The following is a 122,871-nucleotide window of genomic DNA, read 5'->3' as shown; positions in this document are numbered from 1 at the left end:
CTACTAACAGCTTACTAAATAACATACTCTTATTATTACGTTCTTAGCTGGCATTTTTTATAATTTATGCAGCAGCATACAATACATTTTTGGACTCACCTTGTTGTGCTGTGATCACTTGAAAAAGAAGGTGGCGCAGCGGTCCTTGTGGGCAAATTGTCTCATCAACATATGGCATGGATTTATTGTGCTTTCAAGACAACTGGGAACTGGAAAAAAACAAGGTAGAATCACAACGTCAGTGTGATTTCTAGAGCTCTAGAAAGACGCCTGAGTTCCCGAATTGGATGACCATTTTCCCAGTCGGAGCTCTTTTTTTCAGAGTTCCCAGTTGTCTTGAACTCACTGAAGTCTGAGATTTCCCAGTTCCGAGTTTCCAGTTGTTTTAAACATGGCAGAAGTAATGCTGGATTGACAGCATGAATGTTTATCCTTTTAAGCTTGGTAAAGAGACTCTTAAACCCAGACTTGGACCACACACCCACTCCACTGAATAGCAGGCTAGTGATTGCTTGCAACGCTTGCAGCTAGCCACTGATTCCTTCCAAACCACTCATTGTTGAATTTGTGATTTCAAACTTGTTGTGTAATGTTTATGTCCAATGGCAGATGAGCATCAATACATTTATCTATAATTTATCTTCATAAAACAAGGATTGAAAAGGATTTTCCAGTAGATTGTAGATGTGATTCAAGATGATGACTGCTTGTCTAGCTTACTAGCTAAGATTTAGAAAGTATGATGTTGACATGATCAGTCCAATCAAAGCCACGGTAGATATAATGTGATTTGATGTCATTTTATCTGTGGCCAATGACCTTGAGCCTTCTTGGATGGGCACTTCTAATGTAACTCTAGGCAGCACCCAAGGGCTTGAATTTTCGAGCTGTCCCCTTAGATTTTGCGGTGACGTAGTGTCCCCATGAGTGACAGTACACTGAGCCAATCACGGCGCGACTAGAGGACATTACCAACCCCTAAGCTCCATATTTTCCACTTCTGCCCCACCACCACAGAAAGCACTGAGCTAGGCAGAAACACCTGCATTTTGGAGCAGCCTTAGTCCAAAAAAGAGATCACGTTTGCATGCAGCTTTATTAACTCAATTATTATTTTTATTTTTTACATTGTTTGAAAACTGATATGTGACACATTAATTAATGCCAAAATAGCATGCAAATTAGGCAAAAAAATAGGGATGACATTTTCCACTTGTAATTTTGCTTTAAATAAACCATTTTATTGTGTTCTTGAATCTAAACAGTCTTATATAAGCGCAATTGAATAATGATATATACTGTTTTACTGTACATTATTATTGAATTTGTGCGCCTATGGAACCTTTCTTCAAATGCGTGATTTTACGTAGGGCTCATTTAGTTAAACACTTCCCTATAAATGCGCTGGCCCGGAAATGTGTCGTCCTCTTCAAGTGATCAAACATGGCGGTGAGTGCAGGTTTTACGTATAAGGAGGCAAGATTTCGCGGGTTACCTTTTAAATCCACAATCATCAGCGTTATACGGCCAAAAACCCATTGTTTTTATAACCAGACATCAGTAGGTTAATGTGCACTATTGAAACAAAGTTGTATTACGCACAAAATATGCGTCCTTGCTTTTAGTTGAAGCGTATGTTGGGGAAAGTGACATGGCTGTTGAAGTCGAGGTTTCTCTCCGAATATGTTTCTCAGTACTTTGTTACAGTTGACGCGACATCGGTAGAACGTTAACATGCTAACAGTGAAAATATGAACATTCACGAAATTGTACAATTGACTGCAACATTGTAAACATGATACCTTAGCGAGGTGGCTAGTAGCAGCCGACGATAAGCCATAGGATATGCACCGGCATGTCCTGTTGGCAGGAATCTGGTTATTTAGCCAGGAAGTGAAACGCATTGAATCACGTTTTATATTTGTCAGTGTAAACATGTGTGGCTGCTTGGAAACGGCCTAAAGATCGCCAGTTGGGTATCTATTGACATTGACCAGGGTTTAATAGCTAGTTAATATCGACATGTTGCTATGTTGGCAACTAGCTAGCTGTCCAGCTTGGCTGCATAGCGGACAGCTGATGTACCTAGCGAAACATACGAAACGTAACTGTTAACCTCCCAGCCACCTAATGCCAACGTTTGATTTCAACAGGAACAGAGCGAGAAAAAGGAGAACCCCATGCGTGAGCTTCGCATCCGCAAGCTTTGTATGAACATCTGTGTTGGGGAGAGTGGTGACAGACTGACCCGTGCTGCTAAGGTGCTTGAGCAGCTCACAGGCCAGACCCCTGTCTTCTCCAAGGGTAGGTATCCTATGCCTGTTTTGTTTATGAACATCTGTGGCTGTGTGTTTGATGGTTACCCTGTTGATTGACCTGTTAGTGGAAAATGTTTGTGCTGAAGTCTTCCTCCCCCTGTACCCCTCAGCCCGCTACACTGTGCGATCGTTCGGCATCCGCAGAAATGAAAAGATTGCTGTCCACTGTACCGTCCGTGGAGCTAAGGCTGAGGAGATCCTGGAAAAGGGACTCAAGGTGAGTTTTCAATATTTTATACACTGTCCATTTACTACACCTATTTATTACAACCACAGCATGAGTGTTTTGGGATGTGGGTTTGTTGACTATGCAAAACTCTTAATCACCATTAATTTGCCAAGGGAATGTTTCTTTCTGACACCCTTTAGGGTAGGGCTTAGTATAGTTGTAACATTTACCCCTATTTGTATTTTCCTAGAGTTCTGTATACTTATGGTTAAGTTGAATCACTTGTGTTCATCCTCAGCCAATGGTGATTTTGATTTGGCAAGGTGTCAACTTAGACCATTGTCCACATTAGCAATGTATTTAGGCACATTGCCTAATGTTGCAACATGTTGCCCCTGCTACATGGAATACCTTGTTTCTTTCAAAGGTGCGTGAGTACGAGTTGAGGAAGAACAACTTCTCCGACACCGGCAACTTTGGCTTTGGCATCCAGGAACACATTGATCTGGGAATAAAGTACGACCCCAGCATCGGTATCTACGGACTGGACTTCTACGTCGTGAGTGGCTTCACATATTTTAGAATTATTTTTTAAAAGTTGATTTTACCTGCCAGTTGGGATACGATAGGTTTTTACATGTTTTCTAATCTGAACCACACTCTCTCTTTCACTCTTTGTTTTCAGGTTTTGGGCAGACCCGGTTTCAGCATTGCTGACAAGAAGCAGAAAACGGGCCGCATTGGTTTCAGGCACCGCATCCGCAAAGAGGAAGCCATGCGCTGGTTCCAGCAGAAGGTGTGTGGGTCCTCTTATACAGGGTGGGCAGTCATGCCTGCAGATTATTTGCTGTGTGTTGCCAATTAAGCAGTAACGCACTCCTGAGTCTACTAATCAACAATTTGGTCTTCAATGTTGACATTGATCATTTTGAATTGGCGGTTACCGTTTGGCTGAAATAAAAGCCTGCACTCAGTGCCCCCATGCAGGTATGATTGCCTTCTGTTGCTTGAATGCTGTTGGTAAGAACTCTGACTATTGTATAGTAAGGCTGAATGACCTGTGTAATATAAAATTGATGGCTTTTTTGTGTGCAGCTTGAGTAGACTTCCTTGCTAAGCATCTAATGGTTTCCTTTTTTTCCTTTCTTTAGTATGACGGTATCATCCTCCCCGGGAAGTAAAGAACCATCGTTGACCATGTTTATAACTGTAATAAAATGGAAAAATACCAGTGTTTGGTTCTGTGGTCATTGAAGTGATATGAATAATATGCTTTATGTTGAGTAATCCACATTTATAATTCTGCATAATAGGAAACTGTTGGCAATAACATGACTCAAAGGACAGACTGCGCTAATGGGTCTATATTCTGGGAAGAATGGAGCTTGCTCCTTACAAGCACATGTTAGTATGTTCTCTTAGTCTGCTCTCAAAATCAGAATACTAGGGGTCTGTTGAGAAGCTTTTGCCTCTGAAGCTCAAATTGTAATTATGCCATAAGAAGCTATTTAAAGGGGAAATGAATATAAAATCAGAAAGCATGATGGAGACAATGTATTTGATTTTGAGTGATTTGCCGTGTACTTCCCTAAGTGCAGCCAGTTGTATTGAACGGTTTGTGTATGTAATACTTGATGTTTCATTATTCTGGCACATGATGGCAGTATTGGCTCTTAAATAGAGTAGTCTGGGTGATTTGAGTTTGATACTATTTTTGGAGGTCACATGGCTCTTGAAATCATGAATTTAAGCAGCTGTCTCCTAGCTCTTCAGAATGCCTTTGGGAGAGTGTCGGAGACTAGTTGGTGCAGGCATGGAGGATTTTATGCTTCCAAATGCAGCTCTTTCATGCCATTTTAGAGAAAGTGGCAATATACAATGCAGAAATAGTTTCCTGGAGAATGTGACCACAAGTTACCTCCGAGGTTTGAAATAAACCGATCCACCAAAGCCCCATACACTACCCACCATTGTGACCTGTACGTTCTCGTTGGTTAGCTCTTGCTTCATACTTGTCGCCAAACCCACTGGCTACAGGTTATCTACAAGTCTCTGCTAGGTAAAGCCCCGCCTTATCACTGGTCACCATAGTAGCACGTGCTCCAGCAGGTATATCTCACTGGTCACCCCCAAAGCCAATTCCTCCTTTGGTCGTCTTTCCATCCAGTTCTCTGCTGCCCATGACTGGAACGAATTGCAAAAATCTCTGAAGCTGGAGACTCACATCTCCCTCACTAGCTTTAAGCACCAGCTGTCAGATCAGTTTACAGATCACTGCACCTGTTCATAGCAAATCTGTATACAGCCCATCTATCTACCTCATTCCCATACTGTATTTATTTATTTTGCTCCTTTGCACCCCAGTATCTCTACCTGCACATTCATCTTCTGCCGATCTACCATTCCAGTGTTTAATTGCTATATTGTAATTTCTTTGCCTCCATGGCCTATTTATTTTCTAAACTTACCTCATTTGCATTCACTGTATATAGACTTGTTTTCTTTTGTTCTACTGTATTGTTGGTTGCAGTTGCAAATGAGAACTTGTTCTCAACTAACCTACCTGGTTAAATAAAGGTGAAATAAAAAAGATCCTCTTAGGTCAGTTTGGCTTTATTCAGTGAAACACCAGGGTTACGTTGCCTCTGGAATTGCTTGTCTGGACAGACGATGGCTGTTTACACAAGCAGCCCTTTTCAGATATTTTTCTACTAATTGGTCAAAGATATGAATTGGTCTGCTTATGTAAATGCCAAAAGCACCAACACACACTTACCCTGTGCCAGCAACTCTCAGTAAGATGAATACAGAGTGATTCCTCCAATCAAATAAGCATAATTAGCATCCAAAAACATAGTTGAGTCCTCATTTACTTGACCCCTTTTTTTGCTAGGCAGGTTCCCATCTATGGGAGTTTTAGTGATTCCTGGTAGCTTTATTTACCTAGGCAAGTCAGTTAAGAACAAATTCTTATTTTCAATGACGGCCCAGGAACAGTGGGTTAAGTGCCTGTTCAGGGGCAGAACAACAGATTTGTACCTTGTCAGCTCAGGGATATGAATTTGCAACCTTTTGGTTACTAGTCCAACGCTCTAACCACTAGGCTACCCTAGTGGATGGAGATGGAGGTCGACAAACTCTATAACAAACACAGGTGAGCTGGAACCCATGGCCTAAATACAAAACATGACCTGAGCCAAATCTCTAAATGGTCACCCATTTCATTTCCGAATCAAAGGTCTGCTGTTTTGTTTCTGGTAGGTGGAAATTCTGAGGCCTGTGAATAGGTCAGGGTCACAGTTTGCTGGGCTATCGCCCTGACAGACATTCTCTACCTGTGTTTGTCAGTGGGTGACATTGTAATCATGTTATTTTGACCTCTAACATTGTCCACCTATACTACAGCAGTTACTGCAACTCTCACTTCATTGCACTTTAAAAAAAATATATTATGTATAATAAAACTTTTCTGAGCTAAACTACTTCAGACAAGCATACTTCACAGTACAGTTATACATATAGTATTATAAATACATATATTTGCTGTTTCTTTTAAATGAGAAATGTTTAACGTTTTGCTGAAAATCATATTGCAATATTTGTCATAAGATTGTATGACTTAATGTAGAACACCCAGACACTATCATTCACTCCAGGATGTTCACACACACACACAAAAACACACAAACGTAATCACCACAGTCGTTACATGTTCCACCTTACTAACTGCAATACATATTGTACACATACTGCAAATTGATTTAATTTACAGTCATATTCACATTCAACAACCACATAGGCCCCATTCCATTGAACTCCCTAATGTGCTGTTGTCATACCAGTATAGGAGTTAATTCACTCTGCCTTCCATCTTTAATTTTCCTTTCTTTACTGCTCTGTTCCTCTATCTACAGCTCTCTTCTCTCCTCCACCTCTATCACTCCTCCCTTCCATCTTCCTCTCTCTTTTATTTTATTTTTTAAAATCTCGCTCTTAGGCAGTGATGGACTGTGGGGCCACACTGCTCTCTCTCTGTGGCAGTTGCTGCTCCTCTTTGGTTGTTGGGGTGTTGCGGTGCTGTTGCCTGCGGGGGGTGTGGCGGGGTGGGAGGGTCAGGGTGCAGCAGGACACGCCCACAGTGGCCTCGGGCAGATTCTCCTCCATGGACCAGCTGTCAGTTGCCGGGGTGTACTTCTGCACGGCCGCCTTGTAGCGCTTCTCGGCCTCGTTCCAGCCACCCAGCAGGTACAGCTGTTCCCCGAGGAGCGACAGGCCTGCCGTGCTCACGCCGAGGGGCAGGGGGGAAGCCCGGCTCCACTCACCGTTCTCTGGGGAGAACACCTCCATGGACAGGACGTCCAAGCGGTCTCCGCTGGGGCCCAGCTGGCTACCACCCACCACGTACACCTTCCCTCCCAGGGTGGAGGAGCAGTGCCAGCCTCGGGGGGTCTCCAGGCTGGCCTTCTCACTCCAGGTGTCCGTCTCAATGTTGTAGCAGGCCACGGAGCGCGAGTAGGCGCAGTTGATGTAGCCGCCGGTCACCAGGATGTCTCCGGAGGGCAGCACGGCACTGGCGTGGCAGCAGCGTGGCATCTCCATGGGCGTCTTGAGCTGCCAGATGTTGGAGGAAGGCAGGTAGCTCTCGATGGTGGCCAGCAGGCCCTCCACGTTGCGGCCGCCAACAGCGTACAGGCGCCCGCCGGTGGCTACCAGGCTGAAGTGGGTGCGGCGCTGGCGCATGCTAGCCAGATGCAGCCAGGTGTTGAAGCGAGGGTCGTACCTGAGGAGGAAGAGATAAACAGTGATGAGTCAGAATATGAAGTTGTCTAAATTGAAATGAAATCTACACATAATCAATGAACACTCAAGTATGCTTTGCTGCCTTATAATATTTACTGTATGTTAAGGTCTGGACCTAGTCAGTGACTTTTCTCATGTGTGGGTGTTTGCTAATACATAAACTCAGCAAAAAAAGAAACGTTCCTTTTTCAGGACCCTGTCTTTCAAAGATAATCGAAATAGCTTCACAGATCTTCTTTGTAAAGGGTTTGAACACTGTTTCCCATGCTTGTTCAATGAACAATAAACAATTAATGAAAGGGCACCTGTGGAACGGTCGTTAAGACACTAACAGCTTACAGACGGTAGGCAATAAAGGTCACAGTTACGAAAACTAGGACACTAAAGAGTCCTTTCTACTGACTCTGAAAAACACCAAAAGAAAGATGTCTGGGTCCCTGCTCATCTGCGTGAATGTGCCTTGGGCATGCTGCACGGAGGCATGAGGACTGCAGATGTGGCCAGGGCAATAAATTGCAATGTCCGTACTATGAGACCCCTAAGACAGCGCTACAGGGAGACAGGACGGACAGTTGATCATCCTCGCAGTGGCAGACCACGTGTAACAACACCTGCACAGGATCGGTACATCTGAACATCACACCTGCGGGACAGATCCTGGATGGCAACAACAACACCAGGAACGCACAATCCCTCCATCAGTGCTCAGACTGTCCACAATAGCCTGAGAGAGGCTGGACTGAGGGCTTGTAGGCCTGTTATAAGGCAGGTCTTCACCAGATATCACCGGCAACAACGTTGCCTATGGGCACAAACCCATCGTCGCTGGACCAGACAGGACTGGCAAAAATGCTCTTCACTGACGAGTCGCGGTTTTGTCTCACCAGGGGTGATGGTCAGATTTTAGTTTATCGTCGAAGGAATGAGCGTTACACCGAGGCCTGTAATCTGGAGCGGAATCGATTTGGAGGTGGAGGGTCCGTCATGGTCTGGGGCTGTGTGTCACAGCATCATCGAACTGAGCTTGTCATTGCAGGCAATCTCAACGCTGTGCGTTACAGGGAAGAAATCCTCATCCCTCATCTGGTACCCTTCCTGCAGGCTCATCCTGAGATGACCCTCCAGCATGACAATGCCACCAGCCATACTGCTCGTTCTGTGTGTGATTTCCTGCAATACAGAAATGTCAGTGTTCTGCCATGGCCGGCGAAGAGCCTGGATCTCAGTCCCATTGAGCACGTCTGGGACCTGTTGGATCGGAGGGTGATTGCTAGGGCCATTCCCCCCAGAAATGTCAGGGAACTTGCAGGTGCCTTGGTGGAAGAGTGGGGTAACATCTCACAGCAAGAACTGGCAAATCTGGTGCAGTCCATGAGGAGGAGATGCACTGCAGTACCTAATGCAGCTGGTGGCCACACCAGATACTGACTGTTACTTTTGACCCCCCCCCCTTTGTTCAGGGACACATTATTCCATTTCTGTTAGTCACATGTCTGTGGAACTTGTTCAGTTTATGTCTCAGTTGTTGAATCTTCTGTTCATACAAATATTTACACATGTTAAGTTTGCTGAAAATAAACACAGTTGACAGCGAGAGGACGTTTCTTTTTTTGCTGTTGTTATACAGGATATCCATATACCTGCTGAGGGTGCTGACAGCGTGCTTGGCCTGGTTGCGTGCATCGTTCTGGTCCTCTCCTCCTGCCACGTACAGAAAGCCGTCCATCACAGCCACACACTGGTTGAAGCTCTTAGCGGGCAGCTGGGACAGGTGGCGCCAGGTGGCCGCACCCTCTCGTGGATCTCTCCACAGCACCTGGAAGGGAACCAACGTCAACAACGTAGCACTTCTCATTTCGGATAATAAGGTTGAATCATGGTGATTGGTGAAACAGTAGTATTCTAAAATGTTGGTTAACTTCTTCATCATGTCTTTGACCTCTGCCTAATGTTTAGCCCACCACAAGATCCGCCACACTCACCACTCTGCTCAGTGCCCGCTCGGTGATGGAGGGACGCCCCCCAACAGTCAGCAGGGTGGCCTGTCCTCCACGCACCTGCGTGCGACGAGACTGCAGCGTGTTCTGTTGGTGGGGCAGCAGGTGGTAGTTCATGGCATCCACTAGCAGGCGGTGGCAGTGAGGGTCCATCATCATCCTCGCCACGGGCTGGATCTCGCTGACCAGCTCGCTGGCAGGAATGGTCTCGAAGCGCACGTGGGACAGCAGCTCGGCGGCGTGCACCTGGCGCTTGGGGTCGAAGTCCAGCCACTTCATGGCCAACTGTGGTTGAATGAAACCAGAAATATACTTAGAATCCTATTCGATTCAGCTTATAAATACCGCTCCCTCTCTGCTTCCTTGCTATGTCTCTCATTCCTACTGGTATTGTGTATTAATAACCATACATACAGAGAGTTATACTGACTGAGTATTTCTATTCACAGTAGCCTGGCAAAGTGTCTGTGTACTAGGGTCATGTGGCTATATCATGTCCTTAACAGCTGGTCTGAGGATTGATTTAGGTTTCGCTCAAAATGGCTGTAGTTGGGGGTAGGGAATGAGGAGACCTGATCCCAAGTCAGTTATTACATGCAGAAAAGTAGGGTAAAGCAAGGTGAGCGGAGCTGACCTGGAAGGCGGTGACTTCAGATGGCAGCAGCAGGCTGTCCTCCTGGAGGAAGGCTGTGATCTGTTCCAGGGTCAGCTGGTTGAACAGGGGCGTCTCGGTGAACGCGACAAAGTTCTCCAGCACAAAGCGGCGGGCCGCATCGCGCACGGGGATCAGGCCGTAGGCGGCGCCGATGTTCCACACGTACACGCACGTCTGCACGTTCATCTCGGCCAGCAGGAAGTCCATGCACATCTGGAGCAGCTGGGGGATCTGGAGGGTGGCAGCGGCGGACACAGTGCAGCCGATGGTGTACAGGGACATGTGGACGCGGCCCAGGTAGGCGAAGGTGATCACGTTGGCCAGGCCTGAGAATAGGTGGAAAACATCATCGCTTTATTCATGTGTTTTTGTCTATTCATGTGGACTTTGACAGATACGTTTCCAAACAAGACTGTTCCTGCCTTTAAAAAATGTCAGCTATAGATGCTAGGCGGTTAAGTTTGAAACCTACCGAGGGGGGAGAGCGACGACAGCTCTAGACGCTTCATTCCGGGGTCCTTGGCCAGGATCTCCCGGAAGTACTGGCTGACGGAAGAAATGACCAGCTTGTGCACGTCGAAGGCCTTGGTCTTACAGGCCAGCTCCAGGTCAGTGAGGAAGCGCTCCTGGCGCATGCGGCTCAGCTCCTCCAGCAGGGCGTTGCCGTGGAGGGGGCGTGTCACTTCACAGCCCAGGCCCAGGCCCTTTTCTCCGGGCTTGATGATGGGAGGGGGCAGGGGGAGATTGAGGTGGTTGTGCTGCACAATATCCAGTGCAGCCATCTCCTCGATCTTCTTCACGCCCTCCACCACCACCACTCCTCCTCTTGTCATCTGAGTAGTAACAGTGCTCACCTGGGTGACAACTGGCTCCATGGCAATCTCCTTTGTACGATTGACCTTCCTCTTGGGGGCCATGGCGACGGCTACTTTAACAGTTGGGTTAAAGATTTTGGCTCTCGAGTTCTGACTGAAGCACTGAGGGATGAGGACAGACCAACTAATCAACAAATTGACAAAGCAGATTTTTTACTGAGTGTGGTAAGGGGGGCTTTCTTCATTGATAAACAACCACTGAAACACTGAGTGACTGTTGGACTAGCTATGTGTTCTCTGCTGCTAACAGAAGGGGAACAGATTGACAGACACCGGTGTGTAAGGATGGTGGGTAGGTGGGGTTGGTCAGTTTCAGTGCGACAGCACACAGGACCTGAAAAAGAGAAGTACTAAGTACCACAACATCAGAGAAAAAGGCCATGGCAAGAAAGTAACGACAAAAACTCTTTATCTCGCTCTCTATCACAGACAGAGTCTAAAAAAAGAGGGGTGTGTGATTGACAGCTGCAGGTTTCTGAGGGTGCTTCGGGTCAGGTTTATGGTTTATAGCAGCCACACACACAGGTGCTTGTATTCATACTCAAATACAGACTCCCACTATATTTCAGCAACAGAGAAACTGTGAATCTTAATCATGTTTTAAATGGTCCTATATAAAAATGTGAGAAACTTGAGGGGAGTTTTAGAAGGACACTTGAAAAATATACAGTATGGTCCTGTATTAGTCTCTTAGTTTTAAATTAGAAATGAAGTATAAACGTTGCTTATACACATGCTGGTTATTCAAGTTTCAAAGTGTCTCAATCATTACGACAAACTAAGCACACACTTGTAACACATACTTGGAAAAATACACACATCTCACTAGCTCAACATCCATGGCAACTTCAATTACAGATACACAGGCGCGCTCATGTCACCTAAAAATACACTAAGGGTAAAGCGAGTATAGCTTTGGATTACTACCCAGTAAACCACCTCTCTGGTTCCACACCCCATACCTGCCCTTCATCATATCCTCCCAGTGATTTGACACACTATACCTAAATTACTTTCATTCAGTGCTTATCACTTTGTAAATAAACACAGAAGGACAAGCTGGGACTGTGGCCTTTATAGATATAAAATACAAATTAAAATGATCATAGTGGGACAACCTAATCATGACTAACCCTTTGATTACAAGGGTACAGTGTCATTATCATCAACAGAGGACCAAAACCTGGAAATACTGCTGCTACTCTGTTCTTTTTTTACTCTTATTATCTATCCTGATGCCTAGTCCCTTTACCCTGCCTTCATGTAAATATCTACCTCAAGTACCTCGTACCTCTGCACATTGATCTGGTACTGCTCCTCCCTGTATATAGCCTCATTCTTGTTTATTTTAATCCTCCTGTTATTATTTAAATTGTTATTATTTTTAACTGCATTGTTGGGAAAGGACTCGTAAGTATTTCACGGTAATTTGTTGTAATGGAATTGACCCCTGGGTGTTCTACTCTGGCAAAGAGTCTCATTTTGCTTCATGTCTGTTTTGACATGTACAAATAGAAACAGAAATTCAACATGCTTTTTTTTTTTTTTTTACCTTGTGATATTCCTCTGCAGATTCATTTAAAAAAATGAAGTGGCAAGAAAGGAGATAATATGTATATGTTTTGTGTGAAAGGACATTTGTTTCTCTCTCAAAAAACCATGGAGATTTTTCACTCCATGCTGCTGATGTTCTCGGTAAACGTTATACCTTTCCATGGCCAAAGTCAGAGTAAACAACATGTCAAAGTGCAGGTGCTTTCCACCACGTGTGTTATGAAAATACATACATGGAGATCCTGTCGGAGATTGACCCCCAGCCAAGGTTATTTATGTCCAGACTGTTGTTTACAGATCACCTACAGAAGCAGTGGATATGGGTCACCAATCATCCTTGACCTATCAAAGGGGTGTACATCTCCTCAATATATGAAGTACCCGTTTTAAGAGATAGTAATTTCATTGAATAAATAGATGTGCTGCTATTTCTGGTTCCTGTGACGAAGTCTGATGTTGTTCTATTGTTGTGTCTATCTGCCATGGGGCGTCCAGTATGGGAGATGACGCAGCAGCTGTGACTCCCACCAACCGTTGTTACAGCTATTTGTAGAGGGTTAATGTGCTATGTGAAGGTTATTTTCATTTGATGTAATCATGTCACATTGTTAGCTACATTTCTAGAACCTTGCTGAATATTCTAAGACCTTTGCAAATGTCTTCCTTTGGTGGTCAGGTTCTTGCCCACCAGCGGAGAAGTTTTAAGAAAGTGGTCTCAGAAATATCAGGTTCTTTCTTACATAAGCAGCCTCTACTTGTGTTGTTGACGTTTCAGTGGATGCTTATCTTCACTTGCACTTCTCAAGAAGGCCTGGCCAGGCAACAATTTAGGTCAAACTGTCAGGGATCACTTTCCCCATCATTCCGATAGTTATCATCCCACTGGGCACACACTGGAACCAACTTGGAATAGAATTGATGTCTGTGCCCAGTGGAATCTCTGGTGCAGACCAGCTATAGGTCAGTAATGGTAGGTTATAATTTTGGCACCCAGAATAAATCTTGAGCAAGCGGTGGCCTCTGGCCATCTACTCGATTTTGGCGAGTCTGTCACAAGATATTATTAGTGGTACAGTACATCACTGGTCACTGCTGTTTCATCTCTTTTGCGGTGTGTTGCGACATCCAACTAGGTGGCTAGTCACACCCGCCCTTTGGCATGTAACTAACTATCTCCCAGTGTCAGCTCTCTCTCATATGACACCGACAACAGCTGCTGTCCTGTCCCCCTCTCCATATGGGGGGGAACACAGCCCAGTCACATGCATCATCCACTGCACTGACCGGGGATATTTGAAAACATCAAGTTCAGAGAGAATGAGTAGGAGGGGAGTGAGAGTGGCAGAGAATCTAATACAGTATGCATGTGAATCTTTGTGAAAAAAAGTATGTAAGCTAGTTGAGGTCTGAGGCAGAGCTTAATGTTGGGAGGTTATGGTGTAAATGTTCATTGGTTGCTGTTTGGGGGTTTAGCCTGGGTTTCTGTATAGCACTTTGTGACATCTGCTGATGTAAAAAGGGCCTTATAAATAAATGTGATTGATTGAGTGTACTTCTCAAATGTGTATTGGAGTGACCGAGTGTGCCATAACCTCCGTACGGAAAAGATGTCTTTGTCGAGGATGATGAGGGTCAGAGTTGGTAGGAAACAGGACAATAATGTGAAGGAAGGATGAACTACCAGATCCTATGAAAAACATCATATGGGATAGGCTAGGAACAGACAGAACATCTTATGAAGCCAAAGAAAAAGGAGGACAGAAATGAAAAGGGGGCATGAACATAAGGAAAATAGCAGAGATGGATCAAAATTGACAGGAAAGATTTTGGAACGTGGTAGAGGTAGCTGAGTAGGTGACACCGTGACAAAACAAAAACAAAGCCTGAAAGAATTATCATTAGCACTAACACCACCTGTTGTTTAACAGTGTTGATGCAAAATTGGGCTCCTGGGTGGCGCAGCGGCCTAAGGCACTGCATCTCAGACCCTGGTTCGATCCTGGGCTATATCACAACCGGACGTGATTTGGAGTCCTATTGTGCGGCGCACATTTGGACACGTGTCCTCCGGGTTAGGGTTTGGCCGGGGTAGGCCGTCATTGTAAATATGAATTTGTTCTTAAGTGTCTTGCGTGGTTAAATAAAATCTCAAAGCCCAGAACTCTGTGCGGTACACAAAGTCATCATGCGTCCGACTCCCACCTCCCCCAGTGTCAGAATTCCTTTGCCTATCGTCAGAGATTATTTATAGATGCTGAGCAACACTGTGCCTTTGAGGCTATAGCTCGTATGCATCCTGCTATCAACTTGGCCTCACATGAACTGTTTGTGAGTGTGAGTGAAAGAAAATGCAACTTCAGATTCTACATAGTGTGTAATTGATGCTATAGTCAATGTGATTACATCCATTATTTTAGGTGATGAAATGTTTGATATGGTTCTTATTTGGGTATGTCTTTCATGCCAATGTCTGCACACTTGTAGTTTGTATTATTGGCAATGGTTAAGTTGTAAGGTTCTGGTGAAATACAAGAGCGCAGCAGTGCAACTTCTAATGTCAACATATTACTTAATATATATAAATGCTTTATGATTAGGATAGGCTATCTCATCAAGTCGGATAAATCATGAGTCGAAGAATCATGCAAATAGTTATAGAAAAATACAGTCAATATGTTTTACCTGTCTCTCCACCCACTTTCCTCTCACTCTTCTTCCTTTTCTTTCTTTGTTTCTTGGCTTTCTTTCACTTGGTTGATTTTCTCTCACAGGTTGTTCTCTCTTCCTCTGTCCCTCCGTCCTCTGTCTGTCTTTCAGTGAACTGTGGTTCAGTGTTTGAGCGAGTCGGGGTCCAACCAAGTCTATGAAATGAGACCCCCTCCCTCCCTAATTTCCAGCTCACACCACCTACAACTCCAAATGCAGGCACCCCCTCCCTCCCCACCAAAAATACTCCATATGTGGCCAGCCCTCTGCCATCCACCCCCTTCAGCCACTAGGCTGAGCAGACTATGCCAATATGCTGTGCTCAAGTTTCTGTTGTCTCACAGTCTATCTCTCTGTGTGTGTGTGTGTGTGTGTGTGTGTGTGTGTGTGTGTGTGTGTGTGTGTGTGTGTGTGTGTGTGTGTGTGTGTGTGTGTGTGTGTGTGTGTGTGTGTGTGTGTGTGTGTGTGTGTGTGTGTGTGTGTGTGTGTGTGTGTGTGTGTGTGTGCTATTTTAACAAAGTAGTGGATAAACTTGATGGGGTTGTTGATGCACCGGATGTTGTAGAGATTCTATCAACAAGAAAGGAGGCATGCACTATGATACTGACAACAACATAATTGTATTGCTTATTAATACATTAGCATCTGAATATCAGTATTGTAAAGGCAATAACTAATGATGGCAAAAATATATGATAAAAACTGTAAGATGTAACATTTATATAGGGCCATATCAGTATATTATCACCAATATCATTGAGGTCAAAAAGGATTTTTTTATTTTTTATTTTTTTATTTCACCTTTATTTAACCAGGTAGGCTAGTTGAGAACAAGTTCTCATTTGCAACTGCGACCTGGCCAACATAAAGCATAGCAGTGTGAACAGACAACACAGAGTTACACATGGAGTAAACAATTAACAAGTCAATAACACAGTAGAAAAAAAAGGGGGAGTCTATATACAATGTGTGCAAAAGGCATGAGGTAGGCGAATAATTACAATTTTGCAGATTAACACTGGAGTGATAAATGATCAGATGGTCATGTACAGGTAGAGATATTGGTGTGCAAAAGAGCAGAAAAGTAAATAAATAAAAACAGTATGGGGATGAGGTAGGTAAAAATGGGTGGGCTATTTACCGATAGACTATGTACAGCTGCAGCGATCGGTTAGCTGCTCAGATAGCAGATGTTTGAAGTTGGTGAGAGAGATAAAAGTCTCCAACTTCAGCGATTTTTGCAATTCGTTCCAGTCACAGGCAGCAGAGAACTGGAACGAAAAAGGCGACCAAATGAGGTGTTGGCTTTAGGGATGATCAGTGAGATACACCTGCTGGAGCGCGTGCTACGGATGGGTGTTGCCATCGTGACCAGTGAACTGAGATAAGGCGGAGCTTTACCTAGCATGGACTTGTAGATGACCTGGAGCCGGTGGGTCTGGCGACGAATATGTAGCGAGGGCCAGCCGACTAGAGCATACAAGTCGCAGTGGTGGGTGGTATAAGGTGCTTTAGTGACAAAACAGATGGCACTGTGATAAACTGCATCCAGTTTGCTGAGTAGAGTGTTGGAAGCAATTTTGTAGATGACATCGCCGAAGTCGAGGATCGGTAGGATAGTCAGTTTTACTAGGGTAAGTTTGGCGGCGTGAGTGAAGGAGGCTTTGTTGCGGAATAGAAAGCCAACTCTTGATTTGATTTTCGATTGGAGATGTTTGATATGAGTCTGGAAGGAGAGTTTACAGTCTAGCCAGACACCTAGGTACTTATAGATGTCCACATATTCAAGGTCGGAACCATCCAGGGTGGTGATGCTGGTCAGGCGTGCGGGTGCAGGCAGCGAACGGTTGAAAAGCATGCATTTGGTTTTACTAGCGTTTAAGAGCAGTTGGAGGCCACGGAAGGAGTGTTGTATGGCATTGAAGCTCGTTTGGAGGTTAGATAGCACAGTGTCCAAGGACGGGCCGGAAGTATATAGAATGGTGTCGTCTGCGTAGAGGTGGATCAGGGAATCGCCCGCAGCAAGAGCAACATCATTGATATATACAGAGAAAAGAGTCGACCCGAGAATTGAACCCTGTGGCACCACCATAGAGACTGCCAGAGGACCGGACAGCATGCCCTCCGATTTGACACACTGAACTCTGTCTGCAAAGTAATTGGTGAAACAGGCAAGGCAGTCAACCGAAAAACCGAGGCTACTGAGTCTGCCGATAAGAATATGGTGATTGACAGAGTCGAAAGCCTTGGCAAGGTCGATGAAGACGGCTGCACAGTACTGTCTTTTATCGATGGCGGTTATGATATCGTTTAGTACCTTGAGCGTGGCTGAGGTGCACCCGTGACCGGCTCGGAAACCAGTTGCACAGCGGAGAAGGTACGGTGGGATTCGAGATGGTCAGTGACCTGTTTGTTGACTTGGCTTTCGAAGACCTTAGATAGGCAGGGCAGGATGGATATAGGGCTGTAACAGTTTGGGTCCAGGGTGTCTCCCCCTTTGAAGAGGGGGATGACTGTGGCAGCTTTCCAATCCTTGGGGATCTCAGACGATATGAAAGAGAGGTTGAACAGGCTGTTAATAGGGGTTGCGACAATGGCGGCGGATAGTTTCACAAATAGAGGGTCCAGATTGTCAAGCCCAGCTGATTTGTACGGGTCCAGGTTTTGCAGCTCTTTCAGAACATCTGCTATCTGGATTTGGGTAAAGGAGAACCTGGAGAGGCTTGGGCGAGTAGGTGCGGGGGGGGGGCGGAGCTGTTGGCCGAGGTTGGAGTAGCCAGGCGGAAGGCATGGCCAGCCGTTGAGAAATGCTTGTTGAAGTTTTCGATAATCATGGGTTTATCGGTTTTGACCGTGTTACCTAGCCTCAGTGCAGTGGGCAGCTGGGAGGAGGTGCTCTTGTTCTCCATGGACTTCACAGTGTCCCAGAACTTTTTGGAGTTGGAGCTACAGGATGCAAACTTCTGCCTGAAGAAGCTGGCCTTAAAGGCCCAGTGCAGTAAATACGTAATTCTCCTGTGTTTTATATATATTTTAACATTATGAGGTTGGAATAACGCTGTGAAACTGTGAAAATGATGATAATCCCCTTTAGTGTAAAACAGTGGTTCCCAAACTAGGGTTTGCGAACCCATGTGGGGTTGCCTGATAGGAAAATGGGGTCGTGGGAGAATTTCCAAAATCCGGAAAAGAATGTAACATTATAGTCGACGATCTTATACAGATTGACTTACATGAACAATTAGTGTTAAGTGCCTTGTTCAAGGGCACATAGACAGAGTTTTAACCGAGTGGGCTCGGGGGTAACTGGGCAAACGCTCTTAACTGTTGGGCTACCTGCCACCCTGAAAATGCTGTCTTTGTCTCTCAAAATCATTATAATGTGGTTAACATAAAAAATCTAAATGAAAATGATTTCACTTTAAAAGTTCAAATTCAACCAGAGAGCCCCTGAGATCGTGGGAACGGCCGGACTTGACCGTTGTACTTGAATCATTCCCACCATGAATATGTAAGCCTGTTATGCTATGAAACCCCATACTATTCCAGATACTTTGATATCACCAGCCACAATTAATATGTGAAAAAAAAGTGTGGGGAGGAGAAACTCACATCAATACCTTTGTCAGATAACACTGTGAAACTAAGAATTGATGCTATCGCTAACTATTAAGAGGAAACTGACTGAAAGATTCAAAAACTCCCCACACTATGCTCTATTAGCTGTGAGGGCCGAGATGCCCATGCATTGACTTTTGTTTTCTAGGGGCATGCTATTCACAAGTAAACATTGTTCTGTCTCACGATTCCCAAGCATGAAATGAAGAAGGGGATATTCAGTGTGCTGCGTGGCTATATTGACGAAAAACAGGTTCCATGAGATCGAATGGTGGGCTATTGTACAGATGGGGCTACATCTATTAAGGGACGGCAGAAAGCCTCTGTACTCTAGTTATGAATGTGTCTCCCTCTGCTATGTGGACGCACTGTATGATACACCCCCTGAGCTGTGATGGATACACCGCAGCAACTGGCGGCAAAAGAGCTGAGCGCACAACTCGGGGGATATGCAGCAGGTAACTTCGACTGTAACCTAAATCGCGCACGCCTGTTGGCAAAACTATGTGGAGATATGGGATCAGAGCATGACAATGTTCTATTGCACACTGAGGCTTGGTGGTTATCGAGGGGGAGTGTTTGGGGGAATAATTGAGAGAGAAACTGCTGTCAATCACGTCTGTGAAACAAACAAAAAATACTTTGTTGACTTTCTGTATAACAAAATAAAATGTGGCTATGTAACAGACATATTTGGGAAACTGAACGAACTAGACGCAAACATGCAGGGGGAAATACACCAAAATTCTACGAAATACGTTAGACTATGATCCTGGCTGTGTTGACATGCTGGTAAATCAAATCAAATCGCCGATCGAGCTGTCATGTGACCAAATGCTGCAGACAACACATTAATGGGCCACTGTGTCGGAGTTCTGGTTCTGGACTCAAAGGGATTTTTTTTTCTTTTTGACCATTTTAATTTAACTCAATCACAGTAAGGTACTTAATTGTTACCCAGAAATGATTTTATATTGAGATAAAAAAAATAAAAAATAAAAAAACGTCTGCATTGGACCTTTCATCGTCAAACAGGTTTATCCTTTGTCAGCTGTTATTATTGCGTAGTTCCGTCAATCTCCATGTCAACTGCAGGCTGACTGAAGCAGCGGATAGGACAGTGCGGACCCATTTCTGCTGTAATGAAGCAGCTTCCGGGTCACAGGACACCAGCACTAAACATGGCGGAGGAGCTGTTGGAAGTGGTGGAGAGACTTCAGTCTCGGCTCTCCGAAAACCTAGAGCCTCGCAAGGTAAAAGTCGTAAGGCCCAGAATGAAATGGCAAGGCTGTAGCGGATGGCTTCGGCTCGCTAGAATGTTTTCAGATATTGTAGCGTGGCAGGTAGTTCCGCGAATGTCGTTAGCGACTGATTTTTCTAAGATCACGATGCGTAACTTAGCCAACTAACTGTGTTTCTTAACCATAGTTCATGTTAAGTTTAACCGAGTCCCCGAGCTACCTGCCAAGTCCGCAGAACTGTTCTTTATGCTTTGGAGCCAACGGACATTGCCACTTTCAAATGCTAATAATGTAGCCATCTAGCTAGTGTTCAAGAAACGACACCGATTGTATAAGCTCCACGATCGAGTGACAGCAACATCAGCACGGGCCTTGTTGGTAGATTGTTGCACTTCACTCATGGACCAGTCCAAATTTGAAGGGCAACAACAATACATTTGGGTTGTGCTGCGTTATTGTGATGTCGGCAGTTTCTTGATTGTGTCTCATTGAACAACGCAATCCCTGCACACACTGCCGTGTCGGGGTGGATTTTTATCAGCTGATCGACTTTAGTAAACACAACCCCCTCTCCGGATATGCGTAACTAGCCTACCTCACAACCCCCATAGGCCACGACAACGGACACATCTTGATGAGCCATGACAGTGCGCAATTCGGGCACATTTGTCAATTTCTGACTCAAATACATCCTCAAAGTACGACACAGTTTGTCATATATAGCCTACAAAGTCAACTACCAGTAGGCCTACACTTTTACACAGATAACGCTAGCGTACGCTTTCACGCAGTATACCCATGTCAATGCTGTGATTTTGTAAATATTGTTATGTCGCTATGTTTTCATTCATTCAATGCTCAGCAGCCTTGAATTCACCTGACCATTACCTTTAACCTGCTATGTCCTCCCTTTTGGCATACCTGAATTTTGTGCACTTTGCAGACTGTTCTGTTTTTCTCAGAATCAGGCTAGTTAGGTCAATCAGTACCAAGGATGTAGTGAGCACAGTGTAAATCTTCTGTATTTGCACTATTTAGCTCCTGAAGAACCTCAAAAGGCTGGGGGAGCTGCCTATGACTGTGGATATCCTTGTGGTAAGATTTTGAAATAATGCATGGTCCCGTGTGGCTGTTGGTAGAGCATGGTCCAATTTGTAAGTCGCTCTGGATAAGAGCGTCTGCTAAATGACTTAAATGTAAAATGTAAATGTAATGGTGCTTGCAACGCCAGATAGTGGGTTCTAATTTGTATTTTTTTACTTTTATAAATCAGTGCACGCTCACTACTGTAAGTTGCTCTGGATAAGAGCGTCTGCTAAATGACAAATGTAAAAATTCTCATGTCACGATTTTGATAGAATCTCTTTCTTTAGTCTCAAAGCCCCACATTGATTGCATTGCGCCCTAGTTCCTCAGTCACTGCAAAGTGTTCTTTAGAAGAGGAAGCCAAATACAGTCTTCGGTTATGCAACCGGATGATGTGGCCCTGTGTAGCCAGTTTCCCTATAGGAGTTGATGTGCTTTTTAATATTGTCAAGCAACCTTCAGAGCATGCTCACTTCCTTTTACCATGGGCAATAATGCTAATGTGGCCCATTTTATGTGCTCACTTAACCATTAGAGCTCCTGAATCTATACAAACCACCCATGTTTCTCTCAATGACACTAGTGTCAAAACATAATGTTCTGATGAGGAGGACACCCTACTACTATCTGTGTCCCGCTTATATTTTGTTCTCTCCGGTGCAGGAAACTGGAGTAGGAAAAACTGTGAATTCGTTCCGGAAACATGATCTTGCTGGAGATCTTGCGAAGAGCCTTGTGGCCAAGTGGAAGAAACTGGTTCCCACCCCGTCTGCTGAAAGGTACATTATTACTGAGGGGATTTCTTCTGATTCTTCGTCTTCATTTTCGTATTTTCATCTGGATTCTACTGAAGTGTAGCTTTAATGTTTTTCTTCTTCCTCACAGACCCGGCAACGCGAAGGATGTACGGACACACGCGCACCCTCGCAGCTCCGAGGGAAAGGACGGGAGGCGCGAACGTGTCCGGGAACTATCCCCGGAGGAGCCGCCTCCTCATGTAGAGGAGGAGGACGACGAAGAGGAGGAGGAAAGAGGCTACAGCACAAACTACTCCCCCTCCCCCCCTCAGCACCACTACAGCCCCCCACAGGTTGGCCACGGTGGCCAACGAGGGGGGTACCAGTCGGAGGGCTACGAGAGCCCCACGGAGGAAGAGCCAGAGCCCGCGCCCAGCCCCCCTCGCAAAGAGGTCCGACACGCCAAACCGCAAAAAGAGCCTGGGAGGGAGCATCACGGTTCCCACGGCGACCGGGGCGAGGAGAGACGGCAACGTCACGCCCAGGCGAGCAGCCGTGGTGGCGAAGGGAAGAAGAGCAGCGTGGGGAAGGAACCGCAGCACAGTGGCAAGACCTCCAAGCACAGTCGGCACTCCACGCAGCACGAGAGCAAGAAGGACAAGAGAGGGGGAAGTGAAGGTGAGTGTGCTGCAGAATGTGTTTGCTGAGAGAATTTCGCTGTGACTTCTGTGTCATTTTGACATTTACAGAGAGGCTGGTTCTCAAATTACATCCTATTCCATAGATGCCTCTTTGAATCTTTGAGTCAGTATTGGTCTGTTAATAGATGGTTTTTCAATTTTGTATTGTATTTATATGTGGGATAATAAGAACTTTACTGTATTGTGGATATGGTGACCCATGGTGTTTTTCATCAGAACTCTGTAACAGTACTGCTATGGGTGATTAAAATAGGCGATGATAGTAGTGATTGTTAGCATTTCCCCATTAATTTGACCCTTAAAGATGTGGGTTGTCTCACCCCCCCCCCAATAAAAATATACATCCCATAACATCCTTCCCTGTTCTCCTTACTCTTTAGGGAGGTCACGTGAACCTAGGGACTCTCCTATATTAACCCAGACACCTGAGGAGCAGGCAGAAGAGGCATTTGATACCCCCACCGTGTCGTTTGAATCCTTCCTCACATATGACGCCCCTACGCCCACTAAGAAGAAGAAGAAGCCCGGCAGCAGCAGTCGGCCCTCCTCCCACCACCACACACCTCGTCCTCCTGTCCAGCCTTCGCCTGCTGCCCCTTCCTCCTCCAAGGAGTCCAAGCCCAACAAGGCAAACGGGAACCGCAGCAAGAGGGCTGATCCAGCCCAGACCCCAACGGCAACGACCCCGGTGCCTGAGAAACGCAGGAGGGTAAGAACAGACTTTCACTGAACTTTTCCTCACTCGATCATGCGTATGTTCAATTGGAGAATGTTATATTTGCTACAAAAAAATGTTTTGGTGCTGGACAGTAAGTCCTTCCGATCGTGTATGTTTTTATTAACCAGTTGCCCTGACCCTGATTTTCCCATAAATGTTCTCAACTTCTTGACTGAACTCTTCCTCTTTTACCCTAGGTGGTCGAGGTTGTGTCCACAATGCCTGATATCCCTCTGCCGGCCATCCAGCCTTACTACAGACCTCTGCCTTCCATTGATCTCACACCATTGTCCCCTCAGCGGCGTAAAGGTACTTAAAAAAAGTTGGTTCCTCCTTCACACTGTGTGTGTACTTCCCAATATCCATAATACTGTACAACAGATTGCATTCCCAATACATTGATTCATTCTGTGTTATGATAGCATGGATATTGGTAGTAGAATTTGTGTAAATGTGTATTAAGATTAGAGTATGTATTACTCTCTAGGCCTAAACCAGTTAATTCTGATTGTCAGCAATATGTCATGCTTAACTTTCTGGCAGGTCCTGTGTCAAATGACGCCGAGGAGGACACTGGCTTCACTGGGAGACGCTTTAACTCTAAAATGACTGTCTACTCGGGTTCAAAGACATCTTATCTGCCCAAGATGATGAGTCTGTACGAGCAGTGCATCAGGGTGCTACAAAACAACATTGACTGTGAGTGTTGTCTCCTAGTGACACTGTGAATGCCATGTAATCATAATGCTTAAGTTTTATTTCAGTGTCTTATCACATTATGTACATGTTAATGTCCTACACCTAACATCTCCAAGAAGGCAAAGACAATTTACCTCCTTTATAATGGTCTATTGTTCAAACACCAACTTAATTGTGTGGTTTTATGGCTGCTGGCAAACTTTTATCCACACTCTCAAAATCATTAAAACCAGAACGTCACACTCCCACAAAACATTGACTGTTAGTGCCTTACTCCTGTAGGACTTGTTATTAGTCTAAATCCAGGAAATGTGTTCCTGACTATTTTTAAAATCACACTATCATTGTTTATCTTAGGTGCTTGACACCCTGCCGATTGTGTTATTGTATAATGAGATACTTGTATGTTTGTCCAGCAATTGATGAGGTGGGAGGCGTGCCTTTTGAGATACTGGAACCAGTACTAGAGCGATGCACCCCAGAACAGCTTTACCGCATTGAGCAGTGCAATCAGGTAATAGACACAATGAAAGTATGAATGCACAACCCCTCAGCCGGTATGAAATGGTCAGTTGAAGTCAAAAGTTCATCATTAAAACTCATTTCTTGTTAACTAGAGTTTTGGCATCTACTTTGTGCATGACAAGTAATGTCCCCATCAATTGATTAGACAGATTTTCACTCACAATTCCAGTGGGTCAGAAGTTTACAGACAAGTCCGTTAAGAAAAAAATCTTATTTTAATAACGGCCTTGTTCAGGGGCAGAATGACATTTCAGTTACTAGTCCAACGCTCTAGGGGTGGCAGGTAGCCTAGTGGGTTAAGTTGATTGCCTTCAAACAAGTTGGAAAAATCCTGCAATTGCTTCTTTAAAAGCTAATTGACATAATTTGAGTCAATTGGAGGGATACCTGTGGATGTATTTAAAGCACGGGTGGCAGCATGTTGTGGGGGTGCTTTGCTGCAGGAGGGACTGGTACACTTCATGAGGTAGGAAAATTGTGGATATGTTAAAGCTTGGTTGCAAATGGGTCTTCCAAATGGACAATGACCCCAAGCATACTTCCAAAGTTGTGGCAAAATGGCTTAAGGACAACAAAGTCAAGGTATTGGAGTGGCCATCAAAGCCATGACCTCAATCCTATAGAACATTTGTGGGCAGAACTGAAAAAGCATGACAAACCTGACTCCGTTACACCAGCTCTGTCATGAGGAATGGACCAAAATTCACCCAACTTATTGTGGGAAGGTTGTGGAAGGCTACACAATTTAAAAGGCAATGCTACCAAATACTAATTGAGTGTATGTAAACTTCTAACCCACTGGGAATGTGATGAAAGAACTTAAAGCTGAAATAAAGTCACTATTGTTCTGACATTTCATTCTTTAAAAAAAATAGTGAACCTAACTGACCTGAGACAGGGACTTTTACTAGGATTAAGTGTATTTGTCTAAGAAAAAGCAGGAAGCACCAGTGACTCAGTCAATAAAACAGTGTACATGCCATGGATTACAGGCATCATGAGCTAAAGGGTAGAGCTGACACTTTCAAGGAGTGGGAATATAACCCGGAAGCTTCTAAGAAGTCCCGCTATGCCCTATGATGAACCTTCAAACAGGCAAAGCGTCAATACAGGCCTAAGATTGAATCATACTACACCGGATGTGGCAGGGCTTGCAAACCATTAGACTACAAAGAGCTGCACAGCGACGCGAGCCTACCAGACGAGCTAAATTAATTCTATGCTTGCTTCGAGGCAAATAAAACATGCAGGAGACCATCTGTTCCGGATGACTGTGTGATCACTCTCCACAGCCGATGTGAGTGAGACCTTTAAACAGGTCAACATTCACAAGGCCCTCGGGCCAGACAGATTACCAAGACGTGTACATGCGCTGACCAACTGGCAAGTGTCTTCACTGATATTTTCAACCTGTCTGAGTCTAATACCAACAAGTTAAGCAGACCACCATAGTCCCTGTGCCCAAGAGCACTGCGGTAACCTACCTAAATGACTACCGACCTGTAGCGCAACGACATAAGTCCCCCGGATGTGCCGCACATTGAGATGGAATGCAACATCAAATGTGTCCGGGGCACGACCAAAAGATGAGCGACCCCTAGGTACATCTGGGTCACCTTCCCAGAGCAAACTCTCCCCTGAGTTTTCCTTCCCTAGCCAGCTCTAGCTGCTCCTGATGCAGCTTGATTTTTAGCACGCTCCAAAACCTTTTAAAATTCCAATTCATTTTCATATTTTACACAATCATGCTCTAGCTGTAACAGAAGCAGGTTTCTGCTGTTCAAAAAGAACACTACTAGGACTAACCGATGGCGTGGCCATTGACGTTACAGGGAGACAGAGAGTCCTCAGCAGAGGCTGCCCCAGTGGTAAATTCAAGAATAGCACTCCATCAGATTAACCTAATAGAATTTTAGACGTTTATCACCAATTTCAACCTTGTAGTGTTCAGCAACCTCAACTGTTCTTTAGTACATAATTCTAACAGTTCCTCTGATGAAAAGCGAATGAACTCATCTACATAAGACACCATAGTCACAAGAAAAAAAATACAAATAATCTCATTCTTCCCCTCTGCTGAACACACCAGACCACACAGAGAAATGACAATCATACTGGGCATCACGGAAGAGATGAGATATGGAGCTTCCCCAAAACCTACAGTAACTCAACCCTAATCTTCATGTGGAGTTGCAGTGGGTAGTTAGGCACTGTAGCCCACTGGCAAGGAAATAAGCCACACTGGCAGAGTCCCAAGCCACAGATGTGCCCCCCGAGACAACTGCTCAGTCCAGACACAACACAATAAGCATGCCCAACGTATTCCAAAGTGAAACATGTCGCTAAGCATAGCAGAGTTAAAAAGGCTATAGCTCTGGGTAGCTAGTGTCACTACACTCCCAAATCTCCCACTGGAGGTACACAGCCGATTGTACTCACCTCAGACCGATTAACCAACAGCGAGTAGAACACGTCTCCAGCCTTGGCAGGTGCCAGGAAACTAACCAATGTATTTTCTCCAACGCAGCACACAAAATATCCACCGCAGTGGCAAGTTTACCAAACAAACAAAGGCAACTAGTACTGGCCACCAAACATTACAACTCAAACAAGCTGTAACAAAAGATGCAAACAAAGCCCCTACAGAGTTTAACATTAACTCCACATTTTCTCCCAAACACACACATACTAGCAAGCCAAACCACACTAGTATTAGTCCTTCATAATACAATAAAGTGCTATACGCCAAAATGTCTAGGAACCAACCTTATGATCCCGGACGAGCCCCCACTTGTCACAAACGGCTCAAAGTGCGTAACAAAAAGGGAGACAACGTGGAGATAAGGAATAACAAAAGTAAACTAAATATAATTAACAATGGTGTGATAATGATGGGTGTTGAAAGTTGCCAACGCAAACAACCAAAATCTGTGTCTGCATGGAGAGAGTCTCCTCAATGAATGGGGAATGAGATGCATTTATGCTGGGACACACCCGGACCCAGGTGTGTCCCACTTCAATGACGACCCTCCCGGCTCCGCCCACTGACATCCTATTAAGGAAAACAAGAGCAAAGAGAGAGAATTCGTCAGACAGAGTGGGAGGGTCGTCACATTGAGTATGGGTAGATGGGTGAGGTGAAAAAAATATATTCAATCAATTTTGAATTCAGGCTCTAACACAACAAAATGTGGAATAATTCAAGGGATATGAATACTTTCTGAAGGCACTGTATTTCGTGTCAACACTCTTGTAAATTGTATTGTATTTTATAATTTTAACCCCAAATTTTCCTCTCAGTGTTTTATGGAGGACTCTGATGAGCTTTGGCAACGCCACTGCCAGCGTGACTTCAAGCGTGAGACGCCCCAGGAGTACGAATCATGGCGGGAGATGTACCTGCGGAAACACGACGAGCGGGAGGAGCGCCTGCTCAAGCTCACCCAAAACATCAGCTCTGCCCATGCCAACAAGCCCAAAGGTTTTCTATGTCCTATCTATGAACTGGATCCTACTATACAGTACTTATTACTAGGAGTTATTTCATCCATGAAAGTGTACTGAGGGTGTTTATTTTGAGTGAGCATATGTGTATATACAGTACCAGTCAAAGGTTTGGACACACCTACTCATTCCAGGGTTTTTATTTTATTTGTACTATTTTCTACATCAAAACGATTAAATAACACATATGGAGTCATGTAGTAACCAAAAAAGTGTTAAACAAATCAAAATATATTTGAGATTTTTCAAAGTAGCCACCCTTTTCCTTTGACAGCTTTGTACACTTGGCATTCCCTCAACCAGCTTCATGAGGTAGTCACATGGAATGCATTTCAATTAACAGGTGTGCCTTGTTAATTTGTGGAATGTCTTTCCTTCTTAATGGGTTTGAGCCTATCAGTAGGGGTGGAATACAGAAGATAGCCCTATTTGGTAAAATACCAAGTCCATATTATGGCAAGAACAGCTCAAATAAGCAAAGAAAAACAACAGTCCATCATTACTTTAAGACATGAAGGTCAGTCAATCCAGAAAGTTTCTTCAGGTGCAGTCGCAAAAACCATCAAGCGCTATGACTGCCACAGGAAAGGAAGACCCAGAGTTACCTCTGCTACAGAGGATAAGTTCATTAGAGTTATCTGCCTCAGAAATTGTAGCCCAAATAAATGCTTGACAGAATTTAAGTAACAGACACATCAACATCAACTGTTCAGAGGAGATTGCGTTAATCAGGCCCTCATGGTTAAATTACTGCAAAGAAACCACTACTAAAGGACACCAATAATAAGAAGAGACTTGATTGGGCCAAGAAATACGAGCAATGGACATGAGACCGATGGAAATCTGTCCTTTGGTCTGTGTCCTGATTTTGAGATTTTTTGTTCTAACCTCCGTGTCTTTGTGAGACGCAGAGTAGGTGAACGGATGTTATGTTTCACTGTATTGGATCACTACATTATATTGGTATCACTCTGCGGCGGAGGGATACATCCGAGGTGAGGATTTGCAGATTTACTCCTGTGTACACCTGTATCACGGCTGGGGTCCGCCCCTATATATAGACCCCATGGCCGCGACACACGTTCTCTTTCATTTTCTCGGTGGATGTCCGTGTGGTTTGAGGTACAAACTTTCTGCGGTTTGCTCTGGTAAGTCACTTGTAAGTGTAATATCTTTCATGGAGGTGCTCCACTCGCTGCACTCATTTGATCTGTATCTTCCGCCCGTGGTTTGTCGTACTTGTTTCATTAGCGTTACACTACGATTCCGTATGCATACGATTCCGTCCTGCGTCAGGAGGTTGGTAGGCTGTTCCTGGAGGACGATGCTGGCACTGTTCATCACCGTGAGCGGGGCTGACAGGCCATCAGAAGCCGGCAGCGGGGATTCATCACCCCCGGCGGCTCGAGAGGCTATGAGGAACCTACTCACTCGGGTAGCCACTGCCCTGGACATCAAACTAGTGGATAGTGATGACTCTCCATCTCTGCTGAGTTCTGCGAGGTGTTGCAGCAGAGACTGGACCATGGAGTTATGTTTGCAGGCACAGAGTCATTTGGCCTCTGGGAGTACCCGATCAAAGACACCATGATAGCTGCCATGGTCCTCCCGCACCGGGAGATTATAGGACGGAACCTGCCACTGAAGCCGGGACCCCCCAGAGTCATTGATGCAGACTTGAAAGCCACACATGGATCCCTCTGCTTTCTTGACCGCCTTACCCAGCTGCCTTACCATGCAGCTGCAGGCCTACCTGCATACTCTGTTGCTCCGGCTGTAGAAGGGCACAGAGGAGCTCCTCCGGGAAGTGATGGAGGTGTCTTGCCTGATTTCCCTGCTCCAGGAGGGATGTGGCCCGTGCCAACAGACGGGCCATGGCGCAAGTGGTTACCTCCTGTCGCCATCTCTGGCTGGCCCAATCCCGCCTGCCAGCTGCTCTCCAGAGCCACTCTCCCAATGCCACTCTCCCCATCACCCCAGCGCTGACTTTTGGCTTAGGGGTTTATGACATTCTGGAACAGACCAATAAGGTTCGTAGGGATTGGGAGACCCTGAGACGGTTCATGCTGCCGCCTCAGGCCATAGGTCATGGACCGTCGCCTTGGACCCGGGAGAAGCTGCCGTGGGGGAACTCTGGGGTATCCGAGACCCCACCGCCTCAGTCTGTGGGCTTGGCCACTGAACGGCACCAATGGTCCACATAAGGGCTACAGGAGGGTGTAATGAACACCATGCAGAGCGCAAGGGCACCGGCTACAACCGCGGCATGCCAGTTGCGCTGGTGGTTGTTCTGCTTTTGGCGCACTGTTATTGAGGTTGTGCCTCATGTGGGGTGCAGAGTGTCCTCCAATACCTGCAGTCTCGCTTGGATGAGGGCTTTGCAGCCTCTACACTGAGAAGGTATTTGGCTGCTATATCTGCCTGCCTTGTGGGGTGGATGGACAGGCCAGTGGGGGGCCATCCCTTGGTCTCCAGGCTTATGAAGTGGGTTCGTTGCCTGCGTCCAGCTAGGACCCGCTCAATGCCGAGCTGGGATCTGGATGTGGTCTTGGCAGCTTTGGCAAAGCCGCCTTTCGACCCGTTGCGAGTCTGCCTCCCTGTAACACCTCTCTATGAAGGTGTTTTTCTTGGTAGCGATTACTTCCATGATGAGGGTGGGTGAGCTCTATGCTCTTTCGGTAAGTTCTGAGTGCTACCAGATGGACCCTGGTGGGAGGAGTATATCTCTCAGCCCCAACCCTTCATTCCTCTCGAAGGTTCTATCAGACAGGCATGTGAACATCCCTTTTATATGCCTATGGTGTTACTCTGGAATGCTTTGCCCTGGCTGCCTATTTGCCCTGGCACTGGCTGCCTATGTGGAGAGGACACGGTCAGTGAGAACAACAGACCAGCTTTTTGTCTGCTATGGTGAGAGAGTCCTGGGGGCCGGGCTCTCAAAGCAGAGGCTCTCTCACTGGATCGTGTACACGATTACCACAGCATACCGCCTTGACTGGCAGGCCAGTGCTAGGATCTGTGGTGGCACATTCAACACGAGGTGTGGCTGCGTCCTGGGCTCTACTGAGAGGAGTGCCCCTCATGATTTCTGTGCTGCGGCCAGCTGGGCTTCCTCTTGCACCTTTGCTAGGTACTATCGGGTAAATGTGGCACCTCCCTCTGCGGTTGGTTCAGCAGTCATGGGCGTCGCCTCCCCTTCCAGGGACTGTGCCGAGACCCCCCTTCCACATTGGCGGCCCCTGCATCTCGGTCCTGCGCTGGGATTTCACTGCTGGCTGGCCAGTTCCCTCTACCGCCAGCTAAATCTGGTACGGGTATACTAATGTACTCCAATCCTCGACAGTGCTAGAGGTGCTTCAAAAATTATTTGGAGAACATGTATCACAGCCATGGGGTCTATATATAGGGGTGGACTCCAGCCGTGATACATGTGTACACGGGAGAAAATCTGTAAATCCTCATCTCGGATGTATCCCTCCGCCGCGGAGTAATACCAATAAATTGGAGTGATCCATATAGCTCACATAACCGTGGTTACATACATAACCTTTGATCTCCACATGTGTGGTTCCGTCCGTGAAGTATGGAGGAGGAGGTGTGATGGTGTGGAGATGTTTTGCTGGTAACACTGTCTGTGATTTATTTAGAATTCAAGGCACACTTAACCAGCATGGCTACGCCAGCATTCTGCAGTGATACGCCAGTCCCACTAAGTGCAAACCAGATTGGATACTATTTGTTTTTCAACAGGACAATGACCCAACACTCCTCCAGGTTGTGTAAGGGCTATTTGACCAAGAAGGAGAGTGATTGAGTGCTGCATCAGATGACCTGTCCTCCACAATCGCACGACCTCAACCCAATTGAGATGATTTGGGATGAGTTGGACCGCAGAGTGAAGGAAAAGCAGCCAACAAGTGCTTAGCAAATGTGGGGACTCCTTCCAGACTGTTGGAAAAGGATTCCAGGTGAAGCGGGTTGAGAAAATGCCAAAGTGTGCAAAGCTGTCAAAGGCAAAGGGTGGCTACTTTGAAGAATATAAAATATATTTTGATTTGTTGTTTGGTTACTACATGATTCCATATGTGTTATTTCATAGTTTTGATGTCTTAGATATTATTCTTTAACTGGTACTGTGTGTGTGTGTGTTTTCCTCGCAGGTCGACAGGTTAAAATGGCATTTGTGAACTCGGTCGCAAAACCTCCACGTGATGTCCGCCGGCGACAGGAGAAGTTTGGCACCACAAGTACCTCCACTGCCAGCTCCACCGCAGCTGCTGCTCCGATCAAGTATGTGGACACTAGTGTGCATACCACTATCAAACACTGCATAGTACTGCATGCACTTCCGTGTTTATTTTTTCCTACTTACATTTCCTTATCTGAAGATATGATTGGCTGAATGGTAACTTTGTATGCTAACATGTAATTCAGACTCTCAAACGTATTCTCAAAGGTTCACTAGATCATATTTTCATCAACAAGTTGACCGTTATGATTTCCACCCCAATTGTTATCTTGTCTCATCTCTGCAACTCCCCAACTGGGTCGGGAGGTGAAGGTCGAGTCATGCGTCCTCAGAAACATGACCCACCAAACCGTGCTTCTTAACACCCACCCGCTTAACCCGGAAGGCAGCTGCACCAATGTGTCGGAGGAAACACAGTTCAACTGACAACCGAGGTCAGCCTGTAGGCGCTCGGCCTGCCACAAGGAGTCGCTAGATCGCGATGAGCCAAGTAAAGCCCCCCCCCGGCCACACCCTCCCCTAACGACGTGGGCCAATTGTCTGCCGCCCTATGGGACTCCCGTTCAAAAAGATTCCGGGATTGAACCCGGGTCTGTATTGACACCTCTGCACTGCAGTGCCTTAGACCGCTGTGCCACTCGGGAGGCCGACCGTTATGATTCTATGTGAATTGTTGCAACGTCATCATGGGAAGTTATAAAGGTTATCAAGTTCACACAGGGATTACGATTCCTTACATTTAAATAAAATGCTGAAACTCCCCCTGACATTTTCTGGCTGTTCTGAACTTGCAGGAGGACACACAGCTTCAGGGATGCCAGAGTAGCCAGAGGACCATATGTTAAACAGGAAAAGCAAGAGACTAAAGCGAAAGATTTCCCAGTGTTCAATCTGGTGTCAGGGTGAGGATGGAGAGGCTGAAAGAGAAGAGCACATACAAACATTCCAGAATTCCTTTAATCTCTCCACCACCATCAAACATTCTGATATGCTGGCACTTACATTTTCATATACACAGAAATGCTTGGCTGAATGCTAACTTAAGATGATATGCACTTCAGCATATTTGTATCCAAAATTTGATGGAAAATATGTCCTGTTTCGAAGAATGAATGAGTAGTCATAAGATATCATAAAGTTTCAACACACTGGAGGATGAAATGGAATAGAGGCAGACATTCTGACGTTTTCTGGCCGTTCCCGAACATGCAGGGAGACGGCAAGCTTCAGAGACATTGTGAAAGCTTGACAGGAAAAGAAAGCGAGACAGTTGTTCAATCTGACGACGGGTTGAGGATATAGCAGCTAGACTACATGAGTAAAGAAGAGCAAATAGAAACTTTCTTGAAATGCTGATTTTGAGAACTATTAAGTGATGTAGATGGTGCTTATAATGCCCCCCAGGCTTGAAAACATACTATTATGAAACTATACTGTTTTGTATATTCCTGTACACTGATTGGATCGTCCTTCCTGTGTTTTTCTTCTTCTTCAGAATAAGGCCAGCCATGTCTTATAGCTCTCACTTGGCTGAGCCCAGCCTCTCCTCCTCTCACGACAGTCCCCCTGAGACCTCTCGCTCCTCAGGCCCCAGCGGTGGGGGTTGCCCCAGCGCAAGAGACAACAAGCCACAGGTCAAAAGTGAGTATCGTGTGTGTGAGAAAATGGGTGCAGAAATGTACGCTAACGTACAAACGTTTGGGGTCACTTAGAAATGTCCTTGTTTTTGAAAGAAAAGCACAGTTTTTGTCCATTTTAAAATAACAAAATTGATCAGAAATACAGTGTAGACATTTGTTAATGTTGTAGATGACTACTTCCTTCACAGAACAGCAAAAACTGTAGAAAGAGGAGTGGGAGGCCCTGGTGCACTACTGAGCAAGTGGACAAGTACATTAGAGTGTCTAGTTTGAGAAACAGACGCCTCGCCTCACAAGTCCTCAACTGGCAGCTTCAAAACACCCGTCTCAACAGTGAAGAGGTGACTCTGGGATGCTGGCCTTCTAGGCCAAGTTCTTCTGTCCAGTGTCTGTGTTATTTTGCTCATCTTAATCTTTTCTTTTTATTGGCCAGTCTGAGATAATGCTTTTTCTTTGCAACTCTGCCTAGAAGGCCAGCATCCCGGAGTCGCCTCTTCACTGTTACTGTTGAGACTGGTGTTTTGTGGGTGCTGTTTAATGAAGCTGCCAGTTGAGGACTTGTGAGCTGTCTGTTTCTCAAACTAGACAGACGAATGTACTTGTCCTCTTGCTCAGTGGGGCCTCCCACTCCTATTTCTATTCTGGTTAGAGGCAGTTTGCACTGTTCTGTGAAGGGAGTAGTACACAGCTTTGTACGAGATCTTCAGTTTCTTGGCAATTTCTCACATGGAATAGCCTTAATTTCCCAGAACAAGAATAGACTGACGAGTTTCAGAAGAAAGTTATTTGTTTCTGGACATTTTGAGCCTGTAATCCAACCCACAAATGATGCTTCAGATACTCAACGAGTCTAAAGAAGGCCAGTTTTATTGCTTCTTTAATCAGAACAACAGTTTTCAGCTATGCTAACATAATTGCAAAATGGTTTTCTAATGATCAATTAGCCTTTTAAAATGATAAATTTGGATTAGCTAACACAACGTGCCATTGGAACACAGGAGTGATGGTTGCTGATAATGGGCCTCTGTACGCTTATGTAGATATTCCATTAAAAACCTGCCGTTTCCAGCTACAGTAGTCATTTACAACATTAACAATGTCTACACTGTATTTCTGATCAATTTGAAGTTATTTTAATGGACAAAAAATGTGCGTTTCTTTCAAAAACAATTGGACCCAACATTCATGTAAAAAATAAATAATATATATTTGTTTTTTTTCTATTTTAACATTTTTTGACTTTAATCTCTGTTGAGGACATGTCTGCGTGGCTAACTTTTCTGCTGTTACAATGTCACGTCTATTTGTCTTGCAGAAATCGCCCCCATGATGGCTAAAACTATCAAAGCTTTCAAGAACAGATTCTCCCGCCGATAGAGTTGGAGAGAGGTGAATGTATGGAGTTATTGAGAGGAAGAGAGATTGTAGGAGCTAAGTGAGCTAAGCTCTTTTTTTTTTTTTTTTAATTCAATGAATTATGGAAGATCTACAAACCCTGACCAGACATGTGTACACACACAGACACACACATAGATTTATTCCATTATTTTAGCATTTCTTAAATACACACACAATTATGTCCTATTTCTTAACTGTTCCCAGTTTGACCCTGGCAAACACACACTTGTACACACACAGAAAATAACATTTCAAAGGTGAAACTAGTCATTTGTTACAAGTTCATACAAGCAGTATCACACTACAGAGGGACTCTGACAGACAGAACTATTCTTTATTATGGTACTCACAAGTTAAGACATCAAACTACATAGTGCTGTTACAGTCAGTCATGTTTTTTTAAAAATACAATTGAGTAGACATCCTTTTACTCCAGTGTATTCCCACTTTCTTTTCCTACTGTGTTCAGTGTTGAACCACATGTGCATCCCTACTTTTATCTGGTTCACTGTGATGAGTGAAGAATGAAGTGACTGCGGGAAGAGGAAAACACAAAAAGGGAGAGAGTAAAAGAGCAAGTGATAGGACCCTGCAGCTTCACTCGTATGTATTTATTTTAAACTCTGGGACCCCCGGGTCACCCTGAACCCAGACCCAAATGGAAGTGGATGAAATAGTAATTTTAATAGATTTTAATAAATGTTATATGGACATTTTTAATAAAATTGACTTTTTGCCCTCATATGTTAACGGTCTATTTCTTCAGTCTGTGTTGATGTTGAAAAACACAGCTCAAATCTAGCAATGGAACCAAGCAATAGTGCACTGAATAAATTGTTGTAATAGGGTATATTCTGTATGCCCCACACTGAGAACAGAGAATGTCATTGTTCAGCTTTATATTGTATCACTGTAATAATGACTACTGAAAAATATGCAATGAATGTTTGGTGCAAAACAAATGGGAGTAGCTTTCCACTAGACACTGATCTAAGCTCAGTTATTGATTTTACATGTGTGTGTGTGCTTGGGTTGGTACTACTTTGTATACTCACAAAGTCATAAACCCTGACCATTTTTACAATTTATCTTTCAATTTAGATTTTAAACTGAACTTTAACCACACTGCCAACCTTATGCCTAACCCTGACCCTAAATCAAGACCAACAAGCTAATTTCTGTAGCTAATTTTGACTTTGTGGCTGTGCAATCTGACTGCATAAAGCAATTATGTATACAAACCCTGGTTTGCAGATGCTATGTATTGGCTATTGAGAGGCTTTGAAGCCAAGCCAGTAGGAGCAGTTCTCCACAGGAATGAATGGAATTCTACGGTATTTCAATTACATGTTTTGTTGTAGTGGGGACGGTAACATCAGTGATCTCTAAAAGTTATACTTTAAAGAATTTTATATTTTTTTATGTTTACTCGCCTAGTATAATTTAAAAGTATTGCATTAAGGCACGTGTCAAACTCCATGGAGGGCCAAGTGTCTGCGGATTTTCGCTTCTTCCTTGTACTTGATTGAGGGGAGTAGGAACTCTCCTCACCTCGTTGTCTAGGTCTTAATTCGATACAAACTGACGGGAAATAACGAAAACCAGCATACACTTGGCCCTCCATGGAATGAGTTTGAAACCCCTGCATTAAGGTGTCTAATAGAATAAACGTCGCAAAAAGGAATGTAGATTGACATTAATAAATGCATTTCAATAGCTTCCAAACTATGTTTTACAATGTTGGGGTAGTGCCAAAATGGAGGCACAGTGGCTTCAACACGGCGTACCCAATCGATTAGTAATTATAGTGTATATATAAATGATTTATTGGTCAAAAATCTAGTGAAACCTTGTGCTTGTTCATTGGTGTTGGCCAGGTCAATCAGAGAGCACTTTGGCGTTGTGCGTCTGTACGTCCATCTTGATTGGCTATTAACGTAAAGTGTTATTTTAAAACGTTTCCTCTCCTGGATGTTGTGGAAAAGTGAAACCAGTCAAGTCAGTCTGAAACAAATAACTTAGCTAGTTAGACAGCCGGTATCATCACTAGCTAGGACTTATATTTCCCTAAAGTGCGATATATAGTTAGTACCCGCGATGTCTGGTCACGGCTGCTGTGCAGACGAGCCAGCGGAACGGGGCCTGGAGTATGCACTTTATCGGCGCATTGACATCGAGAAACTGCAGTGCCTCAACGAAGCAAGAGAAGGCGATGGGAAACTCGTACTTAAACCACGGGATCAACGGACAGACAGGGAGAAGGTAATGTTATCGACTCATTGAACGTATAGTAAGTACATCATCTTAAATGAACCATTTTGGTGTAGAATCAATGAATCCCCCACTAAAATTACGTGGCTCTGCGTTAAATCAAATATTGAAAAAATGAACTAATTTTGTACACTGAACGAAATATGTACACAGGTGTTGCAATATTTCAATGAGCCTTTCCTTAAAGCTGATCTGGACCTCTTCCATTGATGAAGTCAAATGTCCTCTTCTTCCATTGAAGGACAATTTTTTTTATAACCTTTCTAATGTGATGAAGGGTCACTCACTCAATGTTGGTTAACTTTATCATAACTGTTATGTGATACTAATGAATGAATTATTTATTTATTTATTATTTCACCTTTATTTAACCAGGTAAGCTAGTTGAGAACAAGTTCTCATTTGCAACTGCGACCTGGCCAAAATAAAGCATAGCAGTTCGACACATACGACAACAAAACAGAGTTACACATGGAATGAACAAAACATACAGTCAATAATACAGTAGGGAAAAAAGCCTATATACAGTGAGTGCAAATAAGGGAGTTAATTAAGGCATTAAATAGGCCATGGTGGCGAAGTAATTACAATATGGCAATTAAACACTGGAATGGTAGATGTGCAAAAGGTGGATGTGCAAGTAGAGATACTGTGGGGCAAAAGGAGCAAAATAAATAAATACAGTATGGGAATGAGGTAGATAGATGGGCTGTTTACAGATGGGCTATGAACAGGTGCAGTGATCTGTAAACTGATCTGACAGCTGGTTCTTAAAGCTAGTGAGGGAGATGGGAATCTCCAGCTTCAGTGCTTTTTGCAGTTCGTTCCAGTCAGTGGCAGCAGAGAACTGGAAGGAAAGATGACCAAAGGAGGAATTGGCTTTGGGGGTGACCAGTGAGATATTCCTGCTGGAGCTTGTGCTACGGGTGGGTGCTGCTATGGTGACCAGCGAGCTGAGATAGGGCGGGGCTTTACCTAGCAGAGACTTGTAGATAACCTGTAGCCAGTGGGTTTCGCGACGAGTATGAAGCGAGGGCCAGCCAACGAGAGCGTACAGGTCGCAGTGGTGGGTAGTATATGGGGCTTTGGTGACAAAATGGATGGCACTGTGATAAACTACATCCAGTTTGCTAAGTAGAGTGTTGGAGGCTATTTTATAGATGACATCGCCGAAGTCAAGGATCGGTAGGATGGTCAGTTTTACGAGGGTATGTTTGGCAGCATGAGTGAAGGAAGCTTTGTTGCAAAATAGGAAGCTGATTCTAGATTTCATTTTTGATTGGAGATGCTTAATGTGAGTCTGGAAGGAGAGTTTACAGTCTAGCCAGACACCTAGGTATTTGTAGTTATCCATGTATTCTAAGTCAGAGCCGTCCAGAGTAGTGATGCTGGATGGGCGGGCAGGTGCGGGCAATGATTGGTTGAATAGCAGGCATTTAGTTTTATTTGCATTTAAGAGCAGTAGGAATTATCTTGAATTAATTATCTTGAAACGGTCTCTATCTTTGGCAGTTTGTTGAGAGTGATGCTGATGAAGAGCTCCTGTTCAATATCCCGTAAGAACCCCCCCCTCAACCCCTTTTTCACCCTTTCTTATTCTGTCATTTTAACTTTAAACTTGTTTCATCATATTATGTTTATGCGTTATCTTTCACAAATCATATTTTTCTCAGGTTCACTGTAAGGGTCAAGCTGAAAGGGATCGTCATCGCCGGTGAATCGCATCCTGCTGAAATGAGACTGTGAGTGAGTACTGTTTCACCTTGAGCCAGTGTAGCATGTATCAACTCTTTGAGATTTGATGGTTATTACTCACAACAAGTCAACAGGTGTGTATTCATTTGTGCAAATGGGGTTACAACGGGAAATGTTTTACAAGTTTCTATTGGACATATTCCGGTAGGTCCCTCCCCTTTTTAATTCTGTTTGCTTTCATTTGGTTCATAGTGAATACACCCCCAGCTCTGAGACCGTTGTGCAAACTGAAAGAGCAAGTATTGTAGTTAGCTTATTGCTCCGTGAGTGACATCTGACTCATTCTTCACACCGTGAGATCAAGACGGCTAGGGACAAATTAGATAGCTTCTGCTACATCGGCATTGAACTGCATTTTATTTATTGTCAGCGTGTGTGGTTTTGATAACTATGTGTTGTTGTTGCATTGTCCCTGTAGATACAAGAACATACCCCACATGTCCTTTGACACATGCAGAGAACCTGAGTAAGTCTTCCGTCTCAATAGAGATCCACTGGCTCAGCTGGAATACCTAACTAAGTAAGAGCAACAGAAGTGCGCAAACACACTAAAAGTAGTATTGTTTTCCAAGAAAACCATGGGGTTTATGGTCATTGCTCACCCATAGACTATTTCTGAGACAAAATAACAAAACCATTATGCCTAAGTACCCACCAAACCTAAAACACACCAAACGAATCTATCCTAAATTGACATTCTTTCCAGAATTGCCCGTTTTTTCAACGTTAATCACTTGTCAGTTCACATATCACGGAACTTTGGGACAGAGTACACAACGGGTCTACTACATTGGGCTGAGAGGGCAGTACTCCCAGGTGAGAACAAACATGAGACCCACGTTCAGTAAATGATCTTATACAGCTCAGACGGTGTATGCCTCAGCTGAGTTTATTTTTCTTATTGATCTAAGGATTTCCAGAATTGTTTCACTTCTGTATCAGGCTTTACTCTGACTTATATATTGTCCATTTTTTTTAAATGGCAAAACACCTCACCTCTGTCTCATCTGTTTTCTTCCTCCCAGGCTCATAGGCATGAACTGACCATCTGCAACTACGAGGTGTCGGCTAGACCATAAAGTCGACAGCATCATCCCACAAACAAATGTCATCTCCTGAGAGAAAGGAGGGGCGGGATAGTTGCATTGACAGAGATGGGTCAAAAGGAAGTGTGATGGATACTTAGGCCTGGTGGGTGAACTTTTTCATTGGAGGTCAGGTATGCCTAATACTAAACATAAGTGTCTAATCTGGATTTTCTCAGTTACACTTATTGTATAAGTGAGTGGAGCCTGAAATAAGTACGTTTTCGTTTGGTAAATTTATACATTTAATGTCAGTTGCTGGTAACCCTGTGATGAAGCATCACGGTGCTTTTATCTAAAACTATATCTGGTCGCTGTCTGCCACCTAGTGGTTTGTTGTAATATGACAACTTGTCTCAGCAAAATTGGAATGACTCAAGTCCCCTGCAGTGGGAGCTCACTCACATTATTTCAGCCAAGCTCTGAATGGCATGGCAATAATGTGACTATGTAGACATTTTGACACAACCAAAGTAGATCAGCATAAGATTTTCATTTGAGTAGACTCGTATACACACACTTACTTTAGGGGTGAGTTGCTTACTATACCACACAGCTTTCTTTGACACCCACCAAACACAAAAGCTATTTAACTCATGATTTCATTGCATTATTAATGTGGTGTCACATTGCGGTCTATGACCGCCAGTGGCTGAATGTGATGGCTTGGTGCGACATATTGGAGTTGGGAATTTGCTGTATGTGTAGGCTGAGAAATAGAAAATGTCCTCGGCTGTTGTGTGTAATGTAATTATTTGAAGAATAAAGATGCATCACATAATATATTTTTGAATTAGTATAGAATTTATTTGAAATGTAGATTTGGATTAATAAAAGGCAGTATTGTTATTTGTGTAAAAATATGGTCTTTGCATTTGGTTTAATTTATTTGTTTAGTGTAAATTGGACTAGAATATATTGCCTATCAATTGATGGAGGGGTGTACGGTAAGCGCGAGCTCGAGAAAGTGTTTGGACGTCATCATGACATCACGTTGAAGAATCCCCGCCCCTCGACACCAGTAGCGGAAGTTCTGTTGATATTCTTGGACAGCAATTGGTGAGTGTATGAATTTGTATTAGCGGGCCGCGGTTTTACGATAATCATTTACCCCGTCCGTACCGAACCCACATGGGCCTTCGGTTACCACTGGGGTTCAAGGTCATGGGAAAACGATGTATTCAAATACCTGGTAGAATTTAGGCCACATGTCAATCGAACCAAGCTCGAATGGCAGCGGAAGGCAGTGTACTGAGACGATACAGATTGCTGCTGTGTGGTTAACTTTCTAAACTAGTCATTGTGAGGATTTATAGCCCGCTAAGCGGGCTGTAACTAACTAGCTTTTCCGTGTTTGAAACAATCTAGCTAGTGGCTTTGCACTAATCCTCTCCCGAATTCTCCCACCGGGTCGCTCAACGACTGGGTTAGTGAGCTAAGCTGCTTCTCAGCCCCATTGTTTCTTCATCCCCACCCCCTTCCTTTCCTTTAGCTAGCGAATCAACAAAATATCCGTAACCTGAATCGCAGGTTGTCTATGTATAGCCACACATGTCTACTTCAAATTATCGAAATAAAGTCATGTAAAAAGATAACTGACTTATGTTGCAAGTAGCCACACCAACTAGCTAGCCTGCATAACCAAGCTGGATTTTAACATTAGGGGGTGTAAATCATTAGTCCAAACAGTTCCGTTTTGCCACTACAGCTACATTTTCTATTGGAAAAATTCAGGAACCGTTTTGCAACATTATCGTCGGAATGAATACACCCAGGTGTTGCTGGTGAAAGCCTGCTATACTGACTGCCGCATATGACTTGATGCTTGCCAGGTGGATAGAATTTATGCACCGGGTTTACCTTACAGGGCCTTTATCCCAGTAATTATTGCTCTTTACTACTGAGGAAATCGAGCCATTAGCTGCTGTAAATGCAATTGAATAAAGAGCCACGGCGGGACATTTTCTTACGCCAACCACTGAACCAGTCAACGTTTAGTTTGTCCTAGACAGTTTAATGCAAGTCCGATGGGAACTCGTGATGGTGTAGCCGTGCATGGACGGCATTGTTTGTATCACAAGCAGAAGCCTTGCGCAGAGGGAGAGAGGGGTGACTGAAATCAGTGTGTTTCCACCCGATTAGCTATTTGTGGTCTTTCTGTTATCTCTGAAAAACACAATTATAGTCTGCCTAACATTAAGTGGTGGTATAAAGTCAAAGGTCAACATTGGCATGCTGGAACAAAACCTCTGTGTCATTGATGCTAGATGCTACTATCCAATTGCTTCAGAACAGGCCTATCAGAGAGCACATCTCTGGTTAATGCAATCTGGGGTCCTTGGTACCCTACCGTAACCATAACTTATACCTAACCTTAACCATTTTAAATGTCAACTTCAATTTGGTATGGATGTCCCGAGGATCCTGGATAGCAATGGACCAAGTGCTGTAGGCCTACCTGCCTGGGGGAATCGTATAGTTTGGTCTATTAAAGCGTGCAATAGCTGACACGGTCGCAAGGAAATGAGGCTAAGGCACAATGAGCATGCATGTCACTGCAGTTCAGAAAGTTATTGTGATGTGTGATGCACGGCCCTGTTCTTTCTCCCTATTGAGCCTGTCATTATCATTCCCCTGATTTGGCTCTTTTCTGTCTCTCCCTTTGCTTTCACTAACTGCCGGTCATTAGGTGGGTGGAATTGTAACTAACTCTGTGTATGATCTCCCTGAAGATTAATCCTCCATACTTTTCTGTGTATTTTCTCCTCCCATTGTTTCTTTCTCTCTTGCTCGCCTCATCTTTTTGTTGTCATATGTCACTCAACCTGACTTTGAGGGTATTAAAAGTTTACTTTGAAAACAATATGCTCTAGCTAGCCGATATCCCTTATCAGTGGATAGGCAGTGGCATCAGTCCTAGCCTATTGGCATCTTGGTTAATTACATAAATACAGTTAGGAGGAGTACATTTAGTTGAGTTTCAAAACTTGCTGACTGAAGAGATTCTTCTCAGTATTCAGCCTGCCTCTTTGGTTCAAAGCAGCCATAATCTGTGGGATGTTCAGTTCTTTTGTCATCATGTCTGTCCCTATGCTGAATAGCTGCGTTGCTAACCAGCCAACGTCATTGATATGCCCTTTCCCCCCCTGTCCTCTCTCTAGCACCCCTTACAGTGTATGTGTGGCAACAACATGTCTCTGCCGCTGCTTGCCGAGGCTGTGACGGTGTCTGGGACAGAGAAGGAGACCGCTGCGGTGAGAGACCACACCAACACCATACTGTAACTTATGGCACCCATCAGCAAATTTGCCCACTTGTTGCAAAGTATCAAAGGAAGTGGAAGAGTTGCCTTGCTAAACCTAATTTGTAGTTCAGAGGCACTGTAAACTAGGGTTGGGACGATACTAGTATTGCAGTATTTTTTTTCCATGGCAAAAATTTTAAACAAGTCTTTAGTTCTTTAAAAACCTGCTGTAGGTAAAATATTGGGTTCTTTGAATTGGAAATTAAATAAATGATGACAATGATGTTTCTCTAAAATGAGGACTTTTTCCTAAAGAAGTTACATCTGCTTCGTATTTTGTTTACTTGCCAAGATACTGACAAGTATTTATTTGTTTTCCAATTCAAATAACACTTTTTACCTACAGCAGGTATTTAAAGGACCAAATACTTTGGTTTAAAATGTTTGCCATGGAAAAAATACAGCAATACTAGTATCGTCCCAGCCCTAGTTTACAGCAACAAGTATCGTGATGCTGGTATCGTCCCGGCCCTAGTTTACAGCAACAAGTATCGTGATGCTGGTATCGTCCCGGCCCTAGTTTACAGCAACAAGTATCGTGATGCTGGTATCGTCCCGGCCCTACTGTGAACCTATTGGGCAAAAAGTACTTAAATCAACGTTTTATTCCATGTGATTTCAAAAAAAATAATCAATGTGGTGACGTTGAATTAATGTGGAAAATTGATTGGATTTGCAAAAAGTCCTCAACGTAAGGGAATTTAGTCCTTTTTTCACCCAACTTTTAACCCAAATCCAATGACATGGTTATTTTTTGTTGTTGATTTCACAGTGTACTTCTGGCGCCGGCAGATGGCCGCCTCGCTTCGCGTTTCTAGGAAACTATGCAGTATTTTGTTTAGTGTTATTTCTTACATTGTTACCCCAGGAAATATTAGGTTTTTATTACAAACACCCAGGAGGAACTATTGGATATAAGAGCAATGTCAACTCACCAACATTACGACCAGGAATAAGACTTTTCCGAAGCGGATCCTCTGTTTGGTCCACCACCCCAGGAAAATGGATCGGATCCCAGCCGGCGACCCAAAACAATGGTGCCGCAGAAGGGGCAGACAGAGCGGTCTTCTGGTCAGGCTCCGTAGACGGGCACATACTCTCCAATGTCCAGTCTCTTGACAACAAGATAGATGAAATCCGAGCAAGTGTTGCCTTCCAGAGAGACATCAGAGATGGTAACATTCTCTGTTTCATGGAAACATGGATCACTCGGGATACGTTATCAGAGTCGGTACAGCCACCTGGCTTCTTCACGCATCGCGCCGACAGAAACAATCATCTCTCTGGTAAGAAGAAGGACGGGGGTGTATGCCTTATGATTAACGAGACGTGGTGTGATCATAACAACATACAGGAACTCAAGTCCTTTTGTTCACCTGACCTAGAATTCCTTACAATTGTAGCTGGGGATTTTAACAAGGCTAATCTGAAAACAAGGCTCCCCAAATTTTATCAGCATATCGAATGCGCGACCCGGGCTGGCAAAACCCTGGATCATTGTTATTCTAACTTCCGCGGCGCATATAAAGCCCTCTCCCGCCCTCGTTTCGGAAAATCTGACCACAACTCCATTTTGTTGCTCCCAGCTTATAGACCGAAACTAAAACAGGAAGTGTCCGTGCTCAGGTCTGTTCAACGCTGGTCCAACCAATCGGATTCCACGCTTCAAGATTGCTTCGATCACGTGCACTGGGATATGTTCCGTATAGCGTCGGACAATAACATTGATGAATACGCTGATTCGGTGAGCGAGTTTATTAGCAAGTGCATCGGTGATGTTGTACCCACAGCATCTATTAAAACATTCCCCAACCAGAAACCGTGGATTGATGGCAGCATTCGCGCAAAACTGAAAGCGCAAGGTGACCGAATACAAACAGTGTAGCTATTTCCTCCGCAAGGCAATCAAACAAGCTAAGCGTCGGTATAGAGACGAAGTAGAGTCGCAATTCAACGGCTCAGACACGAGAGGTATGTAGCAGGGTCTACAGTCAATCACGGACTGCAAAAGGAAAACCAGCCCCGTTGCGGACCACGATGTGTTGCTCCCAGACAAACTAAACTTCTCTGCTCGCTGTGAGGACAACACAGTGCCACTGACACTGCCCAAAACCTGCGGGCTCTCCTTCACTGCAGCCAACGTGAGTAAAACATTTAAACGTGTTAACCCTCGCAAGGCTGCTGGCCCAGACGGCATCCCTAGCCGCATCCTCAGAGCATGCGCAGACCAGCTGGCTGGTGTGTTTACAGACATATTCAATCAATCCTTATTCCAGTCTGCTGTTCCCACATGCTTCAAGAGGGCCACCATTGTTCCTGTTCCCAAGAAAGCAAAGGTAACTAAGCTAAATGACTATCGCCCCGTAGCACTCACTTCCGTCATCATGAAGTGCTTTGAGAGACTAATCAAGGACCATATCACCTCCACCCTACCTGACACCCTAGACCCATTCCAAATTGCTTACCGCCCCAATAGGTCCACAGATGACGCAATCACACTGCACACTGCCCTAACCCATCTGGACAAGAGGAATACCTATGTAAGAATGCTGTTCATCGACTACAGCTCAGCATTTAACACCATAGTACCCTCCAAACTCGTCATTAAGCTCAAGACCCTAGGTCTTGACACTGTCCTGTGCAACTGGGTCCTGGACTTCCTGACGGGCCGCCCCCAGGTGGTGAGGGTAGATAACATCTCCACCCCGCTGATCCTCAACACTGGGGCCCCACAAGGGTGCGTTCTCAGCCCTCTCCTGTACTACCTGTTCACCCATGACTGTGTGGCCATGCACGCCTCCAACTCAATCATCAAGTTTGCAGACAACACCACAGTGGTAGGCTTGATTACCAACAACGACGATATGGCCTACAGGGTGGAGATGAGGGCCATCGGAGTGTGGTTTCAGGAAAATAACCTCACACTCAATGTCATTAAAACAAAGGAGATGATCGTGGATTTCAGGAAACAGCAGAGGGACCAGCCCCCTATCCACTTCGATGGGACAGTAGTGGAGAAGGTGTAAAGTTTTAAATTCCTCGGCATACACATCACGGACAAACTGAAATGGTCTACCCACACAGACAGCGTGGTGAAGGGCGGCCTCTTCAACCTCAGGAGGCTGAAGAAATTTGGCTTGTCACCAAAAGCACTCACAAACTTCTACAGATGCACAATCGAGAGCATCCTGTCAGGCTGTATCACCACCTTGTACGGCAACTGCTACACCCACAACAGTAAGGCTCTCCAGAGGGTAGTGAAGTTTGCACAATGCATCACCGGGGGCAAACAACCAACCCTCCAGGACACCTACACCTACACCTGATGTCACAGGAAGGCCTCGCTATCATCCAGAAGGCGAGGTCAGTACAGATTAGAGGTCGACCGATTATGATTTTTCAACGCCGATACCGATTTATTGGAGGACCAAAAAAGCCGATACCGATTAATCGGTCGTTTTTTAAAAGGTTTTTTTTATTTTTATGATTTAAAAAATATATTTTTATTATTTAAATTTTTATTTAAAAAAAATGTTTTTATATAATTACATTTTTTATTTGTAATAATGACAATTACAACAATACTGAATGAACACTTATTTTAACTTAATATAATACATCAATAAAATCAATTTAGTCTCCAGTAAATAATGAAACATGTTCAATTTGGTTTAAATAATGCAAAGTGCAATATGTGCTATGTAAGAAAGCTAATGTTTCAGCTCCTTGCACAGAACATGAGAACATATGAAAGCTCGTGGTCCTTTTTAACATGAGTCTTCAATATTCCCAGGTAAGAAGTTTTAGGTTGTAATTATTATAGGACTATTTCCCTCTATACCATTTTGTATTTCATTAACCTTTGACTATTAGATGTTCTTATAGGCACTTTAGTAATTGCCAGTGTAACAGTATAGCTTCTGTCCCTCTCCTCGCTCCTCCCTGGGCTCGAACCAGCAACACGACAACAGCCTCCATCGAAGCAGTGTTACCCATGCAGGGCAACTACTAGAAGGCTCAGAGCGAGTGATGTTTGAAACGCTATTAGCGTGCTCTAACTAGCTAGCCATTTCACTTCGGTTACACCAGCCTCACCTCGGGAGTTGATAGGCTTGAAGTCATAAACAGCGCAATGCTTGACGCACAATGAAGAGCTTCTGGCAAAACGCACGAAAGTGCTGTTTGAATGAATGTTTACGCGCCTGCTTCTGCCTACCACCTCTGTCAGATACTTGTATGCTTGTATGCTCAGTCAGATTATATGCAACGCAGGACACGCCAGATAATATCTAGTAATATCATCAACCATGTGTAGTTAACTAGTGATTATGATTGTTTTTTAATGCTAGCTAGCAACTTACCTTGGTTTACTGCGTTCGCGTAACAGGCAGTCTCCTTGTGGAGTGCAACGAGAGCGAGGCAGGTCGTTATTGCGTTGGACTAGTTAACTGTAAGGTTGCCAGATTGGATCCCCCGAGCTGACAAGGTGAAAATGTGTCGTTCTGCCCCTGAACGAGGCAGTTAACCCACCGTTCCTAGGCCGTCATTGAAAATAAGAATGTGTTCTTAACTGACTTGCCTAGTTAAATAAAGGTATATTTAAAAAATCTGCAAATAGTCTACCAAAAATACTGATTTCCGATTGTTATGAAAACTTGAAATCGGCCCTAATTATTCGGCCATTCCGATTAATCGGTCGACTTCTAGTACAGATGCATCAAAACGGGGACCGAGAGACTGAAAAACAGCTTCTATCTCAAAGCCATCAGACTGTTAAACAGCCATCACTAACATTAAGTGGCTGCTGCCAACATACTGACTCAAATCTCTAGCCACTTTAATAATGAAACATTTATTACATAAATGTATCACTAGCCACTTTAAACAATGCCACTTTATATAATGTTTACATACACTACTCATCTCATATGTATTTACTGTACTCTATACCATCTACTGCATCTTGCCTATGCCGTTCGGCCTTCGCTCATTCATATATTTTTATGTACATATTCTTATTCATTCCTTTACACTTGTGTGTATATAAGGTAGTTGTTGTGAAATTGTTAGGTTAGATGACTTGTTTGATAATACTGCATGGTCGCAACTAGAAGCACAAGCATTTCGCTACACTCGCATTAACATCTGCTAACCATGTGTATGTGACAAATAACATTTGATTTGACGTTAGTTAACAATTCAACCAAATGTAAATAACATAAAAAACGTTGAACTGCCGTCTGTGCCCTGTGGGAAATTATTTGGTATGGTTGCACAGCCCTATCAGAACTGTGCTATGTTAAAATATTGCAGCTTGAAGGCATAACAAACTGATTACACCAGTTATTTGGGTCTGTAAGCACTTGTAAGGTCAAAACCAACTCTATTGAATTCACTTGTGAATGCTCATATTTGATTTTTACAGAATTAAAATTAATTTAAATGTTTTTATATATATATTTTTTTTACGTTCTTACGTTCTATCTGGCTCGCCAAATTCATTTTCTTTCTCTTATGCTGCCTCTGATTAAATAATATAATTTAGCGTTGGCAAGCAGTAATATCAACTGAGTAGGAATTTGCTCTTTGTTGTTGTTGGGCCTGATTCACTTGTACATGGTGTTCATATGCAATACAGTGCAGTAGCCATTGGTGTTCTTTGTGGTTCGTAATGCACCATTGACCATTTTACAATCTCTCCAAATCTACCACAGGTGATCTTCCTTCATGGTTTGGGTGACTCGGGGTGAGTTTTCTGTCTGAAGCCTGTTGCATGCTTCCCAGTCAACATTTTGCATATATTATAACAACATTTTGAGACGTTTTGGTGTTCGGCAGGTTTTTTTCCGGCTGTTCATGCACACGTTTTTTTTTTTTTTTGAGGCAAGTCGAAGTTCGGTAGCCGAAGTCTGCGCCCCTTTGTCAGTGATTGATCAACCGTACTACTCCTAGTAGGATTAGGTACTATGGACGGGATTCTTCAATTAAAGTGTTGCTTGTCATTCAATGACAGACGACTAGTTTTCATGCAAATGTTTTCGCTTGAGAAATACTGCACCAAACATCTTAGTTGGATGTAAAATTGCGCGACTAAGACATCCTCTGCAAAAACGTGAAAATCAAGATCATTTGTTACAGTTAGATTAATTCAGACTATTTTGAGCAAGTGTGCACCTTCATATATACGGTCATGGTGTATACTGACTATGTTGTTGCTACGGCGTCTCAAAAGGGACAAACGGTAAAAATTGCTTATTTAAAAAAAAAAAGCGGAAGTCTTTTAAGGGAGTATGAAGAGGCACAGACATTCACTTTGCCTAGCCAAGTTCTGCTATGAGGAAACCGAACCTAGTATGCGGGCGCCTTTATACTCTGTATAAATCGTTCTGTCTTATAGTCTAATCTGTAAAGAGTACAACTTTCTCTCTCTGATTTGCTCTTTTTCTTCCTGTTGTCAGGCATGGCTGGGCAGATGCCATGACGGCTATCCAACTGCCACATGTAAAGTATATCTGCCCCCACGCGTAAGTCTGTATGATTATCTGTCAAGTTTATTTCTCTGCTTAAGTGCCTCTGTCTCAATTTCCAGAGTAGGATGTAATAAGAGAGTTGAGTCTTATATTTGGTAGTGTCTCATCTCTTATCTTTCCATACAACCACTTTCTATTCCTCCACCCATGTGTACTTAAATTGACTCACTTGTTTGTCCGCAGGCCCAGAATCCCCGTCACTCTCAATATGAAGATGACCATGCCCTCATGGTGAGTCATATGTTTGCCCTGATCTGAAAAATATGTCATTGGCCAATGGCTTGACTCTAACTTACACTTCAGTGGAAAAATATTTCCTTTTGGTAAGAGATTTGTTGAACAAGGATTTCCTTCAAAGACAGATTCACACACACACACTACCAGGGGCACATAACATATACAGTGAGCTCCAAAAGTATTGGGACAGTGACATGTTTTTTTGTTGTTTTGGCTCTGTACTCCAGCATTTTAGATTTGAAATAATGCAATGATTGAGGTTAAAGTGCAGACTGTCAGCTTTAATCTCAGGGAATTTGAGCTTTTGGTCCCCTAAAATATACAAAAATTGCTGTAATTTCTAAGCGGTTCATTCGATATGGATGAAAAAAAAAACACATTTTAAAGCTGACAGTCTGCACTTTCACCTCATCGACATTGAATCATTTCAAATCCAAAGTGCTTGAGTACAGAGCTAAAACAACAAAACATTTCACTGTGCCAATACTTTTGGAGGTCACTGTATGAGATGCGTATTAAATCGACTGACCATGGATCTGTAGGTTTGACCTGATGGGTCTCAGCCCAGATTCTCCAGAGGACGAGGCTGGCATCAAGAGGGCAGCAGAGAACAGTAAGTCATTCAGTGTGACACCAGTTATATATATATATGTATATATATATATGTATGTGTGTGTGTGTGTGTATGTGTATATATATTAATATCTATAGATATTTATTATATATATATATATATATATATATATATAATAGCATTGTAGATGCATATAGGTATCATACCAAGCCCTATTCACATAACCATGTTAGCTAAAGCACAATATGCATCATTATTAGACATTGTCATCCCCACTATGTACTGTAGATGTTAAATTTCCGTTTTCACTCTATTCCACAGTCAAGGCCATAATCGACCATGAGGCAAAGAATGGGATACCAGCCAATCGTGTGCTGCTTGGAGGGTTCTCTCAGGTAAGCTTCATTTGAATCGTTATGGAGGTGTTGTGCAAATGAAGTCCTCTTTTTCGAGTTCCTGATTCTCTGTGATTTATTTTTGTCAACATTGCTGTTTAAACTGTGTAAACCATGTGAACATCTCTATAGCTCTCAACCCATTCTACCTCTCTTTCCCTCTATTGTTCCATTTCTCCCAGGGTGGGGCTCTGTCCTTGTATACCGCTCTCACCTGTCAGCAGCAATTGGCGGGCGTGGTCGCTCTCAGTTGCTGGTTACCGCTTCACAAGAGTTTCCCACAGGTACAGCTACACAGCTTACTTGTTTGTACGGTTTGTTTGTCTCGGGGCCCCTGAACATTCCACAGAGCTGTTTCTTTTATTCCTGGGCTGGATTCCAAACTGGAAAATGTACTCTCCGTTTGTCTTAATGATTTTGCTGTGTAGGTATGAATGAACTGAATATGTGATTTGGTGTTAGAACCTGGTCTTGGTCTTCACTTTTTGCTTGTATTATTTGGATGTAATGGTCTGTTGTTCCCATTAGGCGGCGAGCGCCAGTGGGAACAGAGACATGCCCATACTGCAGTGTCATGGGGAGATGGACCCCATGATCCCAGTGCAGTTTGGGGCCTTGACAGCCGAGAAGCTCAAGGTCATAGTCAACCCTCAGAAATTCACCTTCCGGACCTACCCGGGACTCATGCACAGCTCCTGTCCTCAGGTAAAATGGGATTTTGGTTGTAACATGCATGAGTATCAATGTTCTATATGTGTTAATATTTTTCTATGAGTATCGGTGTGGAAGTATTCATGGTGTTTGGTTTCTTATAAGCCTCTTTATTTTGATTTTGCAGGAGATGGCAGCAGTGAAGGAATTCATTGAGAAGCAGTTGCCCCGAATCTGACCTCACCTCAACCCCACTGTGACCCTTAAACACTGACTTCTCACCTCTGACCTGCCATTCTCCCACTGGAAACAGCCATGAGCACTGCCCCCTCCCTCCCCATACATACACAGTAACACTTACTTTCACATATCATCATCATATACACACAATACATTCCATAAAAATCCAACCAACGCACATTATACTGGACACCATTTATAAACGCACATTTGTTAACACACTGAAGTGCACACACACAAGTCTTACCTTTTTGAGCGAGAATCACACACTCGCACAGTACATTCCCCTGGGATTCTTTTCTCTCTTATCCAACCCGCCATTGTCCCCTCTTTCTTTCTCTCAATCTCTCTCCTCCTTTCACAACCTCCACTCCTGTTTCCCTCCTATGCTGTGTGAGTCAGTGAAGCAGTTAGTGTGCAGGTGTCCCTGTTGCTAGATGCCACCCAGTGTCAGAGATCCTGGCTCAGGTTCAGCAGCCTGTGGTTCTGGTCCTCAGGCCCCGAGGTCTGGTGCCGTCCGGAGTGACTCTGGTGCCGTCCGGAGTGACTGGTGCCGTCTGGAGTGACTCTGGTGCCACGCTGCTCTGCATGCTGTTCCCAACGGGTTCACGGCCACTGGTGGGGTTGTGGTCACACCCCAGCTACCCATGGGATGCCCCTGTTACTCCTGGGTGCCCCTACTTGTGCTGATTCAAATATCTGACATTATTATTAAAATAAATAAATAAAGGAAACCTATGGATCATTACTTTTGCCACCATCTTCTGTTCTTTACCGCAATTTAGGGCTATTGATGATGTGGATAAAGTGTACATTTTATGATTTATTTTGTTTGACATGAATGGGAATGATAACAAAAATGAAGTGGCAGGATTTCATAAAAATGTATTGACTGACAAAGATGAAAATGTTGAATTACATGCACCTTAAATGGCTTAGGGCTTTAAAAAATCCTAGAAATGAAAGCTAAACCTAGATTGGTCATGTCTCACACCAGATGGAACCAGACCAGGACGTAAAGTGTAGTAGACACAACTGGACTCATTTGACTGCAGCTCTTCCTAGCTGTTCCCTCTCAGCATCTAGCATTTGACCAGTGAGCCAAGTTCCATTGCATGTGTCCAGAACAAATCAGTCTCGGCTCTCACGCTGACAGGTCATTTTTACTGTCGGAACAGAACCATTCACTCATTTGACAACTTACTGGCACCCACTAGTAAAGTGTGAAAAGGTCAGAGTTAACTCTGAAAATGGTTATACACTGGGAAGGCTTTGATATAAAGAAGCTTTTCCTTTTTAATTGAAGGGTGATTTTTAAAAAGCATTCATCTTGAACAACTTGTGGCTCTTGGGTGTATGACTTTTAACAGAGTTAGTGTGCTAAAATAAGATGTTCTGTCTTTTCCTTTTGTCAGTGTTTTCTCTTCTTTATGATGACCTATTCTGTGGTACTGAAACCTCATTTAAAAGGGTAGACATTGGAGAATAAAAAAATCTGTAATGATTGTTCTGCTATTTAATGAATGTCTCTTATTCCCTAATTTGTCTCTTATGACATCTTTCCCCATGTCACCTTCCTTGACCCAACACATCTTGTTGTTGCTTTTCACTTGTACAAGTGGGCTACATTTTGTATTTTCTCTGTTCCTTTCTCTTTTATTTGTCTTCCATCCCTTTTTTGCCTTCTAGTCCCATCCTATCACCTAAATCCATGTGGGAGAAGGTTGGATAAAGTGTCTCATATGTTCTCCTGAGTTGTACTTTGTCTTTGTTTGAATTGTTATGGTTGTGACTCATTTTGATCTGTCATTTTTTTTGTCTCAATGTGTTTGGTCACTTTGTCATCTCATCTTTGTGTCTGTTAATTTGACTGGCTAAAACATGTTGAGCGACTGTTTGTCCCTCAGGTTATTTTATTTTTCCCAAGACACCTGTATGTGTGGAATAAATGATGCAAATAACAACAGTGCATTTGAGTTGAGTGTTTTTGTGGAATGGTTATGGTAGTATTATTCTGGTCTGTGAACTGTGCATCACATTGTTCAAGAAATTGGGGACATCCAAAGCGTGCATGTGTATGTCTCAGACCATAGAGAATGATAGAGGCCTCTAGTGGCCCAAAGGGCCATTGAGGGCTTCCACCATGCTTCTGCCCTTTTTAAAGTAGCCAATTGGTTGGGACTTCCTATGGGTTGTAGCCTCAATGGCCGCTGGCCATGCTATCACATACGCTATAATGGCACCGATATAAAGTTGAGTCCTCTATTTCTATGTTGCAGACTAAGAAATGTATGTTTTTGGGTAGTTAAGTGGTAGTTACCACGCTAAATGAACAGGACAAGCCATATAACATCAATGTTTCAGGGATAGAAATGATCGAGTCTGTTTGAAAGGAGTCTGTCACTTAAGTGTAGCCTAATGACATGCATGAATTGATCTACTACTGTAACGGCATCAGAAAGGTAAACGTAATGTTTCTTGAGACGTCTAGCTATATAATCGTTTCTCCTTCGCCTTCTCGAATGTCCTTTTTCTTTTTGCCTTTGAGTTGTGTCAACAAAGGTCGACCTGTACCCCAGAGGAGTGAGGTGAGTTCAGAAACTCAGGAAATGGCATCTGTTTGCAGCACTGCATTGTAGTTAACCAGGCACATACAGTTAACCACTGCCTGCAAATCTCTCAAAATATAATATGTAGGCTAGGAGACAGCCTACCACAGATGCATTCTTGCCACCGATGCAATTGTTAGTCCTTTTACCAGACATGGGGGAGCTTAATACATTCGATAATGCGAAGCATAAATTCACTGATAAGCTATGATGATGTGAGGGACCAGTATGAGGGATTGACGAAAGAAACAGAACACATTTATTAATTGTGTCTTTATTGGGTTACAGGCAAACAGTACTTTGACAACAATGGTAAATAGTATCCAGGTACATGAGTGATTGGTCGATTTCCCAGGCATTGCAGCTGTGCTTTTCCACAGGAATATGAATGTTCCATCCAATGTCAGAAACGTACTTTTTGTATTGGCGTATTCTCGCACTTTTAATAGTGTCTGTCAAATTGTGACTGAGAATTGCTTTTTATTCCTGCATCTCCACCATCAGTCTTTGGGTCAAAATTATTCTTGAGAAAATCATTTAGTTAAACCCGTTCCTGAACTAAAAAAAACTAAAGTATGGATAGTCTCCATAGAGTATCCTTTTAGGTCCAGGAAACCGGCCCATAGTGCATTGATTCTTTTGACATGAAGCTTTCGCAAAAATTCAAACTCAGCTCTCATAGACCACTGTTGTGGGGCAAGTGTGAACTGCCAAGTTCCTGTGCCAACTTTGAGTAACTTTCCTTGCAATTCACGACAAGGAACAGGTTATAAGCAATTTCCTGGGTAATGACTACTTTATTAGTGTCCCCTTTCAGCTGCCTCCGACAACAATGGTTTAGGTCTGCTGAGGCCAACCTAACCCTCTGTGTCTGGGATACTGTCATTGCTAATTATTGACCCAACCTTGCAATGTAAATGCTTGACTGAGTGAATCCCAGACCCCACTGAAGTTCACGAACCAGGAACCATTGCTCATATCAAAATAATCAAGTGTATTTTGTACTTCTTCAGTCACTGCTAGTATCCATTACTGCACTGTGAATTCATCCCATCTGAGAACATAATTGCACATGTTTGTTGTAATTGTGGATGTATAGAGAAAGAGATGCAGAAATAACCAAATTTAATACATTAGAATGACACGCTTATAAATTCATTTACAAGGCTTTTACACTTACAAAATACTGGCTTAAAGAACAACAGCTGTCCCTGAGAAAATGATAGAATAGCGCTTTGTTTTACTGCAAATTCTGTGTGTATAAAAATAAGAAAACTAAAAGTAATAGAAATAATTTGTTTTGACAAATCTTGATAAGAGTCCATTCAGTATCCAGTGCACCTTTAACAAAAGCTGTAAAGAGATATAATAAATACATATTTCATGATAAATATAACAAATAAATAAAGGTACATGTTGCTCTCTCTAGATCTAATATTCAGTGCAAACTTAGTTCACCATCATTGTAAATACATAGCACTGCAATACTGCACAACCCTTTACAACACGGCATATAAATCAGGTTGTTGCATATCATCATCTCGACATGATTTCTTATCACTTGGGCATCGTAGAATAGAGATCATACGTGATGTAACTGAATGAATGATAACTGATGGTTTTTTTTCACAATTCATATTACTGAACCAGATTTTTTTCCCACACAGCCTTTACATAGCAAATGTATTTATTTTAAGCCCCACTGATATAGTTGGGACTATACTATGTTCTCCTCCTCTTCCTCTTCACACTCCCTTCCGCAGCAGTCACAACAGCGGCAGCAGCCACAGCAGTAGCGCCAAAGCCACCGTAGCAACCTGCTGAATGGAGAAGCCTCTGCTCTTACTACGCTCATCTGAGCATCCTCTATCACTGTGTGCTCCTCTGATTGACCCTGGAGCTCCAGTGATGAACTGGCGAATGTCATATCCACTGTGGTTTGCTCTGTTTCTTGACTTATTTCTGCCAGCATACTGTACTCCTCTGTCGTTGAGTCCTCCATCAACCACATTCTCTCTTCTTCTATGGTTAATACCACGTCTGAGGTTTGGACACCTTTGTCACTTGTCTCCAGTGTCTCCATCTCTTTTTCCATATGAACCTGCAGTCTTTCGATCTCTCTGAACATCTCCACTTTTAGCATCTCAAGCTCCTGGTCCTTCTCCTGAAGTTTCCTCCTGCCTCTGTCCCACTCTGTTTGCCGAGCTTGGCTGTCTCTCTCCAACTCTTCCTTCATCGTCTTTAGCTCTTCTTTCTCTCTTTGTATCCTTGTTCTCTGTACCAACTCGTGTCTCTGAATCACTGCTAGTCTTCCCTCTAGATGTTCTTTCATCTCATGAACTCTGTGCTTAATCTTCTCAATCTCCTCCTTTTCTGCCTGAGCCTCCTGACGGATTTTCTCCAAATGATCTCTCTTTGGGAGCCTTTCATCTGTTGCTCTCATTTGTTCGAGATCATCTCTGTCCTTCTTGACCGAGTCCATCGTTTCGCCCTGTGTCTGAAGTGTCTCCACCGCGCTTTGTTCGGGTGCATCCTTTATTTTTTCTGTCTGTGTTGTATCTGAGATGAAGAGAACTTCAACACTCTGTTTCTGAACGCTGCCTTCTCTTTCCTCCAGCGGAGGCGTCTCCATCATTGTTGCACCCTTTCTTTTGTCCATCTTCTCCTTCGGTCTTTCTGTTTCAGCTGCCATGTGTTCCAACTCATCCATCTCCGACCTCGTCTTTCCCAGTTCATCTCTCTCTCTTTCCACCAAGTCCATATTGTTCATCATCTCTTGTCGCTGTCTTTCCATATCAGTCTTAAATTGCTCAAGAGTGTCCCTCTCGTCCCTTAAGACGGCGGTAATTTGTTCAATTTCGCATCTCTGCCGTGTAATCATAGACTTCATTTGTTGCAGGTCATCCTTCTCCCTTTCAATCATGGCCTTGTTAGAGTCTAGTTCTTCTCTCTCACTTTGCATCTTAACGTTCATCAGCTCTAAATACGCCTTCTCTTGCCCCATCTCCTCAATGATTCTCACATTGTCCTCCATTTGCTTTTGTATTTGGATAGCCATTTCCTCTGCACCCTCGTTCTCCATGGTTTCCTCCACAACGTTCTCCAGATCTTGCAGCACTCTCTGGGACTCTATGTTAACCCGTTCGAACCCCTCCGTCTCCCTCCCTGTCTTCTCTTTAATGCCCTTAGTTTCCTCCTTTCTTTCTGTTTCTTTCAGGCGTTCAAGTTCCTCTCTGTCGTGTTTCAGAGTTTCCACCAGGTTGTCTTCCATTTGATCTTTCTGTTCCTCTGTTTCAGCCTTTATCCTCGCCACATCCTCCCTCTCCCTCTTTGTCATTTCAATGATGGCTTCCCCCTCCTCCGTTTGTTTTTGCACGCCAGCAAGCTTCTCTTCCAGTTCATTCTTTTCCACGATCATAGCATTTTGTGTTTTGCCCATCTGTTCTATTTGTCTGTCGATGTCCATTTGAATGTTTTCCAGCTCTTCTTTCTTGACATTTAACTCTTCCATTTGTGTTGCAACGTCATCTCTCTGTACTTGTATTTCAGCATTAATATGCTCTAAATTTTCTTTCATCTTCCCAATATTCTCTTTCATACTCTGCTCTTCCTCTTTCAGTGAAGCCATCAGATTTTTCATTCCATCTTCTTCTCCTTCTAACTGAACCCTTCTTTGTTCCAGCTGACTAATATCAATTTCTGCCGTGTCCTTGGTGTTCTCCAGTTCTTGTATTTCTTTCTCCATTTTCACCTTAATTTGTTCCAAGTCACGTTTCTCCTTTGATGTCATGTCCTTCAGGTTGAATGTTTCTTGTTTCTCTGTCTTTATCTCAGCTTTCAACATTTCCAGTTCAGGGCTCTTTGTCTTGGTATCCTCAATAACATGTTCAATTCCCTCCTGGCCCTTCTGGATTTGAGCAGCCCTGTCCTTAACATTCTCCTTTTCCCTCTTTGTCTCTTCCACGAGGTTGTCTAGATTCTCTGACCGTTTCTGTAAATCATTCTTGATCTTTTCAATCTCAGCCTTCTCATCCTGTATCTTTTGATTGTTCTCCTCTATTTCCTGTCTTTGTTTTCCTATTTCAGACTTCATGGATTCCAACTCATCCCTCTCTATCATTGCCAGCCTGTTGGTTTGTCCCAGGTCCTCTTTCTCTTTGTCTATGTCATGACCTTCAACTTCTTCCATGTCCCCTTTGAGCTGTTCCTCCAAGCTGTCTTCCATGGGCTCTGTCTGTGTTTGTACTTCAGCCTTTATCACAGCTGTTGGTTCCATGATTTTATCCATCTCCTCCCTTTGTTTTTGCAAGGCAGCATTCCTCTCGTCCAGTTGATTCTTTCCCACAAATATGTATTTTCTCATGTCATCATGTTCTACTTTCTGTCTGTCTAGATCAGCTTGAATGTTTTCCAACTCTGCTTTTTTGACATTTAACTCAGCCATTTGGGCTGCAATGTCCTCTCGCTGTAATTGTATTTCAGCATTGATCTGCTCTTGGTTGTCCTTCATCTTCGCGATATCCTCCCTCATTTGTCGTTGTTCTTCTTTCAGTTGTCTCTCTATTACAACCTTTGTCGCTTCCAGCCTTTCCATATCGATCGCTATCTTGATCTTGGTATTATCAATTTCTTCTCTTTCTCTTTCCATCTCAATCTTCATTTGTTCCAGATGTTTCTGATCCTTTAATGCAATGTCCTTGATGTTCTCTGTTTCTTCCTTCTCTACCTCCACTTTTGTCAATTCCAGTACTTGTCTTCTTATCGCGGGTTCTACCATGACACTTTGAATTTCCTCCTTTTCCATCTGGAATTGGACATTCTCCTTTTTGCTCTTCATCTGTAAATCAGCCTTGATGTGTTCCAGCCCACCCTTTTCATCTAGTATATTTTGTTTGTCTTCTTCTATTTCCTTTCTCTGGTTTTGTAGTTCCTCCTTTTCTCTGTAAACATCGGTCCACATGTTTTCCAGCTCTCTCTTTTTGACATCCAACTCTTCCATTTTGCTTTCAATATAATCTCTCTTCAGCTGTATTTCAGTGTCTAGGTTTTCTTTCATCTTCCCGATATCCTCCCTCATTCTTTGGTGTTCCTCCTTCAATTCAGCAATCCGTTTTTCAGATTGATGTTTTCCATTCTCTACCTCAGCCTTTCTACTTTCCAGCTCATCCATATCCAGTTCAATTTTGCCCTTGGTGATATCAATTTCTTCCTTCTCTCTTTCAATCTCAATCGTCATTTGTTCTAGTTTGTCTTTTTCCCTGGAGACCATTTCCTTGATGTTTTCTGTTTCTTGCTTCTCTACTTCAGCCGTTGCTTTCATCAATTCCAGATCAGCTTTCCTTGTCTTGATATCCTCAACAATACTTTCAACTTCCTCCCTTTCCTTCTGAATCTGGAAAGCCATACTTTCAATGTTCTCCTTCTTCCCCATTGTCTCCTCAATGAGGTTTTCCAGGAAATCTGATCGTGTTTGCAACTCCATCTTGATCTGTTCCAGTTCATCCTTTTCATCTTGCATCTTTTGTTTGTCTTGTTGTATTCCTTCCCTTTGATTTTGCATTTCCTCTCTATGTCTGTCGATATCTGTCGTAGCCTTATTCATCTCAGCCTGCTTTACATTCAGCTCCTCCATCTTGCTTTCAATGTCTTCTCTCTGTGGTTGTATTCCTGTGTGGATCTGTTGCAGGTTCTCCGTCATCTTGCAGATTTCCTCCTTCACTCGTTGCCCTTCCTCTTTTAGTTCAGCCACCCAATTTTCTGCTTCATATTTTCGATCCTCCATCTCAACTTTTCTCTGTTCCAGCTCATTCATATCAACTGCAATATTGTCCTTGGTGTTATCCATTTCTTCTCTCTCTCTCTTCATCTCAATCTTCATTTGTTCAAGATCATTCTTTTGCTTTGATAGCACATCCTTGACATTTTCAGTCTCTGATCTCTCGTCCTCTAGTTCAGCTTTCATCAATTCCAGTTCCTCTCTCTGTCTGTTGTTGTTGACTATCAAGTTTTCAATGTCCTCTTTTTCTTTCTGCATTTGGACTATTATATCACCAACATTCTCTTTCTCCCTCGTTGTCTCATCCATGATGTTGTCTAGATGTTCAGATCGTGCCTCTAACTCCATCCTGATCTGTTCCAATTCAATCTTCTCCTTTGTTACCATGTCCTTGATGTTTTCTGTTTCTCGTTTCTCTTTATCCACCTCAGTTTTCATGAATTCCAGTTTCTCTGTCCGTTTGTTGTTCTCCTCGACAACACTTTCAATTTCCTTCCTTTCCTTCTGGACTTGAATAGTCATTATCTCAGCATCTTCTTTCTCCCTCTTTGTTTTCTCCAAAAGGTTTTCTAGATGTGCTGATCGTGTTTCTATCTCCATCTTGATCCTTTCCAGATCATCCTTTTCCTTGATCATCTTTTGTTTGTCTTGTTCAAATTGCTGTCTTTGGTTTTGCATGTCCTTTTTTTGTCTGTCGATATCTGTCATAGCACTTTCCATCTCAGCCTTTTGGACATTCAGCTCCTCCATCTTGCTTCCAATGTCTTCACTCTGTGGTTGTATTTCAGCTTTGATCTGCTCGAGACTGTCTTTCATCTTGCGAATGACTTCCTTCATTCTTTGCTCTTCCTCTTTCAGTTCAGCCATCAACATTTCTGCTTCATATTTATCATTCTCGATCTCAGCTTTTCTCTGTCCCAGCTCATCCATCTCCGTCACCATCTTGCACTTGGTGATCTCAAATTCGTCCCTCTCTCTTTCCATTTCAATCTTAATTTTGTCCATGTTGTCTTTTTCTTTTGAGATAATTTCCATGATATTATCTGTTTCTCTTTTCTTTGTCACAATCTCAGATTCCAACACTTCCTGATTAGCTTTTGCTCTCTTGATATCTTCAATAACACTTTTCATTTCCTCCCTTTCTTTCTGGATTTGTTCTATTTCCTCCAATTGTCCCTGGGTTTCAGACTTCAGCAGATCAAACTCATCTCTTTCTTTCATGGTCAATCCCTTCTTTCTCTCAAAGGCTTCTTTTTCCTTCTGTATCTCCTCCTTTACATCTTCAAGTAGTTGTCTTTCCCTCGTGAGCTTTTCCTTCCAGTCTATTTCCATAGGCTCGGTCTGTGCTTCTTCTTCAGCCTTCAAGCTCGTCAAGTCTTCCCTTTGTCTTTTCATCAGTTCAAGACTGATATCCAATTCCTCTTTCTCCTTAATTATCTTACCTCGCCTCTCTTCCAACTGATCTTTCTCTTTCAGTGTTTCATCCTTCCTGTTGTTCACTTCCTTCTTCTCTCTATCTAGTTCTTCACGCATTTTTTCCAACTCAAGCAATTTTGCATTCAGCTGGTCCTTTTCACTGTCAATTTCATCTCTAAGTCTTTTGATTTCACAACTTTCCTGCTTTAAGATGTCCATCTTCCTTCCTATTTCTTCCCGCATTCCATCCTCTTCCTCTTTGAGCCTAGCCATCTTGTTATCCATGTTGTCTTTTTCTCTCACCATTTCTGCCTCTTTCACTCTCAGTTCACCCATTGAGCTTTCTATCATTTCCTTGTCATTATCCACCTCTAGCAACTGTTTTTTCATGTCCGTCGTCATTTGTTCCAAAAGTTCTTTCTCTTTCCTTTGGTCTTCCATGTGGGATTCTGTCTCCTCTCTCTGTTGCTGTATCTCACTCCTCATTTGTTCCAGCTCCTCTCTCTCCTTTGTTAGCACATCCCGCCTTTCTTCGATGTCTTGTTTCTCTCTTTCAATCTTGTCATTCATGAGTTCCAGTTCGTTCTGCTTTTGTTTGTTCTTTTCCATAAAACCCACCATTTCTTCTCTTTGTTTTTGAGTTTGGATAGCCAGTTCTTCAACCTTCCCCCTCTCCCGTCTTGTCTCGTCCATGACCTGATTTACGTCTTCAGACCGTCTTTCGAACTCAGCTTTGATCTGATCCAGCTTTTCCTTCTCCACACGAATGTCTTGTTTGTTTTGTTCTATTTCCTCCAATTGTCCCTGTGTTTCAGACTTCATCAGATCAAACTCATCTCTTTCTTTCATGGTCAATCCCTTCTTTCTCTCAAAGGCTTCTTTTTCCTTCTGTATCTCCTCCTTTACATCTTCAAGTTGTTGTCTTTCCCTCGTGAGCTTTTCCTTCCAGTCTATTTCCATAGGCTCAGTCTGTGCTTCTGCTTCAGCCTTCAAGCTTGTCAAGTCTTCCTTTGTCTTTTCATCAGTTCAAGACTGATATCCAATTCCTCTTTCTCCTTACTTATCTTACATCGCCTCTCTTCCAACTGATCTTTCTCTTTCAGTGTTTCATCCTTCCTGTCTTTCACTTCCTTCTTCTCTCTATCGAGTTCTTCACGCATTTTTTCCAATTCAAGCAATTTTGCATTCAGCTGGTCCTTTTCACTGTCAATTTCATCTCTAAGTCTTTTGATTTCACAACTTTCCTGCTTTAAGATGTCCATCTTCTTTCCTATTTCTTCCCGCATTCTATCCTCTTCCTCTTTGAGCCTAGCCATCTTGTCATCCATGTTGTCTTTTTCCCTCACCATTTCTGCCTCTTTCACTCTCAGTTCACCCATTGAGCTTTCTATCATTTCCTTGTCATTGTCCACCTCTAGCAACTGTTTTTTCATGTCCGTCGTCATTTGTTCCAAATGTTCTTTCTCTTTCCTTTGGTCTTCCATGTGAGATTCTGTCTCCTCTCTCTGTTGCTGTATCTCACTCCTCATTTGTTGCAGCTCCTCTCTCTCCTTTGTTAGCACATCCCACCTTTCTTCGATGTCTTGTTTCTCTCTTTCAATCTTGTCATTCATGAGTTCCAGTTCGTGCTGCTTTTGTTTGTTCTTTTCCATAAAACCCACCATTTCTTCTCTTTGTTTTTGAGTTTGGATAGCCAGTTCTTCAACCTTCCCCCTCTCCCGTCTTGTCTCGTCCATGACCTGATTTACGTCTTCAGACCGTCTTTCGAACTCAGCTTTGATCTGATCCAGCTTTTCCTTCTCCACACGAATGTCTTGTTTGTTTTGTTCTATTTCCTCCAATTGTCCCTGTGTTTCAGACTTCATCAGATCAAACTCATCTCTTTCTTTCATGGTCAATCCCTTCTTTCTCTCAAAGGCTTCTTTTTCCTTCTGTATCTCCTCCTTTACATCTTCAAGTTGTTGTCTTTCCCTCGTGAGCTTTTCCTTCCAGTCTATTTCCATAGGCTCAGTCTGTGCTTCTGCTTCAGCCTTCAAGCTTGTCAAGTCTTCCCTTTGTCTTTTCATCAGTTCAAGACTGATATCCAATTCCTCTTTCTCCTTACTTATCTTACATCGCCTCTCTTCCAACTGATCTTTCTCTTTCAGTGTTTCATCCTTCCTGTCTTTCACTTCCTTCTTCTCTCTATCTAGTTCTTCACGCATTTTTTCCAACTCAAGCAATTTTGCATTCAGCTGGTCCTTTTCACCGTCAATTTCATCTCTAAGTCTTTTGACTTCACAACTTTCCTGCTTTAAGATGTCCATCTTCCTTCCTATTTCTTCCCGCATTCCATCCTCTTCCTCTTTGAGCCGAGCCATCTTGTTATCCATGTTGTCTTTTTCTCTCACCATTTCTGCCTCTTTCACTCTAAGTTCACCCATTGAGCTTTCTATCATTTCCTTGTCATTATCCACCTCAAGCAACTGTTTTTTCATGTCCGTCGTCATTTGTTCCAAATGTTCTTTCTCTTTCCTTTGGTCTTTCATGTGAGATTCTGTCTCCTCTCTCTGTTGCTGTATCTCACTCCTCATTTGTTCCAGCTCCTCTCTCTCCTTTGTTAGCACATCCCGCCTTTCTTCAATGTCTTGTTTCTCTCTTTCAATCTTGTCTTTCATGAGTTCCAGTTCGTTCTGCTTTTGTTTGTTCTTTTCCATAAAACCCACCATTTCTTCTCTTTGTTTTTGAGTTTGGATAGCCAGTTCTTCAACCTTCCCCCTCTCCAGTCTTGTCTCGTCCATGACCTGATTTACGTCTTCAGACCGTCTTTCGAACTCAGCTTTGATCTGATCCAGCTTTTCCTTCTCCACACGAATGTCTTGTTTGTTTTGTTCTATTTCCTCCAATTGTCCCTGTGTTTCAGACTTCATCAGATCAAACTCATCTCTTTCTTTCATGGTCAATCCCTTCTTTCTCTCAAAGGCTTCTTTTTCCTTCTGTATCTCCTCCTTTACATCTTCAAGTTGTTGTCTTTCCCTCGTGAGCTTTTCCTTCCAGTCTATTTCCATAGGCTCGGTCTGTGCTTCTGCTTCAGCCTTCAAGCTCGTCAAGTCTTCCCTTTGCCTTTTCATCAGTTCAAGACTGATATCCAATTCCTCTTTCTCCTTACTTATCTTACATCGCCTCTCTTCCAACTGATCTTTCTCTTTCAGTGTTTCATCCTTCCTGTCTTTCACTTCCTTCTTCTCTCTATCTAGTTCTTCACGCATTTTTTCCAACTCAAGCAATTTTGCATTCAGCTGGTCCTTTTCACTGTCAATTTCATCTCTAAGTCTTTTGACTTCACAACTTTCCTGCTTTAAGATGTCCATCTTCTTTCCTATTTCTTCCCGCATTCTATCCTCTTCCTCTTTGAGCCTAGCCATCTTGTTATCCATGTTGTCTTTTTCTCTCACCATTTCTGCCTCTTTCACTCTCAGTTCACCCATTGAGCTTTCTATCATTTCCTTGTCATTATCCACCTCAAGCAACTGTTTTTTCATGTCCGTCGTCATTTGTTCCAAATGTTCTTTCTCTTTCCTTTGGTCTTCCATGTGAGATTCTGTCTCCTCTCTCTGTTGCTGTATCTCACTCCTCATTTGTTCCAGCTCCTCTCTCTCCTTTGTTAGCACATCCCGCCTTTCTTCAATGTCTTGTTTCTCTCTTTCAATCTTGTCATTCATGAGTTCCAGTTCGTGCTGCTTTTGTTTGTTCTTTTCCATAAAACCCACCATTTCTTCTCTTTGTTTTTGAGTTTGGATAGCCAGTTCTTCAACCTTCCCCCTCTCCCGTCTTGTCTCGTCCATGACCTGATTTACGTCTTCAGACCGTCTTTCGAACTCAGCTTTGATCTGATCCAGCTTTTCCTTCTCCACACGAATGTCTTGTTTGTTTTGTTCTATTTCCTCCAATTGTCCCTGTGTTTCAGACTTCATCAGATCAAACTCATCTCTTTCTTTCATGGTCAATCCCTTCTTTCTCTCAAAGGCTTCTTTTTCCTTCTGTATCTCCTCCTTTACATCTTCAAGTTGTTGTCTTTCCCTCGTGAGCTTTTCCTTCCAGTCTATTTCCATAGGCTCAGTCTGTGCTTCTGCTTCAGCCTTCAAGCTTGTCAAGTCTTCCCTTTGTCTTTTCATCAGTTCAAGACTGATATCCAATTCCTCTTTCTCCTTACTTATCTTACATCGCCTCTCTTCCAACTGATCTTTCTCTTTCAGTGTTTCATCCTTCCTGTCTTTCACTTCCTTCTTCTCTCTATCTAGTTCTTCACGCATTTTTTCCAACTCAAGCAATTTTGCATTCAGCTGGTCCTTTTCACTGTCAATTTCATCTCTAAGTCTTTTGATTTCACAACTTTCCTGCTTTAAGATGTCCATCTTCCTTCCTATTTCTTCCCGCATTCCATCCTCTTCCTCTTTGAGCCTAGCCATCTTGTCATCCATGTTGTCTTTTTCTCTCACCATTTCTGCCTCTTTCACTCTAAGTTCACCCATTGAGCTTTCTATAATTTCCTTGTCATTATCCACCTCAAGCAACTGTTTTTTCATGTCCGTCGTCATTTGTTCCAAATGTTCTTTCTCTTTCCTTTGGTCTTCCATGTGAGATTCTGTCTCCTCTCTCTGTTGCTGTATCTCACACCTCATTTGTTCCAGCTCCTCTCTCTCCTTTGTTAGCACATCCCACCTTTCTTCAATGTCTTGTTTCTCTCTTTCAATCTTGTCATTCATGAGTTCCAGTTCGTTCTGCTTTTGTTTGTTCCTTTCCATAAAACCCACCATTTCTTCTCTTTGTTTTTGAGTTTGGATAGCCAGTTCTTCAACCTTCCCCCTCTCCCGTCTTGTCTCGTCCATGACCTGATTTACGTCTTCAGACCGTCTTTCGAACTCAGCTTTGATCTGATCCAGCTTTTCCTTCTCCACACGAATGTCTTGTTTGTTTTGTTTTATTTCCTCCAATTGTCCCTGTGTTTCAGACTTCATCAGATCAAACTCATCTCTTTCTTTCATGGTCAATCCCTTCTTTCTCTCAAAGGCTTCTTTTTCCTTCTGTATCTCCTCCTTTACATCTTCAAGTTGTTGTCTTTCCCTCGTGAGCTTTTCCTTCCAGTCTATTTCCATAGGCTCAGTCTGTGCTTCTGCTTCAGCCTTCAAGCTTGTCAAGTCTTCCCTTTGTCTTTTCATCAGTTCAAGACTGATATCCAATTCCTCTTTCTCCTTACTTATCTTACATCGCCTCTCTTCCAACTGATCTTTCTCTTTCAGTGTTTCATCCTTCCTGTCTTTCACTTCCTTCTTCTCTCTATCTAGTTCTTCACGCATTTTTTCCAACTCAAGCAATTTTGCATTCAGCTGGTCCTTTTCACTGTCAATTTCATCTCTAAGTCTTTTGATTTCACAACTTTCCTGCTTTAAGATGTCCATCTTCCTTCCTATTTCTTCCCGCATTCCATCCTCTTCCTCTTTGAGCCTAGCCATCTTGTCATCCATGTTGTCTTTTTCTCTCACCATTTCTGCCTCTTTCACTCTCAGTTCACCCATTGAGCTTTCTATCATTTCCTTGTCATTGTCCACCTCTAGCAACTGTTTTTTCATGTCCGTCGTCATTTGTTCCAAATGTTCTTTCTCTTTCCTTTGGTCTTCCATGTGAGATTCTGTCTCCTCTCTCTGTTGCTGTATCTCACTCCTCATTTGTTCCAGCTCCTCTCTCTCCTTTGTTAGCACATCCCGCCTTTCTTCAATGTCTTGTTTCTCTCTTTCAATCTTGTCATTCATGAGTTCCAGTTCATTCTTCTTTTGTTTGTTCTTTTCCATAAAACCCACCATTTCTTCTCTTTGTTTTTGAGTTTGGATAGCCAGTTCTTCAACCTTCCCCCTCTCCAGTCTTGTCTCGTCCATGACCTGATTTACGTCTTCAGACCGTCTTTCGAACTCAGCTTTGATCTGATCCAGCTTTTCCTTCTCCACACGAATGTCTTGTTTGTTTTGTTCTATTTCCTCCAATTGTCCCTGTGTTTCAGACTTCATCAGATCAAACTCATCTCTTTCTTTCATGGTCAATCCCTTCTTTCTCTCAAAGGCTTCTTTTTCCTTCTGTATCTCCTCCTTTACATCTTCAAGTTGTTGTCTTTCCCTCGTGAGCTTTTCCTTCCAGTCTATTTCCATAGGCTCAGTCTGTGCTTCTGCTTCAGCCTTCAAGCTTGTCAAGTCTTCCCTTTGTCTTTTCATCAGTTCAAGACTGATATCCAATTCCTCTTTCTCCTTACTTATCTTACATCGCCTCTCTTCCAACTGATCTTTCTCTTTCAGTGTTTCATCCTTCCTGTCTTTCACTTCCTTCTTCTCTCTATCGAGTTCTTCACGCATTTTTTCCAATTCAAGCAATTTTGCATTCAGCTGGTCCTTTTCACTGTCAATTTCATCTCTAAGTCTTTTGATTTCACAACTTTCCTGCTTTAAGATGTCCATCTTCTTTCCTATTTCTTCCCGCATTCTATCCTCTTCCTCTTTGAGCCTAGCCATCTTGTCATCCATGTTGTCTTTTTCCCTCACCATTTCTGCCTCTTTCACTCTCAGTTCACCCATTGAGCTTTCTATCATTTCCTTGTCATTGTCCACCTCTAGCAACTGTTTTTTCATGTCCGTCGTCATTTGTTCCAAATGTTCTTTCTCTTTCCTTTGGTCTTCCATGTGAGATTCTGTCTCCTCTCTCTGTTGCTGTATCTCACTCCTCATTTGTTCCAGCTCCTCTCTCTCCTTTGTTAGCACATCCCACCTTTCTTCGATGTCTTGTTTCTCTCTTTCAATCTTGTCATTCATGAGTTCCAGTTCGTGCTGCTTTTGTTTGTTCTTTTCCATAAAACCCACCATTTCTTCTCTTTGTTTTTGAGTTTGGATAGCCAGTTCTTCAACCTTCCCCCTCTCCCGTCTTGTCTCGTCCATGACCTGATTTACGTCTTCAGACCGTCTTTCGAACTCAGCTTTGATCTGATCCAGCTTTTCCTTCTCCACACGAATGTCTTGTTTGTTTTGTTCTATTTCCTCCAATTGTCCCTGTGTTTCAGACTTCATCAGATCAAACTCATCTCTTTCTTTCATGGTCAATCCCTTCTTTCTCTCAAAGGCTTCTTTTTCCTTCTGTATCTCCTCCTTTACATCTTCAAGTTGTTGTCTTTCCCTCGTGAGCTTTTCCTTCCAGTCTATTTCCATAGGCTCAGTCTGTGCTTCTGCTTCAGCCTTCAAGCTTGTCAAGTCTTCCCTTTGTCTTTTCATCAGTTCAAGACTGATATCCAATTCCTCTTTCTCCTTACTTATCTTACATCGCCTCTCTTCCAACTGATCTTTCTCTTTCAGTGTTTCATCCTTCCTGTCTTTCACTTCCTTCTTCTCTCTATCTAGTTCTTCACGCATTTTTTCCAACTCAAGCAATTTTGCATTCAGCTGGTCCTTTTCACCGTCAATTTCATCTCTAAGTCTTTTGATTTCACAACTTTCCTGCTTTAAGATGTCCATCTTCCTTCCTATTTCTTCCCGCATTCCATCCTCTTCCTCTTTGAGCCGAGCCATCTTGTTATCCATGTTGTCTTTTTCTCTCACCATTTCTGCCTCTTTCACTCTCAGTTCACCCATTGAGCTTTCTATCATTTCCTTGTCATTATCCACCTCTAGCAACTGTTTTTTCATGTCCGTCGTCATTTGTTCCAAATGTTCTTTCTCTTTCCTTTGGTCTTTCATGTGAGATTCTGTCTCCTCTCTCTGTTGCTGTATCTCACTCCTCATTTGTTCCAGCTCCTCTCTCTCCTTTGTTAGCACATCCCGCCTTTCTTCAATGTCTTGTTTCTCTCTTTCAATCTTGTCATTCATGAGTTCCAGTTCGTGCTGCTTTTGTTTGTTCTTTTCCATAAAACCCACCATTTCTTCTCTTTGTTTTTGAGTTTGGATAGCCAGTTCTTCAACCTTCCCCCTCTCCCGTCTTGTCTCGTCCATGACCTGATTTACGTCTTCAGACCGTCTTTCGAACTCAGCTTTGATCTGATCCAGCTTTTCCTTCTCCACACGAATGTCTTGTTTGTTTTGTTCTATTTCCTCCAATTGTCCCTGTGTTTCAGACTTCATCAGATCAAACTCATCTCTTTCTTTCATGGTCAATCCCTTCTTTCTCTCAAAGGCTTCTTTTTCCTTCTGTATCTCCTCCTTTACATCTTCAAGTTGTTGTCTTTCCCTCGTGAGCTTTTCCTTCCAGTCTATTTCCATAGGCTCGGTCTGTGCTTCTGCTTCAGCCTTCAAGCTCGTCAAGTCTTCCCTTTGCCTTTTCATCAGTTCAAGACTGATATCCAATTCCTCTTTCTCCTTACTTATCTTACATCGCCTCTCTTCCAACTGATCTTTCTCTTTCAGTGTTTCATCCTTCCTGTCTTTCACTTCCTTCTTCTCTCTATCTAGTTCTTCACGCATTTTTTCCAACTCAAGCAATTTTGCATTCAGCTGGTCCTTTTCACTGTCAATTTCATCTCTAAGTCTTTTGACTTCACAACTTTCCTGCTTTAAGATGTCCATCTTCTTTCCTATTTCTTCCCGCATTCTATCCTCTTCCTCTTTGAGCCTAGCCATCTTGTTATCCATGTTGTCTTTTTCTCTCACCATTTCTGCCTCTTTCACTCTCAGTTCACCCATTGAGCTTTCTATCATTTCCTTGTCATTGTCCACCTCTAGCAACTGTTTTTTCATGTCCGTCGTCATTTGTTCCAAATGTTCTTTCTCTTTCCTTTGGTCTTCCATGTGAGATTCTGTCTCCTCTCTCTGTTGCTGTATCTCACTCCTCATTTGTTCCAGCTCCTCTCTCTCCTTTGTTAGCACATCCCACCTTTCTTCGATGTCTTGTTTCTCTCTTTCAATCTTGTCATTCATGAGTTCCAGTTCGTGCTGCTTTTGTTTGTTCTTTTCCATAAAACCCACCATTTCTTCTCTTTGTTTTTGAGTTTGGATAGCCAGTTCTTCAACCTTCCCCCTCTCCCGTCTTGTCTCGTCCATGACCTGATTTACGTCTTCAGACCGTCTTTCGAACTCAGCTTTGATCTGATCCAGCTTTTCCTTCTCCACACGAATGTCTTGTTTGTTTTGTTCTATTTCCTCCAATTGTCCCTGTGTTTCAGACTTCATCAGATCAAACTCATCTCTTTCTTTCATGGTCAATCCCTTCTTTCTCTCAAAGGCTTCTTTTTCCTTCTGTATCTCCTCCTTTACATCTTCAAGTTGTTGTCTTTCCCTCGTGAGCTTTTCCTTCCAGTCTATTTCCATAGGCTCAGTCTGTGCTTCTGCTTCAGCCTTCAAGCTTGTCAAGTCTTCCCTTTGTCTTTTCATCAGTTCAAGACTGATATCCAATTCCTCTTTCTCCTTACTTATCTTACATCGCCTCTCTTCCAACTGATCTTTCTCTTTCAGTGTTTCATCCTTCCTGTCTTTCACTTCCTTCTTCTCTCTATCTAGTTCTTCACGCATTTTTTCCAACTCAAGCAATTTTGCATTCAGCTGGTCCTTTTCACTGTCAATTTCATCTCTAAGTCTTTTGACTTCACAACTTTCCTGCTTTAAGATGTCCATCTTCCTTCCTATTTCTTCCCGCATTCCATCCTCTTCCTCTTTGAGCCGAGCCATCTTGTTATCCATGTTGTCTTTTTCTCTCACCATTTCTGCCTCTTTCACTCTCAGTTCACCCATTGAGCTTTCTATCATTTCCTTGTCATTATCCACCTCTAGCAACTGTTTTTTCATGTCCGTCGTCATTTGTTCCAAATGTTCTTTCTCTTTCCTTTGGTCTTCCATGTGAGATTCTGTCTCCTCTCTCTGTTGCTGTATCTCACTCCTCATTTGTTCCAGCTCCTCTCTCTCCTTTGTTAGCACATCCCGCCTTTCTTCAATGTCTTGTTTCTCTCTTTCAATCTTGTCATTCATGAGTTCCAGTTCGTTCTGCTTTTGTTTGTTCTTTTCCATAAAACCCACCATTTCTTCTCTTTGTTTTTGAGTTTGGATAGCCAGTTCTTCAACCTTCCCCTCTCCAGTCTTGTCTCGTCCATGACCTGATTTACGTCTTCAGACCGTCTTTCGAACTCAGCTTTGATCTGATCCAGCTTTTCCTTCTCCACACGAATGTCTTGTTTGTTTTGTTCTATTTCCTCCAATTGTCCCTGTGTTTCAGACTTCATCAGATCAAACTCATCTCTTTCTTTCATGGTCAATCCCTTCTTTCTCTCAAAGGCTTCTTTTTCCTTCTGTATCTCCTCCTTTACATCTTCAAGTTGTTGTCTTTCCCTCGTGAGCTTTTCCTTCCAGTCTATTTCCATAGGCTCGGTCTGTGCTTCTGCTTCAGCCTTCAAGCTCGTCAAGTCTTCCCTTTGCCTTTTCATCAGTTCAAGACTGATATCCAATTCCTCTTTCTCCTTACTTATCTTACATCGCCTCTCTTCCAACTGATCTTTCTCTTTCAGTGTTTCATCCTTCCTGTCTTTCACTTCCTTCTTCTCTCTATCGAGTTCTTCACGCATTTTTTCCAATTCAAGCAATTTTGCATTCAGCTGGTCCTTTTCACTGTCAATTTCATCTCTAAGTCTTTTGATTTCACAACTTTCCTGCTTTAAGATGTCCATCTTCTTTCCTATTTCTTCCCGCATTCTATCCTCTTCCTCTTTGAGCCTAGCCATCTTGTCATCCATGTTGTCTTTTTCCCTCACCATTTCTGCCTCTTTCACTCTCAGTTCACCCATTGAGCTTTCTATCATTTCCTTGTCATTGTCCACCTCTAGCAACTGTTTTTTCATGTCCGTCGTCATTTGTTCCAAATGTTCTTTCTCTTTCCTTTGGTCTTCCATGTGAGATTCTGTCTCCTCTCTCTGTTGCTGTATCTCACTCCTCATTTGTTCCAGCTCCTCTCTCTCCTTTGTTAGCACATCCCACCTTTCTTCATGTCTTGTTTCTCTCTTTCAATCTTGTCATTCATGAGTTCCAGTTCGTTCTGCTTTTGTTTGTTCTTTTCCATAAAACCCACCATTTCTTCTCTTTGTTTTTGAGTTTGGATAGCCAGTTCTTCAACCTTCCCCCTCTCCCGTCTTGTCTCGTCCATGACCTGATTTACGTCTTCAGACCGTCTTTCGAACTCAGCTTTGATCTGATCCAGCTTTTCCTTCTCCACACGAATGTCTTGTTTGTTTTGTTCTATTTCCTCCAATTGTCCCTGTGTTTCAGACTTCATCAGATCAAACTCATCTCTTTCTTTCATGGTCAATCCCTTCTTTCTCTCAAAGGCTTCTTTTTCCTTCTGTATCTCCTCCTTTACATCTTCAAGTTGTTGTCTTTCCCTCGTGAGCTTTTCCTTCCAGTCTATTTCCATAGGCTCAGTCTGTGCTTCTGCTTCAGCCTTCAAGCTTGTCAAGTCTTCCCTTTGTCTTTTCATCAGTTCAAGACTGATATCCAATTCCTCTTTCTCCTTACTTATCTTACATCGCCTCTCTTCCAACTGATCTTTCTCTTTCAGTGTTTCATCCTTCCTGTCTTTCACTTCCTTCTTCTCTCTATCTAGTTCTTCACGCATTTTTTCCAACTCAAGCAATTTTGCATTCAGCTGGTCCTTTTCACTGTCAATTTCATCTCTCTCTAAGTCTTTTGATTTCACAACTTTCCTGCTTTAAGATGTCCATCTTCCTTCCTATTTCTTCCCGCATTCCATCCTCTTCCTCTTTGAGCCGAGCCATCTTGTTATCCATGTTGTCTTTTTCTCTCACCATTTCTGCCTCTTTAACTCTCAGTTCACCCATTGAGCTTTCTATCATTTCCTTGTCATTGTCCACCTCTAGCAACTGTTTTTTCATGTCCGTCGTCATTTGTTCCAAATGTTCTTTCTCTTTCCTTTGGTCTTTCATGTGAGATTCTGTCTCCTCTCTCTGTTGCTGTATCTCACACCTCATTTGTTCCAGCTCCTCTCTCTCCTTTGTTAGCACATCCCGCCTTTCTTCAATGTCTTGTTTCTCTCTTTCAATCTTGTCATTCATGAGTTCCAGTTCGTTCTGCTTTTGTTTGTTCTTTTCCATAAAACCCACCATTTCTTCTCTTTGTTTTTGAGTTTGGATAGCCAGTTCTTCAACCTTCCCCCTCTCCCGTCTTGTCTCGTCCATGACCTGATTTACGTCTTCAGACCGTCTTTCGAACTCAGCTTTGATCTGATCCAGCTTTTCCTTCTCCACACGAATGTCTTGTTTGTTTTGTTCTATTTCCTCCAATTGTCCCTGTGTTTCAGACTTCATCAGATCAAACTCATCTCTTTCTTTCATGGTCAATCCCTTCTTTCTCTCAAAGGCTTCTTTTTCCTTCTGTATCTCCTCTACATCTTCAAGTTGTTGTCTTTCCCTCGTGAGCTTTTCCTTCCAGTCTATTTCCATAGGCTCGGTCTGTGCTTCTGCTTCAGCCTTCAAGCTCGTCAAGTCTTCCCTTTGCCTTTTCATCAGTTCAAGACTGATATCCAATTCCTCTTTCTCCTTACTTATCTTACATCGCCTCTCTTCCAACTGATCTTTCTCTTTCAGTGTTTCATCCTTCCTGTCTTTCACTTCCTTCTTCTCTCTATCTAGTTCTTCACACATTTTTTCCAACTCAAGCAATTTTGCATTCAGCTGGTCCTTTTCACTGTCAATTTCATCTCTAAGTCTTTTGATTTCACAACTTTCCTGCTTTAAGATGTCCATCTTCTTTCCTATTTCTTCCCGCATTCTATCCTCTTCCTCTTTGAGCCTAGCCATCTTGTCATCCATGTTGTCTTTTTCGCTCACCATTTCTGCCTCTTTAACTCTCAGTTCACCCATTGAGCTTTCTATCATTTCCTTGTCATTGTCCACCTCCAGCAACTGTTTTTTCATGTCCGTCATCATTTGTTCCAAATGTTCTTTCTCTTTCCTTTGGTCTTCCATGTGAGATTCTGTCTCCTCTCTCTGTTGCTGTATCTCACTCCTCATTTGTTCCAGCTCCTCTCTCTCCTTTGTTAGCACATCCCGCCTTTCTTCAATGTCTTGTTTCTCTCTTTCAATCTTGTCATTCATGAGTTCCAGTTCGTTCTGCTTTTGTTTGTTCTTTTCCATAAAACCCACCATTTCTTCTCTTTGTTGTTGAGTTTGGATAGCCAGTTCTTCAACCTTCCCCCTCTCCCGTCTTGTCTCGTCCATGACCTGATTTACGTCTTCAGACCGTCTTTCGAACTCAGCTTTGATCTGATCCAGCTTTTCCTTCTCCACACGAATGTCTTGTTTGTTTTGTTCTATTTCCTCCAATTGTCTCTGTGTTTCAGACTTCATCAGATCAAACTCATCTCTTTCTTTCATGGTCAATCCCTTCTTTCTCTCAAAGGCTTCTTTTTCCTTCTGTATCTCCTCCTTTACATCTTCAAGTTGTTGTCTTTCCCTCGTGAGCTTTTCCTTCCAGTCTATTTCCATAGGCTCGGTCTGTGCTTCTGCTTCAGCCTTCAAGCTTGTCAAGTCTTCCCTTTGCCTTTTCATCAGTTCAAGACTGATATCCAATTCCTCTTTCTCCTTACTTATCTTACATCGCCTCTCTTCCAACTGATCTTTCTCTTTCAGTGTTTCATCCTTCCTGTCTTTCACTTCCTTCTTCTCTCTATCTAGTTCTTCACGCATTTTTTCCAACTCAAGCAATTTTGCATTCAGCTGGTCCTTTTCACTGTCAATTTCATCTCTAAGTCTTTTGATTTCACAACTTTCCTGCTTTAAGATGTCCATCTTCTTTCCTATTTCTTCCCGCATTCTATCCTCTTCCTCTTTGAGCCTAGCCATCTTGTCATCCATGTTGTCTTTTTCGCTCACCATTTCTGCCTCTTTAACTCTCAGTTCACCCATTGAGCTTTCTATCATTTCCTTGTCATTGTCCACCTCCAGCAACTGTTTTTTCATGTCCGTCATCATTTGTTCCAAATGTTCTTTCTCTTTCCTTTGGTCTTCCATGTGAGATTCTGTCTCCTCTCTCTGTTGCTGTATCTCACTCCTCATTTGTTCCAGCTCCTCTCTCTCCTTTGTTAGCACATCCCGCCTTTCTTCAATGTCTTGTTTCTCTCTTTCAATCTTGTCATTCATGAGTTCCAGTTCGTTCTGCTTTTGTTTGTTCTTTCCATAAAACCCACCATTTCTTCTCTTTGTTTTTGAGTTTGGATAGCCAGTTCTTCAACCTTCCCCCTCTCCCGTCTTGTCTCGTCCATGACCTGATTTACGTCTTCAGACCGTCTTTCGAACTCAGCTTTGATCTGATCCAGCTTTTCCTTCTCCACACGAATGTCTTGTTTGTTTTGTTCTATTTCCTCCAATTGTCTCTGTGTTTCAGACTTCATCAGATCAAACTCATCTCTTTCTTTCATGGTCAATCCCTTCTTTCTCTCAAAGGCTTCTTTTTCCTTCTGTATCTCCTCCTTTACATCTTCAAGTTGTTGTCTTTCCCTCGTGAGCTTTTCCTTCCAGTCTATTTCCATAGGCTCGGTCTGTGCTTCTGCTTCAGCCTTCAAGCTTGTCAAGTCTTCCCTTTGTCTTTTCATCAGTTCAAGACTGATATCCAATTCCTCTTTCTCCTTACTTATCTTACATCGCCTCTCTTCCAACTGATCTTTCTCTTTCAGTGTTTCATCCTTCCTGTCTTTCACTTCCTTCTTCTCTCTATCTAGTTCTTCACGCATTTTTTCCAACTCAAGCAATTTTGCATTCAGCTGGTCCTTTTCACTGTCAATTTCATCTCTAAGTCTTTTGATTTCACAACTTTCCTGCTTTAAGATGTCCATCTTCTTTCCTATTTCTTCCCGCATTCCATCCTCTTCCTCTTTGAGCCTAGCCATCTTGTCATCCATGTTGTCTTTTTCTCTCACCATTTCTGCCTCTTTAACTCTCAGTTCACCCATTGAGCTTTCTATCATTTCCTTGTCATTGTCCACCTCTAGCAACTGTTTTTTCATGTCCGTCGTCATTTGTTCCAAATGTTCTTTCTCTTTCCTTTGGTCTTCCATGTGAGATTCTGTCTCCTCTCTCTGTTGCTGTATCTCACTCCTCATTTGTTCCAGCTCCTCTCTCTCCTTTGTTAGCACATCCCGCCTTTCTTCAATGTCTTGTTTCTCTCTTTCAATCTTGTCATTCATGAGTTCCAGTTCGTTCTGCTTTTGTTTGTTCTTTTCCATAAAACCCACCATTTCTTCTCTTTGTTGTTGAGTTTGGATAGCCAGTTCTTCAACCTTCCCCCTCTCCCGTCTTGTCTCGTCCATGACCTGATTTACGTCTTCAGACCGTCTTTCGAACTCAGCTTTGATCTGATCCAGCTTTTCCTTCTCCACACGAATGTCTTGTTTGTTTTGTTCTATTTCCTCCAATTGTCCCTGTGTTTCAGACTTCATCAGATCAAACTCATCTCTTTCTTTCATGGTCAATCCCTTCTTTCTCTCAAAGGCTTCTTTTTCCTTCTGTATCTCCTCCTTTACATCTTCAAGTTGTTGTCTTTCCCTCGTGAGCTTTTCCTTCCAGTCTATTTCCATAGGCTCGGTCTGTGCTTCTGCTTCAGCCTTCAAGCTTGTCAAGTCTTCCCTTTGCCTTTTCATCAGTTCAAGACTGATATCCAATTCCTCTTTCTCCTTACTTATCTTACATCGCCTCTCTTCCAACTGATCTTTCTCTTTCAGTGTTTCATCCTTCCTGTCTTTCACTTCCTTCTTCTCTCTATCTAGTTCTTCACGCATTTTTTCCAACTCAAGCAATTTTGCATTCAGCTGGTCCTTTTCACTGTCAATTTCATCTCTAAGTCTTTTGATTTCACAACTTTCCTGCTTTAAGATGTCCATCTTCTTTCCTATTTCTTCCCGCATTCTATCCTCTTCCTCTTTGAGCCTAGCCATCTTGTCATCCATGTTGTCTTTTTCTCTCACCATTTCTGCCTCTTTAACTCTCAGTTCACCCATTGAGCTTTCTATCATTTCCTTGTCATTGTCCACCTCTAGCAACTGTTTTTTCATGTCCGTCGTCATTTGTTCCAAATGTTCTTTCTCTTTCCTTTGGTCTTCCATGTGAGATTCTGTCTCCTCTCTCTGTTGCTGTATCTCACTCCTCATTTGTTCCAGCTCCTCTCTCTCCTTTGTTAGCACATCCCGCCTTTCTTCAATGTCTTGTTTCTCTCTTTCAATCTTGTCATTCATGAGTTCCAGTTCGTTCTGCTTTTGTTTGTTCTTTTCCATAAAACCCACCATTTCTTCTCTTTGTTTTTGAGTTTGGATAGCCAGTTCTTCAACCTTCCCCCTCTCCCGTCTTGTCTCGTCCATGACCTGATTTACGTCTTCAGACCCTCTTTCGAACTCAGCTTTGATCTGATCCAGCTTTTCCTTCTCCACACGAATGTCTTGTTTGTTTTGTTCTATTTCCTCCAATTGTCTCTGTGTTTCAGACTTCATCAGATCAAACTCATCTCTTTCTTTCATGGTCAATCCCTTCTTTCTCTCAAAGGCTTCTTTTTCCTTCTGTATCTCCTCCTTTACATCTTCAAGTTGTTGTCTTTCCCTCGTGAGCTTTTCCTTCCAGTCTATTTCCATAGGCTCGGTCTGTGCTTCTGCTTCAGCCTTCAAGCTTGTCAAGTCTTCCCTTTGCCTTTTCATCAGTTCAAGACTGATATCCAATTCCTCTTTCTCCTTACTTATCTTACATCGCCTCTCTTCCAACTGATCTTTCTCTTTCAGTGTTTCATCCTTCCTGTCTTTCACTTCCTTCTTCTCTCTATCTAGTTCTTCACGCATTTTTTCCAACTCAAGCAATTTTGCATTCAGCTGGTCCTTTTCACTGTCAATTTCATCTCTAAGTCTTTTGATTTCACAACTTTCCTGCTTTAAGATGTCCATCTTCTTTCCTATTTCTTCCCGCATTCTATCCTCTTCCTCTTTGAGCCTAGCCATCTTGTCATCCATGTTGTCTTTTTCTCTCACCATTTCTGCCTCTTTAACTCTCAGTTCACCCATTGAGCTTTCTATCATTTCCTTGTCATTGTCCACCTCTAGCAACTGTTTTTTCATGTCCGTCGTCATTTGTTCCAAATGTTCTTTCTCTTTCCTTTGGTCTTCCATGTGAGATTCTGTCTCCTCTCTCTGTTGCTGTATCTCACTCCTCATTTGTTCCAGCTCCTCTCTCTCCTTTGTTAGCACATCCCGCCTTTCTTCAATGTCTTGTTTCTCTCTTTCAATCTTGTCATTCATGAGTTCCAGTTCGTTCTGCTTTTGTTTGTTCTTTTCCATAAAACCCACCATTTCTTCTCTTTGTTTTTGAGTTTGGATAGCCAGTTCTTCAACCTTCCCCCTCTCCCGTCTTGTCTCGTCCATGACCTGATTTACGTCTTCAGACCGTCTTTCGAACTCAGCTTTGATCTGATCCAGCTTTTCCTTCTCCACACGAATGTCTTGTTTGTTTTGTTCTATTTCCTCCAATTGTCTCTGTGTTTCAGACTTCATCAGATCAAACTCATCTCTTTCTTTCATGGTCAATCCCTTCTTTCTCTCAAAGGCTTCTTTTTCCTTCTGTATCTCCTCCTTTACATCTTCAAGTTGTTGTCTTTCCCTCGTGAGCTTTTCCTTCCAGTCTATTTCCATAGGCTCGGTCTGTGCTTCTGCTTCAGCCTTCAAGCTTGTCAAGTCTTCCCTTTGCCTTTTCATCAGTTCAAGACTGATATCCAATTCCTCTTTCTCCTTACTTATCTTACATCGCCTCTCTTCCAACTGATCTTTCTCTTTCAGTGTTTCATCCTTCCTGTCTTTCACTTCCTTCTTCTCTCTATCGAGTTCTTCACGCATTTTTTCCAACTCAAGCAATTTTGCATTCAGCTGGTCCTTTTCACTGTCAATTTCATCTCTAAGTCTTTTGATTTCACAACTTTCCTGCTTTAAGATGTCCATCTTCTTTCCTATTTCTTCCCGCATTCTATCCTCTTCCTCTTTGAGCCTAGCCATCTTGTCATCCATGTTGTCTTTTTTCTCTCACCATTTCTGCCTCTTTAACTCTCAGTTCACCCATTGAGCTTTCTATCATTTCCTTGTCATTGTCCACCTCTAGCAACTGTTTTTTTCATGTCCGTCGTCATTTGTTCCAAATGTTCTTTCTCTTTCCTTTGGTCTTCCATGTGAGATTCTGTCTCCTCTCTCTGTTGCTGTATCTCACTCCTCATTTGTTCCAGCTCCTCTCTCTCCTTTGTTAGCACATCCCGCCTTTCTTCAATGTCTTGTTTCTCTCTTTCAATCTTGTCATTCATGAGTTCCAGTTCGTTCTGCTTTTGTTTGTTCTTTTCCATAAAACCCACCATTTCTTCTCTTTGTTTTTGAGTTTGGATAGCCAGTTCTTCAACCTTCCCCTCTCCCGTCTTGTCTCGTCCATGACCTGATTTACGTCTTCAGACCGTCTTTCGAACTCAGCTTTGATCTGATCCAGCTTTTCCTTCTCCACACGAATGTCTTGTTTGTTTTGTTCTATTTCCTCCAATTGTCTCTGTGTTTCAGACTTCATCAGATCAAACTCATCTCTTTCTTTCATGGTCAATCCCTTCTTTCTCTCAAAGGCTTCTTTTTCCTTCTGTATCTCCTCCTTTACGTCTTCAAGTTGTTGTCTTTCCCTCGTGAGCTTTTCCTTCCAGTCTATTTCCATAGGCTCGGTCTGTGCTTCTGCTTCAGCCTTCAAGCTCGTCAAGTCTTCCCTTTGTCTTTTCATCAGTTCAAGACTGATATCCAATTCCTCTTTCTCCTTACTTATCTTACATCGCCTCTCTTCCAACTGATCTTTCTCTTTCAGTGTTTCATCCTTCCTGTCTTTCACTTCCTTCTTCTCTCTATCTAGTTCTTCACGCATTTTTTCCAACTCAAGCAATTTTGCATTCAGCTGGTCCTTTTCACTGTCAATTTCATCTCTAAGTCTTTTGATTTCACAACTTTCCTGCTTTAAGATGTCCATCTTCTTTCCTATTTCTTCCCGCATTCTATCCTCTTCCTCTTTGAGCCTAGCCATCTTGTTATCCATGTTGTCTTTTTCTCTCACCATTTCTGCCTCTTTAACTCTCAGTTCACCCATTGAGCTTTCTATCATTTCCTTGTCATTATCCACCTCTAGCAACTGTTTTTTCATGTCCGTCGTCATTTGTTCCAAATGTTCTTTCTCTTTCCTTTGGTCTTCCATGTGAGATTCTGTCTCCTCTCTCTGTTGCTGTATCTCACACCTCATTTGTTCCAGCTCCTCTCTCTCCTTTGTTAGCACATCCCGCCTTTCTTCAATGTCTTGTTTCTCTCTTTCAATCTTGTCATTCATGAGTTCCAGTTCGTTCTGCTTTTGTTTGTTCTTTTCCATAAAACCCACCATTTCTTCTCTTTGTTTTTGAGTTTGGATAGCCAGTTCTTCAACCTTCCCCCTCTCCCGTCTTGTCTCGTCCATGACCTGATTTACGTCTTCAGACCGTCTTTCGAACTCAGCTTTGATCTGATCCAGCTTTTCCTTCTCCACACGAATGTCTTGTTTGTTTTGTTCTATTTCCTCCAATTGTCCCTGTGTTTCAGACTTCATCAGATCAAACTCATCTCTTTCTTTCATGGTCAATCCCTTCTTTCTCTCAAAGGCTTCTTTTTCCTTCTGTATCTCCTCCTTTACATCTTCAAGTTGTTGTCTTTCCCTCGTGAGCTTTTCCTTCCAGTCTATTTCCATAGGCTCGGTCTGTGCTTCTGCTTCAGCCTTCAAGCTTGTCAAGTCTTCCCTTTGTCTTTTCATCAGTTCAAGACTGATATCCAATTCCTCTTTCTCCTTACTTATCTTACATCGCCTCTCTTCCAACTGATCTTTCTCTTTCAGTGTTTCATCCTTCCTGTCTTTCACTTCCTTCTTCTCTCTATCTAGTTCTTCACGCATTTTTTCCAACTCAAGCAATTTTGCATTCAGCTGGTCCTTTTCACTGTCAATTTCATCTCTAAGTCTTTTGACTTCACAACTTTCCTGCTTTAAGATGTCCATCTTCTTTCCTATTTCTTCCCGCATTCTATCCTCTTCCTCTTTGAGCCGAGCCATCTTGTCATCCATGTTGTCTTTTTCTCTCACCATTTCTGCCTCTTTCACTCTCAGTTCACCCATTGAGCTTTCTATCATTTCCTTGTCATTGTCCACCTCTAGCAACTGTTTTTTCATGTCCGTCGTCATTTGTTCCAAATGTTCTTTCTCTTTCCTTTGGTCTTCCATGTGAGATTCTGTCTCCTCTCTCTGTTGCTGTATCTCACTCCTCATTTGTTCCAGCTCCTCTCTCTCCTTTGTTAGCACATCCCGCCTTTCTTCAATGTCTTGTTTCTCTCTTTCAATCTTGTCATTCATGAGTTCCAGTTCGTTCTGCTTTTGTTTGTTCTTTTCCATAAAACCCACCATTTCTTCTCTTTGTTTTTGAGTTTGGATAGCCAGTTCTTCAACCTTCCCCTCTCCCGTCTTGTCTCGTCCATGACCTGATTTACGTCTTCAGACCGTCTTTCGAACTCAGCTTTGATCTGATCCAGCTTTTCCTTCTCCACACGAATGTCTTGTTTGTTTTGTTTTATTTCCTCCAATTGTCCCTGTGTTTCAGACTTCATCAGATCAAACTCATCTCTTTCTTTCATGGTCAATCCCTTCTTTCTCTCAAAGGCTTCTTTTTCCTTCTGTATCTCCTCCTTTACATCTTCAAGTTGTTGTCTTTCCCTCGTGAGCTTTTCCTTCCAGTCTATTTCCATAGGCTCGGTCTGTGCTTCTGCTTCAGCCTTCAAGCTTGTCAAGTCTTCCCTTTGCCTTTTCATCAGTTCAAGACTGATATCCAATTCCTCTTTCTCCTTACTTATCTTACATCGCCTCTCTTCCAACTGATCTTTCTCTTTCAGTGTTTCATCCTTCCTGTCTTTCACTTCCTTCTTCTCTCTATCGAGTTCTTCACGCATTTTTTCCAACTCAAGCAATTTTGCATTCAGCTGGTCCTTTTCACTGTCAATTTCATCTCTAAGTCTTTTGATTTCACAACTTTCCTGCTTTAAGATGTCCATCTTCTTTCCTATTTCTTCCCGCATTCTATCCTCTTCCTCTTTGAGCCTAGCCATCTTGTCATCCATGTTGTCTTTTTCTCTCACCATTTCTGCCTCTTTAACTCTCAGTTCACCCATTGAGCTTTCTATCATTTCCTTGTCATTGTCCACCTCTAGCAACTGTTTTTTCATGTCCGTCGTCATTTGTTCCAAATGTTCTTTCTCTTTCCTTTGGTCTTCCATGTGAGATTCTGTCTCCTCTCTCTGTTGCTGTATCTCACTCCTCATTTGTTCCAGCTCCTCTCTCTCCTTTGTTAGCACATCCCGCCTTTCTTCAATGTCTTGTTTCTCTCTTTCAATCTTGTCATTCATGAGTTCCAGTTCGTTCTGCTTTTGTTTGTTCTTTTCCATAAAACCCACCATTTCTTCTCTTTGTTGTTGAGTTTGGATAGCCAGTTCTTCAACCTTCCCCCTCTCCCGTCTTGTCTCGTCCATGACCTGATTTACGTCTTCAGACCGTCTTTCGAACTCAGCTTTGATCTGATCCAGCTTTTCCTTCTCCACACGAATGTCTTGTTTGTTTTGTTCTATTTCCTCCAATTGTCCCTGTGTTTCAGACTTCATCAGATCAAACTCATCTCTTTCTTTCATGGTCAATCCCTTCTTTCTCTCAAAGGCTTCTTTTTCCTTCTGTATCTCCTCCTTTACGTCTTCAAGTTGTTGTCTTTCCCTCGTGAGCTTTTCCTTCCAGTCTATTTCCATAGGCTCGGTCTGTGCTTCTGCTTCAGCCTTCAAGCTCGTCAAGTCTTCCCTTTGCCTTTTCATCAGTTCAAGACTGATATCCAATTCCTCTTTCTCCTTACTTATCTTACATCGCCTCTCTTCCAACTGATCTTTCTCTTTCAGTGTTTCATCCTTCCTGTCTTTCACTTCCTTCTTCTCTCTATCGAGTTCTTCACGCATTTTTTCCAACTCAAGCAATTTTGCATTCAGCTGGTCCTTTTCACTGTCAATTTCATCTCTAAGTCTTTTGATTTCACAACTTTCCTGCTTTAAGATGTCCATCTTCTTTCCTATTTCTTCCCGCATTCTATCCTCTTCCTCTTTGAGCCTAGCCATCTTGTCATCCATGTTGTCTTTTTCTCTCACCATTTCTGCCTCTTTAACTCTCAGTTCACCCATTGAGCTTTCTATCATTTCCTTGTCATTGTCCACCTCTAGCAACTGTTTTTCATGTCCGTCGTCATTTGTTCCAAATGTTCTTTCTCTTTCCTTTGGTCTTCCATGTGAGATTCTGTCTCCTCTCTCTGTTGCTGTATCTCACTCCTCATTTGTTCCAGCTCCTCTCTCTCCTTTGTTAGCACATCCCGCCTTTCTTCAATGTCTTGTTTCTCTCTTTCAATCTTGTCATTCATGAGTTCCAGTTCGTTCTGCTTTTGTTTGTTCTTTTCCATAAAACCCACCATTTCTTCTCTTTGTTTTTGAGTTTGGATAGCCAGTTCTTCAACCTTCCCCCTCTCCCGTCTTGTCTCGTCCATGACCTGATTTACGTCTTCAGACCGTCTTTCGAACTCAGCTTTGATCTGATCCAGCTTTTCCTTCTCCACACGAATGTCTTGTTTGTTTTGTTCTATTTCCTCCAATTGTCCCTGTGTTTCAGACTTCATCAGATCAAACTCATCTCTTTCTTTCATGGTCAATCCCTTCTTTCTCTCAAAGGCTTCTTTTTCCTTCTGTATCTCCTCCTTTACGTCTTCAAGTTGTTGTCTTTCCCTCGTGAGCTTTTCCTTCCAGTCTATTTCCATAGGCTCGGTCTGTGCTTCTGCTTCAGCCTTCAAGCTTGTCAAGTCTTCCCTTTGTCTTTTCATCAGTTCAAGACTGATATCCAATTCCTCTTTCTCCTTACTTATCTTACATTGCCTCTCTTCCAACTGATCTTTCTCTTTCAGTGTTTCATCCTTCCTGTCTTTCACTTCCTTCTTCTCTCTATCTAGTTCTTCACGCATTTTTTCCAACTCAAGCAATTTTGCATTCAGCTGGTCCTTTTCACTGTCAATTTCATCTCTAAGTCTTTTGACTTCACAACTTTCCTGCTTTAAGATGTCCATCTTCCTTCCTATTTCTTCCCGCATTCCATCCTCTTCCTCTTTGAGCCGAGCCATCTTGTTATCCATGTTGTCTTTTTCTCTCACCATTTCTGCCTCTTTCACTCTCAGTTCACCCATTGAGCTTTCTATCATTTCCTTGTCATTATCCACCTCAAGCAACTGTTTTTTCATGTCCGTCGTCATTTGTTCCAAATGTTCTTTCTCTTTCCTTTGGTCTTCCATGTGAGATTCTGTCTCCTCTCTCTGTTGCTGTATCTCACTCCTCATTTGTTCCAGCTCCTCTCTCTCCTTTGTTAGCACATCCCGCCTTTCTTCAATGTCTTGTTTCTCTCTTTCAATCTTGTCATTCATGAGTTCCAGTTCGTTCTGCTTTTGTTTGTTCTTTTCCATAAAACCCACCATTTCTTCTCTTTGTTTTTGAGTTTGGATAGCCAGTTCTTCAACCTTCCCCCTCTCCCGTCTTGTCTCGTCCATGACCTGATTTACGTCTTCAGACCGTGTTTCTAACTCAGCTTTGATCTGATCCAGCTTTTCCTTCTCCACACGAATGTCTTGTTTGTTTTGTTCTATTTCCTCCAATTGTCCCTGTGTTTCAGACTTCATCAGATCAAACTCATCTCTTTCTTTCATGGTCAATCCCTTCTTTCTCTCAAAGGCTTCTTTTTCCTTCTGTATCTCCTCCTTTACATCTTCAAGTTGTTGTCTTTCCCTCGTGAGCTTTTCCTTCCAGTCTATTTCCATAGGCTCGGTCTGTGCTTCTGCTTCAGCCTTCAAGCTTGTCAAGTCTTCCCTTTGTCTTTTCATCAGTTCAAGACTGATATCCAATTCCTCTTTCTCCTTACTTATCTTACATCGCCTCTCTTCCAACTGATCTTTCTCTTTCAGTGTTTCATCCTTCCTGTCTTTCACTTCCTTCTTCTCTCTATCTAGTTCTTCACGCATTTTTTCCAACTCAAGCAATTTTGCATTCAGCTGGTCCTTTTCACTGTCAATTTCATCTCTAAGTCTTTTGATTTCACAACTTTCCTGCTTTAAGATGTCCATCTTCTTTCCTATTTCTTCCCGCATTCTATCCTCTTCCTCTTTGAGCCTAGCCATCTTGTCATCCATGTTGTCTTTTTCTCTCACCATTTCTGCCTCTTTAACTCTCAGTTCACCCATTGAGCTTTCTATCATTTCCTTGTCATTGTCCACCTCTAGCAACTGTTTTTTCATGTCCGTCGTCATTTGTTCCAAATGTTCTTTCTCTTTCCTTTGGTCTTCCATGTGAGATTCTGTCTCCTCTCTCTGTTGCTGTATCTCACTCCTCATTTGTTCCAGCTCCTCTCTCTCCTTTGTTAGCACATCCCGCCTTTCTTCAATGTCTTGTTTCTCTCTTTCAATCTTGTCATTCATGAGTTCCAGTTCGTTCTGCTTTTGTTTGTTCTTTTCCATAAAACCCACCATTTCTTCTCTTTGTTTTTGAGTTTGGATAGCCAGTTCTTCAACCTTCCCCCTCTCCCGTCTTGTCTCGTCCATGACCTGATTTACGTCTTCAGACCGTCTTTCGAACTCAGCTTTGATCTGATCCAGCTTTTCCTTCTCCACACGAATGTCTTGTTTGTTTTGTTCTATTTCCTCCAATTGTCTCTGTGTTTCAGACTTCATCAGATCAAACTCATCTCTTTCTTTCATGGTCAATCCCTTCTTTCTCTCAAAGGCTTCTTTTTCCTTCTGTATCTCCTCCTTTACATCTTCAAGTTGTTGTCTTTCCCTCGTGAGCTTTTCCTTCCAGTCTATTTCCATAGGCTCGGTCTGTGCTTCTGCTTCAGCCTTCAAGCTCGTCAAGTCTTCCCTTTGCCTTTTCATCAGTTCAAGACTGATATCCAATTCCTCTTTCTCCTTACTTATCTTACATCGCCTCTCTTCCAACTGATCTTTCTCTTTCAGTGTTTCATCCTTCCTGTCTTTCACTTCCTTCTTCTCTCTATCTAGTTCTTCACGCATTTTTTCCAACTCAAGCAATTTTGCATTCAGCTGGTCCTTTTCACTGTCAATTTCATCTCTAAGTCTTTTGATTTCACAACTTTCCTGCTTTAAGATGTCCATCTTCTTTCCTATTTCTTCCCGCATTCTATCCTCTTCCTCTTTGAGCCTAGCCATCTTGTCATCCATGTTGTCTTTTTCTCTCACCATTTCTGCCTCTTTAACTCTCAGTTCACCCATTGAGCTTTCTATCATTTCCTTGTCATTGTCCACCTCTAGCAACTGTTTTTTCATGTCCGTCGTCATTTGTTCCAAATGTTCTTTCTCTTTCCTTTGGTCTTTCATGTGAGATTCTGTCTCCTCTCTCTGTTGCTGTATCTCACTCCTCATTTGTTCCAGCTCCTCTCTCTCCTTTGTTAGCACATCCCGCCTTTCTTCAATGTCTTGTTTCTCTCTTTCAATCTTGTCATTCATGAGTTCCAGTTCGTTCTGCTTTTGTTTGTTCCTTTCCATAAAACCCACCATTTCTTCTCTTTGTTTTTGAGTTTGGATAGCCAGTTCTTCAACCTTCCCCCTCTCCCGTCTTGTCTCGTCCATGACCTGATTTACGTCTTCAGACCGTCTTTCGAACTCAGCTTTGATCTGATCCAGCTTTTCCTTCTCCACACGAATGTCTTGTTTGTTTTGTTCTATTTCCTCCAATTGTCCCTGTGTTTCAGACTTCATCAGATCAAACTCATCTCTTTCTTTCATGGTCAATCCCTTCTTTCTCTCAAAGGCTTCTTTTTCCTTCTGTATCTCCTCCTTTACATCTTCAAGTTGTTGTCTTTCCCTCGTGAGCTTTTCCTTCCAGTCTATTTCCATAGGCTCGGTCTGTGCTTCTGCTTCAGCCTTCAAGCTTGTCAAGTCTTCCCTTGTCTTTTCATCAGTTCAAGACTGATATCCAATTCCTCTTTCTCCTTACTTATCTTCCATCGCCTCTCTTCCAACTGATCTTTCTCTTTCAGTGTTTCATCCTTCCTGTCTTTCACTTCCTTCTTCTCTCTATCTAGTTCTTCACGCATTTTTTCCAACTCAAGCAATTTTGCATTCAGCTGGTCCTTTTCACTGTCAATTTCATCTCTAAGTCTTTTGATTTCACAACTTTCCTGCTGTAAGATGTCCATCTTCTTTCCTATTTCTTCCCGCATTCTATCCTCTTCCTCTTTGAGCCTAGCCATCTTGTCATCCATGTTGTCTTTTTCTCTCACCATTTCTGCCTCTTTAACTCTCAGTTCACCCATTGAGCTTTCTATCATTTCCTTGTCATTGTCCACCTCTAGCAACTGTTTTTTCATGTCCGTCGTCATTTGTTCCAAATGTTCTTTCTCTTTCCTTTGGTCTTCCATGTGAGATTCTGTCTCCTCTCTCTGTTGCTGTATCTCACTCCTCATTTGTTCCAGCTCCTCTCTCTCCTTTGTTAGCACATCCCGCCTTTCTTCAATGTCTTGTTTCTCTCTTTCAATCTTGTCATTCATGAGTTCCAGTTCGTTCTGCTTTTGTTTGTTCTTTTCCATAAAACCCACCATTTCTTCTCTTTGTTTTTGAGTTTGGATAGCCAGTTCTTCAACCTTCCCCCTCTCCCGTCTTGTCTCGTCCATGACCTGATTTACGTCTTCAGACCGTCTTTCGAACTCAGCTTTGATCTGATCCAGCTTTTCCTTCTCCACACGAATGTCTTGTTTGTTTTGTTCTATTTCCTCCAATTGTCCCTGTGTTTCAGACTTCATCAGATCAAACTCATCTCTTTCTTTCATGGTCAATCCCTTCTTTCTCTCAAAGGCTTCTTTTTCCTTCTGTATCTCCTCCTTTACATCTTTAAGTTGTTGTCTTTCCCTCGTGAGCTTTTCCTTCCAGTCTATTTCCATAGGCTCGGTCTGTGCTTCTGCTTCAGCCTTCAAGCTCGTCAAGTCTTCCCTTGCCTTTTCATCAGTTCAAGACTGATATCCAATTCCTCTTTCTCCTTACTTATCTTACATCGCCTCTTTCCAACTGATCTTTCTCTTTCAGTGTTTCATCCTTCCTGTCTTTCACTTCCTTCTTCTCTCTATCGAGTTCTTCACGCATTTTTTCCAACTCAAGCAATTTTGCATTCAGCTGGTCCTTTTCACTGTCAATTTCATCTCTAAGTCTTTTGATTTCACAACTTTCCTGCTTTAAGATGTCCATCTTCTTTCCTATTTCTTCCCGCATTCTATCCTCTTCCTCTTTGAGCCTAGCCATCTTGTCATCCATGTTGTCTTTTTCTCTCACCATTTCTGCCTCTTTAACTCTCAGTTCACCCATTGAGCTTTCTATCATTTCCTTGTCATTGTCCACCTCTAGCAACTGTTTTTTCATGTCCGTCGTCATTTGTTCCAAATGTTCTTTCTCTTTCCTTTGGTCTTCCATGTGAGATTCTGTCTCCTCTCTCTGTTGCTGTATCTCACTCCTCATTTGTTCCAGCTCCTCTCTCTCCTTTGTTAGCACATCCCACCTTTCTTCAATGTCTTGTTTCTCTCTTTCAATCTTGTCATTCATGAGTTCCAGTTCGTTCTGCTTTTGTTTGTTCTTTTCCATAAAACCCACCATTTCTTCTCTTTGTTGTTGAGTTTGGATAGCCAGTTCTTCAACCTTCCCCCTCTCCCGTCTTGTCTCGTCCATGACCTGATTTACGTCTTCAGACCGTCTTTCGAACTCAGCTTTGATCTGATCCAGCTTTTCCTTCTCCACACGAATGTCTTGTTTGTTTTGTTCTATTTCCTCCAATTGTCCCTGTGTTTCAGACTTCATCAGATCAAACTCATCTCTTTCTTTCATGGTCAATCCCTTCTTTCTCTCAAAGGCTTCTTTTTCCTTCTGTATCTCCTCCTTTACATCTTCAAGTTGTTGTCTTTCCCTCGTGAGCTTTTCCTTCCAGTCTATTTCCATAGGCTCGGTCTGTGCTTCTGCTTCAGCCTTCAAGCTTGTCAAGTCTTCCCTTTGTCTTTTCATCAGTTCAAGACTGATATCCAATTCCTCTTTCTCCTTACTTATCTTACATCGCCTCTCTTCCAACTGATCTTTCTCTTTCAGTGTTTCATCCTTCCTGTCTTTCACTTCCTTCTTCTCTCTATCTAGTTCTTCACGCATTTTTTCCAACTCAAGCAATTTTGCATTCAGCTGGTCCTTTTCACTGTCAATTTCATCTCTAAGTCTTTTGACTTCACAACTTTCCTGCTTTAAGATGTCCATCTTCTTTCCTATTTCTTCCCGCATTCTATCCTCTTCCTCTTTGAGCCTAGCCATCTTGTTATCCATGTTGTCTTTTTCTCTCACCATTTCTGCCTCTTTCACTCTCAGTTCACCCATTGAGCTTTCTATCATTTCCTTGTCATTGTCCACCTCTAGCAACTGTTTTTTCATGTCCGTCGTCATTTGTTCCAAATGTTCTTTCTCTTTCCTTTGGTCTTCCATGTGAGATTCTGTCTCCTCTCTCTGTTGCTGTATCTCACTCCTCATTTGTTCCAGCTCCTCTCTCTCCTTTGTTAGCACATCCCGCCTTTCTTCAATGTCTTGTTTCTCTCTTTCAATCTTGTCATTCATGAGTTCCAGTTCGTTCTGCTTTTGTTTGTTCTTTTCCATAAAACCCACCATTTCTTCTCTTTGTTGTTGAGTTTGGATAGCCAGTTCTTCAACCTTCCCCCTCTCCCGTCTTGTCTCGTCCATGACCTGATTTACGTCTTCAGACCGTCTTTCGAACTCAGCTTTGATCTGATCCAGCTTTTCCTTCTCCACACGAATGTCTTGTTTGTTTTGTTCTATTTCCTCCAATTGTCCCTGTGTTTCAGACTTCATCAGATCAAACTCATCTCTTTCTTTCATGGTCAAGCCCTTCTTTCTCTCAAAGGCTTCTTTTTCCTTCTGTATCTCCTCCTTTACGTCTTCAAGTTGTTGTCTTTCCCTCGTGAGCTTTTCCTTCCAGTCTATTTCCATAGGCTCGGTCTGTGCTTCTGCTTCAGCCTTCAAGCTTGTCAAGTCTTCCTTTGCCTTTTCATCAGTTCAAGACTGATATCCAATTCCTCTTCCTCCTTACTTATCTTACATCGCCTCTCTTCCAACTGATCTTTCTCTTTCAGTGTTTCATCCTTCCTGTCTTTCACTTCCTTCTTCTCTCTATCTAGTTCTTCACGCATTTTTTCCAACTCAAGCAATTTTGCATTCAGCTGGTCCTTTTCACTGTCAATTTCATCTCTAAGTCTTTTGATTTCACAACTTTCCTGCTTTAAGATGTCCATCTTCCTTCCTATTTCTTCCCGCATTCCATTCTCTTCCTCTTTGAGCCGAGCCATCTTGTTATCCATGTTGTCTTTTTCTCTCACCATTTCTGCCTCTTTCACTCTCAGTTCACCCATTGAGCTTTCTATCATTTCCTTGTCATTGTCCACCTCTAGCAACTGTTTTTTCATGTCCGTCGTCATTTGTTCCAAATGTTCTTTCTCTTTCCTTTGGTCTTCCATGTGAGATTCTGTCTCCTCTCTCTGTTGCTGTATCTCACTCCTCATTTGTTCCAGCTCCTCTCTCTCCTTTGTTAGCACATCCCGCCTTTCTTCGATGTCTTGTTTCTCTCTTTCAATCTTGTCATTCATGAGTTCCAGTTCGTTCTTCTTTTGTTTGTTCTTTTCCATGAAACCCACCATTTCTTCTCTTTGTTTTTGAGTTTGGATAGCCAGTTCTTCAACCTTCCCCCTCTCCCGTCTTGTCTCGTCCATGACCTGATTTACGTCTTCAGACCGTCTTTCTAACTCAGCTTTGATCTGATCCAGCTTTTCCTTCTCCACACGAATGTCTTGTTTGTTTTGTTCTATTTCCTCCAATTGTCCCTGTGTTTCAGACTTCATCAGATCAAACTCATCTCTTTCTTTCATGGTCAATCCCTTCTTTCTCTCAAAGGCTTCTTTTTCCTTCTGTATCTCCTCCTTTACATCTTCAAGTTGTTGTCTTTCCCTCGTGAGCTTTTCCTTCCAGTCTATTTCCATAGGCTCGGTCTGTGCTTCTGCTTCAGCCTTCAAGCTCGTCAAGTCTTCCCTTTGCCTTTTCATCAGTTCAAGACTGATATCCAATTCCTCTTCCTCCTTACTTATCTTACATCGCCTCTCTTCCAACTGATCTTTCTCTTTCAGTGTTTCATCCTTCCTGTCTTTCACTTCCTTCTTCTCTCTATCTAGTTCTTCACGCATTTTTTCCAACTCAAGCAATTTTGCATTCAGCTGGTCCTTTTCACTGTCAATTTCATCTCTAAGTCTTTTGATTTCACAACTTTCCTGCTTTAAGATGTCCATCTTCCTTCCTATTTCTTCCCGCATTCCATCCTCCTCCTCTTTGAGCCGAGCCATCTTGTTATCCATGTTGTCTTTTTCTCTCACCATTTCTGCCTCTTTCACTCTCAGTTCACCCATTGAGCTTTCTATCATTTCCTTGTCATTGTCCACCTCTAGCAACTGTTTTTTCATGTCCGTCGTCATTTGTTCCAAATGTTCTTTCTCTTTCCTTTGGTCTTCCATGTGAGATTCTGTCTCCTCTCTCTGTTGCTGTATCTCACTCCTCATTTGTTCCAGCTCCTCTCTCTCCTTTGTTAGCACATCCCGCCTTTCTTCAATGTCTTGTTTCTCTCTTTCAATCTTGTCATTCATGAGTTCCAGTTCGTTCTTCTTTTGTTTGTTCTTTTCCATAAAACCCACCATTTCTTCTCTTTGTTTTTGAGTTTGGATAGCCAGTTCTTCAACCTTCCCCCTCTCCCGTCTTGTCTCGTCCATGACCTGATTTACGTCTTCAGACCGTGTTTCTAACTCAGCTTTGATCTGATCCAGCTTTTCCTTCTCCACACGAATGTCTTGTTTGTTTTGTTCTATTTCCTCCAATTGTCCCTGGGTTTCAGATTTCATCAGATCAAACTCATCTCTTTCTTTCATGGTCAATCCCTTCTTTCTCTCAAAGGCTTCTTTTTCCTTCTGTATCTCCTCCTTTACATCTTCAAGTTGTTGTCTTTCCCTCGTGAGCTTTTCCTTCCAGTCTATTTCCATAGGCTCGGTCTGTGCTTCTGCTTCAGCCTTCAAGCTTGTCAAGTCTTCCCTTTGCCTTTTCATCAGTTCAAGACTGATATCCAATTCCTCTTTCTCCTTACTTATCTTACATCGCCTCTCTTCCAACTGATCTTTCTCTTTCAGTGTTTCATCCTTCCTGTCTTTCACTTCCTTCTTCTCTCTATCTAGGTCTTCACGCATTTTTTCCAACTCAAGCAATTTTGCATTCAGCTGGTCCTTTTCACTGTCAATTTCATCTCTCAGTCTTTTGATTTCACAACTTTCCTCCTTTAAGATGTCCATCTTCCTTCCTATTTCTTCCCGCATTCTATCCTCTTCCTCTTTGAGCCTAGCCATCCTGTTATCCATGTTGTCTTTTTCTCTCACCATTTCTGCCTCTTTAACTCTCAGGTCACCCATTGAGCTTTCTATCATTTCCTTGTCATTGTCCACCTCTAGCAACTGTTTTTTCATGTCCGCCGTCATTTGTTCCAAATGTTCTTTCTCTTTCCTTTGGTCTTCCATGTGAGATTCTGTCTCCTCTCTCTGTTGCTGTATCTCACTCCTCATTTGTTCCAGCTCCTCTCTCTCCTTTGTTAGCACATCCCGACTTTCTTCGATCTCTTGTTTCTCTCTTTCAATCTTGTCATTCATGAGTTCCAGTTCGTTCTGCTTTTGTTTGTTCTTTTCCATAAAACCCACCATTTCTTCTCTTTGTTGTTGAGTTTCGATAGCCAGTTCTTCAACCTTCCCCCTCTCCCGTCTTGTCTCCTCCATTAGCTGATTCGTGTCTTCAGAACGTCTCTGCATTTCAAAACTTTTCTGCTCTGTGTTCTTTCTCATCCTGTTCATCTCATTCGTTATACTCTCTTCTTCCTTTCTCAGTTCGATAATTATGTTTTCTACTTTTCTCATCTCACACTTTCTCTGCTCTATCTCATCCATATTCTGCTCTATCATTTTCTTTTGTCTGTCCATCTCACATCTCTCTTTTTCCATCTCTGTCTTTGTCTGATTAATTAGAAATGTTTCTTTAATTTGCTCTTGCGTGATATTTTCAATCTCTTCTCTCTGATTGTTTACCTCTGTTCTGAGTTTATTCAGATCTTCTCTCTCCTTTGATAGAATGTCTTGTTTGCTGTCTATCTCCTCTTTCTGTCTTTTTATTTCAGCGCTCATCAATTCTTCTTCGATTTTACTCCTCTTTGTCTCTTCCACAAAACAATCAATTTGGTTCTTTTGTTGTTGTATTTGGACAGGGATTTGTGATGCACTGACTTTCTCCCTCTTTGTGTCTTCTATGATCATATCTAGGTCGTTGGACTTTCTCTGTAACTCCAGTTTCATTTGTTCAAGCTTTTCTCTCTCAACTTGCACCTTAAGCTTCTCTTGTTCCATCTCCCCCTTTTCTTTCTGCGTTTCAGATCTCATCAGCTCCAAGTCCTTTTTCTCTTTTTCCGAAACGTCCCTGTTTCTTATCGTATCCTCTTTCTCTTTTTGCATCTTACTTTTCAGATATTCAAGTTCCTTTCTTTCCCTGTTCAGGTGTTCACCCTGTTCGTCTTTGTCTTCTTTCCATCCCTCTATTTGAGCTTTTACGTTCAGCAGATCTTCATTCTCCTTCTTTGTCAGTTCCAGGATGGCTTCCATCTCCTCCTTACGTTTCTCTATGTAAGCTTGCTCTACTGCTAGTTTATTTCTTTCTGCCACAGTAGCCTTTTTGATGTTTCCCATTTCAATTTTCTCTTTGCTAAATTTAACTTGCGTTTGTTTAAATTTATCTTTCGCTTTTTTTAAATCCCGCATCTTTTGTGTTTTATATTGCATTTCCCTTACGATGACCTGTCTTTTTCTTTGCATCTCTGCATCCATTTGCTCGAGATTTTCTTTTTTCTTTTCTATGTCCTCAATCATTTGTCTGCCCTCCTCTCGTTGTTTTGTGATCATGTTCTCCATCTCCGCCTTTTCCTTCTCAAACTCGGCTTTTGACTTTTCCAGGTCATACTTCTCTCTCATAATCATTTTCTCTCTGCGTTCCAGGTCTCTTCTTTCTTTTTCAATGGCGGTTCTTAGCTCTTGTGACTCAAATGGTATCTCAGTTGTCGTATCTCCAAGGTAGGTTTTCTCTGTTTCATCCTGTGGCCTCTGGACCGGGGTCTTCATCATTGGCATTTCTTTTTTCCTTCCGTTTTTTCCCTCTTTCTGTCTGTCAAGCTCAGCTTTCATAGACTCCATCATATCCTTTCCAAAGCAGAAAATTGATTTGAGCATTGAAACTTGCCTTTTGGGCACTTTACATAGAAACTACATTATGTCTAAATGAATCAATTTCACAGTTTGACATTCACCCTGTGGATAACGGTAATGAGGATGGAGAGCTCCATATACATAGTTACTTAAAGTTCTTCTCTGATTCATTTTGAAATATACACCGGACAAAAATATAAAAGCAACATGCAACAATTTCAGTTCAGTTCATATTAGGAAATTAGTCCATTTAAATCAATTCATTAGGTCCTAATCTATGGATTTCACATGACTGGGAATACAGATTTGCATCTGTTGGTCAAAGATACCTTAAAAAAAGTAGGGGTGTGGATCAGAAAACCAGGCAGTATCTGGTGTGACCACGATTTGGCTCATGCAGCACGACACATCTCCTACACATAGACTTGATCAGGCTGTTGATTGTGGCCTGTGGAATGTTGTCCCGCTCCTATTTAATGGCTGTGCAAAGTTTCTGGATATTAGCATAAACTGGAAAACGCTGTCGTACACGTCGATCCAGAGCATCCCAAACATGTTTCAATGGGTGACATATTTTGTGAGTATGCAGGCCATGGAAGAAATGGGACATTTTCAACTTCCAGGATTTGTTTTTACAGATCCTTGCAACATGGGGCCGTGCATTATCATGCTGAAACATGAGGTGATGGTGGCGGATGAATGGCATGACAATGGGCCTCAGGATTTTGGCACGGTATCTCTGTGCATTCAAATTGCCATCGATAAAATGCAATTGTGTTTGCCTGCCCATACCATAATCCCATCGCCACCATGGACCACTTTGTTCACAACATTGACCTCAGCAAACCGCTCACCCACACAACGCCATCTGCCATCTGCCCGGTACAGTTGAAACCGGGATTATCCGTAAAGAGCACACTTCTCCAGCGTGTCCATCAACGGTGAGCCTTTGCACACTGAAGTTGGTTATGACGCCAAATTGCAGTCAAGTCAAGACCCTGGAGAGGATGACGAGCACGCAGATTAGCTTCCCTGATGCGGTTTCTGACAATTTGGGCAGAAATTCTTCGGTTGTGCAAACCCACAATTTCATCAGCTGTCCGGGTGGCTGTCCGACCAACACGCAGGTGAATAGTCGGATTACACGTGGTGGCGTGGTTACATGTGGTCTGCGGTTGTGAGGCCGGTTGGATGTACTGCCAAATTCTCTAAAATGACGTTGGATGCAGCTTATGAGATATTAACATTAAATTATCTGGCAACAACTCTGATGGACACTCGTGCAGTCAACATGCCAATTGCATGCTCCCTCAAATCTTGAGACATCTGTGGCATTGTCTTGTGTGACAAAACTGCACATTTTAGAGTGGCCTTTTATTGTCCTCGGCACAAGGTGCACCTATGCAATGATCGTGCTGTTTAATCAACTTATTGGATTAACTTGGCAAAAGATAAATGCTCACAAATAGGGAAACGACATTTGAGAGAAATATGTTTTTTGTCCAACACTTCACATGTTGCGTTCATATTTTTTTCCCAGTATATTTTATTGATGGCATTCTAAAAAAATGGCAAGTTTCTGTTTACTTCAATTCCTGTTCTGATTTATTTTGAGGTTGGACTTGTGTAATTAGCAGGCCTGCATTTTTTGTGCATAAATCAGAGATTTTTGTGTGTGAATCAGAGACTTTTCCACAACAAATTTGACAACCAATCTTTGGGATGTTGGCCCTATAAATCTTGTAAAAAATATGGAACACAATAATTCGGTACATACCTTCTCTTTCCTTGCATTGTCCTCTTTAATCTTCCTTTTCTCCATTTGTATCTCCTCCCTTGCCAGGTCTATCTCTGCAACCGCTCTCTGTATTTCATCTTTCATCTGTTCCATCTTTTCACTCTCAGTCTTTCCATCTTCCATCTTCTGTTTCAACTCTTCCCATTGTCTCTGTATCTTTGACTTCACCAGTTCTAACTCATCCCTCTCTCGCATGATCTTCTCCATCCTTTGCTCCAGCTCTTTTTTTCTTTTTTGTGCCTCCGTCTTCATCAGTCTGATTTTGTCCTTTTCCCCTTTTAACTCCCCCTTGCTCAGTTCCATTTCTTCTTTCACCCTTCTTAACACCTCTCTGGTTTGTTCCACCTCTAGAATCAACCTCTGGATTACAGCATTCACTCTGTCTTTGTCACCCATCTCCATATTGCTTTCTTCCATCCTGTTTTCCATTGCCACTTTTGTTTGTCGTACCATTTCTCTGGTTCGCTCTACCTCTTGGATTAATCTCTGTATCTCAGCGTTCATCTGTTCCTTCTCATCAATATCTCTAAAGCCCTCTTCCAGACGAATCTCCAGTTCCTCTTTTGCTCTTTCTATTTCAGCCTTCGCCTGTTCAATTGCATCTCTCTCCCTTTTGGTCTCTTCTCTTCTTTGTTCCATCTCTTCTTCCGCTCTCTCTATTTCATCCTTCATCTTTTCCATTTCTTCCTTTTTTCTCTTAGTCTTTCTCATCATCTGTTCAAGGTCCTTTTTCTTCCTTTGCATCTCAGCCTTCACTAGTTCCATCTCTCCAATCTCTCTCTTGGCCTTCTGCGTCATGTTCTCGACCTCTTGTCTCTGCCTCTGAATATCTTCCCTCACACTTTTCAGCTCATCCATTTCCGTCTCTGCTTGTTGCATTTTGTTTTCAATTTCCTCTTTCTGCTTCTGTATCTCAGATTTGATCCTTTCCATCTCCTCTTTCTCACTCTTTGTTTCTGTCATCTTGTTTTCAATGTCCTCTTTCTGTCTTTGTATTTCAGCCTTTGTTTGTTCCAGCTTGTCCATCTCTCTCTTTGTCTTCTCCATCCTTGATTCGATCTCATCTCTCTGTCTCTCGAGGTCAAATTTAATTGTTTCTATCTGGTTAATCTCTGTCTTAATTTCCTCCATTCTCTTATTCAGCTCCACATTTTCTCGATGCAGCTTGGCTCTCTCTTCCTGCTCGTCTCTCTGTACCTCGTCGCAGAGTTTTTCCATCTCTTCTTTTACTCTGCTTAGCTCATCCTTGACCGTTTCATAGGGTTCTTTCTCTCTTATTGTTTCTTCCCTTATTCTCTCCAAAAGTTGTTTTTCTCTCTGAATTTCATCCTTCATCTGTTCCATCACGTCTCTGGCTTGCCTTGTCCTCTCAATGGATCTAGTCATTTCCTCATGCTGGTTCTGTACTTCAACCTTCATCCGTTCCACTTCGCCTCTCTCTAGACTTGTGGCATCCCTGCCTTGTTTTAACTCCCTCTCTATTTTCTTCTTGGTTCTCTCTATCTCCTCTCTGTCTCTCTGCATTTCAGCTCTCAGTTCAAGCTCTTCCTTGACACCTTCCTCCTGCTTTTTCTCAAGCTCCTGCTTTTTATTCAGGGTCTCACACCGAAGCAATTCCAAGTCCTCTCTTTCTCTTGCGGTTTCATGGATTTGTCTTTTCAACATGGCCCTTTCTGACAAAACCTCTGTTTTAATTTGCTCAAGCATCTCCCTCTCTTGCTTTGTTTCATCCATCTTCTTTTGTAAGTCCCCTTTTTCGCTCTGAAACAGTATTTCTTCGGAATCGCCTTCGGCTCTCCGTATCTCGTCTCTTACTTTCTCCAACATTTCTCTTTCTCTTTGGATTTCAGCTCGTTGTTCATATCTCTGTTTCTCAATTTCATCTTTCATCTGTTCCATCTTTTCACTCTCAGTCTTTCCATCTTCCATCTTCTGTTTCAGCTCTTCCCGTTGTCTCTGTATCTTTGACTTCACCAGTTCTAACTCATCCCTCTCTCGCATGATCTTCTCCATCCTTTGCTCCAGCTCTTTTTTTCTTTTTTGCGTCTCCGTCTTCATCAGTCTGATTTTGTCCTTTTCCCCTTTTAACTCCCCCTTGCTCAGTTCCATTTCTTCTTTCACCCTTCTTAACACCTCTCTGGTTTGTTCCACCTCTAGAATCAACCTCTGGATTACAGCATTCACTCTGTCTTTGTCACCCATCTCCATATTGCTTTCTTCCATCCTGTTTTCCATTGCCACTTTTGTTTGTCGTACCATTTCTCTGGTTCGCTCTACCTCTTGGATTAATCTCTGTATCTCAGCGTTCATCTGTTCCTTCTCATCAATATCTCTAAAGCCCTCTTCCAGACGAATCTCCAGTTCCTCTTTTGCTCTTTCTATTTCAGCCTTCGCCTGTTCAATTGCATCTCTCTCCCTTTTGGTCTCTTCTCTTCTTTGTTCCATCTCTTCTTCCGCTCTCTCTATTTCATCCTTCATCTTTTCCATTTCTTCCTTTTTTCTCTTAGTCTTTCTCATCATCTGTTCAAGGTCCTTTTTCTTCCTTTGCATCTCAGCCTTCACTAGTTCCATCTCTCCAATCTCTCTCTTGGCCTTCTGCGTCATGTTCTCGACCTCTTGTCTCTGCCTCTGAATATCTTCCCTCACACTTTTCAGCTCATCCATTTCCGTCTCTGCTTGTTGCATTTTGTTTTCAATTTCCTCTTTCTGCTTCTGTATCTCAGATTTGATCCTTTCCATCTCCTCTTTCTCACTCTTTGTTTCTGTCATCTTGTTTTCAATGTCCTCTTTCTGTCTTTGTATTTCAGCCTTTGTTTGTTCCAGCTTGTCCATCTCTCTCTTTGTCTTCTCCATCCTTGATTCGATCTCATCTCTCTGTCTCTCGAGGTCAAATTTAATTGTTTCTATCTGGTTAATCTCTGTCTTAATTTCCTCCATTCTCTTATTCAGCTCCACATTTTCTCGATGCAGCTTGGCTCTCTCTTCCTGCTCGTCCCTCTGTACCTCGTCCCAGAGTTTTTCCATCTCTTCTTTTACTCTGTTTAGCTCATCCTTGACCGTTTCATAGGGTTCTTTCTCTCTTATTGTTTCTTCCCTTATTCTCTCCAAAAGTTGTTTTTCTCTCTGAATTTCATCCTTCATCTGTTCCATCACGTCTCTAGCTTGCCTTGTCCTCTCAATGGATCTAGTCATTTCCTCATGCTGGTTCTGTACTTCAACCTTCATCCGTTCCACTTCGCCTCTCTCTAGACTTGTGGCATCCCTGCCTTGTTTTAACTCCCTCTCTATTTTCTTCTTGGTTCTCTCTATCTCCTCTCTGTCTCTCTGCATTTCAGCTCTCAGTTCAAGCTCTTCCTTGACAGCTTCCTCCTGCTTTTTCTCAAGCTCCTGCTTTTTATTCAGGGTCTCACACCGAAGCAATTCCAAGTCCTCTCTTTCTCTTGCGGTTTCATGGATTTGTCTTTTCAACATGGCCCTTTCTGACAAAACCTCTGTTTTAATTTGCTCAAGCATCTCCCTCTCTTGCTTTGTTTCATCCATCTTCTTTTGTAAGTCCCCTCTTTTGCTCTGAAGCTGTGTTTCTTCGGAGTCTTCTTCGGCTCTCCGTATCTCGTCTCTTACTTTCTCCAACATTTCTCTTTCTCGTTGGATTTCAGCTCGTTGCTCAAGCTCTTCTTTCACTGCTTCATATCTCTGTTTCTCAATTTCATCTTTTACTCTTCCAGCCTCGTCTCTTCGCTTTTTCAGCTGGGACTCCACTTTTTGTACGACCAGCTTTGCCTGATCCACCTCATATTTTGCTCTGTTTGTCTCCTTCACACGGTTCTCTATTTCTGTCATCTGTCTTTGGAGTTCAGCCTTCATCTCTACGATCTCTTCCTTCTCTTGCTTTGTGACTTGCTTGCTCCTCTCGATCTCTTCCCTTTCTTCCTGAAGGTTACGCTCCATTTCCGTTAAGTCCTCATTCTTTATTTTGGCCTCTTCTGATATTTTCTCTGCAGTGTTCTTCTCGTCTTTCACACGGGCTTTCATTTTTTCTAGGTTCTCTCTTTCTCGTTGCGTTTCCACCTTGTTTCTTTCTATTTCCTCTCGCACTTTCTGTTTTTCCTCCTTCAACCTTTCAAGTGTTTCCGTCTCTTGCTGCGCTCTTGCTCTCTGTTCCACCTCGTCTTTCTCCGTTTCACACCATTTCCTTTCCATTTCCTCTTTCAATTGAATTATCTCACACTTAACCTCTTCATAATGCTCTCGCTCTTTCTCTGTCTTTTCCCTTCTACTCTCCAAATCTTCACGTTGTCTCTGTATCTCTGCTTTCATTTCTTCCATTTTGTCTTTTGCTTGTTTTGTCTCTGTAACTTTTTCTTCTATATCTTCTATCTGTCTCTGTATATTAACTTTCATCTGCTCCATTTGCTCCTTTTCTCTTCTTGTGATCTCCCTGCTTTGCTCATTCTCCTCTTTCATTCTCAGCGTTTCAAAATGAATCCTCTCCAATTCTTGTCTCTCTCTCATTGTCTCTTGCTTTTTCCTCTCCACATTGTCTTTTTCCTTCTGAACTTCAGCTCTCAATTGTTTGATCCCATCTCTCTGTCGCTTTACTTCTTCACTACACTTTTTGGCTTCCTCTCTCTCTCGGTTTCCTCTTGTTTTTTCAACGTCCTTGGCTTTCTGCATTTCAGACTTGAGCATTTCCACTTCTTCTCTCTGTCTCTGTATTTCAGCTCTCTGCTCCAGCTCCTCCTTGACAGTCTCATACCTTCTTTTCTCCATTTCCTCCTTCACTCGCCTGGTGTCATCTTTTTGTTTCTCCAGTGCTTCTTTCGTTCTCTGTATCTCTGCTTTTACGTTTTCCATTCTGTCATTTTCTTGCTTTGTCTCCTCAATGTTTCTCTCAATCGTTTCCACTTGTCTCTGCAGTTCAGCTTCCCTCTGTTCCAGCTTATCATTCTCTCGCTTTGCTTCCTCTCTGTTTTGCTCAATCTCCTCTTTGTCCATTTGAATCGCATACTTGATCTGCTCCAACTCCTTTTGTTTTCGTAATGTTTCTTGTTTGTCCTTCTCAAGTGAATCCTTTTCGAGAAGAATCTCTGCTTTCATTTTGTTGACCAGGTCCTTCTCTTGCTTCGTCTTCTCCCTGTTTTGATCAACCTCCTCTTTAGCTCTCTGCAGCTCAGCTTTTACGTTGGCAAGTTCCTCTTTCTCTTGCCGGATCCTAACTCTCTGCTCAAGCTCTTCTTTCTCCGTTTCATACCACCTTCGATCCATCTCTTCTTTTACTTTGTTTATCTCACATTTAATCTGCTCAAACTGTTCTTTTTGTCTTTTAATGTCATCTCTTTTTGTCTCCAGCTGACCTTGCTCCCTGTGTACATCGGCCTTCATCGCTTCCATTTTCTCTTTTACTTGATTGGTTTCTGCAATTCTTATTTCCATGTCCTCGATCTGTCCCTGAATGTCAGCCTTAATCTGTTCCATTTTCTCCTGCTCTTGTTTTGTTGTTTCCTTGCAGTGCTCCATCTCCTCTTTTGCTCTCAATGTCTCATACTTGATCAATTCCAAACTCTGTCTCTCGTTAATGATCTCATTGTGTCTTCTCTCCAGAATGTCTTTCTCTGTTTGGACATCAGCCCACATTTGTCGTATTCTGTCTTTCTCTATATTTATTTCCTCCATGTTCTGTTTCAGTTTTTCATTCACATTCTGGATCTCCATCCTCATCAGCTCCATCTTTGTGTTTTGTTCTTGTTTCTCAGCCATTAGCCTTTCTATTTCCTCTTGTTGTTGCTTAATCTTTGCTTTCATGTAGTTAGTTTCATTTCTCTCCCTTCTTGACCCCTCCCAAAGTTTTTCAATCTCCTCAATTGCTTGCATTGTTTCTTGTCTTCGTCTCTTAAGAGATTCCTTTTTTGTCTGTATGCCAAGTTTTGGTGTGGTCTTATCCTCTAATGTTGTGGTATCGCCATACCTTTGATCCAATCCTGTCTGTGTCATCTTACTGTTTCGTTGTCTCTGCTCTGTTGTGGGTGAGGAAGAGCAATACAGTGAGCATAGCATTCATAAAAAGGTGAGCACTTTTTCAGATAAAGAACACCTGGCCATACTTTAAAGCAGCCTATCTTAAAGGTGCTACATGCAGAATGTCTCACCCATGTGGAAGCTAGATGAATTGCAACAACAACTACCCCCCCAACACACACACAACACTAAACAATACATTAATTCTACTATAACGGTGGCAAACGGTGCCCACAAACTGTTAGGGCCTTAAGCTGTCCCAACCGCAGAGCCCCAACAGGAGTCCCAATACCATACCACTGCTACACCAGCCAAGCCTTTTCTGGCAGCGAAACAGTTCATTCAGCCTCATTTACTGCCTTAAAAAAACATATCTGATATGGCTGACTTTCTTAAACAAATGTTGTTTCTAATGACAATTGAGATGTACAAACTATGGCATAAGGGGACGACAAGTGGATAAGAGGCAATACACAATATCGATTAAGACATTAATGAGCGAGCGAGGACGGATGTAGTCAATATAAGTATTTGTTCAGCACTTTTGAAATATACAGTGACAGAATTCAGAACATGGGCCGGTCTTATAGTATTCTCCCTGTACACCAAGTCAGAACTGTAGGATAAATAATGGGGGTATAAAAGAAGACAATGAAAGCTCTTAAAATATTCGATGATTACATTTCTCTAAAAGTGGTTCTAGACTACATGTGCACCACCAAGTCAGAACAGTAGGCGAAATTAAGAGGGGAAAATAGGCCAAATTATTAGGGTGAGGCACATGGGCTACTAACAGCTTACTACACAACATACATTTAGTATTACTTTCTTAGCTACAGTATACATACAGTATCTCTCTGGCATATTACATCATTATAGCAGCAGCATACAATACATTTTTGGACTCACTTGAAAAGGAAGGTGGAGCGACGGTCCTTCGTGGACAAATTTTGTCATGAAACTTTGTCATCAAAGTCTGGCATTCTCTGGATTTATGATGCTTTCAAGACACTGGGAACTGGGAAAAAACAAGTATTGGCTCTAGAAAGAGGCCCGAGTTCCCGACTTACAATTCCGAGTTGGAAATGTATTTTCCCAGTCGGATTGCGTTTTTCCCCCGATTTCCCAGTTGTCTTGAACTCACTGAAGTCAGATTTGAGAGCATGGCCAATGTTGAATGTTTATAATTTAAGCTTGGAAAAAAGACTGTTAAGGCTAGTGATTGCATTGCAATGCATGCAGTTAGCCACTGATTCCTTCCAAACTACTCATTGTTGAATTTGCGATTTCCGTCTTGTTGTGTATGTTTATGTCCAATTTCTCTTCATATGACAAGGATTGAAAAGGATTTGCCAGTACATTGTTAGCTTGATTCATGATGATAACAGCTAGCTACGATTTTGAAAGTATGATGTTGAGTCCAATCAAAGCAACTGTAGATATAACGTGATTTGACGTCATTTTATCAGTGGGTAATGACCTTGAGCCTTCTTGGATGGTATGTATTGAACATTGTGTATTGTTTTCTCACATAAACTGAAATGTATGTATGTGAAGAGTGTAGAATTTTAGCAAGCAGGACATTTTTTGCAACCAGGAAACTATTTCTATATTGACCACTTTCCACAGGCTGCCATTGTTCGTTGTGCTCGAGGAGGACATGACCACCACGCCTCTTAGCGATGCCGATGGAAGAGAGGGAAAGTCCAGTTTTCCCATCTTGTCAAATAGAAAGTCTGCATTTTAGAATGTGATTTTGTATTGCCCCCCTCTTTCATGCCCGCTTCTGTTTCGTTCCTCGAAAATGTTTACTATTTTCCGGTTTTAGGTTTTGTTCCCTGAACCGGTTCCAACCCCTGTTTAAATTTGCAAAGATTTCTCTACACCTTATGGCAAAATGGGTAGAATTGCAGGAGATTAGCTGTAAAACAGCAACAACAACAAAAAGATCACTGATCCATGGCAAAATTTGTAGAATTGCATGAAATTTGTATAAACATTTCAGAATTTTCAGAAACGTTCTTTAAAACAGCAATATTTTCTTTACACCTCATGATAAAAAGTTTAGAATTGCAGGAAATTAACTTAAAAACCGCCGTCAACAAAATCTTGCTCGTCTTCATAATTAAAAAAAACAGTGTTGTTTGTTCGATTAATAACAACTTTATGGCGGATACATTTATGGTGAAGAGCATGCCTAGAATGTTCCAACAATTTTATAATAAAGTGGACCGAAGATTAGAAATATGAATTCATCTTACCTAGCTTGTCCATGAGTTCAGGCTCTTTCCGTCTCAATATCAGATGGAATGCAAGTTTGGTTTGTGGTGTCTCTCTCTCTACGGCTTCAAACAGAGCCCTCATCTGGTCTTGTGTGGTCTGGGCTGCACGGACGCTGTGTGCCAGCTCTTCTGGGATAAGATGTTGTGAGATCACAGCGTCTACTATGGGCCCAGATAATCTCACCTGCGCAATGATCTGCTCTCTGAACTCTTCCAAGAAGTCCCCCACTAGGATTAAATAAATTAATTTCAATGAGTTGCTGAATGTATTAATTCATTCATTATCATGTAACTTTATTTGAAGTATAACTGGTTAAGATTTTTGTAAGATTCTATACAATTTTATAAATTTACATGCGACTCCTGATAAGTACAAACTGAATAAATTGTCATTTTTACTTGCTCTAGATGTCATTATTATATGATTCAATGCACACACATGCCAAGGGTGAACTGTCAATCACAAACACATATCGAGAGATGTCACAAAATAGAATTATAGTTTAATTTTGAATCATTTAAAATAATATAATACTATAATTTATCACTCACTAGAAAATGATGGCTGAATTATTTTATATATATATAAAAATAATAAGAAGAACTCAATCCTGAAGAGCAAATGTGTATATACTGCTTTTCAGAACGCAAATTGTACCGTGGTTTCTTGATTTTGCCATGTTTGCCTCTTCCAATGTTCCTTAGAGGGCTGCTGTCCATGAGATCACTGGCCTGGTTGAAATGGATAAGGTGGCTTTATGTTATCAAACTCAGTTTGAACACGCACGCAGGCAGGCTCACGCGCGCGCGTGCATACACCCCAAATATTTATACTCATATAGACATAAGTATGATTCACACAAAAATATCATGACAAGATGAGAAATAGGTTTCAAATTTCACATTTACAAAACATATTGATGTGCCAAAAAATAACACCTTTAGAGACCTTGCGTTTTCGACTGGTTCTTTTTTTCAAAGAACAACTTTCTCACTTCTGTCTTCCCTACTGTATGTCCCTGAATTTTCTCTATAAGGTTATGGTTCAGTTTTTTTTGTAGTACACATTTTTTATAGATTATAATATTTAACATATTGGTGTATTGGTAGATAATCTACAGTATGTCATATCAGAGGAGTTGGGGGAAAAGCAGAAGACACTTTTCCATCTAGAATGTACCAATAAAGTATATAGTATCTTATCTGACTCAATTAAAACAACAACTCACCTTAGTAGTCACCGATTTGTGAGTAGAATTTATTCCGTTTAATTGTCCGATGTGGTGTTGGTGTAGGTTTTGCAGTCATACCAAAGAAAGCAACTAGGCAGAGGTTTCATAAACATTTGATATCTTCTCTTTCCACACCATTCGTGTCCACTTAATTTGAAGGTGGATAAATATAACAGAAAGTGAGCTTCCGTTTGATTGGTTGGAAGGCAACGCAGGGGTGGTAAAATATCTTAATACGCATCTTGCCCTTGGGCTGGCCCTCTCTGATAAGGGTGGGGTCCATTTCTGCCCTTTGATTGGCATGGTGCCAGACAACCCGAAGTCCCCAACCCAGAACTTGCAAAATAATAATGTGAACACAACAGTGACGATTTTAGCATGTAAATCTTGGTGGGACAAACTCATCATTTATTTTTTAGAGGCATGCCAGCAAAGCCCCAACACAACACTAAACATTAAATTAATTGCACGATAACGGTGAACAACGGTGCACAGAAACTGTTAGGGCAATACATAAAGCTGTCTTTCTTTTCAGCACCATGGAGTGAATCGTTACCACGGCTACACCTGGTTATCAGCGGAGACTTGTCTGGTAGCAAAACAGTTCATTCAGACATTACTGCCTTTAAAAAAAACATAGCTGATATGGCTGATTTGCTTAAAAATGTGGTTTCTACTGACAATTGCGATGTACTGACTATGACATAAGGGGAAGACGAGCAGATAAGAGGCTATATCTGTCATTTCAATTAAGACATTAATGAGCGAGCTAAGACGGATGTAGTCAATATACAGTTGAAGTCATACGTTTACATACACTTAGGTTGGAGTCATTAAAACTCGTTTTTCAACCACTCCACACATTTCTTGTTAAACAAACTATAGTTTTGGCAAGTCGGTTAGGACATCTACTTTCTGCATGACACAAGTAATGTTTCCAACAATTGTTTACAGACAGATTATTTCACCTATAATTCACTGTATCACAATTCCAGCGGGTCATAAGTTTACATACACTAAGTTGACTGTGCCTTTAAACAGCTTGGAAAATTACAGAAAATGATGTCATGGCTTTAGAAGCTTCTGTTGGGATAATTGACATCATTTGAGTCAATTAGAGGTGTATCTATGGATGGGACTGGTGCACTTCACAAAATAGATGGCATCATTAGGTAGGGAAATTATGTGGATATATTGAAGCAACATCTCAAGACATCAGTCAGGAAGTTAAAGCTTGGTCGCAAATGAGTCTTCCAAATGGACAATGACCCCAAGCATACTTCCAAAGTTGTGGCAAAATTATTTAAAGACAACACAGTCAAGGTATTGGAGTGGCCATCACAAAGCCCTGACCTCAATCCTATAGAAAATTTGTGGGCAGAACTGAAAAAGCGTGTGCGAGCAAGGAGGCCTACAAACCTGACTCAGTTACACCAGCTATGTCAGGATGAATGGACGAAAATGCACCCAACTTGTTGTAGGACGCTTGTGGAAGGCTACCCGAAACGTTGAACACAAGTTAAACAATTTAAAGGCAAATACTAATTGAGTGTATGTAAACTTCTGACCCACTGGGAATGTGAATAAAGAAATAAAAGCTGAAATAAATAATTCTCTCTACTATTATTCTGACATTTCACATTCTTAAAATAAAGTGGTGATCCTAACTGACCTAAGACAGGGAATTTTTACTAGGATTAAATGTCAAGAATTGTAAAAACTGAGTTTAATTGTCTTTGGCTAAGGTGTATGTAAACTTCCGACTTCAACTGTCACTAAATGTACAATCTAGATTTCAGAAAATGGGCCATTCTTACAGTATTCTCCCTGTACACCAAGTCTGAACTGTAGGATAAATAAAGGGGGGCATATAAGAAGACAATGAAAGCTCATTATCATTGAGTTAATAAAGCCGCATATAAACATGGTCTCTTTTTTGCTTTCTTGTGTAAAGCAGCTCCAATCATCAGGTATCACTGTTGAAATATCAAATGTGTAGAGGAGCTCTAACTGAGCCATGCTATTAAGGGTATTCAGCAGGACAGCACTTATTATCATTGAATAGAGGACACCTGAAAATGCTTCCAGTGATGGGTCGTTCCACCAATTCGAGGGGGGTTGGATTTTAACATTCTGTCATAAGCACATGTTCAACTTCATAAAAAAATATGTTTTCCCATCTCAAGAGGTTGAAAATAAAAAAATACCATAGTAAGTGCCGATTAAGTGCCATATAAGGTAAAAGGGTTGACAATTCTTAAATCAGCCATACATCCCATTGTGACAGGGTGAATGGAAACTTGTGTGCAACAGGAAGCGGCAATTGAATTGCAAGCTTCACAAAACATTTGTATTGTTAAAACATTCTAGCCTGTCTATCTAAAGGATTATGTTCGACCTGCTCAGTTATCAACCACAAAAAAAACAGATAATGGCCGAAAATAGTAGAACCAGCTCACCTGCTTTTACATTATTTTTACTATTAGATGTTCAATGTTTCATTGTAAAATATATATTTTTAAAGTTTCACCATATTAAAATGAGATTTCAGTTCACGTAACAGGGTTGACATTAAAATAAGGGACAGACTTAACTGAATCACTACCCACAAATACTAGTTTACCATAGAATTCTGTAGTATCCTCTACTCCACACGGTAGTATCCCTTGATCGTGAAGTGCTTACACATTCTTTTAGGGTTCTATATAATCGTTGGGTTCTTTGGACGAGATTAAAGGACCATTTACTAAAAAAGGCTATATATACACTATATATATCCAGTGAAGGCAAAGAACTGTGAGGGTTCTATCCCTACCCCAGAGTGTAATAGGGATTTTAGAATTGAATAGCTAACAAAAACTAACCCAGTCACATCAAACTCTGAAATGACAGCGAACAGTCCCTTTAAATTTGTTTTAGCTGTTTTCCATTGACATTTACAGTGCATTTGAATTCAGAGCTCTTGACTATTTCCACATTTCGTTACGTACAGCCTTGTTTTAAAATGTATTAAATCGTTTTTTTCCCACTCATCAATCTACACACAATACCCCATAATTACAAAGCAAAAACAGGTTTAGAAATGTTTGCTAATTTATGTATTTAAGCATTTCAAGGTCCTGGAGTGGCCTAGCCAGTCTCCAGATCTCAACCCCATAGAAAATCTTTGGAGGGAGTTAAAAGTCCGTGTTGCCCAGCAACAGCCCCAAAACATCACTGCTCTAGAAGAGATCTGCATGGAGGAATGGGACAAAATACCAGCAACAGTGTGTGAAAACCTTGTGAAGACTTACAGAAAACATGTGACCTCTGTCATTGCCAACAAAGGGTATATAACAAAGTATTGAGATAAACTTTTGTTATTGACCAAATACTTATTTTCCACCATAATTTGCAAATCAATTAATTAAAAATCCTACAATGTGATTTTCTGGATTTTTTTTCCTAATTTTGTCTGTCATAGTTGAAGTGTACCTATGATGAAATTACAGGCCTCTCTCATCTTTTTAAATGGGAGAACTTGCACAATTGGTGACTGACTAAATACTTTTTTGCCCCACTGTACTTCACATAAAGTTGATCAGGCTGTTGATTCTGGCCTGTGGAATGTTGTCCCACTCCTCTTTAATGGCTGTGCGAAGTTACTGAATATTGGCAGGAACTGGAACACTCTGTCATACATGTCGATCCAGAGCATCCCAAACATGCTCAATGACATGTCTGTTGAGTATGCAGGCCATGGAAGAACTGGGACATTTTCAGGAATTGTCTACAGACCAATTCATTACATGTTGCGTTTATATTTTTGTTCAGTGTAGTTACCCAATCAATACAGGGCCCCCGATTTACCCACTTGTGCCCCCTACCACCTCTTCTCCTCCCCATCTGACGATTAACTGAGCTGCAGCAGGCAGTAGCAGCCTGTATACACTCATTGAGAGCAGGCTCCTGAATCCTCCTGTGAGTAGATAGGAAGAGGTATCCTGCACGTTTTCAAGTTAAAAGTCTCCATTACTCAGTTCAGTTTACTTCACATTTAGTTAGCTAATGTAATGGATTTGTTTGCCAGCGCAAGTCTAGATAGCACTAGCTGTACTATGCCTACAACAGTGAAGTTTTAGTCCGCTAGGTGTACCTCTAAATCATGGGTATATCTCTGGCTGACGTGGACATCCCCATGCATGCACCTTATCAAAATATGACTAATTACATTTTACACCATCCCATTCTCTGGGCTCTGTCTGCAATCAGAACCAGTAGTATCTACCAGGAATAATTCATCATAACCAGTAGTATCTACCAGGAATAATTCATCATAACCAGTACTATCTACCAGGAATAATGAAACAATAGATGTTTGGTGCATCTATGAATTATGTATGACAGAGAGAATATAGTAGACAGCATGTGTCCAAAAGTGATTGATGATCTATTTTTAGTGTCACGTGTTTATGCCCTTTAATGGGTATCCTGTCCGGATGTTCTCACGCTATGGACATCCTGTCCAGATGTTCTCACGCTATCGAGTGAGTGCTTATGTAACATGATAGTGCAGCTGTTCCTTTGAAGTAAAGCATATGTTTGCAATAAAAATGTCATGTTGATTGATGTGTAGTGACCTTGTTGAACTGTTGAATGTGTTTGAAAAGTTTAAACAGTTGGAAATGTTTGTAGTGAACTTATGGAGTGAGCTTGTGAACCCCTGTAGAATGAAAAAAATATATATTTCCGTGGTAGGTATGCCTGAGTATAAGTAAGACCTGTGAACGCTACGAGCGACAAGAAACCTCAAGAGAGATACACTTCAGAAAACTCGTTGAGTATAAATCAGCAATATATGATGCGTCAAAAAAGGCATTTTCTAAATTTGTATAGAACCCAAATACCTCCCGTAAACTGGACTGAAAGATCAAGTGTTGATGTCTAATGGACAACTGTGGAGGTATATGTTTAATTACCTGGCCTGTAAAGTGAAACTCTATACCTTAGCCGAAGGAGAAGAACGTACAGACCAGACCTTAGGAGTGGACCACAGGGTTGAAGACTGGCATGTGTTTCGCAAGGTGGCGTGTCCTGAAACTGAGAGTTAGCTCAAAGGGTTATAACGGGTACATGGGCTAGGAGTCCCATTGGGAAGTTGCCCCTGCCTCCTCGGGAAGAATATTTCATAGGGTGATAATACAAAGAAAGAATGGACTTCCTTGTGGACTCGTGTAGAGTTCTATATCAGCAACGAGGAAACACACAATGAATACTAAGGATGTTGATTCAAAGGAACCCCCAGAAGTGTCAACCCCTGAAAAAACGAAGTATGCTGGTGTTACGTTAACCACGCCTTGATCCCAAAGGAATGGTTCAACAATGAAAGGGGTGACCATAACTCCTACGGTTCTTCATTTCAGCATATACCATGGATATTCATATGCCATATGAGGACTCCAATATGTTGTGGGTACCAGACCCTGAAGACTCTATGCCTCACAGCCCTCCTTTCTACTCCCCTTAGTCATGCCCTCCGACACCCCCTACATGTACACAGCCTGAGGATGTGTTTGATGGGGTGGTCAGTACTATTTTTGTGGATACCATCAAGGCCTCTGTAGCCACACTTTTAGATGTGGTGATTGGAGAGTATATAAGAGAAAAATGCCATGGTCACCCCAGCCAACGACGACATCCGTGTTCACACCCAAGTACTTCTTCTTCAACCACTTTGAGGAGCTGGTGAAAAGACTGTGGTCCAGCCGCTTTATACCATCGATGGTCAGAGCCCTGGAGTCTTAGGGTCTTGTGCCAACTATTCCCAGAGTTTACGGTGTAACTGAGGCTTTCCTACATGAACTGAAGGAGGTGATCTACATCCATGAGAAACTCAAAGAAACCAGACACGCACTGGTGGACGACAACAAATACAAGGAAGCTTTGGTGGCGGATGTGGTTACTTTCTGGCTCACTAAACCCCAAGAGAACGAGTAACATTATTATATATTTTTTAAATTAGATATAAAAAAAAATGGGTAACTATTTGCATACTATGTTAGAGAGAATAACTACATATTTTCTTTTGAGATCATTTACAACTGTTATGCAACAAATGATTGAAAATAAAGTGGACAGTGTCTCGCTCTACACAGCCTACAGTACAGGGGTTAATGCAGAGCGTGTGTTAAAAATGGAACAAGTCTTGAGTCATGTAAGACATACGGGGAAGACTACAATGGTCACAACTGGTATCACGTCTTGTGGATGATTCTGAAGAACTAGAAACATCCTTGTCTAAGATTAGTTTATTTGTTTGAGCCATCATTTAATTGTAACATGTATCATATTTTTTTGTGTATATACTTATATAACGGATGTATGTGTTAAAAAAAAAAATCTGAGATATAAGCCTGTAAATGTAAACCAAGTATACCATGTGTTGCATGCCTGGGTCATTGAGAAAAAAAGGGTAATAATATCTTGCTACATATCCTAAATTGTATGGATACGTAATACTTAAAAATGTATGCAAAAATAAAATGGGAAGGAGAGGTTTCAGAGAGCTATAGCTGAAGAAACAGGTAGCAGGTTAAGCGATGCTCAAGTGAATGATTGGCTGCTTACATTCTGCATAAACCTGTGCGAAAACAATTTCCTCGAAATAGAGTTTTTTCTACTCATTCTCTTGTCCCAGTATAAGGCAGATCTATGTGACATGCAGGAACTTTCTGATAAAATGATGGAAATCGATACATGCTAATGGTTATAGACATTTTCTCTAAAATAGCATTTATAAGGGTCTTAAAAAATAAGAGTGGGGCAGAGGTGACCCGGGCCTTTGACTCTATCTTGGAGGACAGAGGAGCGCATAAGAAAGTGCAGACTGACGGCGGTAAATGCTATTTTATTAATACTTTTCAGAAACTAATGAAGAAGCATAATATCGTAAATTTTGCTACAGGTTCGGATTTGAAAGCTTCAGTTGTTGAACACTTTCACAGGACTTTGAAGGAGAGAATGTGGAAATACTTTACTGCTCATAACACCCATAGATACAGTTGAAGTCGGAAGTTTACATACACCTTAGCCAAATACATTTAATCCTAGTAAAAATTCACCGCCTTAGGTCAGTTAGGATCACCACTTTATTTTAAGCATGTGAAATGTCAGAATAATAGTAGAGATAATTATTTATTTCAACTTTCCTTTCACATTCTCAACTTTCACATTCTCAGTGGGTCAGAAGTTTACATACACTCAATTAGTATTTGGTAGCATTGCCTTTAAATTGTTTCACTTGGGTCAAACGTTTCGGGTAGCCTTCCATAAGCTTCCCACAATAAGTTGGGTGAATTTTGTCCCAATCCTCCTGACGGAGCTGGTGTAACTGAGTTAGGTTTGTAGGCCTACTTGCTCACGCAAGCTTTTTCAGTTCTGCCCACAAAATGTCTATAGGATTGTGGTCAGGGCTTTGTGATGGCCACTCCAATACCTTGACTCTGTTGTCCTTAAGCTGTTTTGCCACAACTTTGGAAGTATGCTTGGGGTCAATGTCCATTTGGAAGACCCATTTGCAACCAAGCTTTAACTGATGTCTTGAGATGTTGCTTCAATATATCCACATACCCCCCTCATTATCCCATCTATTTTGTGAAGTGAACCAGACCCTCCTGCAGCAATGCACCCCCACAACATGATGCTGCCACCCCCGTGCTTCACGGTTGGATGGTGTTCTTTGGCTTGCAAGCCTCCCCCTTTTTCCTCCAAACATAACAGTGGTCATCATGGCCAAGTTCTATTTTTGTTTCATCAGACCAGAGGACATTTCTACAAAAAGTACGATCTTTGTCCCCATGTGCAGTTGCAAACCGTAGTCTGTATTTTTTTATGGCAGTTTTGGAGCAGTGGCTTCTTCCTTGCTGAACGGCCTTTCAGGTTATGTCGATATAGGACCTTTGTACCTGTTTCCTCCAGCTTCTTCACAAGGTCCTTTGCTGTTGTTCTGGGATTGATTTGCATATTTCACACCAAAGGACGTTCATCTCTAGGTACGTTCATCTTTAGGAGACAGAACGCATCTCCTTCCTGAGCGGTATGACGGCTGCGTGGTCCCATGGTGTTTATACTTGCATACTATTGTTTGTACAGATGAACGTGGTACCTTCAGGCATTTGGAAATTGCTCCCAAGGATCAACCAGACTTGGGGACGTCTACAATTGTTTTCTGAGGTCTTGGCTGATTTCTTTTGATTTTCCCATGATGTCAAGCAAAGAAGCACTGAGTTTGAAGGTAGGCCTTGAAATACATCCACAGGTACACCTCCAATTGGCTCAAATGATGTCAATTAGCCTATCAGAAGCTTCTAAAGCCATGACATCATTTTCTGGAATTTTTCAAACTGTTTAAATGCACAGTCAACTTAGTGTATGTAAACTTCTGACCCACTGGAACTGTGATACAGTGAATTATAAGTGAAATCATCTGTCTGTAAACAATTGTTGGAAACATTACTTGTGTCATGCACAAAGTAGATGTCCTAATCGACTTGTCAAAACTATAGTTTGTTAACAAGAAATTTGTGGAGTGGTTGAAAAACGAGTTTAAATGACTCCAACATAAGTGTATGTGAACTTCTGACTTCAACTGGATATAGTTCAAGATTTGGTAAAGGGTTATAACTACAGTTACCACAAGAGTGTCCATATGAAACCCTCTGAGGTGTCTTCGGAAAACTATTTTTCAAGTCTTTAAAAATCTGTGTGGTTTGTTTCCCCTTTGCCGTAAGATGTTTTCACATTTTAAATTCATAGTGGGTGACTTGGTACATATATCCAAGTTGAGGGGTGTTTTCAACAAAAAATATGAGCAATGTTACAGCGACGAGTTGTTCACAGTTACTGAATGTTTTCCACGTGTACCGCCTGTCTACAAGTTAAAAGATTATGATGGGGAACTCTTAGAGGGTTCCTTTTATGAGAAGGAACTCCAGAAGGTACAGCTGGGTAAAGACCAAGTCTTTCACGTGGAGGAGATTCTGGATCCAAAGAGAGAAAAGGGTGTTGGTCCATTGGAAAAACTGTCCACAAAAGTTCAACAGTTGGGTATTAGAGGACAAGGTGGTGGCGGCAGTGGGGGTGTGAACTTCAACCCTCATGCAAGGATAAAAATACACCCATTCAAGTGTACACTGTAGTGCATCATGGAGCACCGTGGATTTTACCTGACTCTCCCCAGTAACACGTTTGAAGATATATATGGGAATAACAATGTTCGAATTATACAACCAATTTTCCAAAGCCTATAGAGTTATCAGAGGCCTGGGAAGTAGGTCTCAGCGAGATTACATACCCCCATAGTTGGTATAATATCAAGGATAAGGACTGTGATTTTTTATTTTAAAATGATATCTGAACCCCCTAAACATCTTGAGCTTAAAAAATGATTATATAGAACTGTAGAGAGGATCATCTTTGAGTTGAACGGCCTCCTAACCCTGAACCATGTGAAAATACTATTGAACTACAACCCTATTCAAAAACGTGTACAAATCACAGGGGATGATGAGCTAGCTATACAGACCAGTAGTAATTTAGCCTTCATGTTGGGGATGAAGCCCAATAAATGGGTGGCTGGGTCATTCGTGGCTGGGTCGTTCGTCTGGGTCTTTACGCTCTGGCCCCCCAATGGTGGAACAAACTCCCTCACGACGCCAGGACAGCGGAGTCAATCACCACCTTCCGGAGACACCTGAAACCCCACCTCTTTAAGGAATACCTAGGATAGGATAAGTAATCCTTCTCACCCCCCCTTTAAGATTTAGATGCACTATTGTAAAGTGACTGTTCTACTGGATGTCATAAGGTGAATGCACCAATTTGTAAGTCGCTCTGGATAAGAGCGTCTGCTAAATGACTTAAATGTAATGTAAAAAGATAAATTATTCCCACTCCCTGTGGATATACATGCATGGTTTTACAACATGTTTGTGTATACCGGGTGGTATATTCCGCAACCTCTTTAGGATGGTTATACACTTTATGAAGAGAGGCATTAGCATAGCCAAACCTTATTTAATATCAGCAGCCAAAAACATAGTAAGTGAGGTGGTGGCTAATGCTATGACTAGACGTGCGTCATCAGATCCTGAACATCAAGAAGGCTCAGGTCTTATGCTGTTGTCTCGAAGACCAACATAAGGTGTATGCCCGCCCTTAAAAAGCGATAGCTGAACATTAGAAGAAAGTCTGTAAGTCAAAGACGACGTAAAGTGAGGAGATCTCGACCAAAAACGATAAAAAGAATACTCAGAAGCATTTTCTAAAAGAACAAGCAAGGTGACTCTTTTATACCGCATGTCCTCTGAAGCTATAAAGACAGAGCTCGATCTTTTCACGGCCCCTTAACCCAACATTCAATAGAGAGGTCCAGTTATGTGGAGATAGCCCCACTCTCTGCCATTACAGACAATAGACCTATAGAGTTTTTCATCCCAGGCCGTTTACTAAACTACTCTGTTTACTAAACTACTCCGAAGACACTTTGAAGACACAATTCAGCGCTGGACTGTTTAGTAAGGATACTGCAGGGGCTTCTATGGAAGCCATAGACCCCACTACCTGTGAAAACAAAGGACTGGAGGCTCATTCTCTCTACAGTTCAGCCTCTCGAGAGTTTCATCGGCAAGGTCCTATACACTCTTTTTCTTTCAAGAACGTTTACTCTTAAATTCGGTTGATTTAAGGAAAAAATTAACAAGGGCCAAGGATGAGTTTTGTCTGATGGCTGCCCGAGACGGTGACTTTAGTTTAAAAGTGTCGGGTGCTCGTTTTTTTATTAAAAAAAAAAATCTCCAGCAGTTCGTCTGGGTCGTTCACAGGCTTTGATGAAAGGATATGCCCTTTACGCTCTCCAAAGAATTACCATGAAAACATTCAGCATACCTGTGGGGAGTAGAATCTGCAGTCAAGAAAACCTGTTTTTAAGCACATTACCCCTCTACATTGCTATTAGATTGGTTGATCACACCTCTAATACAGGCAGCTTACATTTAAAAAAAAAATACATTTTCAGCATTTCAATGCGGAGTATGTAGTTTTCTGTCAGGACGGACGTCAGGTCCCTGCTAAGGCCTTCCAACCACAATTCAATGACAACTTATCCATGATTTTGCAGAGGGTTACACATTGTATGCTTTCAATTCATCAATTCATCACCTCAGAAAATCTGTCTGTGGTGTCCCAAGGTAACCTCGGGCTGGAAATGCGTTTCCGTACACCTTTAGATCGCACAGTTAGTATGATTGTTTATGCACGCTCTGATTCAATGTTGGAAGTGAATGTCCGAAGACAAGACTTAGTGGATTATTATTCATTAAGATAGTAAGGAACATTCAGCAAAACATGAATACCCAAGAGCTAGAAGGTCTCATGAGCCGCTTGATAGGAAAACAATTTTGTGGCGTATGGGCTTGTGATGAACTTCCTATTGAGAAATGGAAGGATCGACCGGCCATGTTTATTGTTAATACCCATCCCGAACACATGTCTGGTGAACATTGGCTGTGACATTAGAAGATGACGAAGGAGGTAGAAATATCTCAACCTTTTTTGATTCCTAAGGCTTTCCCCCCGGATTTTTTTGTTTAAGTCTGTGTCCTTTAAGACCCTATAATCAAGGTGTATGCTCACATCAAATGTTTAAAGAATGTCACAAATGTTAAATTGTATCATTTAACAAAAACATTTTTTATTGAATTTAATCAAAAGTCATTCAAAAGTCTAACCACGCTGAGAGATCAGGATTAGGAAAAGGTCCGGAGGCATTCAGGGGTGAGGACTCGCCCATAAATTAGTTATTGTTAACCCATTCAAAAGGGGAGGGGTTCCAAGAACATCTTTAGGGGTGCTGAAACTCTTTGAAGGGTTTTGTTTTAAAGTTTGAATCTGTTGGCGAAGTTTATAGTTTGGTACACCCGAGAGTGGAATGTTGAGGCCTGCAGGGCTTTGAGAAACTGACGCCACCCAGGAGATCTTCTATCATCAGTAATCTTGTGGGATGCAGTGATACTTTCATGCAAGTCCATCATATGAGAACCCTTGCCAACATCCCCTTGAAAGATAAACTCTCCTTTGGCGCCGGAGAAGAAGGCAGACGTTTTATATGCCCCCCAGCCGATTGTGTTTTTTTGTTTGTTTATTTGCGTTGTTTGTAACTTATTTTTGTACTTATTTTGTACATAATGTTGCCTCTTACCGTCTCTTATGACCGAAAATAACTTCCAGACATCAGGACTGCGATTATTCACCACGGACTAGCAGAGTCCTTTTTTCCTTTCACGACTCTGACGAGCTCGTCGCGAAGGATATACTGCTTCCTCGGGAACAGGCCCCGATCCCCGTGATCTGGTAAGACAAGGGGTGGCGATTTATGTATTTCTGTAAACAACAGCTGTTGCACGATATCTAAGGAAGTCTCGCGCTATTGCTCGCCTGAGGTAGAGTATCTCATGATAAGCTGTAGACCACACTACCTACCGAGAGAGTTGTCATCTGTATTCTTTGTAGATGTTTACATACCACCACAGTCAGAGTCTGGCACTAAGACAACATGTTGCTTTTCTGAGATAGCTTCCCCCAAAGACTATTCAAGAATAACTTTGAGATGTTTCTTTTGGTTTTGTTGACCTCTATTCTGTCAGGGTCAAGACGTATGGCCTCTTTTTCATGATAGTCCTGAATGTATCTGTCTTTGCTCTCTTGATCAGTGGCTGATGCAGGATACCCTGAAGCCATTTGCTTGCATCTCAAGAAGGTCTTGGTGTACTCTTTAAAAAGAGTATCTGATTTCCTGGGAAAGTTCCAGACTTCAAAGACTTTGGCCACACGATACCCCTTCTCTGTAGCCTTAGAGAATTCAACGGTCAAGGCTCTTTCTTGATCTGAAGGATCACAAGGCTTTTCCTGGTTGTTGTTTTCACTGCAGGTTCGACAAAGGGGAAATAAAAGTTTTTCTTGAGGTCCCTTGTAAGCAGTATCCGAACTGAACTTTTTGGCTCACCTGCCAAGGGGACTGGTAGATGAAAAAATCCACCAGCAAAGCATATTTTTTACCACCCAAAATAAGGAATTGCCTTTTTGTGTCACATATACATTAATTTCAGTACATTTCATTGAGATAATAAGTTATTATGTTGAATACAAACTTAAAGAAGCAGCCAGAGCAAAATTTGAAACAAAATTACTTTAATATATTGCTCAACGGTTAATCAAATCAAGTTTATTTGTAGAGCGCATTTAAAAACAACTGTAGTTGACCAAAAGTGTTGTACAGAGTGCAAAATCGCCAAACAGTGGGCACACAATGAAATAAACAAAACATATCAGATGCAATGAATAAGAGCAGATAGAAGTCAAAACAGGGCAACAACAATGGTAAGATACAATTATGAGAAGTGCATTGGACATAGAACTGGTGCTCTCCTGATACAAAGGGGAAACAGGGGAAGCAGGTCTACAAATCCTTTGAGTAGAAATACCCTGATAAACACAGGTAAAATAGAGACTTATCATACACTGGGTAATTTTGGCTGTGGCAAGATGTAATTTCCCAGCCTAGTTGTCAGGCGATGGAATAGCTATAGGCTGGAGGTAAAAAAGTGTGTACGATAGGTTTTCATGCATGCTGATGCATGAAAACTCAAGGGGTCAATGCATGCATCTTTGATTACCTCTTCTCTGAATTTGAGGCATCCTTCGTGCAGTTTAAAACCACGTCATTGTCACAATATAATTCCATCTCTTTATGGAAATCAAAGGTGTTATGACGTACTGTCTCATACCAAGTCATGAATCTCTCTCTCTCTCTCTCTTTGGGAGACATTTGATCACACCCGTACATTTCGGGTCTGGGATAAGCTCCAATATAATGTAGATTCTCCTCAGATGTGAAGAAATGAGGAAACCATCCTTTCACCGAGTTTTCAAAACCCAAGGCCTCTGGCATTTGAGCCAAACAGAAACTTGTATCTCTGGTGGAAGGCTGGGTCTACAAAACACAATTTTAGTACCTTGGGCTATGATACTGGGTTCAACGCCTTGTTGTATCAAGGGATTCAAAAGAAAGGAATCATAGGCTCTAGAATTGGGAGCTAAAAAAGTGATATTTTTGTACGGGGGTTTTTGGAAATGTTTTAGAATGAGTAGCGCACAATCGGAGACCTCTGCCAACCACTCTTCACCCTTGACAGTCATGGTGGATACAACAATTGACAGGTTAACCCCCTGAACCCCTGATTACTCTCAAAGTCATAAAACACATATTTCTCTGAATGTTCATCTTCAGCCAATGGTTGAATGTAGCAATCATGTTCCACTTTTTTAACTTTGGATAAAAGCGTCTGCTAAATGGCATATTTTTTTATTTTTTTATATATATTTTTTTAAACCATTTCAGTGTCTACATTTTTAACCATTTCAGTGTCTACATATAGGGCAGTGTAGGATACCACATAGAGTTGAAGTCGGAAGTTTACATACACCTTAGCCAAATTCATTTAAACTCAGATTTTTACAATTCCTGACATTTAATCCTAGTAAACATTCCCTGTTTTAGGTCAGTTAGGATCAGCACTTTATTTTAAGAATGTGAAATGTAGAGAGAATAATAGTAGAGAGAATTATTTATTTCAGATTTTATATCTTTCATCACATTCCCAGTGGGTCAGAAGTTTACACACACTCAATTAGTATTTGGTAGCACTGCCTTTAAATTGTTTCACTTTCAAATTGGGTCAAACTATTTTACTATTGTAAAGTGACTATTCTACTGGATGTCATAAGGTGAATGCACCAATTTGTAAGTCGCTCTGGATAAGAGCGTCTGCTAAATGACTTAAATGTAAATGTAAATGTAAACGTTTTGGGTAGCCTTCCACAAGCTTCCCACAATAAGTTTGGTGAATTTTGGCCCATTCCTCCTGACAGAGCTGGTGTAACTAAGTCAGGTTTGTAGGCCTCCTTGCTCGCACACACTTTCCAGTTCTGCACACACATTTTTGAAAGGATTGAGGTTAGTGCTTTGTTATGGCCACTTTGTTGACCTTAAGTCATTTTGCCACAACTTTGGAAGTATGCTTGGGGAAATTGTCAATTTGGAAGACCCATTTGAGACCAAGCTTTAACTTCCTGACTGATGTCTTGAGATGTTGCTTCAATATATCCACATAAATTTCCACCATCATGATGCCATCTATTTTATGAAGTGCACCAGTCCCTCCTGCAGCAATGCACCCCCACAACATGATGCTGCCACCCCGTGCTTCACGGTTGGGATGGTGTTCAAATCATATCAAATCAAATGTATTTATAAAGCCCTTTTAACATCAGCTGATGTCACAAAGTGTTGTACAGAAACCCAGCCTAAAATCCCAAACAGCAAGCAATGCATGTGCAGAAGCACGGTGGCAAGGAAAAACTCCCTAAAAAAGCCAGAACCTAGGAAGAAACCTAGAGATGAACCAGGGTATGAGGGGTGGCCAGTCCTCTTCTGGCTGTGCTGGGTGGAGATTATAACAGAACATGGCCAAGATGTTCAAATGTTCATAGATGACCAGCAGGGTCAAATAATAATAATCACAGTGGTTGTCGAGGGTGCAACAGGTCAGCACCTCAGGAGTAAATGTCAGTTGGCTTTTCATAGCCGATCATTCCGAGTATCTCTACTACTCCTGCTGTCTCTAGAGAGTTGAAAACAGCAGGTCTGGGACAGGTAACACGTCCGGTGAACAGGTCAGGGTTCCATAGCCTCAGGTGGACTGGGGACAGCAAGGAGTCATCAAGCCAGGTAGTCCTGAGGCATGGTCCTAAGGCTCAGGTCCTCCGAGAGAGAGAGAGAGAGAGAAAGAAAAAAAGAAAGAAAGAAAGAAAGAAAGAAAGAAAGAAAGAAAGAAAGAAAAAAAGAAAGAAAGAGAGAGAGAGAAAGAAAGAGAGAAAAAGAGAGAAAGAGAGAATTAGAGAGAGCATACTTAAATTCACACAGGACACCAAATAGGACAGG

General features: G+C 42.2%; 6 protein-coding genes and 1 pseudogene across 41 annotated transcripts; 4 read left to right on the top strand and 3 right to left on the bottom strand.

Annotated features, from left to right (window-relative positions):
* Positions 1–1,342: 1,342 nt before the first annotated feature.
* On the top strand, positions 1,343–3,718 carry LOC118398254 (60S ribosomal protein L11-like). Its single transcript, XM_035793415.1, has 6 exons — positions 1,343–1,449; positions 2,154–2,304; positions 2,429–2,535; positions 2,915–3,046; positions 3,173–3,283; positions 3,639–3,718. The coding sequence occupies exons 1-6, from the start codon at positions 1,444–1,446 to the stop codon at positions 3,666–3,668; spliced, it is 537 nt and encodes a 178-aa protein (XP_035649308.1). The 5' UTR covers positions 1,343–1,443; the 3' UTR covers positions 3,669–3,718.
* Positions 3,719–5,084: 1,366 nt separating this feature from the next.
* Positions 5,085–15,214, bottom strand: LOC118398253 (kelch-like protein 31). Its single transcript, XM_035793414.2, has 6 exons — positions 15,051–15,214; positions 10,412–10,916; positions 9,919–10,265; positions 9,270–9,569; positions 8,928–9,103; positions 5,085–7,267 (listed from the first exon to the last, which is right to left on the bottom strand). Exons 2-6 carry the CDS (start codon positions 10,854–10,856, stop codon positions 6,481–6,483), a joined length of 2,055 nt encoding a protein of 684 aa, XP_035649307.2. The 5' UTR covers positions 10,857–10,916; positions 15,051–15,214; the 3' UTR covers positions 5,085–6,480.
* A 4,570-nt stretch (positions 15,215–19,784) lies between these two features.
* LOC118398250 (elongin-A-like) lies at positions 19,785–35,932 on the top strand. The gene is made up of 12 exons (XM_035793412.2): positions 19,785–19,945; positions 20,972–21,028; positions 21,683–21,798; positions 21,905–22,434; positions 22,838–23,166; positions 23,373–23,484; positions 23,719–23,874; positions 24,291–24,388; positions 27,700–27,880; positions 32,064–32,193; positions 33,648–33,793; positions 35,108–35,932. Exons 1-12 carry the CDS (start codon positions 19,835–19,837, stop codon positions 35,167–35,169), a joined length of 2,028 nt encoding a protein of 675 aa, XP_035649305.1. The 5' UTR covers positions 19,785–19,834; the 3' UTR covers positions 35,170–35,932.
* A 124-nt stretch (positions 35,933–36,056) lies between these two features.
* Positions 36,057–40,406, top strand: LOC118398252 (PITH domain-containing protein 1-like; annotated as a pseudogene).
* Positions 40,407–41,222: 816 nt separating this feature from the next.
* On the top strand, positions 41,223–54,201 carry LOC118398251 (acyl-protein thioesterase 2-like). The gene is made up of 10 exons (XM_035793413.1): positions 41,223–41,360; positions 43,463–43,555; positions 49,320–49,351; positions 50,064–50,129; positions 50,319–50,366; positions 50,915–50,985; positions 51,268–51,341; positions 51,524–51,625; positions 51,870–52,046; positions 52,180–54,201. The coding sequence occupies exons 2-10, from the start codon at positions 43,478–43,480 to the stop codon at positions 52,228–52,230; spliced, it is 699 nt and encodes a 232-aa protein (XP_035649306.1). The 5' UTR covers positions 41,223–41,360; positions 43,463–43,477; the 3' UTR covers positions 52,231–54,201.
* Positions 54,202–55,949: 1,748 nt separating this feature from the next.
* On the bottom strand, positions 55,950–106,994 carry LOC118398249 (golgin subfamily B member 1-like). 34 transcript variants are annotated; one of them, XM_052470510.1, is made up of 15 exons: positions 106,833–106,994; positions 106,262–106,335; positions 105,583–105,831; positions 97,286–103,320; positions 94,009–95,502; positions 91,954–92,964; positions 85,367–85,693; positions 83,574–84,323; positions 81,193–82,530; positions 74,929–75,972; positions 73,784–73,887; positions 72,124–72,736; positions 66,735–66,904; positions 64,784–65,690; positions 55,950–62,696 (listed from the first exon to the last, which is right to left on the bottom strand). In XM_052470510.1, exons 2-15 carry the CDS (start codon positions 106,281–106,283, stop codon positions 56,559–56,561), a joined length of 20,202 nt encoding a protein of 6,733 aa, XP_052326470.1. In that variant the 5' UTR covers positions 106,284–106,335; positions 106,833–106,994; the 3' UTR covers positions 55,950–56,558. The 34 variants fall into 34 exon arrangements, with proteins under 34 accessions (XP_052326470.1, XP_052326471.1, XP_052326465.1 ...); XM_052470511.1 differs by lacking the exon at positions 73,784–73,887 and adding an exon at positions 73,888–74,214 and having other exon boundaries at positions 72,124–72,840; positions 75,256–75,972; XM_052470505.1 differs by lacking the exon at positions 73,784–73,887 and adding an exon at positions 74,000–74,214 and having other exon boundaries at positions 72,124–72,952; positions 75,256–75,972.
* On the bottom strand, positions 77,858–91,221 carry LOC127909387 (trichohyalin-like). Of its 3 annotated transcripts, none has more exons than XM_052470532.1 (3): positions 89,697–91,219; positions 80,149–80,306; positions 77,858–78,059 (listed from the first exon to the last, which is right to left on the bottom strand). In XM_052470532.1, the coding sequence occupies exons 1-3, from the start codon at positions 91,172–91,174 to the stop codon at positions 78,049–78,051; spliced, it is 1,647 nt and encodes a 548-aa protein (XP_052326492.1). In that variant the 5' UTR covers positions 91,175–91,219; the 3' UTR covers positions 77,858–78,048. The 3 variants fall into 3 exon arrangements, with proteins under 3 accessions (XP_052326492.1, XP_052326491.1, XP_052326493.1); XM_052470531.1 differs by having other exon boundaries at positions 80,149–80,443; positions 89,834–91,218; XM_052470533.1 differs by lacking the exons at positions 77,858–78,059; positions 80,149–80,306 and adding an exon at positions 89,174–89,539 and having other exon boundaries at positions 90,584–91,221.
* Positions 106,995–122,871: the final 15,877 nt, after the last annotated feature.

This window comes from Oncorhynchus keta, chromosome 19 (assembly GCF_023373465.1).
Source record: "Oncorhynchus keta strain PuntledgeMale-10-30-2019 chromosome 19, Oket_V2, whole genome shotgun sequence".
Lineage (NCBI taxonomy): Eukaryota > Metazoa > Chordata > Actinopteri > Salmoniformes > Salmonidae > Oncorhynchus > Oncorhynchus keta.
Note: the sequence above shows the minus strand (reverse complement) of the source record. Positions and strands in the feature narration are given on the sequence as shown.

Bases quoted from the DNA above. Each gene is read 5' to 3' on its own strand.
- LOC127909387 (XM_052470532.1), bottom strand. From the start codon at position 91,174: ATGGAAATAGACTGGAAGGAAAAGCTCACGAGGGAAAGACAACAACTT. The intron at 80,307-89,696 runs GTGGGATGTGCT...CATTGAAGAAAG, and splicing joins AAACAAGACATTGAAGAAAG to GCGGGATGTGCTAACAAAGG.
- LOC118398253 (XM_035793414.2), bottom strand. From the start codon at position 10,856: ATGGCCCCCAAGAGGAAGGTCAATCGTACAAAGGAGATTGCCATGGAG. The intron at 9,570-9,918 runs GTCAGCTCCGCT...ATTCAACCACAG, and splicing joins CTGAAGTCACCGCCTTCCAG to TTGGCCATGAAGTGGCTGGA. The intron at 9,104-9,269 runs GTGAGTGTGGCG...GTTCCCTTCCAG, and splicing joins AGCGGGCACTGAGCAGAGTG to GTGCTGTGGAGAGATCCACG.
- LOC118398250 (XM_035793412.2), top strand. From the start codon at position 19,835: ATGAAGCAGCTTCCGGGTCACAGGACACCAGCACTAAACATGGCGGAG. The intron at 21,029-21,682 runs GTAAGATTTTGA...TCTCCGGTGCAG, and splicing joins TGACTGTGGATATCCTTGTG to GAAACTGGAGTAGGAAAAAC. The intron at 33,794-35,107 runs GTGAGTATCGTG...TTTGTCTTGCAG, and splicing joins CAACAAGCCACAGGTCAAAA to AAATCGCCCCCATGATGGCT.
- LOC118398249 (XM_052470492.1), bottom strand. From the start codon at position 106,283: ATGGCAAAATCAAGAAACCACG. The intron at 92,965-94,008 runs GTTGAAGAACTG...GAGAGGGGGAAG, and splicing joins CAAGACGGGAGAGGGGGAAG to GTTGAAGAACTGGCTATCCA. The intron at 65,534-67,621 runs GTGGACAATGAC...CAGTTGCTTGAG, and splicing joins TGAAAAAACAGTTGCTAGAG to GTGGATAATGACAAGGAAAT.
- LOC118398251 (XM_035793413.1), top strand. From the start codon at position 43,478: ATGTGTGGCAACAACATGTCTCTGCCGCTGCTTGCCGAGGCTGTGACG. The intron at 50,367-50,914 runs GTGAGTCATATG...ATGGATCTGTAG, and splicing joins AAGATGACCATGCCCTCATG to GTTTGACCTGATGGGTCTCA. The intron at 52,047-52,179 runs GTAAAATGGGAT...TTGATTTTGCAG, and splicing joins TGCACAGCTCCTGTCCTCAG to GAGATGGCAGCAGTGAAGGA.
- LOC118398254 (XM_035793415.1), top strand. The intron at 2,305-2,428 runs GTAGGTATCCTA...TGTACCCCTCAG, and splicing joins GACCCCTGTCTTCTCCAAGG to CCCGCTACACTGTGCGATCG. The intron at 3,047-3,172 runs GTGAGTGGCTTC...CTTTGTTTTCAG, and splicing joins ACGGACTGGACTTCTACGTC to GTTTTGGGCAGACCCGGTTT.